Source organism: Tauraco erythrolophus, chromosome 4, assembly GCF_009769465.1.
Source record: "Tauraco erythrolophus isolate bTauEry1 chromosome 4, bTauEry1.pri, whole genome shotgun sequence".
Taxonomy (NCBI): domain Eukaryota; kingdom Metazoa; phylum Chordata; class Aves; order Musophagiformes; family Musophagidae; genus Tauraco; species Tauraco erythrolophus.
This window is the reverse complement of record NC_141468.1, coordinates 67,234,910-67,356,805: the sequence shown is the minus strand read 5'-3', so window position 1 is coordinate 67,356,805 and position 121,896 is coordinate 67,234,910. Positions and strand designations below refer to the sequence as shown.

The window sequence follows — 121,896 nt, the reverse complement described above, 5'->3', positions numbered from 1 at the left end:
GACAGCGACTGATCTTTGCTTGAATTCCACAAGGGTAGAAGCAGTAGGGAAGCCTACCGGGACTGCTTTCAACCCAGAGAAAAACCCACCCCACTAAATTATAAAGAGGCTGGAGGGGAGAAGAGGAAGAGCTAGGGGAGGACAATTTAGCAGCATCATTGCCCACCTCTCTCCTGTCTGTGCTGTTAATTCAGCAGTATCAGGGCCCTTTCTTGCCTCTCCAGAAGCAGGCTACACACATGCTTCCCAATCCCCCCAAAAGGCTCAAGTGCTAGAGACCAGTAGACACAGAGCTGTGGCTAGATTCTGAGCAGCATCATGCTGTATCTCCTCTTTTCCCCAACTACCTTCTCCCAAGAAACCTATGATCCACAAGCTCCCATCGGTTTTGCATATTTCACTCTTCTACAGAATGTCTTTGTGCTCAGATTAGGATGTGTGCCTGCACGCACACACACCCCCACCAGTCACCGGCACACTGCTGGCATCATCTGTCATCATAATTCAATCCTGCCCTTGCAGTATTAGACAGGAAAGGAATAAAAGCAAAGACAGGGACTGTGTGTGAAGTGAGGAAGGGAGTTACAAAGACAAGAGATCCCATCTGCAGTCACAGCCTCACCAGTCAATGCAGAAGTTGAACTCCCTCTCTTTTGTGCTTTGGTTCACTGAGGATGACAAGTCAGGGGGACTTTGGTTGGAAATATGTGGGAAAGAGAGAAGTCGAAGAAAAAAGGCCTTTTTATTTTTAAGAGGTGGCATTGACTCTTCTATCTATTTCAATTATCTTCAGTGTTTCATTTCCTTCTAGTTCGGAGTTGACTCTGTAGGGCACAAAAAAAAACAAAACAACAAAGGTTAAGGCTGATAGCTAGTCATTTTTAAAAGCACGTATCCTGCTTGAATTGGCTAATGCTAAAAAGGCACTCAGTATTTACCAGCTACTTGTCAGCTGAGTATGGCAACGCACTGAATTAGTCATCTCTTTGGCTTTAGGTATAACTTTGACACAAGTGCTCAGAAGGCATGCTTGGCGTGATGTGGCTCATCCTAGCCCTCAGAATAGCATGCTTCCAAACCAAATCTCTCTCTCCGCTATTTGGTGTGCTTGCCACTGCTTGTTAGCAGAGACCAAGGCCTGGGCCAACAGGACAGTGGCAGGACAAGAAAAGGTAGAGTGGAAAGAAAACTGCACACACATATATAAACCAGTGAATCTCTCTCTTTGCAGAGGCCCCAAAAACTTACATTTATGCTAAAAAAGGATTTAAAAATTATGAAGGAGCTCTGTGTTAAGTAGTTCAGATAAATTTACAAGTCTGTCTCTTCAGATTGACTCCCACAAACTTTTCACAGTAATGCTTTAGTAAGATCACTGCTGCGAGAAGCTCCAGCTCTTCACACCCTAACCTCATAGAAAGCCCAGTGAGTTACAGCCTCACATTTCCACCCAACTGGCAAAAGCTTATTCCTTTAGGAGACACAGAAGTAAGTGCTTAAGGAAGTGGGTAGGCACAACTTACAGGGGTTAGGTTTCTGGCAGAAGCACTGAGTTCAGTAGCTGCTTTACTACAATACTGTTGCAACCACTTCTCCAGAGTTATCAATAGCTTTGCCCATAAGCTCTCTAGGTAGAGACCCAACTCTTACTTCATGTTTCACAGTGGCCAGCATAGCTGAGCCCCTAGTCTTACTTCTGGCCTCCAGGCACAAATGACAGTAAGACTGAACACCCGTATGACAAGCAGCCCACCCTGCACTCACCGGTGCTGCTGCAGGCCCAGCAGCACTGATTTCTCTAGCCTCGTCTCGTTGGCTATTGTGAACTGCATGATATCATCCTGCTGCGTCCCCGGCACAGCTTCCAGGGACAGCGCTGCATACTTGGAGGTGTCTGCTTGCCTGTCATTGCGATCTGCAAAGGAGATCGGGCTTGACGACTCCTCCAGTTGGTGAGGCTCTTCATAAATTAGCAGACTCCTTGACCTCACTGCATACAAAGACAGAAGGCAAAAAGAGATGAGAAACAGGCAGCGCTGGTTATTTCAGGAAATGGAAACCATCAGAGCAGAACTAAAGTTGCAAAAGTCTTCTATTTTCATAGTGATTAACTGGTAATTGGATAGCTCAGGAAAGATACCACAGCAATGGTCCAGGTAGGGATCAAAAAGATCTGAATTAGTCACAAAACCAGAACAAAATTAAACAATCAGTTTGATAATATATGTTGAAAGCAACTAGTTCATTACAAGTAAGTAATCGTAACAGTTTCCCACTCAGTCCTTGGACTCTTTGTTGACACTGGTAAAGGAAACACCAGCTGATATCAGTTGCGCATTTTAACAGTATGAACATCTGCTACGGAGCAGAAATCCTGCTACCTTTTACAGACCACTAGCTTTAGTTCCACAACCAGAAACAAAACTGCTTTAAACAGAAGTACCAAGCCAGCTAGTGGGGAAAAGGCTTTGCCCGTGTTTATGAAATCTGCTGCCATCAGCCTAACTTGCCAAACTATCCTTCTTTGAAAAACACAGGTATATCAAGGAATGGCCAGGTAAGGAGCAGAAAAGCAAGAGGTGCTTGAGGAGGGGGTTAAGGATGGGGGTGGAAAACAAGCACCAAAGCACAACCAAGCAAAGAGCAAGACTGAGACAGTTGTTTCTTACCAATAGAGTCTGTGTAGGACTCTGGTGAGGAATGCTGCCTGGGCAAAACCATCTTTGTAGCAGAAGGATATGGCCCATAGCTCTGAGAGAAGCTGCCAAAAACTACTGCAAAGCACAGCACCACCATCTGTCAAAGGAAAGATGTAGAAGAGGTAAGTGTACTAGCTCTTGGCCCATATGTGCATCTCAAAACTAAGAATCAACACAAAGAAGATATGATACTTTTCAAAACAAATCATTTGAGGCTATTTTCATCACCACATACAGTGTCTCTCAGCAAAGGCACATATACAGTAACAATTCAATGTTTTAAAGGGCAGATTTCAATGCTGGAGTCTGTTTTCAATGTCTGCCACCATTCTGGCCTGTCGCTTTATTTACTCCCAAAGTTGAAAAGCAGACACAGCCACCATGTGTGTTTTACAGATACTGTCAGGAATTTCCAAGGTTACTTCTTGCTTTGAAGTGACAGAGAGGCTAGCAGACTAGGAGAACTGCTTAGGTCTTGAAAATAATTCCTATCAATTTATAGCACTAGTATAAAGAGAGCTTGCTGGCTGAGTGTGAGGAGGGAAAAGGGAAAAGTTTCATTCTAATCCTTTTCTTATCCTGACTACTATTATTGAAATAGGGCAGAGGTAGACTTAAAGCCTTAGTCATATTGTTATTTGGATGAGCAAGTTTAATTTTACTGGTATCAAAAGAACTGAGCATCAAAGGTCACATTTGTTTTCATTTTACAACTCTAGACACCATTTCTCACATATGATATTGTAGGAAATAATAAAATAGGTCACTCAGGAGCAGTGCTCCTTCTTTCATCACTGCAGCACCCTATCAAAATCACAGGCCCAGTCTCCTCCAGAATTTAATGACTTCTCACAACCATTAATCTTCATCAGCCAGGAGTCTCATCTACCTCAATATTAATTATGAAATTTTGAAAAGAACTCTCCCAAGCAGAGAATTTGCAAGTGAGAGGCTTTGCAGAACAAGAGATGTGCCTTTGAACACTGGAAAGAGATTCTCATTCCCTTACAACTCCCAGCTTTAGAGACACTCACCATGAGACAGGTCCCTGTCTGTGTGCTAGCTGCCTTACATGAACGGGACACTTTCCCAGCAACTACAGCTTGAAGTCTCTGCAACTGCTGCAGAAGTGTTCTGGAAAGCAAAGACAACAGACAAGCATCAAATGCACTGATCTCCTTGCTGGTTAAACACCTTTTTGCTTCAAATTCCACACCTGGGAATAATACAGCATTTATGACAAGATACATGCCATTTAAGTCCTCCCCTTGAAGTTAGTAGCAAGGAGTGTTTTCAGTTTTACAAGATTTTTACATGTATGAGCACTTTTCAAAAAGATATTTTGCCTTTCTCTCAACTGATGTCTCTGAACAATTACTTCTTCAACACTTTCAGAAGGCTCTTATAAATAAAAACTGTATTTTTGGTGTTTCTACACTAATGAATCTGGTAAGCATACGAACAACTGAAATGGCTCTATATGCAAGTGACTAGATGCATATACAACCTGGTTCTATATAATGAATTCAGCAGAAGTTTCACCAATACTTGAAAAGGTGCAGTAGCAAATTTATAATTGCGCTAAGTGGTGACAGAGGTATATGGCTACCTCCTTTTTCTGAAAACCTGTTGTACAGTAGTTTGGACCACATGCTGGGCCACTTTCAAAGAGAAGGTCTTAAAGCCAGACATAGGCACGGTCTCCACTTCTCAATTTCATTTATTAAGCAAAGCACTTTACTGCTATTTGCTAAATCCTCCAGGAGCTGACAAAAATCACAGATGCTTGAAGTGGCTGCTCTGACTGCGTTTTTTCAGACATCCCAAGCACAATGGCAGTTCTTTTGTGGTTGGCTGAAGTCAACAGTCAGGATTCTTCTGTCTTTATGGCTGTTTTTCTTCTGCTGTATCATCATCAGTTACTACAGCCAGGATACTAGTCATTTAAAAGGGAAATTATCTCAAAGAATGATTAATATAGGGCTTTCACAGCAGTTTTCATTTTGTTTTCATTAAAGCTTCTGACAGACAAGGAGTAACCCAAATGCTTGTCCTCGACACAGTCAAATATAGTGCAATTTTGCATCAAGACGTTAACTTTGCTGTTTGTTTCCAATTTTACTTTTTACTTTTACTGTAAGTCTCGCAACCTATTGCAGAGGGTAACCCTCACAAACTCCAGGCAACAGCTTTGGAAGCTGTGACGTCAAATGGTAAAGCAAGAGGCAAGGTCAGGATGTCAGAGAAAATAGAAGGATTATTTTAAGATCAAACTGGCTAAAAGCTAATTGCAGGACAGACCCAGAGGTGCCTTCACAGCTCAAGATACACTTGTCTGCCTATTATTATAGATTTTTTTAATCATCAATGCTCATTGCTAATTAGGGTTTAATGAATTCAAGGACTTAGAAATGCATTCTGAAATGAGCACAAGGCGTGCTCACAGCACAGATTTATCTGGGCCAGCAGATCCTTCTCAACTTATTAAGGAAGGATGTCTTGCATGCTCTTGAGAGGATGGTTGATTCTGCAATTCAATATTTTAAAAAAGAAAGTGATTTGTCTAATTCAGTCCTTTATTCACTATTAGAGAGACCACAGTCAAATTAAGAGATGAAAACACTGTCCATCACATAAATAAGACTATCCTAATTCCCTGCTCCCTTCTGTATCTTTCCTCAATTTCCAACCACTACATGGCATAGGGTTTACTTAGACCTGTATACACAGTATATATCATTTTCCAGCACAGAATGCGCTGCATACAGTATTCCCACCATACATCACCAGCTATGCTAGACAGCAATGTCTTTTTAACCCTTCAATCTCTGGGCTCTTACAGAAGAGTAAATCTTTCCCCCATTTCAGGCCTGAGTCACTGGGCTTGACTTAGAACAGCTCTGTGGAGCGAGGAGGAAGGAGCCCTCCTCCCCCCAGCTCGGGGGCTGGCAGCGGCAGCAGCCTTGAAACACTGATCATTCTTGCCACTTTTTGTGGAGGCGTCAGTGAGAAAACAGCTAATGGCTGGTGAGGAAAGCAACAGAGAAGAGGCAGTTCTCCTCACTTTGCTCATCTTTTCCTTTTTGTGTCTGATTTAAAAAACCTGCTGGGCAGAGTGGGCCCAGACAGCTGATTCCAAAATGCTCTCTTTTTTTGGAAAGTGTAATTAGGCAGGTATTCTGAGGTCTCCTATACACAGTGGAAGATTCATCATTCACCTTATTTACCAGCTACCTTCATATAAAATGTCTTTCTCCTCCAAGTCATTTACCTGTTTGAGCAGAGCTACTGTCTTCTCCTCAGCAGACAAGGACTCAGTGTTGGGAGCTGACAGGCTACAGGTGCATTTTCAAACTAAGATCAGGAGCCAAGGCAAGACCAAGAAACAAGTTTGTTCAGAGATGATACCAGTCTATCCTGCCAATGCCAAAATGAGGCACTCCTTGGTGCTTTTATTCTCTATTTGAATCTGGAATGGTGGAAGACTGGATTCCAAGGTCAAAAGATCTCCTTCCTCATACAAAAGTTGCCTTCATTGTTACTGGACAGTTGAAGGGATCATCCAGACTAAGAGAGGGAAAAGGAGCAGCTCTCTGCTCTGCAGGACAGGGAATTACATTGAACTGAGATGCTCCCTCTAAATAGCAGCAGGAAGGCCACAAACACTTTTAGTGAAACACTGCCTATGGCTAAGTCCTTACAGGAGAAAATGCAATCCCAAGGCAGTGTGCATAAGGGGGTTTGCACCCACAGGGATTATTTTCACTGTGTCTCTCACATTTTCCAAAGATATTCAATTAGAGGGTCACCTCTGTAGGAGGTGTGAACGTGCTTTCACGCTTTTCCCTGCCAATGGAAGCACCTCATAGGAAAGCTGTAAAGTGACTGAAGACTCCTGCTCTCTCTTCTGCACACTGCCAGCAAATTCACTGTGCCTATGATGTCTTGTTTTCTGGTGCACATTCACGTATTCATCTTCAGAAGAGCCCCTTTCACTACCAAAGTAAGGAACAAGTCAAGACTTCTCCTCTGCTTCCAGTGAAACTTTGATTAAGGAGAGAAAATTTGTCACTCCAGGACCTACCCACCTGGGATGCTTCCTCAATTCAGTGTTTATGTTTAAAATCTAACATCGATTTAAACAACAAAAAAAAAAAAAGACAGCTTCTAGGGGACATCAAACACTGTTTATTTGGATCAAGATTTTTCAGATAATTTATATACTTTGTAAGGAACAAAACCTGCTTTTGATAAGGAGAGAGAAAAATTATTCTGTCTTCCAAGTCTACAAACAGATTCCTTCTCTGCCTGTCCTATTTGTAAGAAAAAGAGAAAATCCCAAAGTAAGGTTTTCACCTCAAAGCAGAAAAAAATCCACAATTTTTCCTCATTTGAATTACAAAGAAAAAAATCCAGCAATTTTTCATCAAAGATGTTTCAGCATAAAAAACCTGTCCTGCTGCTTTGAAAACAAGTTGTTGCTCCAGGGCTGCCACGCTTTGTCAACTGTTCTAAGGGTGGTCTGAAAGAGAGGCCAACATATCTCATTGCAACTTAAATCCAGATCCATCACTCCTTGAAAACGACTTTATCAGCCTCTAATAAAGGAACAGCCAAGAAGCAAATCAGTGAAGTCTGGCAGCTTTGGTGCTAATAAACCCTTAGTGGGTCAGACTGATAATGCAACTTGATCTTTAGATGATTAGGAGTTGTACCAATAGCTCAAGCAGAGGCATGAGAAATGGAAGAACATCCCAATTGTATTTATAAAGCCATTGCCTTTAGGGTGCCTCTCTGTCATGTTCAGCCCAGTCAGGCAGCCAAGTTACCATGAAGCCACTCACTCACTCCTCCCTCCACCGGCTGTAGAGGAGAAAAACGTAAGAAAAGGCCTGAAGGTTGAGATAAGAACAGGGAGGGATCACCCACCAACCACGGTCCACAAATCAGACTTGGCTTGGGGACAAATCAATTTAATTCATTAACAGTTACTTCAGAGAGCAGAATGAGAAACAAAGATCTTAAAAACACCTTCCCTCCACCCCTCCCTTCTTCCTCGCTCTACCTCCTCCCGCAGTGGCGCTGGGGAACAGAGAATGGGGGTTGCAGGTCAGTTCGTCACATGCTGTTTCTGCCACTCCTTCCTTGAGGGGGAGGACTCCTCACACTCTTTCCCTGCTCCAATGTGGGGCCTCTTCTCACAGAAGACAGTCCTCCAGGAACTTCTCCAACATGAGTCCTTCCCCATCAGACTGCTCCCAGTGTGGGTTTTCCCCATGGAGTCACAGCTTCTTAGGGGGCAGCCACCCACTTCAGCGTAGAGTCCCTTCCCACAGACTGCAGATGCATCTCTGCTTCACTGTCAATTTCCAGCAGTGTGGGGTCCCTTCCCACGGGAGTCAGTCCTCTACAAACTCCTTCGGGTGCAGGCCTCTCTGCTCCAGTGTGGGGTTCTCCACAGGCTGCAGGTGGATCTTTGCTCCACCATTTCTCTCATGGGCAGCAGCAGGGCTGCTGCTCTCTCACCACGGGCTGCAGGAGAATCTCAGCTCCAGCACACCTCCTCTCACCCCACTGTCACTGACCTTGGTGTCTGTGTAGCTGTTTCTCTCAGATCTCAGTCCTCTCCCTGCTGCAGCCACACCAGGCCCGATGAACCTCAGCAGTCCTGGCAGGACAAGCTCTGCTCAGTGGATGCCCCGGGAGTGGGGAGCTTCGGAGCACTCAAAGCCGGAGTGCCGTCGCAGCCATCTCCAGTAGAGTGGTGGCAGTGCAGTGCAGGCAGCCATCTGAACAGGAGGTCAAAGGGTGGTGGTGGAGGCCTGGGGGGTCCAGCCCCTCACTTCCCCCTCTCTTCACTGCAGGTCTTGCCTGTCTCAGGTTCCTTTGTCCCCTTCTTAAATACGGCATTCGCAGAGGTGATGGTCAGCTCAGGCCTGGCCAGAAACCAGTCTGACCAGTTTTGGAGCCGGCGAAGCTTCTTGTATTTCCTTACAGGGGCTATCTCTGCAGCCCCTCCCCTTCTACCAAACCCCCACCACACTGCCAGAGTAGACATCTACACAACTTGCTAGTCATTACACTATCCGAGCAGCTCTAGCAGCTACTTGCATGCATTGTCTGTGTGACACACTCAACCATATGCTAATTGAATCCTATGTCTATCATTTTTCCAGGAAAAGTGATCACCTATTTATAAATACAGACTCAACAGAACTGAAAAACAAAACTACTTCTCTTATATCATACACAGTACCAGATGTTTCAAAAGTGCCTTTAAGCCCAAATACCCATGGCTCCCAGCAAGACAACACTGGCGTCAGAGACCATATTCAACCCCCTAGATCACTGGAAGCTTCTGCCTTTGGTCCCAGTGCCAAAATGTGAGCGGATCAAACCTTCTTGGTGACTGGGACACGTTAGTTCAACTCTTGGTGCCAACATGTTCTCACACCCTTTGCTTTCTAAGACAACAGTACCCTACAGGTTCAGACGCTCCTCAAACCAACAACAGCCTGGCTCACTTGCGGCTACAAGACAGAACAGATACGCATGCAATAATGTGCTTCCTTGCTTTTGAGATAACTGCCTAGAAAGGAACTTGGATGGGTTTCTTTTAAGGGACTGAGTCACATAAATTAGGAGAGGAAACATATGCTAGTGTTCTAATACTAAAGATGTCAAAAATGCTGCAGACACCCACTCAGAGTAACGAGAATTAAAAACTCCCCTGCGTCTTGATCCCCAGCCTCCCGCCTTGCCTTTTAAGATGCATGAATGTCAAGGGAGATGCTTCTGGATGCAAAGTTTTTGACCACACTTGCACCTTTTACATTACATCTTTCCAGATCCAGAATTTCTGGCTTAGGCAGGCTCTCGGGGAAGATTCTTCTAAGTTTTTTCATGTTACTGAGAATAATATAGGAACATTTTTACCAGAAGAAATTTTAGTGTTTCCATGATTTGGTGCCAGATTTGGAAATGCCAGCAGGGTTTCCCTGAAGTCTTAGGTATGTATCTGTGCAAATTTGTTCTATATATAGAATAACACGCTCTAAAAAACTGATTGCACATACTGAAAGGAAACTCTACTGTTCAATAGTTATATGTTTTGGAAATTGCTCTTCAGTTCCTCTCAACTCCAGCCAGACTATAAAAACATGATACTGACTGACAGAACATACATGTGTGTGAACTTTTAGGTAAGCAGTTATAGCCCAATTTTCCAACAAGATAAAAAAACAACTTTGTCTTCAGCTACACTTGAATGCATGAACATTTTTACATGTTATCACAGCTCTTATTTTCCTGTTATCTTTCCTCTACTCTTACAATTTTTCAGAAAAAAAAAAAAAATCGACAGTTCTAACGTTTGTAGATCTACTTTTAGATAATACCTTCGACAACGTCTTACTTTTTACTGCATTTAACACTCAAAATTGCAGTTAAAGTCAACTGGGGCTCTGCTTTGGGCATATTAAGATATGTGTGTGTATGACTGTGTGCTAGGTACTCTGAGACAAAGTCCTAAACATATAAATTTGGTCACTAAGAAATGAACTGACATTGCACAATTTTGACCATCACTGCTTTGAACTTTGATTCCTGACTGTACATAGGAGATGGAAGTACCAGCTATAGGATGCTGTGAAGACAAGTTCTGAAACATTTGAACAGTTCCTGGATGCCACATCAAGGCTCTATGCAAATACCAACGAGGAAACCAGACATTTAGAATTCACCATAGGAAGTGGATAATGCACATTAAACAAGGACCTGGAATCATTCTCCGAATGAGATACTTGCCCAATTTTACACTATATAAGGCAAGTGACTCTTTAAGGTGAAAAAACCCATAATGTGGTATGTTACATAATTAGGCTTGATGAAAGCAGGTGTCATGGTTTAGCCCAGCTGGCAGCTAAGCTACCATGCAGCCACTTGCTCCTGCCTCTCTTCCCCCTTTACCCCCTTCCTCCCTGGGGAGGAGAGGAGAAAAATGTAACAAAAGGCCTGAGGGTCCAGATAAGAACAGGGAACACCTACCAAACATGGCCTTGAGCAAAATAGACTGCACGTGGGGACAAATCAATTTAATTCTTTAACAGTTACTTCAGAAAGGATAAAAAGAAATAAAGCCAGATCTTAAAAACGCCTTCCCCCCACCCCTCCCTTCTTCCCTGGCTCTACCAACTCTCCACAGCAGCGCAGGGGGATGGGGAATGGGAGTTGTAGGTCAGTTCATCACACACTGTTTTCTGTTGCTTCTTTCTCCTCAGGGGGAGGACTTCTCACACTCTTTCCCTGCTCCAATGTGGGGCCTCTCCTCATGGAAAACAGTCCTCCAGGAACTTCTCCAAGTTCCTCCTGCAGGATGCAATCTTTATTCGTCAGATTGCTCCAGCGCGGGTTTTCCCCATGGAGTCACAGCTTCTTAGGGTGCAGCCACCCGCTCCAGCGTGGAGTCCCTTCCCATGGACTGCAGATGCATCTCTGCTCCACTGTCAGTCTCCAGCAGCATGGGAGTCCTTCCCATGGAGACAGTCCACTACGAACTCCTTCGGGCACAGGCATCTCTGCTCTAGCATGGGGTCCCCCAGAGAACCCCACATTCTCTGGGACTGCAGGTGGGTCTCTGCTCCACTGTGTTTCTCATGGGCAGCAGGGGGGCCACCTGCCATCTCACCACTGGCTGCAGGGAACCTCAGCTCCAGCACATCTTCTCCTGTTCCATCATCACTGACTTTGGTGTCTGCGTAGCCACTTCTCTCAGATCTCAGTCCTCTCTCTGCTGCAGCCACACCAGGCCCGATCGGCCCGATGAACTTGCCAATGTCCCGGCAGGAATGAACTCCGAGTGGGTGCCCCAGGAGCGGGGCACTCTGGAGCTCTCCAAGCTGAGCTGCCGCAGCTATCTCCAGTTGAGTAATGGTGGCCCAGTACAGGCAGCTGCCTGTCTCAGAGGGCCAGCCTCTCATCTCTCCACTCCCTTGGTCCTGCTTGGGTCAGGTTCCTTTGTCCCCTTCTTAAATATGGCATTCGTGGAGGTGCTGATTGGCTGAGCCCTGGCCAGAGACTGGTCTGACCAGTTTTGGAGCCAGGGAAGCTTTTTGCAGCTCCTTACAGGGACCATTGCTGCAGCCCCTTCCCTGCTACCAAAACCCCACCACATAACCCCAGCACAGCAGGCACTTTTGAAAATTTCTCAGTACTTCAATTTAAGCTTTAACAGATTTTAGATACAGTTTGTATCTAAACAGCCAAAACAGCATCGCCACGAATTACAAGAATTTCTGTGCGGAGGGTCAGGAACATCTGCTTCTCTGCAGGAGATTACAAATCAATATCAATGCTATTGCAGAGGGAAGAAAACAATGCAACTCATCCCACATGCTCAAAACATGAAGGATTTGGAGATAATATCATTTAGCCAAATATTTTTAGAAAATTTACCATGAGAGAATTAAGATGATCAAATAATAGAGAAGATGCTAAAGGTCCTGTCTAAATGGATGGACAATACCAACAAAGCTGTTTGCACAACCGCATCCACAACAACTCAGAGATGAAAACAGCTGGTCAAATTTAGCTGAACTGGGGAGAACAACTCTAGGCTTGACAACATGTTGTCACTGAGTGGTTCATCAACACCTGCATCTTTCCTTAGAGCAGCTGGCTTCAGCACCTCCTGGGACAGATCTTGGGAGAGAACACCCTACTCCACACCTACAGAGCAATTCCTGGTTCTTTTATGTAAAACCTTGGAGGAAGATACAAGAGGCACAGAAATGGCTTGGCTCTCTTTAAACAAGCAGCAGATGTCTTTATGCATGAGCAATGTGTGGGAGACACTCTTCAGCAAATTACAGTGCTACAGGGTCTGGCTCCATGAAATTAGAGATTGGATCCGGAGATTAGAAACAACACATGCCACTCAATTAGCAATACACTGGCTGCCAGACAAGCTCTAGGGCCATCTTCCATGATCGTGGGTCTTATCTTCAAAATCCAGCCTCCTCCCACACTTCAGTGCTACTATCATGTTCAGTGGTAATATTCAACCATCCCTACAAATGCCTCTAACTAGAAAGTGTTAACAGTGGGCTTATCTAGTATCTAGAATTTGCCATCATTAGAGAACACATCGAGCATAAGCCATGACTGACACTCCACTCTCAGCTAACATCCAACTAAAAGTTCAGCTATCCAACATTTTCTGCCATGTGTCCTTTGAGAAAGCCACTGAATCATCCGTTTCTTCAGAAATGAAGAAACAAAAAGCTGATTTTCCACTTCCAAATGAAGGGAATTCTGGGGTGTGAGATGGTTAGAAAGATGCATAATAATAGCAATGACATCTAGTAGTTCAGAAGAAACTAATAATGACTCTTGAGCTTCAGCATTGTAATTTCTGGAAGTGTCATGTTCCAGGTCAAGGTCTCCTGCCAAAACAGTCTTTCACTAAATGAAGACAATTTGGAGAGTTGGGCTGTAGCTTTTTGTTTGTTGTGTATCACTAATTATGTTTCCTTGGGCAGTGGAAGAGCTCAAAGAGTAGTGCTAAAGGTTTCTCAAGCACACCACAGGCTAGGAAGACAGACCTGACATCAAAGCCTCCATGCTTTGTATCACATTGCAGTCACAATAATTGGCCTTCCTCATCTTTCTCTCACATTAACCACATCAGATACAGCTATTGTTCACATTTCAATTGATCTCTTAACTTCTAGATTTTCACTTTTGACTATTATATCGCACTACAGTTTTGTTTTATTTCCTTCATACATTACCTGTTAGTATTCTCCAGGACTTCAACCTTCTTACGCAGCTCACTATTTTCATTTGAACAGGTCTCAACTCTGAAGACAGTACAAGGAAAGAAAGAGGAATTTAAAAAATCATTAATTTATTAAAAATATGGTAAAACAAACCAAACTTGCTTTCACAAAGAGCTCTATGATCTTGCCTACATTTAATGAAAAGTTACACCAACAAACTTTAGTCGTAATCTTTAATCATACTTCATAGTGTAAAAGACATTGCAAAAGATACTACTAGCTGTGGAGCACCTGCTTACAGGGCTCAACTACATACCACTAGGTGCAGCTTACTCAGGATGGGCTGCAACTACTTTTTGCTCCTTGAAACAGCAATAGCAAAGACCCTGCTCAGATTGTCTCTGTGAATCGAGCCATGGGACAGATACAGCATATTCTGTGACTTTTAAAGTATTTATGTTGTTAGCAAGTATTTTGTGCAAAGGTGTTCCTTTGCACTTCATTGCTAGGATAAGGCACCAAGCAATTTGGCAAATCCCATGCTCCTGAAATCAGATCCTTGAATTTCAAGTTTACGGAGGCTAATAAGCCAGGAGATGAATACCCAAGAGAGTGTTCATTTCCACACTGCCCCTGGAAACCCCCTAAACTAAAGGATATTACTATGTAACACGGCACATAAGAGGTCCAAGTAAAAATATGGGACTCCTAAAAAGACAAACATGATTATCTGGAATATCTTCAAGAAGGAAAAAGGTAACGGGAAATAGCTTTGATATCTGCATAGAGTAGAATTTCACAAGAGTAACTCTGAGAAAGCAAGACTTGGCTATAAAGAGATAAGAAGTTAAAAAAAAGAAATTACATGAAGGCTATCACCAAATATGGTACAAGGGGTTTAACAGACCCATCTGGTGAAGCACTTTACAGAAACACTAGAATACTTGTCTCTTGGAAGAAAGATTAATTTGGGATATAAATCACTAAACTGGGGGTTTGGCTCCTTCTCGCTAAGGGAAGTTGATGGGTCACATGCTGTTTTCCTGAGTCCTGCTTATTTTCCCAGGCAATCCTGACTCACCCACTTCCTATTTCTGTCTCCACCTGCACTAGAAGACAGAACATATTTACTCTGAATCCACCTTTCCCTGGACACTGCCTTCCCACTAGGTCAACAGCTGCTCGAGGAAGAGACCAATAGTAGAAGGGTCTTGCCTTATTTAAGGTTTAAATTTTTTGTTGGCATGTTAGCAACGTGTTGCAGGTAGACACAGTTATGAATGCAGCACCTCAGCACACGTACAAGCAGAAGCCAGAAGAAGGGCCTTTTCTCAGTCATAACCACGAGATGGCAGCTGGCACTCTGTGCACAAAACAGTCCCAGCATCAACAGCTGGATCCCTTCCCAGCCCAGCAACTAGTGCAATTGGCCTGCTTGAAACAGTAGAGGCTGGCTTACTTTTTTTCCAGACTGTCCATGTATTCTTTCTTTTTTCTTCTACTTTCCTGGGCAGAGATCTAAGGGAAAAGGAAGAAAAACACCAAATATTTGCACAGAAAAAAAAAGTATCAGAGAAGAACTAATAAACTGGCAAAAACGCCTGACGTTATTAGATTCAAGCCTCCATGCTGTTCTCGTTTCTATTCCTGGCAAGCAAAGCACTGATTTGGTCCGTTTCCACATCCTGAAGCAAGACTGCTCCTCTCAGTAGTAGGAAAAAATCATTCCTTGCTCTTACAGAACTAACCTTAAAAAGCAAATCAGATTCACCTGGAGAGCTTATCCTAGGACAAATACTAAAAGATGATCCCAGGACAATGCCCTGCATCTGGGAGAGGAAAAGCCCATGCATGAATTAGAAAGCAGTTTTGTAGAAAAAGACTTGGGGGTCCTGATGAACAAGTCAAACATAAGTTAGGAATGCGCCCCTGTAGCAAAGGTGGCCAACCAGATCCGGGTCTACATTAACAAGATGGTAACTAGCAGGTCGAGAGAAGAGTTCTTCCCCTCTATTCAGTGCCTGCAAGACCACAGTTAAGTATAGTGTACAGTTTGTGGCTCTGAAATAAATAATTTGGATGTACGGAAGCGAGTCCAGAGGAGGGCCACTGCTATAATAAGAGTGCTGGAGCACATGACATATCTGGAAAGACAGAGAAAGCTTGGTTTGTTCAGATTTAAGAAGAGAACACTAACAAGGGAATCTTATTGCTGCCTTCAGCTATCTTGCGTAGTGAAACGATGTTTGAGTCTTCTCAGAGGGGTACAGCAAAATGGCAAGAGGCATCAAATACAAGTTGCAACAAGGGAAATTCCAATCAGATGTTAAGAATGTCATTTATTTATTTTTACCACAAGAGCGACCTAATATGGGAACAGGTTGCCCAGAAATGCTGGGGACTCTTCACCCTTTGAGACAGTAAAACATGACTGGACAAGTCCCTGAGCAACTTGATCTAAGATGACTCTGCTATCAAAGCAAGGAGTTGGATCAAAGGACCTCCGGAGATCCCTTCCAATATAAATGACTGATTACATGAAAGTGGTACATAAAATGCACAGTTCACTTCCAAACATTTTGAAAAAATATATTACAAGACCAAATTCCAATTCAGTGTAGGCAAATTTACACCTCTATCTGCAAAAACAGTAAAAGAATGCATTAACTTTGAAAGATGTGCTAATATCCTCTAGAACACGTGAGCTGGACAAGTACGAAAAAAAAGCTTTCCTCCCTATCACTAGTTCTTCCCTATGTTGGAAGAAAGAAAAGACTTGTAGGGCATTTCACAGCCTTGGTATCAACCATTCATTTAAAGGTCATGGAATTCAGTGATCAAAAGACTAGGGCACTGAAACACAGTCAGATTTTAAAACGTGAAACAGTGGAAAAGAACACCTTCATCACCACGGAAAGAACACAGAGGTCTTTGCCTACCATAAGGGTAGGATTGTACCGTTTTTAAAACGGAGCCAAGCAACAGCAACTTAATACCCTGCTTACTAAATACTCTATTGTTCTTGTGTTCAGGTAAATACCTAGGCAGAGGCACGCTGTCACAGCGACAGACAATTTGATGGATGTGTTTAGGAACAAAGAAAAAGACTTTATTAAAAGACATCTTCCAGCATTCAACAGTCCCACAGATCATTACTGCAGAATTGCTGCAGCATCTTTTTAAATGAAGGATGAGTAGGAACTACCCAGCAAAGCTGAAGGAAGTGTAGGAACTACCCAGCAAAGCTAACTAACATTTACCTTGTTCTTTATTTTCCTGCGGATTTTCTTCAGCACCTTCTCCTCTGCTTTCGTCAGGGGCAGTTTCGTAGGGATCGGGTACCCCTCTGCTATCAGCGTCCTCTTCTCCTCCTCTGTCAGGATGAGTGGGCCAGTCCCCTGTAATTTCTGCAAGTGTCATAGAAGCAAAATAATATGACAGTAAGTGCACACAGCCCTAGAGAAAAGGGTGTTAGGGAAGAGAGGCAGCAGACCTCCCACTTCAGAGAGGACTCTGCCTACTAACACAGCAACATCTTGCAACTGGGAATGCGTGGAACAGAAAGACCTTTTAGATAGCTTCCATTCAGAGATCAAACCTTTGGGACAGCATTCCCTCTAAACAGTTGTTCTCAGCCCAGCTCTGTACACACTGAGGCCAACAGTAAAACTTCTCTTGGCTTAAACACAGAGACAAGTGAGAAGCACTATTGAAAATCCCTCCCTAAAGATCACTTCCAGCTTTCGACAAGACAAGAGGACAGATGCAGATCTACCAGGGACAGGTTAACCCAGCAGGGTTAGGCCCTAATGCAAAACACAAACCATGGTTTTGTTTTGAGAGAGAAACCTAGTAACACTGTTGAACCCTGTCTCAGCTTAGAGGAGAGGCACACACTGTTCTCTGTGGGAACAGAACAGACCAGTGAGCAAGAATTACTGGATCTGCAGTTTTGACCGGAGATGGGTTCATCAAAAGAACAAGAGAAAGTTAGCAAATCCATGGCAAAACCAGTAATTTAAAAAAAAAAAAAGAGACAGACAGACAGATGCTGGAGGCAACCCAACTTACATGTGGTGCAGTCAGGAGAGGGGAATTAGAGAGCGCTGAAGCTGTGCGCGACGTCACTTTAGCCGTGGCTTGTAATTGGATTGGGCTGGAAGGAGGGAGCGATCTAGCTGGGCTCTGCCCTCCTTCAGAGTCACTGCCATGGCTGCTGGGAGGGGTTGGAGGCAAATGCAGGGGATCCACTGCTAAATGGCAAGAGTGACATATAACACAAGGTTGTGAAGTGCTAATTTAAATTTCCACTAAAGTCCCCACCACCACCCAGTTTCCACAACTAGGACTCTACTAAAAAATGGATCCAGTAAAAGCAGCAACTTGAAGATTTTCAGGGCATGCAGGTCTCCAAAGGAAGAATGAAATGTAGCAGCTATCTTTAGTTTCAATAGACAAAACAGGGCTCTGCGCATATGCTCCAGTCGTTTCTACCTACACTTCAGCTTCTTCTCCAAATGCTTTGAGGTTTAGGTATAGCCCTCCAGTACAAGTCCCCTGTCCCTGGGAAACCACAATAATAGAGGGCTCTGAGCCAGTATGCTTTCTCTCCAAAAGCCAATATCCTAACTTTGCTGTGGATTAAAAAAATATCACCAGTATTTTCCAAGAGAAGGTCTCATGTCCAAGGTGTTATATGAACAGGGAGGAGAGAGATAATCTGCCTCCTAAGGACCTGGTTTGGCACAACTGTGACAACCTAGTGACAGCGAAGGCTTTAATGTACTCATGGAGCATGGGCAGCATAGGCAACCACTCCAGGAACCTCTCTCACACTGTGCTATCCAGGGCCATACGCTAACTTCCACTGCACTTGTAGCCAAAAGAACTTGTGCTAGAATTGGCAAACAAAGTGCTGTTTATGACCAAATGGGTCTGGATCAAGAGAAACAGGACAATGTCTCACCTACTCATATTACATGGACAATTAGCAGATATCCAAACCAGCCATAATTGTCATTTTTTCTCTGAGATAAATTTACAGCAATGAAAATTGGGAGTAGGAAGATACAGGGTTGAATTTGCCACCTTCCACTTCTGTTATACTTTGCAAATTTGAGTTGAAAAGATCAAATGGACAGTGAGCGAGGAAGGAAGAAAATAGTAACAAAAAAAAAGCTAATATATATGAGCTCTTTTTGTCTAGCATCTTAACTCTAGTAGCTGCCAGGAGAAGATACACACTTGAAAGACTGCAAGGTCCTTAATCCTACAAATTGAGCAATCAAATCTACGCCATGGGTTGAGATATAGCTTCCCTTTTTCCACCTGCTCCATCACTTGCTTCTCTCCCTAGAGCAGTTCTACTTACCTACACAAACGAATTCACTAACAGAGTATCAAGTGTTCCTAACTGAGATGCAGTTATCTGCTCATATTCAGCCCAAATATTTGGCTCCTTCAAACTTTCCTTGGGTTGACAGATTATGTGCCACAAAACCATGTTCAGCTTTCAGAGCAGGGATCATTGCTCCTCCTTCCTCTTTTATAGATTAGTGCAAAGGGATCCTGGTGGTTCTTAAAAACTCTGCTAAATCTAATGCTACAAACAGATGCAACTAAATTTTAACTTCATATAAACTCACATCCTTGCTTTTGCATCAGAGGTTAAAACAGTAAAGTTTCTACTTATGCTCTTCATGTTTTATATGCCTTAGTGAAGTCCCCTCAAATTGATTTCTTTTCTACCCTAAATAATCCTGTACTTTAAGGATTCAAGCTCCCTCAAGCAACTGTACAATTGTTAATACATTACAGACAAAAAAGGGATCATTTTCTTTGTGATGAGCAAGGAGAAAAAAAGGAAAAACACATAAATGGGTCAGGGAGAGCCTGGCTCTTCAACAGCCTGAGCTGAATCCCTAGAAGGCAACAGCTTCAGCCTGAAGATTAACATGGCAAACGAGGAAGTCAAATATTTAATCAGGGTAAAGTACATTCATTGTGCATTCTGGTCATCTACCCCTGCATTTTGGGTTGGTAATTAACAGACCTTCCTTAGAAGAGAGGTTCAGGAACTGATCCACTTCATGGGGCTCCAATTTAATCTCTGGAAGAACTTTCTGGCTCAGTGGTTTCATCTAGAAAAGAGAAATTAACAGCATGAAAATCCAAAGCACACATCTTAAAAATCTTAATAGAAGAATACAAGGATGACTTCTCCATAAATGGAGAGGTTTCCCTCTCCTCCTGCTCTGCTACAGGCAAAGCTTTAACTGCTTCACAAAGTTTGCTAAACCAGGCTACAGAGAACACTGCCCTGACTACTCCCACTGTGGCTTTTCTTACTACTATATTTAGCCAAATAAAAGATTACGCCTCAGAGATGACATTTCAGACTGAAAGCTAGCATGCAACCCACTCAAATTACTTCTCTTAGCAACAGAGCTGCTGCTAGGATTTGCTGGACTGCACAGTCTGTTTGAGCAGAGACAGAAACACTCCTGGCAGTGGAGGAGAGCCTGTTCAAGACCGCTGTCATCTAAGAGAAAAAGCAAGGTTCCTGTCAGTGTACACCTGATTATCAGACCCAAGTCCATTTTATGGCGTGGAGGAGCAGGAAAAGAGACAGTTACAGCTGACCAAAGTTTGAAAGACATCTGGCTTGCCCTCTTGACAGGGCTGGGGCATCAGGCTGCCAAACTGTTGCCCAGAGTCTGCCTGAATGCCACATTCCCAGGCTTGAGGAAGTCAGCCTGGCACATCAGCATGCTCATCGCGGCCAAAATCACTCTCAATAACCTGTGTAACTAATCTATGCAACAGTAACGAGGCACCAGCTAGTCCCAATACACTCTTTGCAAATCATGGCATCTCAAGCTGCAGCAGGGATGTGTATGTGTCTAGGGACAGCATGTACTAGGGACAGCACATTCAGACTAGAAGAGGATTATGGGAAACTTGTGTTTAATTTTTTTCAGTTTCTCATAAAATAATTTCTGTTGCACATATTTCTGATCCACATCCAAGTGGAAACATTTATTTTCAGCGTATACTAACTCCACCCGGCCTGGACTGACATCGCACCCTGGGGACTGAGAACAGTCATGCTTCTTCCTTCATGGACAGAGGACTCTGGTGAGCCATCAGCTGCTGCAGTTCATTCTCCTTAACTCAACCACAGCTAAACTAAGCCCTTGAGAATGCCCACTGGCTGCTCCAGCCGTGGTAAGAAAGGCATCATAAATGCTCCTTATGAGGCAGGCTGGTGCAGAAGCAGCAGCTCAAAATGTCAGAACTTCATAGATCTAGCAAAAGTGATTTAGTTTCAAACAAGAAGTCTTGTTCTGATTAGAGGATGGCACAGCAGCACTAAAGCAAGTTATTACGGAAGACACTTAGCTTGACCCAGGCTCAATAACGCAAATAGGTTAGTCAGTTCAGGTGGCACTGGTTCATTAGAAACTCTTTAAATATTTTCAACAACACTGAGCCCCGGGCTTTGGGGCTAGCATAGAGATAAAGCTGTATATTCCACCACTGAGACCTGAGGATGTAGATAAGTGTTTTGAAACACAAGCTCTTACAGCAGCAGTGGGACACCAGCAAACATTTAAAAATACTAAAGCAGGCTGCAGTGTGCACCCTGAATTGACAACCTTTGGCACCAAGGAGGCTACACTGGTATGCAGAGTCTTAGGAGAATCTGTAGCTAATTGTGCAGACAGGAGAACAGAAAGCCTGCAAGTACCAAGGTGTCCGTCTGTAGCTCAGGTTCCTCCTCCAGCGACGTGGCCGTGACAGTGAGACTGACTGAGGGAGCAAGGCCTGACGTCTCACACAACGCTGGCTCAGTCTTTATGGCTGCTGGAGTCAGCTCTGTAGCCAGACACCATTCCTCATTTTCCAGGTCACCTGCCAGGGAAGGAAATTGGACACCACATGTTTAGGTCAGAGACAGAAAGACTACAAATGAAAATAATGTCATCCCCCCTCCAGAGAAGGGAAACAAACACAGAAGGCATTTCAGTCTATCAACAAAACTCTGCCCTTACTATTCAGCTCTCAGTCGATACAGACAACCCTGCCATTTCAGGGCTGTAACCCAATCCTAGCCCCAGGATACAGAGAGGAGCAGCGAGGAAAGACACAGAGCACTAATCGCTGTACATTGCCGAAAGCTGCTAACACACAGCAGAACAAGAATAAACAAGCCATCGGGTAAAGCAGCCAGGGAGCCATGTCCTACACACGCTAACGCCTGCTCACTCTGTTTTATTCCTCCGTGTAGAGATAGCGTTTTGCCAGGCTTCGGCTCCTTCTACTGCTTGCAATCATCAAATAGCCAGGGTGGTGACATTATACTTTTAAGAAGAAAGGATTTTTCACACTCTCAACTTCAAAATTTTTCCCCCGAGGATTCATTTAGTAAGTATAAAAGAGGATAAAGGCTTTGATGATTTCACAGGAGCACCAGTGCCACGGTGATCATGCTAATTTCCTCCCCAGAGCCTCTGGAAGTCACAGCATAGCAGGCATATTTTGAGTGGCAGCAATGAAATGTGCATCATGTGTTGGCAGAATTGTCCTCTAGCCCCACTTACTGCAAGCCCACCCATCAGGAGAAAGCCATGCAACTTCTCACTGGACAAAGCTGAAAGGTTTGCCTTGCATTGTCAAGAACTAGAAGAAGGCTGACATGGTAAGTTGGTAGCTCCTCATTTCCATCCATGAAGCAGCCACTGTTTGGCTTGCTGAGATGGGACTTACACTTCCAAGTCTAAGGTACGACAGAGGATCAATAACTTGGAAGGACTCAATCTTTAAAATAATTCCACAAGGCTATAAACAACTCCACTTAAAAACCAAAAATAAATCAAATGCATTTTTGGCAGTTGCACTTCTGCCTTACAAAAATTTCCACCCCTACTACTAGACTTCAGTCATGTAAGTTCTCTTGCAGAAGAGTAGCCTACACCAGCTGTACTGCATCCCAACAGCATACAGCACACTCCTATGCCGCATCTCGTCAGTAGTTGTGAGAAGCACGTCCATTAAACCCACCAACTGGAATCTGAGGCCAAACATACATAAAAGAGTGTTGATCTTTCTTTCAAAGCTTTCTCCTGCCTTCACACAATTTACTGCATATATGGAATTAAAGCAGAGAGCAAGCACGTACACCATACGGCTAGTAAACAGCAACAGAGCTTCGAATTAACTGCATGCTGCATCAGCACCGTGGGAGGCAGCCGCGGTGCCGCGGCTGTGCCACCAGCCGTCTGCAAGGCTGACATGAGACCCTTCCGCATCTGAAGGTACCAAGCTGGTGAGATGCCAGCTGCAAACAGGTAACGAAAATAAGAGAGGGCTTACAGCCTCTGTGCTGCTGTCTGCCCTCGCTAGGAAGACCACAGGCGCACACGGCACACAGGCGCTGCGCAGGAGCTGCGTGGCTGGAAGAATGGAGAAGCATGTACATCTCCAGTGCTAGTAATTACTTTGTGGTGGGGCCTAACCTCCACTGCTGGCAAGGAAGGAGGTAATTTGAGTAAAGACACATCAAGGAATTAAAAATGAAAAATACACATCCCGTAATGAGAAGCTCAAGAACAGTGAGCCCAGCTCTGCCAAGAGAAGCAACTGTACAGCAAGGGCTCAATAGTGAATTCAAGTTTCTGGAGAGCTTACTCGCAAAGCTTTCTGGGAAATGCAGAAATATAAAAATAGAAGTGTTTACGAAAAAGAGAGGTAGCACTGTTTAAATATTAACTCAGGAGGGAGGACATTGCTCTCACTCAACCCTCCCTGCACCTCTCTAGCCACAAACACGAGAGCGTGGCTCCCTCCCTGCTGACTGCAATGAAACATTCAGGGGATCCATGGACTCCCTCTAGCTTGCTGTGTGTGGATCGTTCAGATATAAGCTTTAAAGTGCTATCTTTGCCTGGAAATCCAGAATCCTTTAGTAAATACAACTTTCAAATGCTTGTTTGGGTAACTTCTGCCAACACCTCTCCCACAGCGTGTTGTACAGAGCCTCCACTTGCTGCCTCTCGCTCCTCTGGGTCCAGCTCCGTGGTGGCAGCGCTATCATCTGTAATCTGCTTTAGACTTCTTTTAGGAGGAAAGGCTACATACAAACGAGAGCTATCAGTGAACCAAGTAATTCGCCCTGAACTTGTGGAGATTTGTATCATCATGTCCTCTATGGCTTCACTTTGTGATGTTTATCACCTCTAATCCCTGGACTCATCACGAGGACTCAGCTTCTGTAAGACAGCAAGATACTGCTGGCCTTCAGCCGGTCATTTTACTTCTCTGGAACCTGACTTTGCTGATCAACCTGACGTCCCTGCCATCACCACTTAGATCTGCACAAACTGCTCGGAGTTATTCTAGGCTTCGAAGCCAGTCTAACCGGTTTGTAGAGTTACGGATGGTTTTCAGCAACAGCAACACGCTGCGCTTAACAGAGCTAACTTTGAAGAACTGCATCTAAGACTTTTTTGACATTGCCTCTTATGATGCATGGTGACAGCTGTCATTCCAGATGAACAAGGCTGTGAAAGGAAGGGACAGAGCAATACACTGGTCGAATTCCACCTTGATACTCTCCTCTCCCCACTTTTTCCAAGCCCCTGTTACACATTCACTACCACGATCAGTGTTGTGCAATGAGTTACTCTCTTTTGACACATTCCAGCTTCTGAAGTCACCAACGATCTCTCCTCTGCTCCAAAAGAGCTGCAAGAAAATTTCCTACTCTCCTTGCTCCTCTTCCTGAGCACAGTGGGTTGACATTATCTGAAAATAACTCTTGGTTTATTCTTATATTAGCCCCTAAGCACCTCAGTCTACTCTGCCAAGCACTGTACTAGCCAGACAAAGTGGCAGCCCTTGCCACAGTGAGAATGTTGCACAAACCCAGATAAATTTAGGCAACAGGGGGAAAACCGAGCAGGCTACAGAAATATTGGTCATACTGAAAGGCACAGCACACCCTCCAAGACAATGGTATTTCTTATGGAGAGCTATGAAGAACCATGAAAGGTCTTACGGAATAATGAGAAAAAGCAAGAAGGTGCACATGAAATATCAAAATGAAAGGGCAATGGAGGCTGGCTCAAGGGACCCACTGGAGCAGGAGGGAGGTGTCTTCTTCAAGCCATGCAAGACACGTTGTGGAAAGAGTAGATGACTGGTGTCAAGAAACTGAAGGTGAACATTTGCATTTATATTTGTATTTGACATGATCTAGGAGGTACACATGAACTATTGAGACAGAGTTCAAAACAGAAGACTGAGAAAATGATCTTGGTGACGACAGTCTAGATGGGTATGAACAGAGCAACACTGCGTTGCCAAGGTGAGACAAAATACACTGCAAACCATTCAGATACAAAGAGAAGAAAGCCTGAACAAGAGATTTTGCTATTCAAATGGCTAGGAAAATCCATATCCTAAAAAGGGTCACTTTGGCTGTTAGAAATCTCTTCTCAGGCTTCAAAATCCTGACTGTTGAACTAATGATACCAGCTGCTTTACCCCCACTGAAACTTCCTGTGAACTTCAGAGCTCCATTGCGCAATGTCTACATGAGAATCACTCCCTTTCGCCTACCCTTTTGTAAGTCCATGAATGCTTGGCACATGAAATATGTCATTTAAGGAGTCTACACAGCACTTGGCAAAATCCCAGTTAATGCTTTTAACGTGCGACACACTAGCTCTGTCGAATTCCAAATACAGACTACGTTAACGGAACATTAATGCCACAAAGCACCTGGGTATTAAGCAATACCTATGAAGGTTTAATTCAATGTACTTTTGCATGTTGTATACACCTAAAAATAGGAATGTTTTAATAACGTGATCAAACAATTTCTCTGCAGAACCTGTGCCTCAAAGGACGCATTGTGCTCCCCAAACTGAGGAGTTATACCATGTTTTGTTATTCTCATTGTCTCATGCACAGCCTCATCTCTCCTTCACCAAATCAATTCAAATTCTGTTCCCACAGAGCTGTTTAATTCCCTCCTAGGGCACAATCCAAACGCTTCACCAACCTGAATTAATTTCCACAGTTGTCCTGAAAATTCAAGTGAGCCATGGAGAGATTAAGGCCAAAAAATATCTAGTAAATTAGAATGGCCAACTAGAGACAACTGGAATTGGATTTTTCGGATGATTTAGCACTGTTATTATACTTATCAAAACATAGTATGCATTGAGTTTTCAGATATGGTTGCTTCTGCAAGTTTCAAATCAAGCATCGAAAAAACCCATTCATCACAGTAACCCAGGGTTTGTGACACATGCATCTAAGATCTTCTGTTCTGTGTCCAAGATTAAAATTATATTTCTTCAGAAAGTTTTTGTGTGCTGCTTTTGTCATTAAGCTTGTCTTACTTTTCCTGCAAACTCTTGTTTAGCATACATCTTTCACCTTCTTTAAAAACAAACAAACAAAAAGGCAGGAGCCTTACAAAGCACGAAAGTAAGTTAAATCAGCGTACTGAGCAAAGTTCTCACCGATAGGAAAAACTCTAAACACGTCCTCTTCTTTCCCAGCTGCACTCATCGTGAGTACAGCTTGGTCCCAGATACAATATGTGATGTGTTGTAAGATGCTGTGTACATAATAACGCAGGAGAGGAAGCTCAAAGTGGGACCTAATTCCCTCAGTACTGTTAAGTGTAAGCGTTGCACATCATGCCTATCTACAGCAAGGTGTCCAAGTAGCAGACAAACTCTTTCTGTCCTCTGTCTTTATTTCAGAGGCCCTGATCCTGCCACAGGTTCCATCATCTGCAGTTAAAGTGGACAACGCTAGCAGGATCTACCCAACATACCACAAGCAGACTTTCCCTTTTCCCTCTCCTTTCTCCAGATCACTACACCCAAAAGGGAAAAGGCTATGCAATGTTTTGCACAATGAAAGCTGAAAGATACTGAAGTCCATTATGAAGACTGTTATGCACAAGTGGTTTGCTTCAAGTGCACAACACATTCAAGCCAACTTCTCTCTATGCTGCACACCACACACATTACGATGATAGCTTTCAACAGAAATGGATTTCGGTGCTCCTCTAAGCATCACAGCTGTAGCAACAATCAGTATGTGTGATTTAGGTATACATGAAAAACACACAACCAAGAAGGGCTGTGTTTGTTCAAGGCACAATTAATATATACTACATCTGCGTTTGTTAAAAAAAACTTTTTAATATCTCTATATTTATAGAGAGATACAAAAAATTTAAACACAGTCTCTTAACAACCCCATGTTCAGCTTTCTAGGATACTCAGATTTCTCTGAAGAACTGCAAGATTTTGCTTCTTTCCTTGTTCCATATAATATTATGAGAAGGCAGGGTAGGAAAAGTGGAAAGTAAGGTTAAAATGCTTACTTCAACTGTACAGTTTTATTAATACCAGAGGTCCCAGAGAGTTTTGCTTTCCTTTTTTTAATTATTTCTATCTAACGTTATTCTATCCAACTAATTTTTCAATCTTGTCCAATATACCACCTCCTTTCCTGAAAAAAAAGCAAATCTCCTCCAATATTGACTAAATTTCACCCTCTGTGATAGATGTACAAAGAAATAGAGCTTACAAAGTAACTAAAAAGATCTCTCCTGTGCCACACATTCATTTCAGCACTATTGGTTACAGAGTTTAACAGAGACACTTTTTTGCATGGATAACCAAGTTGCATCAGTGAGTTGCTGTGTAGTTTTAAATAAATGAAATTAGAGATGCACTCTGAATCTCTCTCTCATCCCTCCTCCCAAGTAGAAAGAACGCAAGTACTCAGAGAAACAACATGATTTTCACCTTTTTTCCCCTGTAGTAAAAAGGAAGATAGCACCATTAAACAAACCCACGAGAGGTGTACCACTGAACCTAATCTTAAAGGGGAAAAAACCCAAACTCATACCACCATTACCACCACAACAGGTCGCAATCACACAGAAAACAGATGCATGCACTGCATGTCATTTGAAAGGAGCTTGGAAATAAGACCTGTAGGAGCATCAGGGGATACCCTTATATGTATAAGCAGAACGACGAGGCAGCCCTCACCTCCTCAAAGTTCACTGTCCAAGCAACAGATAAAACAGCGAGGGAAAGACAAACCCAGAAACTTAAGGAGACCACAACAGACTACTGAAGTGCTTTGCATTGGTACCAGAAGAGATACTTCTGGACAGGGTAGTGCTAGAAGATCCCCAATGAGTCAAACTGTTCTCCAGCCAAGCTTATTTAAATAATACCCTTCTTCAGCTGTGTCATGGATTTCAGCAAAAGGGCTTCAACTAATACCTTTTGGTTTATGACAGACCTTGTACTGTTACCATGAACCACAAGGCTTGGATGCCCAGCCCATGTGGCTTCTGTACAGCTGTGCCATCTACAACAGTATGTTGGCTCAGACCCTGCACCAAGGGTCCACATTTGCAAAGCTGTACTCTGGCCAAGTGTCTGGCTGGATTCTACCTCTGAGGTCACCGCCCCTATACAGCGAGCAGCAGGATCCACCGTAGAAATACAGCTGCAAACTGGGAGCCAGCTAAAGCAAGAGAAAAACATCTCCTGGAAGAGGCTCACAACTTGTTTGTGGGGGGAACGGCCACTCGTTCTCTGTCGGTAGAAACACCCCACCATGAACCCAAAAGGGCCTCTCTGCTGATGCACAGATTCTGAGTGTGCTGCTGGACGTGCCGCTCGCAGGGAAATTCAGCGTCTCCAGCTCTGCAGTTTGAGCCCTATTCACCTTCCCAAAGGCAAGCTGGACCCTCCTGGAGAAATAATTGCTTCCTTGTCTTCCCCCTTGGCTCACACCGCCCCCGGTGCCCAGCTCTGGGCTCACGTAACACCCCCTGGCAGACACAAGCCTCATTTATCATGCCTGAAATGTTGAACTCCAACGTCGCTGCCATTACAGCCCCCCCAGCTCCGTGAGGTGAGAGCCCACATTCATCGACAAACAGTTTCTCTTGCAGATTTTCCAGATGGCATTTCCCCCTCCCAGCATGCACACACACTCCCACCACAAATAATGAAACCGAAGCCCTTGAAACAGCCTTAACAAAGGGGATACTGTTTGACGACCAAACATTGGGGTCCTTTTTAAAGTGCTAGGATGGGAAAATTAAATAAATAGGCAAAGATGAGCATCAGTGATACACAGTCACCGAAACACATGGCAGAAGTAGCTTTTCTTCTAACAAACGATCACCAGTCGTACCTGCACCCCCTCTTTGTGCGGCACACAGCCCATCTAAACCCTGCAGATTATTTGTATCACTGTCAAAGTTATTAAGATAGAAACAAGAATATATTGTTCCTCCCATATCTAAACAAACCACGGTCAATACTCTCTTTGCTTGGAATTTGACAGTTTTCAATTAGAATCATCTTGTCATGTAAAAACAGCCAGGAGATGTCTTGCAGTTACAGGTTCTGCTTTAACCTCTCTTCTGTCTAAGACTTTACACAGGCATAGCTGTCAGCTGGGCTACAGTACTTGATGTTTTTAATTATTTTGCTTAGGGGAAGAAAAATGTTCTTTTTATATGTATATGGGAGTGAGGCACAGACTGAGGTGGTGGCTTGGATTTACAGCCTTAATGCTCGATACTATTAAATGTCCTATAAAAGATTATGATGTGTTGTTTGTTTGTTTTTCAATGTGAACATTATCCACAGAAGCACTGTGTTCACATAAAGCAGTTCTCTCTCACCCTTCTGAGTTTTTCTGCCCACACCCCATACAGATGTTGTAAGGCATATCTGCATTATGGCAGCAATCAGGCTTTGACGCACATTAAGAGGACTTGATGCTCACAGCATATAACTACGTGAGCATGAACTCCCAGTGCCACACCACAGCTAAAAGAGAATGAGACCAGTGGTTTCAGAAACAGCAGGACTGGAAGTGGGAGGAGTATTCCCCTAATATTCATCATTAGGGAAACTATTCCTGGGAAATGAGCTCCTGCGGTCACTTTACACAGTTTTGAAAAGGAACCGCAAACGTCCCTTTGTTTAGCAAGGAACTGCAAGAATAGCTCAATGTCCAGAAGATACCCCATACAAAGAAACACCAAAGAAAAGCAGTTCATTTAAACTGTATCCAAGCAGAAATCAAGAGAGAACTTAATCACAACCTACAAACACCTGGGGAAAGAGGTTTCCGAAAGCAGATGGTTCTTTACTCCAGCAGGGAAAAAGGCCTGCTGTAAAGAGACCTCATGTGTGGAACTGGAAGCCAAAGGAGGTCTGACTGCAAATAAGGCTGTCAGTTATTAACAGTAAGCGTAAGTAATCACCAAAATGCCCACCTCTAAATCAAAAATGACATTTTTCAGATGCTGCTGCCCAAGTAGAAGTTACAGGCTGGATTTGGAGTGCCCTACTGACATTTTGGACCTTGGGCATATAAAAACTCAAAAGTCTTCTCATCCTTTAAAACTGCAGATGCTGACGAAGACTGACTGCTATCCTTCCACACAAAAATTACCCAAATACATGCTATCATCACCAAATGGCTTCCTTCCCATTCTTAAATAAACACACAAAAATAAAACACACCCACACAGGAAAAAAGTTGCATTGGAATGTGCTCACAAAAATTATGAGTATGGCTTTGACAGTATCTTTTCAACATTGAAGTGAATTTCTTTGTACAGTTCCTTTTTTTTTTTTAAAGTTAAGGCAGAGGAGGTTTCATTTTCATTGTTCACGTTTCATTGATTCAGTAACTAGAAAAAAATAGAAGCAGGACCATGAATACATATATAGCCTATACATAGAAATAAGATACAGAAATAAGATACATAACAAGCTATTTACATATAATAAAGATAGAATCCATATGGTTTATAGATACTCCTGCTCCGGCAGGGGGATTGGACTAGATGATCCTTTGAGGTCCCTTCCAATCCCTGACATTCTGTGATACACTATATATACATATGTAACATATGCATATACAGATCTAGATATACAATGCATGAAGATCACTCAATCTCAAGCCCACAGGTTCCTCTACACAAAGAGACAGCACATGACACTGATTACTACTTGCAGACTCCATACACAAACATTTCCCTGTACAAAGTGCCGCCTGCAATGAAGGCTGGATTTATTGTTGAAGGGCTATTTGCACTGGAGAAGTGGAAGCCATATACAATGATTTTGGCAGGGTTGTTTGTTTGGTTTGGGTTTCTTATTTGTTTGTTTTTTTCTTCTTCAAACCCTGTCGGGAGATTGAGTTGAAGCTTAAAAAGAAAATATAAGTTTTAAAAGCACGTTTCAGGAAAATATACCCTCAACAGTAAAAAAGTCAATAACAATACAGGTTATATTCTGGGGCCAGCCTCAGTTTTGGCACGGCTAAGCGTAAAATAGAAACATACCATTTCTGCAATCACTCTGTCAAACCTTTAGCCAAGGCAAGGTGCTTCAAATCCAAGAGTAACTTCAAAGCATTCCTGAGGACGAAAGCAGAAATAGGAGGGGCAGGTGGGGACCAAGACTAGTTTAAAAAGCAGAGCCCTCAGGGGACAGGGAAAGGAACAAACCGAGCCACCTGGCCACAATTTGAGGAGAGAAACTATACAAATGACTAGTCAGCTGTCCACTGTTTCTGCCCTGCCAGGCTCACAAAGTAAAGAACACACACAAAAACCAAACACACACCCACCACGAGCCACCCCCATCACTTGCGTTGATCTCAGACGAGGAGCCTCACGCAAATGCTGCAGCCTCTGCCTCTGCGCTCCTGCTGCACACCAGCCCCTCAGTACTACTTGTACTCAGTTCTCACCTACAGATCTCACGTATCCAGAACACAGGGCAGCCACTGTCCTAAAGAGAGTTTGTGCCGACGGCTGACAAGACGGAGCACAGGAGGGCAGGGAAGGACCCTACACTCCCTTCTCAAGCCACGCAGGAGGCTAACCATAGTCCCTGCTGAAACTCGGGTCTTGCCTCACTCCTGGCTGTCTGAGCCACAGCCCTCCCTTTCCAAAAGGCTGCAGAGACTGGAAAACTAAAGACAGACATGCACCAACCGTAACAGAAAAGAAAGCTTTGTTCCCTAACTGTTTACAACTGCCCGGGGTGAACCTGTGCCCCAAAGGCCCCGATGTGCAGCAAGAGGTCTCCCTTACCCATCAGCCCTATTCTCAGCCTCGCCTCCCAGCTTCTTCGCTTCCTTCCAAGAAGGATTTTCCACTTCACAGCTCCCCACTGTGCTGCTCCACAGCTACTCTGTGGTTGTCTCAAACACCCCAGGGCTCGCTACTCGAAAGCGGAAACCTGCTGCGAGAGAGGCGGCAGCGCAACCAGCACGGCTCATCGGTACCTGGGGTGCTGCCTCCTTTTTCATGGAGCCCTCAACAGGCCAGATGCCTTATTCACCAGTCCAAAAGCGAACAAAAGCTCATCGTCAGCCAGCTGCAAGCAAGCAGGTCAGGCCTATAAATCTCTCTCCCAAGTATCTTTAAAGTTATTGCAAATTGAACATAAGAATAGATTCTCAGGGGAAAAAAAAAACCAAACAACTAAATGCCAGAAGACTTGCACATATCTGCTTTAAAATAGTTACTTTTGCCAATTATTTCATAGGCTGGAGATTTAGGGACTGATGCCTTCAGAGACCTCACATTGCAACAGTCTGGGAGTATTCAGAAGAGTTCTTCTGCACAAAGCTGGGAAAATACCCTCAATACTGTGACGTCAGAAAAATGAGTAAGTGGGAAAACTCAGTGCTGGGAACTTGATGCTTAAACTTGTCCTCACTTTACGGTCAACAGGACTCCTTGAAAGAGTTCACCTCAGGCTTATGAGTTCGCCAGCCTTTTCCTTCTAGAGCTTTTTAAAAAATTTTATGTAAGATTGACAATTACACGAATAAGTCAATTTAGTGGTTGTAGAAATCACAGTAACGGTCAGGTAGTGGCCAATGAGAACGGCCCACGGCAGAAGTTAACTGTTCCCTACCACAGTGGGTAAGAAGGTGCATACAGAGCCAGAGGGATCATTCAATTCATCCTAACGTTCCAAAGGAAACATTAAATAACATTTTCAGTAAGGTTGTTGGAGACCTGGCTGGAGGGAATAAAAAAGGCAGAAATAGACACAGAGTGACTTAAATTTGTTTTGAAGATCTTTCACCAAACAAGATGTACATTTTTCTCAGCCTCCCTGTACCCTGGGGCTCTGGGACCCCAGCCCTGTCATTAGCAGCTGGGAATACGTAGAGAAAAACCACTGCCGGGTGCCACTGAACCAGACAGATGTGCTCCCAAAATCCAATTCCCTCCTCTAACAGGCAAACATGGACTGAAGGAGGAGGGCAGAAGGGCAGGTAGCAGAGCAACATGGCACAGGGCTGGCCTCATGGCAGCACAGCAGCCCCAGAGCCATGGGGCTGGGGCCACTCCATTCCCGTACAGCTGGTGGAACCCCAGCCCAGGACCAGCCACGCATCCTGAAGTGTTGCTGGTGCAGGCAGCAACTCTCCAGCAGGTCAGGTTGGTGCAGGGCTCCGTGGCCACCTGCTCGCTCCTGGCACAGAGACAGCCTGCTGCTGAATGCCGGCATGTGGCTCCATTCCACATGTGTCCATAGCATGTGTGCACGCATACATTCAAGTGTCATACACGATCCTCCTCACTAGACTGGTTTCTACTCCCAGGTCTGCAAGATCATGAAACCCTGTCACGGAAAAACCATGAGAACAGGACAGCTGAAAGAGCTCACCATTCTGCCCAGCGGGGTGGTTACCTGGAGAACGTAAATTTTTTGCACATCCTTTATAGAAGCCCCTCAGTTAACCTTGTTTCTCAACCTCTGCCACTCAACAAATCCAATCCTGGTTAACCAGCAGTGGGAGACCATGCTGGAGCATATGGACCTCCCCCCTCTGCACCCTGTACCTCCTGCTCCCAACAGCTGTCCCCTTGCTCCACCAAGGGGACTGGCATTCACCAGAGCTGTCGGAAGCACCGCGTACCTCCACCACCCAGCAACAGAGGTGCTTTCAGTCTTCAGTGCCAGATCCTGCAGTACTGCCACCCACAAAATTTCCCCTCTCCCTCTCACAGACTCAAGGACTGAAAAATCATCAGGGTGATGCCTTTGGATAGCTATCAGACAGCCACATTAATGGTAATTCTGCAATTTCCTCAAGTATTTCTCTGAGCTTCACTGTTTTGAAGTCGATAGGTATTGAAAGGTTGTGAGCGTGGTTCCAGGGTTAAGATTAAATAAAATCCCCAACACCAAGAACAACTCCTTCTCCTCCTCCTCCTCTCTTATGAAACACCCTACAGAGTGAACAGAAGATGAAACGCTTTTTTGTTCTATTTTTAAACCCACTTGTTAATGTTTCTTGGCTTTTTGAAACATAATTTGACTAGAACTCCATTAATTACCCAGTGGTCTCAGCAGCATGAATTTTTTCAGGATTCTTCCCCAAAGGAAACTCCCCTCACTTTTAGCCTAGTTTGAAGCTTCTGTCTATTAACTGCCAGAGAAGCTTGCTTTCTGAAGTTTCTTGTGTTTGTTTCTCCTGTCACAACAAAAGATTTTCTCTCCTGTATGTATTAATATAAAGATATTCACATAAACCAGTTAGGAAATAAAAAACGGGAAGGCTTTTTGTAGATGATGTTTCCAGATCATCTCCAAAATGCTGTCTCACCTTGAAAAGCCTTCTCATAGGTTTTATTAGTTGTCTTCTTGTGAAATCTCTAAGAGATTCCACCTTGTTTTAAGAAAGCGCTTTGGACTACAAAACAGGCAGCCTTTGAAAACTCCTGTCCTGGTCGGTCTTCATAAACAGCTTAGTTTGTTAATGCTTAGACATAAATACTCATCTCTCTCTCTCCCTTTTATTGTGATACAGCTTAGTACTCTACTGCTTTTCACTGAAAAGCTAATGTTGAAGACATAAAACAATTATTAGGAGTGAAAGTCTGCCATGGTGATTATTCCTAAGTTACTAGATATTCACAGCCTTGCTCCTTCACCAGCCACTAGCTTTTACCTTGAATTCCTCTGCCTACCAGCAGGCACCTTCACACCAGAACAAGCAGGTTGTGCTCTCTTCCTCCCACCATTCCTTCATTTCCCTTTTTTCCCCTCCAGATGTTTATAATTGCTGAATTAAAGACAATTGCTAAAAAACGCTGTTGGTTTCATCATTTTCTATGGATCACCTTTTCCCACAACCACAGAATCTATAAAATTGCAGTTATGTCTTTACAAGATCACTAGTGACTTCTTGATGCGCATTATTTTTTTCTTTGCCTTTTTTTTTATTTTCTGAAAAGGAAAAAAAAAAACTAGGACTTCAGCAAGAAAGGATTTAAGACTGGGGCAGCATCTGAAGTTACATTCCTACACATATATTTAGAAACATAAATAAGATGATCTGATTTTCATTTTGGGATACCAAAAAGCTCCAGGTACTCACTTCTGAAAAATAAGTGTGTTTTAAAAGGTTGGTTTGTTTTTAATAACCTGAAAATTTCAGGTTTTTAATAAACCTGAAAATTCAGGTTTTTAATAAACCTGAAATCACGTAGCTTTGAAGGGACGTCTGGAGACCATCTTGCCCAGCTCCTCATTCAGAGTATGGCCAATTTGGAGCAGGTTGCTCAGGGCCTTGCCTAGCTCAGCTTTGAATATCTCCACAGATAAAGACTTCACATCCTCTCTGGACACCTGCTCAAATGTCTGACTCACTCTCATGGTGAAAATTATTCTCCTAACACCCAACTGGAATTTCCTTATTTGCAATCATTACCTCTTTGCTATTACTGTGTATCTCAGAGGAGTCCAGCTCTGTCTACTCTGCACCCTTTCATCAGATAGACACAGACAGCAATAAGATCTCCCCTTTGTCTTTTCTCCAGAAGACCAAACAAAACCCACCTCACCCTTTCCTTACATGTCATGTTCTACAGTACCCAGTCTACATGGTGGTCCTCATTTGACTCATTTGGTTTATCAGTCTCCATTTATCTTCAACAACCACAGATTCAGATACATAGAAACAAGTGTATTTCTGGCACTTCTCCCATTTCTTTTTGATGGGCTCTTTACTTCTAATTCAGAATGTTTACAGTGAGAAGTTTGTAAATTCTGCTGAGCACCATTTCCCTGTCTATGGACGAGTTTCTTCATTCACAACACCTACAGACTTAAAACAAACAAATCCCTTCTGAGATTTCATTGTAGGTATTCAATTAGCACAGAGCATTCACATACACCCTTAGTGCATCATCACCCCATCAGGAACATTTAATTACTGCATCATCACAAAACAAAAAAGGGCTCAGTGCATCAACATCAGTAGGTTTCACACCCCTCAGTACTACCTTCATTGAAGTTGTCATCGGTCGAGATGTGGGTCAAGGGAGACTGGGGTCGAGAGTCCCCACAAAGGGAGTAGCTGTGTTCTGCCTGGATGAGGGGCGCTGGGGATGCCGGAGACAGTTCCACTTCCATTATTTCATTCTTTTCAGACAAGAAGGGATCATTCAAGAGCTGGCCTAGGACATCTGGTGAAAACTCATCCAGGAACTCTGTGAAGTGCTGTAGAGATAAAAAGGGGGGGAAAAGTTTATCTCCTTGCCTGTCTGTCATGCCAACAACAGGAGAGCATTGATCAGAACAATTCCAGTATCTGCACTGGGCAGCCGTGCCAGTCAGCAGCAGGATCTACCAGCCCTGCCTAAGGACCTCCTCTTCCAATCACTACTTCAAGCTGAAGAGCTACAGCTAGAACAAAAGTCCTCTTAGACACATACATTATAACAGAAGAGCCTGTGATTAACTTGCAATGAAAGCAGAAAATAGAAGCATGGCAGTCATGTTCTGAAGCAGCCTCCTTCCTCCCGTCCTCCCCCTAAAAGGTACTCATTACAGCATGCCACCAAAAACAGGAAAGCACATTTCACCCAGACAGCGTGAAAGATCCTGCAGGACTTATCACCAGAACACTTCGTGTGTGGAATAGAATATATTGGGTTAACGTTCACTGAAGCAGAGAAGAAAAAGGAAGCACAGTCAGGCACAGACCCTGTCACCACGTATGACTGCTTCAGCTGTGCAGAACATACAGTGCGCTCTAGGAAAGCGGGTCCACACACGTCCTCAGCCAAGCAAGTAATGTATTTGCTATAAAACAAGTTTTCTGGCTGATTTATGTATCCATTTTAGAAGCTGCATTCCACCTAGGACCAGAGCCCATACCCAGCTTCCAGGCCCCACAGCTAGAGCTTCTGACAGACAGTACTAATTACAACTTTATTGATTACACTGAATTCATTACACTGACAGCACATGTTATGGCTGTATGTAGTAGGATAAATTTGTGTTTGTTTCTTATTCAAAATGAGCACAAACCAATTCTCCCAATCTACTTCCTAGAGATTCCAATGCAGTTCCCATCAACAGCCAAAAACTCTGCAGTGTTTCTTGGGTTTGTTTCCAATGTCAGAAGACTACATCTTTGACAGACCAAGAAACTGCCCTGCAAGAAACCATTCCTGCTCATCTCGTTCACACAAAGAATTCTATTTTTGCACAAAAATATTTGCACAATGAATTCTAATGAGCTTTTCCAAACAATCAGGCATTATCTACTATCTTATGTAGGAGTCTTTGTCGATTGGGGCATGATCCTACAAAAGCCTAAGTCTGTTTGATTTGCTCTGTTTTTGCAAGGAGTATTGATCTTGGCTCTTCGTCTTGCTCTCTCCTGCAGAAACAAACACTGAAATTCAAGATTCGGCTTCCTGTAGGCTAAATTGAGAATTAAACAAGTCAATATTGTACAAAGCCATGAGGGAAGCGGTGTATTCACACCTCCACACATGCACATTTCACAGCTCCGGCAGCACCTGTGGCCTTGAAGCCTGATGCTGGAAAACACTGAGCACAGTCGGCTCTCACGGACTGGAAGTTAGAGCGCCTCTTCGAAGATGCTCACAAATGCTAACTATGCCTTCTTTCAAAATTAATGAGGCTTCAATCAATTCTGACTGACACCGAGGGAAAGAAAATATTTACTAAATATAAGGCAATAAACAGAGGACCACAGCTACTATACTAGAACAGCAAGCTAGCTAAAAGTAAAGCCTTTACAAACGGCAAAACGGATCTGTAGCCTCATGTTTACTCACCATAAATGATAACACAACTAAACAAGCTCTCAGATGATTCAGCAAGAGGGTCATGACCACCTTAGAAAGTCTTGTTTATTTTAATTTTGATACCTGAGGACTCACTAGCACTTCACATCCACAGCTGCCTCCCAAAAGCTGCAAGAATAAAAATATAAGCTACAATTCCCCACTATACAAAGAAGAAAGAAAAAGGATGCTCAAGACTAGTTGAACATCCCAGTGTGTCAATATAGACACTGAGTAAAACAGGACAGGCAGCCATTAAAGTGTAAACAAGGGACAGAAATGCTTCCCAACCACAACAGAAGTCAAGGATGAACCTATAAAAAAGCAGTGTCTTTTTAAGGGACAGTTTTTTCCCCACAGTCTACACACTTTTTTTCCATTCGGGTGAATTGAAAGAGTCAATTATATTTGTTTGCATATTTTCCTAATGCTGGCTAGGACATTTCCCTCTTTTTATTTCTTGCATGCGTTATTCTAACTGATGACTAGCAGATATTGAAATAAGGCTGCTACAATATTTGTACCCTGGTTTCTACACACAGATACTTTATCATCAGTGTCATCCAATCTGAGGATGTCATCCTTGAAGATATCACACCTAAGTGTTGACTTAGTCTGACACTACTTAGATGTTCTAATCTGTCACTCAACTGAAAGACAAAATGATCACAGGCTACTTGGCTATTTTTGGTAAATTCACAAGTAAAGATTTCCATTAGCCTTCTCTGTGCTACTGGCTTGATATGGAAGAAATTCATAGCAAATATTTTTTTACTTCTTCCATTTGATTAAAGTTAGGTACATTAGATTTTTTTATTTATTTGTTTTTCCTTTCTGAATGGGGAATTTTCCTAAGACCGCTTCAGGAAAAGCAAAGAAGAAAACAAATATTCAACTTCCCAAAACCAGAGAGAAAGAGGACCTTGAGGTGGGGAAGGATGTTCAACATGTTCATCAACATTTGTGCGTTCTCCTTTTCCTGTGCAGCTGCAAAGCAGCCAGCTGTGAGGAAGAAAATAATTTGCATGGTAGCAAATAAATGGTCAATCAGGTTTTTAAATGATTCTCTAGTTTCATTATAATTTTAAATCTTGTTTTTAATGGTCTGTGATATAACTTTGATTATCGGTCAATAGAGAAGCCTCAAACAATTGCCAGAGGCCAGACTGCACTCAGGGAACAGGCCAGACTGAACTCAGGGAACTGACAATTTTAGGTATCTTGACTTCTCCTCACTCAGCAAACACAAAAACCACCACCACTTGATTTACAGGAATCTTTCATATGTTATATACATCTCTACTACAGTGAATGCTTAAAGCTAGCTCAATTTGATTTTGTCTCCCCCCATCCTGCGCCCTTAAGAAAACAATTGTAAGCGACTCCATTTGCCTAGAGAATTTAAAAAAAAACCAAACCACAACACAACAAAAAAAGGCATCTGAGCAGCAGCTACAGCAGAAACCATGCAGGAGCAGTTAGCTCTCCAACTCCTCAAAACTTCCACCTACACCTAAACGGCTCCCCTCTGTCTTTTCAAAGTACCACCTCTCCCCTCCAACTCTCCTCCTCCTCTTCTTCATGCTCCCTTCTCTGCTTCCACATACACCTTAGCAGTCATCAGCCTCTTCCAGAGCTGGAAAGCCACAGAATAACCCTCAATTCTGATACAGCAGCAACCGCCCTTGCACTCAGGAACAGGAAAAGGCAATTTAGGGAGGAAACTGAGAATTTTATACCTACAGTCTGAATATGTAATTTGCTTAGAAAAGAAAGAAATTCTTTGTCTGGGGCTTTCAGCTTGGTGTCTTTCACCCAGATTAACCAAAAAAAAAAAAAAAAGAGAGAGAAAAAAGAGTACTTGCATTGAAAATGTGCCTTTTCTTCTTCTTTTCTGTTTTTGTTTTTAATACCTCTGTAGACAGCTCCGTTGCCAGCTTCCTGCTACCCTCACATCCCACTGGCAGCCACAGCACTAATTGCAGACATGTGTTGGTACAAGGAGTCTGCTCGAATTATTAAACTATTCTCTCTGCATAAGGGAAAGATGTGTTCAGCTGGGATTCTAACCTCTGTAAAAAGTCATGGCTTTGGGACACATGTAACCTTATCTTCCGCTTCCCCTTCCCCCAGAACACTGAAAAGCCAAACAAAACAGCAGCGCTCTAGTTTACAGAGAGAAAAGTAAGTTGCAGCCCCACAGAATTTCACCATCCATCTGGCTGGACGTTTGCTCCTGCCTATAACCCGGGTGCTTTTGAGGAACACAAAACACCTACAGACATCACCCCATGGTAAGCAAACAGAGGAGAGCTCTCGTATCCGGGCGCACGGCACATTTTGGATAGCTCTTTGAAAGCAGTATCTGGCCGCAGACCTGCCGGGGCTGCAGCTCTCCACAGCATCTGCCTGTTCCTGCCTGACAAAGGCCCTTTTCTCCAGCTCTGCCTAAAGGATGAGTTTTTCTTCTTTCTTGTCTGATGAAATGAACAGCTCTGAAGTAAAACAGAGACTGCAGGTTTGCTAGGTGCATGGCAGTGCTGGCTGCTCCACCAGATGACCTGAAGCCAGCACTAGCACCAGCTGTCCAGAGATGCCACATTACCATGACTTAAAAAATGGAATAGTCGTGTTCAGAAAATTGCCTAAGTCACTAAAAAAGGAATGATGAGAAGTCAAGAGCCCCAAACGATATTTTATAACTATATTTAAATTACTAAACAAGTGACAGGCTTTGCTGAGCCTGCAAAACGCACTGCGTCAGCTGCAAGTCCCGCGCGCCGACTGCGGCAGCGCAATCCACCCTTCCCAGCAGAGCCGTCCCGGAGGGGAGCTGAGCGGCAGCACCCCGGCTCGCTGCAGAGCAAGCCCTGCTCTCCAAGCAGCCCAGGGCAACGTATCAGGGTGAGAACCAGCCGCAAATTCACGACATTCCCCTTCTGGGAGTTAATGGTTCCCTCCTGGCTCGCTCTGAGGTCTCCCCATCTTGATCTTGTGGAGGATCAATCTCTCCTCCACAAAAGGAACTGCCCATGTGGGAGCATCCCAGCTATCCAAGCAGGCACTCATGGGATAAAAATGAAGCCCACCAACTGTAGGTACAAAACTACCTGACATTTATCTCTTGTAAGGCTTGAGTGGCAATAATAGGAGATGGAGAGCAAGGATCGCACCCTTACTTCTGTATCAAAGGAATCAGAGTGGATGTAATGTACAAGGCAGTGCTCCTGGAGAAGATGAGGGAAAAGGGGGAGAAAGGGGAGACCACAAACAGCCCCCATCCGTGGAGAAGTAAACATGCACCACAGGCATGAATTTGCCCTCTCCTTCCCCATGCAATTTCCTCTCATATTAACATAACAGGGAGAAAAAAAGAATAATTTCTTTAGCAGGTCTTTTGTGGTTTGCATAAACAAAGTTGTGTAGGAGATAAAATATCACAAAAGATAGCAGCATTTCTAGTTAATAGCATCAAACAGATCAAGAAGTGCGGCTACATGGAGATATCATCTCCTCTCCAAGGAACCAAGCACACGTTTCGGACATGTGGCAGTTGCTTACATGGTAGCTGAGGAGCTATGAGTAGGAGTCATAGCTGCAAACAAAAGGCTTCAAGCTCTGGGGCACCCAGGCAAGACACCAGTTGTTAAAGATGGCACATACATGCTGGTCAGCCTTCCTGGATTCAGGTCTAGACTTGACTGCATGACAAGAGCTGTAAAAGGCATCATGCACCTCACCATCATCTCTGCCTGGGTTTGCAAGAGCAGCATCTACCCATAGGGTTTGGAGCAGAGATCTGCCCTTTTCAGCTAACAAAGAACTGTGCCTGGAGAAGCTGTGCATAGAGGACTGCACACACAAGCCTACCAGTGATGACAACACAGCAGAGAAGTCTGTGACTTTCTGCATGCCCAACTCCAAAGGCACAGGTTAAAAATCTTCCTCAACACAGGTGGTTTATTCCCATAGATGTTGACTTTCTGTTGCAAGTTCATTGGCAATGGACTGGAGGTGTCAGTGTGCACCAGCTTTTGACAACCAAGACAACTACTCTCAGTGCTCACTGGAACTCGGGCATCAGTGAATTTTCAGAGAGATTTAAACACAAATTCTGCAGATTTTTAAGCACATCATTTCTCTCAACTTCGTCCCTTTCTAGAAAACCTTTATGTTTGCAGCAGGGAAGCTGGCCACCGCTCACTCTTCTCCAAACTCAGCCACGGCTTGTATCATGCTGTACTCATCCTTGCTAGTTTTGAAAAGAGCTACCAATGGAGCCCCTGTAGCCTCACCTCCACGATTCACACACACGTGCTCTGCAGGGAACAGAAGGGCTTCCTTTACTGGCATAGGATGCATTGATACATCACTGTTATGAGGCACAGATCCAAGCTCCTGCTGCATTGCTCTTACAAGGATGAAAAATGAAGGCCAGCCTGGCAGCAATACAGTATTTTTCCATAAGATTGATTCCAAAGATGGGGGCTGAAAGAGAGACAAAACCACCCCCATAGCATCATTCTCCAACATCTCCACAAGGAGAAAGAGTGGAAAAGCAGAAGGCTGCACCCTATACAGTTTGCTACAGCAGGGTGCTCACTGGTGGTATGCATTAATTTGGGGAGAGAGAACCAATTATATCTGGCAGCGAATATTTGAAAAAACTAATGCAATCGCACCTGAAAGAGCAGATATCTGCTTTGCCAAGAGACCCCTTGGACAGACCACAGTATTGAGCGTGCAACTGCAGGCACATCTAACTGTTCACTCTTAAACAGAACACAGAGATTCTCCCTCTCAGCCTGATGAAGGACCAAAATAGCTAGAAGAGCTTTCTGATGGCAGGAAAAAAAGTCTTAGATGCAGCCATAGCAGAGAACAGAGAGACTGAGAACTGTAAACAGTCCCTCAAGTCACACCTAAAACATGCCGATAACACAGCAGAGAGATTTATACTACCCTGGCTGATGTACTTGCCAAGGGCAAACAGAGGGAACCTCAGATTTCCAGGTGTTTATCTTCTACAGTGTAAAAGTCAAAATTGAAATGCAGAGAAACAGTTGCTCAGTTACTTTACTGTAAAATTCTTTACTGTCTAGCCATTAACTACATAGAAACTACCTCTTTTGTGGGAGGATATGAAGAGTAACATGAAATTGGTATTTGAAAACAGCAAAGAGATGGACCGTAGCAGTAGCTATGATCATTTGGAGTCTCACACCAGCAATCACTCGTTTTAAGCATTAAAAAAAAAAAATTGGATGGATTAAAAAAAAATCCACTAAGTGAATAACATTCAGGTTGTGTCATCAGCAAAACAAATGCCAGGAAATTCAGAGCTAATAGATTTACACGGTAATTAAATCTGTACATCTTCCCAACTTTCTCAGGTTACACGGTTGGAAATGCTGAAGTTCATGCTGAGCAAATCCTATAATCCACCCCATTATGCACACATGCATGCACACACTGCCATTGCAAACACTCAAATATTTCCAACCCGCAACCAGCAAAGAAGAGACGTATTTATTTTTAACTAACTGGGGGGGGGGTGTGGGGTGTGCGTTTCAAGAACCACGTTTACTTCTTTGCCTTTCCTTGTTCCAAAATATTATTTCACTTTCCTTAACATCCTCTCCCCTAAAAAAAAGTAGTATTTTAGATTTAAAAAGATAATTAAAAACAAAATTAAACTCTGTCATAACTAGGACTAAATATGGGTTGAAAGAAAAAAAAAATAAAAAAAAAGCTGCCCTTAGGCAGTTAAGGCAAGGGTGAGAAACAACCCTGAAGATCAGTGACTTTTAAGCTTGCTGTCCACAAGCAGAGAAAAGGATGCTATTGCTCATTCCTCGCCGAAGCCTCTTGGGAGTCATATAAAATAGGAAAATCCTTCTCACGTTCCCCTGTCCTTTCCCCAGTGCAGAGTTCTTGGATCTAGTCTAACTTTTGAATAGGCTAGGCACATGTTTTGCTATTTCCCACCCTCTCCCCAGAAGAGCCGAAGTCAGAGAGGAGTGAGTCACAGGGGCCAGAGCACCAGAGCGGTGAGTCAGCGAGCTGGAAGCCCTTCAACAAGGCTCCCCCCATCTGGGTCCCTGGCTGAGACCTCAAAATACATTATTAATTCTGTGTTGCAAGCAAGCGTCTGGATTATGCTTTCTGGTGAGATGCATTCATTCTTTTGTCTCGGCTACTTTTTTTATTCACCTTATTTTATTTTTTTTTTTGCTTCTTACCCCAGGCTCACTGGTATGCACTTCATTTGTCTCGTAAGTCAGCTCTTGGGTTGCCAGCTTGAGCAGCAGAACCACAGAAAACTGAAACTCTCCGTCACTTCTCCCCATGCCCTTCTCCACCTGGTGAGCAGCAAGATCACAACTCTTTACCACCAGTGATTGCAGAGGCTGCAAGACAAGCCTGACTGACAGGTCTGCCTTTCATAAGCCTCCAAACCACCAAGAGTAGAGGCATGCCTCCCCTGCCACCTCCAGCCAGCGTGACTCACCCTAGACAGAGAAGGTAGCTGCTTCCAAAACTTAGTCATTGGTGTCTCTGATGATTTTTGGCACCCAGGCAAGATACTTAGGGACCTGTTATGTTTTTTTAAAACCATTTAGCGAACAAAGGAACAGATGCATTTGTTCAGGGGTTTTTGCCCCAGCTATGCTCCATGCATGCGATGCCAGTCACAGATATTTGTTGTGAGATAACACTAATTTGCTGGGTTACGCCCCAGGTACACCTGCAGGCTCTTTGGAAGGAACCTGCATTTACCGCAAGTTTTTCATCTAACCAGTGTCTTGTAAGTAACTACCCAGTGTTTAACCAAACATAAGCTGTGAAAGAAATTTTTCAGACAAGTCGTTGAAACCTTTGTGTACAAAGTTTACAACTCACCGGTGGGCATTTATGGTCGTGTTTGCTGCCCAAGAGCTCGGCAGCAGGGATAACACATTTTGTTGTTGCACCGCTGGTTTAACTCATTGCCACTTTTGAAATGAAACAGTTACTCCAGCTTCTTCTTGAATGCATGCTGATAGATCTTAAAATTATAGTAGTGTTTCCCAACATTTGGGTGTCCTGCACTTAGTGTCATTTATCAGCTTCCTTCACAATGGAAATGGGGGGGGAGGAAAGCAAACAAAATTCATCTCAGTCCTCACATAACAGCATCCCTTGTCAAAGGGCACAGATAAGCCCTTTATAAAGGGCACTGCCAGCACGATTCCTGTATTTTAAATGGAATCTGCTAGCCTTGCACCCATTTTAGAGATCATAGAATATCTCGAGTTGGAAGGGACCCATAAGGATCATCAAGTCCAACTCCCAGATGACTTTACAGATATAAGAGGAAGGAAGAAACGGTAACCAGGGAGAGAAGTGAGAAGTCACAGAGATTGTCCAGCTGGCCTACATGGAAACAAAACTCTCTCCTCAAGGATGATCAGCACCATGCAATTCAGGGACGGTTACTTAAAACAGAGATGCTGTAACCTGCCCTGCAGGCCAGCGGCCGCTCACTCATCTGCTCACCCTGCAAGGTCTCATCACAATTCCCACATGTTAAGCAACACATGAAGCTGCCAGCCTCTGCCCACGGGCACAACCTCCCAGAAATATAACCATCCCAGTGGGCACATTGTACCGGGATGCCGTTAGGAAGAGTCCAGCAAAATCATAATTTTTTGTCTAGGTTCCCCTTAGTGCAGGGGGCCTCCTGCAGAACGCAGATGCTCTCCAGCTCAGCTGTTTCATGTTTAAGTGTTCATAACAGCCTCCTCCTTGAGGACAAAACCAGTATCTTTCAAAGGAGGATCTTAAATTAGTTTGAGCAGTGTAGGTAGGAAGCAACTTCTGCTCCATCAGCAGCACTCGCTGCACGCTCTGGCTTGTCACTCCTGACTGACAGGACACTTGACATTTAAAATAAAAATCTCTATTTTCTTCTTCAACAATGTTACTTCTTTAATGGGTGCAAAGTTTAAATGGCAGAGTTCCAGCTTGCAGGAGCGATCTTTCCTTCTTTTTCCTAATGCTGGCTGCAAACCTACACTTCAGCCGCCAAAACTCAGCTCTTTAATTAAAGCTGTCTAGTTATGATAAAATAAGACTTTACTATCAGTATTGTCAGCTTGAGGAGAGATTGGGCATTTTATCTCACAAAGAGTTAGTAGGTTTTGTTTTACAGATTTATTTTAAGTACCTGGGGTTTCTGTTGGGGTTTTTTTGTTTGTTTGTTTGTTTTTAAAAGTAGAAGCATGAGGCTTGAAAAGAAAGGACCCAAAATTAAGCTCCTAAATGTTTATTTAAGCGCTCTTAAGTTTTGAAGAGTCAGACTGTCTCTTCAAATGCCTAAAGGCAGACTCCCTGAGTTGATTATAGAAAATATGAATTAGCTTTTATAAATGCTGCCTAATATTCTTCGACACAATGGTTAAAATTGCAGATGTGTGTAACGTTTGAAAAAGAAGAAACACACCACGCACGTATAACCCTTTCTTGAACTCAAGAGGCAGGTGCTTGAGCACAAGGGAGGGAGGAAAAAAAATAAGAGTGGCTTTACAAAACAAATGTGAAGAAATCCACAGGTCATATCATCTCACCCAGGAGATGAATTCCCCTGCCTGATTCAGAGCTCAAGGATCAGCAGCCTTTGGCTTAGCAATGACCTTAGCTGCCACGGGTTTTAGACCCTGCCCGGCAGAAACTGCTGCCCCCTCTATCATACAGATATCTACTATCAGGGCAGAAAGAGAAACAACACTGACAGGACTTTGTGTTCAGTGCTGCTGTTGCTGAGCGTTACACATTAAGTACCATGCACTAAAAAAAAGTCAGTTTGATGTCAAATCCTGTTCCAGCATGTGATCTCGTCAGATAGTGGAACAAACGACTACATTAAAGAACTCTTTTCCAGTAAATAAGTCCCACACTTTGCTTTCAGTAGAAACATGCTAGGTTTTGATCTGACATCTCTCTCATCACTGAGCCCAAACACTGTGGATGCATACAGAGCTGATACTTTGCCAACAGCAGGTATAATCAAAGCCTTCCCATCCCAAACTGTCAAAACGTTTCCAGCTTGCAACTTTGCAGCATGCTTCATGTCAAACCAGCTACTGCCCCAGAAAGCTAAGGAAGAGTGGAGCAATAGTACCTGTTGATGACAACACCAAGGAAGAACATCCCTACCTTGTACCTGAAGCCGTGACACTAGAGCTGTTTTGGATCAGCCAGCCCTGCCTAAACCCACCTCACCACAAAAACCCTTGCATTCTGAAGCCGCCTCCAGTGGTCCTCCACACCATGAGACAGATACTTCAAGACGCCCACATTGCACTCGTACAGCCTTAACTCTGCAGAAATTCACACAGGAACCCACAGAAATCGTTTTGGCACCCCGTTTTGTACAGGCGAGTACCTTCATCAACACTGGTACTTTGGCACCCTCCCTCTGAGGAAACATGCATTTCAATGCACGTCACCACAAGGGTGGTGGGGTTCACCTGGTTTTCACTGGTGTCTAAGGCAGTTTGTTTTGAAGCTCTACTGAAAGCTGTAGAGAGAAAGGAAACAAGGGGACAGGATGTGAACAAGATCAAATAAATATATACTCAAAAGTATGCATAGCATTCATCTAGACAAATTATTTTAAGGCACCCCATACTTGAGAGCTGGTATTCCAATTTCCTACGACAAGTCTTTTGTCACAGTGCCAGAAAACATTACTTCAGTCAACTTTATTAAAAAAAATAAAAAATAGGAGTGGTACTGGATTAAGGTTCAGGACTCAAAATAGTAGTAGATGGAAACATCTGTATCCTAAGACAAGGTCTTAAACAAAAAACCAAAGCTGTGCATTTAGTTCTCCTCTGTGTTTCTTTCCAGAGATGCAGCAACTAGTGGAACAGCTTATTTAGTAACGTGTGCTGGCCCTCTCTCATCTTGAGTCCTTGTAATACAGGGCAACCTGTGCTGCCTTCATTTGGCTGTGAACAGGCATTTCAGCTTCTTTGGCTAGCCCTCCTCCATTCAGAGCATTCCCCTGCTTCATCTGTACCTCCCTCTGTATCTTTCATTTCCAGACTTTTGCTCCAAGAAAGTGAGCTACTCGTCACCTTCCAGAGCATAAAGATCAGGAGAATAGGGAAGGAAGTTGCAAGCTGCAGGTGAAGACCCTGGAGAAGCAGAGGCAGAAGAGTAAGCCACAACAGATAAGCAGCTTATTAAGGTTCTGTAAGAATTTCCTCCTTTCTCAGTTGTGTGGTTTTGTCAAGTGTCACTGACTTTTGTGCCTTGCCATTTAAAACTGCCCATTCTAAAGTGGTCATTCTTGTGACAGAGGGATCTGGACAGGCTGGATCAGTGGGCTGAGGCCAATCATGTGAGATTCAACAAGGCCAAGTTCCAGGTCCTGCACTTGGGTCACAACTCCATGCAATGCTACAGGCTGGGGGAACAGTGGCTGGAAAGCTGCTGGCAGAAAAGGACCTGGGGGTGTTGGTCAGCAGTCGGCTGAATATGAGGCAGAAACGTGCCCAGGTGGCCAAGAAGGCCAATAGCACCCTGGATTGTATCAGAAATAGTGTGGCCAGCAGGACTAGGGAAGTGATTGTTCCCCTGTACTCAGCACTGGTGAGGCTGCACCTCAAACACTGTGTCCAGTTTTGGGCCCCTCGTTACAAGATATCGAGGTGCTGGAGTGTGTCCAAAGAAGGGCAACGAAGCTGGTGAAGGGTCTAGAGCACAAGTCTTATGAGGAGCGGCTGAGGGAACTGGGGTTGTTTAGTCTGGAGAAAAGGAGGCTGAGGGGAGACCTTCTCACTCTCTACAACCACCTGAAAGGAGGTTGTGGTGAAGTGGGTGACAGTCTCTTCTAAGTAACAAGTGAAAGGACAAGAGGAAACAGTCTCAAGTTGTGCTAGGGGAGGTTCAGACTGGATGCTGGAAAAATTTCTTCACTGAAAGGGCTGTCAAGCACTGGAACAGGCTGCCCAAGGAAGTCCTTGAGTCACCATCCCTGGTGGTATTTAAAAGATGTAGAGCTTAGGGATACGGTTTAGTGATGGACTTGGCAGTGCTAGGTTAACAGTTGGACTTGATCTGAAAGGTTTTCTCCAACCTAAATAATTCTGTGATTCCATGACTGTTGTGGACTTAACCTCATTTATTCTTCCTGACCCAAAAGGCAAGTTCAAGAAGGAAAGAAGACTCAGCAGGGGCTGACACTAGATTCCTGTGTCCCCAAATTGGCGAGACAGAGGCAAACTGCTGTCGGAGCAGTGCCAGCACTCCACAAGGCAGTGCAGCCTACCCTTCTGCAACAAACATTTCCTCCAGCCCATGCTCTGCAGACCCAAAGAGATGGTCAAGCTCTTCAAGCTGGCCCCATAAACCACAAGAGAACCTGAGAGAAGGTCTTTAAAGAAGAAGGCATCAATGTTGATTGTGTATCATTTATGAACACTTCAGCACATGCCTAAAAACCAAAAAACAAACCCCTGCCATCTCACCAGAGCAGGTGAAGAGAAGGCCACACTGGGCAAACACCTTGCTTACCATGGAAACTATGAAACTGTTACACATTAGAGCTACTGGAAGAAGGGAAAAATGAATGAGAATTAACATAAATCAGAACCTCGAAAACAAGAAAGAGTTAATAGAAAATACAATTCAGAGGGGGAAAAAAAGATCATTTCTGAGCTTGTCAGGACCCAAAAAACGTTAATTATAGATCAAGCCATCACTTGTCTGCAGTTATTGTGGGGGGGAGGGAGGAAGATCAAAATGTTTAATTGAATATTCCTAGGAGGGGGTGGTTCTGAATTATTGCTCTTTATATAAGAACAGATGATACAGCCATCCCACAGGATGGTAATGAAATTATTTTAATTCCAACAATAATGTAAGAGAATATAAAAACAACAGCTACTCAAAGCTGACCATTTTAATTAGCAGACCTAGAAAACCACCACCCGAAATATCTAAACAGTTTCTAAGGAGCTCTTGAAACGATTTTCAGTGTAAGACAATACTGATGGACTGGAAAAAACAATATGAAGTCAACAGGCCATTCAGTGGGATAAAGAAATGAGAAATCTCCAGATGTGAAACACAAATCGGCAGATTGCATCACATGTTTTCAGGGGGTTCCCACAGGCATTAGTTCTTGGCCCCATACTCTAATATTTTATCAATGACCTGAGAGGAAAAGTCACCACCACTGAAGTTTGCACATAACACAGCATCGGCAGGGAGTAATAAAAAGGTCCGATCACAAAACCAAAACACAGAGTACTTGGTAAGCAGCCATAGACAAGCCAAATGTTTTAAATAAAGCTGGAGGTAAGACAAACAAACAAACAAAAATAATCTTACTGCTGCAAACAAAAGACCCCAAAGTCACGTGTGGGTGACTGACAATCAGAAGCAGAGTTCTAAAAAGGACTTGGGACCCAGGGAGAGATGTGGCTGAAGGAGCACGTGTGGGACAGGTATCGCAAGCACTGGGCACACGAAGGAGGGTCTGCGGAGGAACTACTGTGGATGTGTGCTCACGCTACGAATGCGAGAGACCCCTTGCTGCACCCCACCTTGAGCCCCTTGGCCAGAGCATGGAGGTCTCACGCAGTCCCAGGAACAGCCCAATGCTGGGGACCCTCGTGCAGCCGTCCCATGCTGCGAGGCCAGTGCCGGGCTCACACAGCCGAAGAACAGCAGGGAGGTAATGGTACTGTCGAAATCCTGCCTTTTTTATTTATTTAGGGGGTTTTTGTTTGTTTGTACTCATTTCTTAAATGAGGCTTCATATTTAAAAGAAGTTGCCCTGTAAAGCTCAACTCCCAGCTACAGTTTTGTACTACAGCCTCATGTCGATCGCACAACCCACTGCATAAGTCCGTGCTTGGGGTACAACCCACAGTAGATGGGTTTGAGGTCAGAGGACTTCAGAAGATAGAGGGGTGTGAAGCAAGAACTTATTTCCTCCATGCTCATGGCAGATGCAGCTGCTACTGGCCAAAGCCAGGCTCCTATCCTATACAACCAAATGCCAAAAAAAGGACGTTGAACAACTGGGAAAAGTTCAGAGAATCACAAGAATCACTGTGGAGCTGCAAATCCTGTCTCAAAATAAAAGCAAGCAACAAAAGAAGAAACCAATGTATTCAGCTTGTCAAAGAGGAAACGAATGCAGAACATGAACTTTCTGTAAGTACTGAAACAGGGAATAAGACTACAGTAAGAGAACAGCTCTACCAGCTTGCAGCTAAGTTTACAAGCTGAAGCCAGATCCATTCATCATGGTTATAAAGGGATACGATACTTAAAAAAAAAAAAAAAAAAGAGAACAATCAATTATGATGGAACAGCATGAATTCTTTGACCCAAGCCATTCTTAATTGAAGACTGGAGGTTCCCACACAAAGATGTGCAGGAATTCAAACAGGAAACAATCTGGGGAAGTTTTATAGCCCAGGATTTACATAAGGCTAAACTAATTAATCGTAATTGTTTCCTTTGGCCTTCTTGCAACAAAATAAGGCTGTTTGCTACAGAGTGGCAGCATGTTCTGAAGAAAACTGATACAAACTCAGAGTTGGGAAACCTGCTGATGCTGCTTTGCATTCCTATATTCCAGATAACTCGATATCCTTATCAGGAAGGCAGACGGGGAACACAGTTCAAGAACTTAGGTTTAAGACCAAAGGTTGTTCTCATTAGACACAACCCATCCGCTCACAAGCAAGCTCCAAACTCAGCCTCAATAAATTCCAAGTGGCTGGTACATCCTGCGCACTAGCCCATTCAAAGCCTTTTCCCTTCGTTTATTTTCTAGGCTGGGTTCTCAAGTCCTACTGCAAGAGTGAGTCAGCTCTCCTTCCCACACCCGAGCTGGGCTGGAGAGGGTTGCCGACACCCCAGCACCGTCTGGGAGAGGGAGCCTCTACCACTTGCCATCACCCTAAGAGCTGCACCTCAATAGAGAGCTGGGAGAAGGTCACAGAGGAAAAATTTGGCAGGCTTGCACTGGACTTCAGGGTTTCTCAGTCAAATAAACTGAAAACACAAACACGCAACAACACCTACACATGGAAACTACTCCCTATCCTTTTGATACCGACCTGTTCCTCAGAAATGGAGGGACAGCTGCAGTCACACCAAAGCACAAGCAAACGCCTGTGAAAAATGATCATTTTCAGAATCCACGTTTAATTCCCAAACAAACCACACCTGATAGATGGCTGATTTCAGTGATGATGGGAGACTCTCCATGAGCCCAGGCGAGGGGAATGCCAGGGTGCACGCAGGAATTAAAAGGGAGCTTCCACATGGAGGGATTAACTTCAAGAGAAGTCATTTAGCAGTGCCTCATTTCCAAGTCTCTTTTACAACATCTCCTAGTTAGCAAAGCTGCACGTGTCTGGGCATCTCCTCCAGGGGCCTACAGTCCTTTCCAAATGCCGAGTTTGCGGCAGCAGAACGCTGCCCATAGCAAAGATATCAGCAGCAAGTTACTTTATTTGTGCTTTAAACCTGAGAAAGAGCACAAACGCATGCAATATACAACCTCAATCAAACACATGGAGAGAACAAAGTAACTTCAGCTCTTATTTTATGCTAGAAAAAAGCTTCCTTATTTTTTTTTAGTTTGATAAAGAAAAACATTAAAAGCAAACAGCTGACAGAAAGGAAGGAGAGGGAGCATTTACAGGAAATGAGGATTTTCATCCTGTTTTAAAGATTAATTCCAAGATCAATCCCACTGGGCAACATGAGTTTCTGGCACCCCGAGCAGAAGGGCGCTCAGGCTAACATCTCCAGCCAGCACATACCCACGCACCCCTGCGCAGCATCTCCCCAGTCCACATCCCTCAGACGCTAACGCACAAACAAAGCCGCTTTCACTTGCAGCACTATGATTCAATTAATCGGATACATTGAGCGAGTGAGTTGTGCGGTGCGGAAGACGACTCTCCCAAACTGCCAAAAAAGCCTGCCAGCGTCCCAGGGATAGAGACGGGCAGGGGGAATTTCAGACATTGCATAAGCACAGGCACAAGTCATCACTCATTCGCGCTGTCCTGGCCAACACCAACTCAGAGCCCTGCGAGCCGCAGCCAAGATCTACTCGAGCTATCCAGAGGCGACTGGTGCCCGGTGAGCTGGAGGAGAAGGGATGGAGAGGCCCAGCGTGTTTGGGGGAGGACACAGCTCATGGATGTCTGTCCTAACACTGAGCTAGTGTGAGCCCCGAGTCTCCAGCAGCCACTCGGCCCCTGCTTGCTACCCCAGACCTTAAAAGAAAGAGGAAAAAAAAAAAAAAAAAGGTGTTTTGTCCAGGCTCTGTCAACATTGCTGTAAGGAAAGAAATACGGCGCTGTGGTTAGAGGGCCAGCCAGAAGCCGGACACGTTGTGTGCTGTCCCACACCCCAGGCCTCTCGTCCCCTGGTGCAAAGGTGCCCTTTGCCTCTCGATTCCATATACCTAAGGGCAATAATGAAGCGATACTCTCCTATCAGAAGGGATTTCAAGGATGACAACATGGAAGGTTACATCATACTCAATGCTGAGATTACCAGGATCATAAAATTGCTGAAAAGAGCTGGGACAGAGAGAGAGCCCCCTGTTGCAGGGCACGGTGCTGGATGCTGTGCCAAAGCCTGGAGCAAGGGAGGGACCCACGCAGCCACTTCGGGCTTTGAGGGCTATAGAGCAAGCTCAGAAAGCACAATTTGCATTCAAATTTTGGGCGTCGTGATTTCTTCCGTGCAGCCTGAAGCCATCTGTGGTGCACAGCCATGCAAAACCCTGGCTGCTGAGCACCAAGCCACCACGACCCCATGCATTACACAGCTCAAGCAGAGAGCACCTGGGGTGGGGGAAACACTTCCCCAGAGCTAAATAAGTCTGTTCTGTTCTAGGGAAACGCAGGTACGTAGCCAGAAAAATAATCAGAGGTATCTCGTACTGCTTATCAGCAATGCTTAAATCCAGAGCCAGTTAAGGCTATATATACACAAAGATATATAGGTGCGTGTGTGCGCGCGTGTGTCTATGTATTAAAAATAGCTCAGTTTTTTAATACAGTGCCGTTGGCTGTGGAACAGTTCGGATGAGCATCCGCTACAGACCATCTGGGACTGGGAGGAAGGGAGAGCAAACCATGACGGGACTCTTGAGGAATTTGAAACTTGCAGCAGATTTTACACAGAAAACTGTTGCGTAAGGTACACCGACAAATGTGTGATATCAGAAAGGTTCTTTAACTAGCAGAAGGAAAAAAAGAAAGAGAAGTGATCCTGAAACTGCTCCTTCCTGGGAGGGCTGAAGATGGCTGCAGGCAACACTTCTGACCTCATGCCACTGAAATTCAGCACCATTAAAAGAAACAAAACGAAGTTCTCAGGACATGCACCAGTATGGGAGAAGATCTAGCCTTGGACTGATGTTGCCTCAATGAACTGAAAGTGGTACCTGATATTCAGTGGGTCACTAGGGAGTATCTCAAGCTTCCATCAAAAAATAAAAGTTCATAAAAACCACAGTGAGTTTTTTATTCATTAAATTAACATACAAGAACAAATGGTTCGTGTGTAAAGTGCTCTGAAATCCTTCTGACTAAGACGGCTTCACATACATAACGTACATCCACACATGAATCATAGAATGGTTAGGGTTGGAAGGGACCTTAAAGATCATCTAGTTCCAACCCCCCCGCTATGGGCAGGGAAACCCTCCACTACACCAGGTTGCCCAAAGCCTCATCCAACATGGCCTTGAACACTTCCAGGGATGGGGCATCCAACTTCTCTCTGCAACCTGTTCCAGTGCCTCACCACCCTCAATGTAAAAACTTTCTTCCTTATATCTAATCGAAATCTGCCCTCTTTCAGTTTAAAGCCATTGCCCCTTGTCCTATCACTACACGCCCTTGTAAAAAGTTCCTCTCCAGCTTTCCTGTAGGCCCCCTTTAAGTACTGGAAAGCTGCTATAAGATCACCCCAGAGCCTTCTCTTCTCCAGGCTGAACAGCCCCAACTCTCTCAGCCTGTCTTCATAGCAGAGGTGCTCCAGCCCTCGAATCATCTTCGTGGCCCTCCTCTGGACCCGCTCCAGCAGCTCCATGTCCTTCTTGTGTTGGGGACTGCAGAGCTGAACACAGTATTCCAGGTGGGGTCTCAGGAGAGCAGAGTAGAGGGGCAGAATCACTTCCCTCAACCTGCTGGCCACACTTCTTTTGATACAGCCCAGGATACGATTTGCTTTCTGGGCTGCCAGCGCACATTGCCAGCTCATGTTGAGCTTCCATCCACCAGCACTCCCAAGTCCTTTTCCTCAGGGCTGCTCTCAATCCATTCCCCACCCAGCCTGTACTTATGCTTGGGATTGCCCCGACCCACGTGCAGGACCTTGCACTCGGCCGTGTTGAACTTCATGAGGTTCTCACAGGCCCATCTCTCCAGCCTGTCAAGGTCCCTCTGGATGGCATCCCTTCCCTCCAGCGTATCCACAATACCACACAACTTGGTGTCATCTGCAAACTTGCTGAGGGTGCACTCGATCCCACTGTCCATGTCTCCAACAAAGATGTTACATAGCACTGGTCCCAGTACTGACCCCTGAGGAACACCACTCATCACTGGCCTCTACATGGACATTGAACCATTGACCACAACTCTTTGAGTGCAACCATCCAGCCAATTCCTTATCCACCGAGTGGTCCATCCATCAAAACCACGTCTTTCCAGTTTAGAGACAAGGATGTCGTGTGGGACAGTATCAAATGCTTTGGATAAGTCCATGTAGATTATGTCAGTTGCTCTTCCCCTATCCATCAATGCTGTAACCTCATCGTAGAAGGCCACCAAATTAGTCAGGCAGGATTTGCCCTTAGTGAAGCCATGTTGGCTGTCACTAATCACCTCCTTATTTTCTATGTGCCTTAGCATAGTCACCAGGAGGATCTGCTCCATGATCTTGCCGGGCACAGAGGTGAGACTGACTGGCCTGTAGTTCCCTGGGTCTTCTTTTTTCCCCTTTTAAAAGATGGGGGCTATGTTTCCCCTTTTCCAGTCATTGGGAACTTCACCAGATTGCCACAACTTCCGAAATATGATGCATAGTGGCTTAGCAACTTCATCTGCCAGTCCCCTCAGGACCCACGGATGCACCTCATCAGGTCCCATGGACTTGTCCACCTTCAGGTTCTTTAGATGGTCTCGGAACCTGATCTTCTCCTACAGTGGGCGGTTCTTCATTCTCCCAGTCCCTGCCTTTGCCTTCTGTGGCTTGGGCTGTGCCACTGGAGCTCTTGCCAGTGAAGACTGAGGCAAAGAAGCCATTGAGAACCTCAGCCTTCTTCATATCCCAGGTAGCCAGGTCCCCCGTTTCCTTCCAGAGAGGGCCCACATCTTCCCTAGATCTCTTTTTATCACTGACATATCTATAGAAGTTTTTCTTGTTGCCCTTGATGTTCCTGGCCAGATTTAACTCTATCAGGGCTTTAGCTTTCCTAACCTGATCTCTGGTTGCTCGGACAATCGCTCTGTATTCTTCCCAGGCTACCTGTCCTTGCTTCCACCTCCTACAGGCTTTCTTTTTGTGCCCGAGTTGGTCCAGGAGCTACTTGTTCATCCATGCAGGCCTCCTGGTGTTCCTACCTGACTTTCTCTTTGTTGGGATACACCGCTCCTGAGCTTAGAGGAGGTGATCCTTGAATATTAACCAGCTTTCTTGTGCCCCTCTTCTCTCCAGGGCCTCATCCCATTGCACTCTAGCGAGGAGATCCCTGAAGAGGCCAAAGTCTGCTCTCCTGAAATCCAGGGTAGTGAGCCTGCTATGCACCCTCTTTGCTTCTCTAAGTATCTTGAATTCTACCATTTCATGATCACTACAGCCAAGGCTGTCCTTGAGAGTCACATTCCCCACCAGCCCTTCATTGTTGGTGAGAACAAGGTCCAGCAAAGTACTTCTCGTTGGTTCCTCTATGAAAATATTAAGTATTATTCTCTAAATTAAGTTCTATTAAATTAAACTCGATTATGAGTATTATTCTCTAAAGACTACAGCAGAATTCTATGAACCAGAAGACTTTACAATTCAAGGCTCACAATCATAGAATCATAGAATGGTTAGAGTTGGAAGGGACCTCAAAGATCATCTAGTTCCAACCTCCCTGCCATAAGCAGGGAAACCCTCCACTACACCAGGTTGCCCAAAGCCTCATCCAACATGGCCTTGAACACTTCCCGGGATGGGGCATCTACAACTTCTCTGGATAACCTGTTCCAGTGCCTCACCACCCTCTGAGTGAAAAATATCTTCCTTATATCCAATCTAAATCTCTCCTCTTTCAGTTTAAATCCATTGCCCCTTGTCCTATCACTACACGCCCTTGTAAAAAGTCCCTCTCCAGCTTTCCTGTAGGTCCCCTTTAAGTACTGGAAGGCTGCTATAAGATCACCCCAGAGCCAATGACCATGTCTCATGCAGAACCAATACAAAGACTCAGCCATGTCAAAACTAAAATTGTCAGTTTTTCAGAATTGCTGAGCACCCTCTTCTCTATTTTTATTTTTTTGGTTGCAAGATCTGCAAAGGGTAACGAAGGAAACTAAAGAACATAAATAAGCTCAAGTTTGCAGAGTCCGCAAACTTTCCCAGAAAACTGTTAGGTATGCAAAATCAACAAGGGACTGAAAATCACTGCTCTGATTCTACTGACAAGTTGCAGTTCCAGATGGCTTGGGAAGAGACTCTGATCTCCAGCAAGAGTCAAAATGAGCATGGTTGGTACTAATGCCAAATAGGAACTCAGTGTTTCTGGGATTTCCATAAGCTGAATTGTACCTGTCCTGTAACGGTAGCAAGATGCTAGCACACACACACTGGGAACTCAAGCATAGAACAATATGGAGAAACAACAACTCTTCTTTTGGAAAGAGCAGTCGTCCATTTTTCCCCACTACCAGTCACCTTTATTTTTCCAATATTGCAGTAAAAAATATCTAGTAACACTTCAAAAGGTCCAGTAGGGTAGCATTTTGTAAAATGAGCCCACAAGGCCATTTTACAGAAGGACCCAATAGCTCTGTTCCATGAAAGGATCCAGTTACACAAGCCTCCAGTTTGAGCTTTATGGGGACAGCCAGCCACACTCAGAAAAGCCTGCAAACAGATGGAGATAATAGAAATTTAAATGGACCATCTAGCTTTCAAGTATAACCACCGTATGTGGTATTTTATCAGTTGCCAGGCAAGTGGGGGGTGGGGAAAGAAGTAGGAGATCATCAATCTCCCCACCCTGTCTACATTGCTCCAATCTCTGGCTCATGTAGCAACAGTTAAAACTATTCCCCTTTTGACAGGATTTGTTAAGCCAGTCAGGAAAGGTCAGGACAGAACATGGAAACAGATTCAGACCACATGCCCATGCTAATAGTAATTCAAACTGCATATTCTCCACCTAAAATGAAAATATTAAATCAAAGCAGCGACAATCTGATATGCTTTTAAAGGTTTAGTGCTCTAGCCGTTTTTATTTAAGCAGATGATTTCCCAGATCCTGATGAAAACCCATTTTCAAAAGTTCAAGGAGGGAACAGAGCTACATGTTGAGAAGCAGCCTTTTCTGACGTGTAGAAAAATATTTGTGGCTTTTTTGCTGGTAAGATAGCGGCCATACACACAGACCTGTAAGTGCCAGAATAAAAGCTTGATAGGACTTTTCATACCACATCATTGTAAACAAAGCTTCCTATTATTAGACAACGCCGCTACCATACACCTCCAAGAGGGGCAACCTGAGCAATAGTAAGCAAATCGGCTACAGACCCAGCCAAACAGTGTGAAACCTCTCATTGCTAAGGGATGCCCCCCAGGCACATCTTCAGATGCTCTCCTGGCACACTCTGAAGTTGGTGTTTTGTTTAGGGAAGAAATCAATTAAGAAAGACTGCACAGAGGCTCCCTGCCAGGACTTACAAGAACCACGGCACTGACCTGCTAAAGACTTCAGTGATGAGACAGGCAGAAAAGATGCACAAAGACACAACTGGGGAGCAGGAGAGGAATGCACACAGTTCCTCGTCTTGCTTTTCTACACTTAAAATTCCCATGGCAATGACTCTCAATTCTTATCCCAAAAACAAGAGGACGCTTGCTTAACCAGCGCAGGAACAGGCACAGGCAAGCCTCCTCTGCTGATATACCCAAGCTTCATCCTTGGCAAGATAACCTATAGCAGCAAAAAGGTCGTGCGGTCGTTCCCTTTGTTCAGCCTCTGCCAATGGTGGCACAAGAGCACGACGCCTGCGATGGGAAGAGCCCTGGGGATGTTGGGGAAAGAGCCACTCAGAGGCACCCCAGGTGCTTTTTGCATAAAAACCCCACCTAGCCCCGGGATACCCGCACCCTTCAGACATGGCCCAAAAACTCAGACAAACAAGTTCTGGAAAAAAATCAGGAGAACAGCCCTGGTTTTAGATGACATTGCTCTCTGGCTTTCTGCAGGACTATCGCCCTCCCACGATGCGAGAAGCAGCCCTCCTCACCAGCCATTTCTGTTCACAGTAGGGGACAAGGTGCTCAACTCACCTTCCTCAGCAGTGTAAGCTATAACACCAGCACGTAAGGCCTGGGGACCTCTTTCCGAAGCAGCCTCTAGCAGAGACACCAAGACAGACAACTGGAAGTGGCGACAAAGGAAATTAACGCTGTGTCACAGCTCCCCGTCACACCTGTCACTGGACACGCTTTAAAATACGTATTTTAAATTCAAAAATTCTCAATGCCCAAATGTTACAGCTGTTCATCTTTCCTCAGCCATCAGAGCAACACCAAGAGCTGTGCTGCTAAGCCACTTATTTTAACAAACTAAGTAAATACAGCTTCTCTCATACCCAATACCACCCTTGGAAGAACCTGCATTTTGGAAACCAACAAAGAAAGACCAAGTGTGTGCCCAGAGTGGCTTCTGGGCTGCTTCGGCCCAAAGCACAGACACAAGACCTGTTGTCCTCGGAAAGAGGCAAGAGCATCCCCACAATTCACCCCACCAAAGCCCCAACCCTGCCCTCGTACTTTATGTTTAAATGTCAGTAACTGACGTGTTAAATTCCCCCTGGATTTACATTATCCCTTTGGTAGAATAAAACCGTACAGCTTCAACGGGTTTTGGTTAAAAGTTCCACACGCACGCAAGGCTCAACGGTCCCAGGGTTTCAAAAGCCTGACTGTTGGCACTGACCCCCACTCCTTCCCCACCAACCCAAAACGAAACACAGGGATATTTCTTGTTAAATTCGCTCCGCCGCAGGCGCACAGAGCGGAGCCTGTGCAGGCAGGGTGGGAGGCAGAGGTGGGCTCCCCGCCGGAGGAGAGCTGCGCTCGCTTTCCCTTTCAGGCGGATTTCTGAGGCTCTTTCTTTCTTCGGCGCAGCCTGTCCAAGGCACATAAACTGAGAAAGTGAGACGTTTCTAAGCAGAGGCAGGACCTTGGAAACCCCATTTCACCGCCCTGCGGGGAAAGAGCAATAACCCCAGCCTCCCCGCCACTCGTCAGCAGCTCCCCGGCAGAGCCCCTGCCCGCCACAGGGGCTGGCGGGGGTCCAGCCCACCCGGATACCGCGCCAGGAGCCTGTAGCTGCAGGAATGTCTGGGACCGGGCGCACGCAGCTTTTTTTAATAGCACACTTCTGCTTCCACTGTCTCAGGCTGTCCTGGCTGAGTATTTTTTGGAGGTTAGTTTCTTTTTTTTCTTTTTTTTTTTTTTTTTCTTCTTTCCTGCATTCTGCTTTTAAGTGGGGAGGCAGGCTAGTGCAATGGCATGCTCCTCTGCCTATTCTTAGGCTTCAAAGGGACACCCTCTAGGCTTGATGACCACAGTCTTCTCTTACCCTCATTTTTGTCTAACAGTTGTTTTTTTTCAAACTCTGAGAAGTCGGTTTTCTCTGTTGATAGCGATGGAGAAAGTAGGGCTCTCAGATGACACAAACCCGTGCAAACAGAACTGAAGGAACACATTTCAGAAAATCTCAACACGCCTGAAAACCCAGCATGTGGGGAGGAGTGTTACAACAATATCAAGCTATGAAACATACTTTGGCAACCTGTCTTTTACAGCTCAAGAGGCTAAATGCTGCCCATATGCAAGGGATGAGAGCACATCTTGAAAACTGAGCAAGTCCTGGCAAAGTCACATGCAAACTACTCCGATACGCCAGCTCTATCATTAAAACTCAGACTGAGCACAAAGAGGCACGTTCCAACTGCAATACTGAGTTTGAAGGCATCACACCAGATTTCAAATGCAGAAGGGTTGATAAACATGCAGTCTCTTAGACCCTGACCTTACATCCTATCTGTTTCACCAAAAAGTGTGGTTCAGCTGTCTCAGGCTCTTTTCGGCATCGGTACTCCACACAAAAGGGCATCACCAAGAAAATCCCAGTGTTGCTGTGTCACTGAATTTTGCGAAAAACCTGTTTAACAGGCATAATCTGCAGAGATGTGTGCCGTTCTGCCACAAACTGTGCTGGATCATTATTCATGTTCAACAGAAGTCACCATCCTTCCCAGAGGTCACCATTCTCTCAGAGAGGACAGCTTAACTCCACATCTGCTGCTCCAACCCAGTTCCATCAAGATGGACTTGAGGTCCACTATTCAACTAACACAGTCCACCTTGGCAGAGAGGTACAAGGGATCTATTCCAGGTTCAGTTATGCTCTAGCAGATCTAAACGAGCCAGCCAGGGGTCTAGTGTTCCCCAGTAGAGCACACTTAACCAGAGCCAAAGTCACTTGTTTATTTCTTGCTTTCTCTCCCGAGGGCGATTCCTGCCTTATTTCTGACCTGCCTGGCCGATCAGGACAAACCTCATTTAAGAGGTCAACTAGATTCCACAACTTTGTAACAGCTGCTCATTAGCAGCCCAAGCATTGAACCCTGCGCAATTCAAGCTCTCCCAGGTAAGATGGGATTTCTTCTATGCACCTCTCAAAACTGCATTGATTTCAGCAGCAGCCTGCCTCACAGAGAATTTCTTCTTGGACTGTGCTGCATCCAAGGTCTGCCTTTTAGCTGTGGCACTCCCCCAAAGTTTGATCCCTCCAACAATCCTTCATTACAAAGTCATCAAATCCAGAAGACGACAAAGAAGGTGTAGACCTGCTTCATGGGAAGCGGTGCAAACACTGACAACGGGGTAAAATTTAATCAAATCCTGCATGGCTTGTTCTTCTTGAGTGCAGATGCTCAGCCACATCTACTTACACTGCTTCTGAACCAATGTTGCTACCAGGTGAGACCAGCTTCCATGCACGGGGTTGCCTCTGTCTGCTCAGGCTTTGGCTCCCACCAAGGCAAACCAATTCGTGGACTCTCTTAACAGGATGATCATTTCATCAAAAGGAGTTTTCCTCCAAGAGCAAAAGTCAAATCAGTGGAAGAGAAGATCTTCACAAGAGATGTCCTTGTAGCTGCTGTCCTCTACAAACAGAATCATAGAATGGTTTGGGTTGGAAGGGACCTCAAAGATCATCTAGTTCCAAACCCCCTGCCACGGGCAGGGAAACCCTCCACTACACCAGGTTGCCCAAAGTCTCATCCAACATGGCCTTGAACACTTCCAGGGATGGGGCATCTACAACTTCTCTGGGCAACCTGTTCCAGTGCCTCATCACCCTCAGAGTGAAAAATTTCTTCCTTACATCTAATCTGAATCTCCCCTCTTTCAGTTTAAAGCCATTGCCCGTTGACCTATCACTACATGCCCTTGTAAAAAGTCCCTCTCCAGCTTTCCTGTAGGCCCCCTTTAAGTACTGGAAGACTGCGATAAGATCATCCCGGAGCCTTCTCTTCTTCAGGCTGAACAGCCCCAACTCTCTCAGCCTGTCTCCATAGGAGAGATGCTCCAGCCCTCGGATCATCTTTGTGGCCCTCCTCTGGACTCACTCCAGCAGCTCCATGTCCTCCTTGTGTTGGGGACTCCAGAGCTGAGCTCAGTACTCCAGGTGGGGTCTCACGAGAGCAGAGTAGAGGGGCAGAATCACCTCCCTCGACCTGCTGGTCACACTTCTTCGGATGCAGCCTAGGATACATTTGGCTTTCTGGGCTGCAAGCACACATTGCCAGCTCATGTTGAGCTTCTCATCGACCAGCACTCCCAAGTCCTTTTGCTCCGTGCTGCTCTCAATCCATTCTCCACCCAGCACTACCTTGCACAGAACACTGCTCCCTTTCCAGGTATTATGAACAACATAATTTGTGACTTAATTGCAACAGTTAACCCATTCTGGCTGAGGTCAAGTCCACAGAACTTCACCAAAGTGAAAAAAGCACTGACATTAAGAAAATAAAAATAATTGCATATTCTTGCAGCAGATCTTTTTCAGTGGTATGGGCAACTCTTCATTTTCTGTCATTATTCCATAAAACGCACCACTGAGGCATGTTAATACTTATTTTCCAGACAAGACAATGCAAGAAGCGAACTCAGAGTTGAGAAGCCTTTGAGATTGGAAATGCAACAAGAACTTGAGTGTTCCTGTACTGGAATATGTAAATCTATGTATAAGAATGCTTCGTCTTCAGCCCCAGGAAGAACCAAAACTCGTATAGAGAGTAGATGTCTTTAAAGGTTCCCCACAATGAATAAACTCCTCTTAAATTCATAGGATGAGTGACTTGAGCTCTATCAAAGACTTCACAAAATTTCTTTGTGTGAAGATGCACTTTAAAGACCGATTTCACTGAATTGTCATCCCATGATCACACCAGGAAAAATAGCAGATTGACTTGGACATCTTATCCAAGTTTGCACAGAGTTATTTCTAGCATCTCCACGGTGAACTGCTCTTCCTTAGAGTAGACTATGGGGCTCCTTATCCTTATGAGCTCATAGAATAGCCTAAAAGGTCTCGGGCTACAATGCATCCTGGTCAGGACGTACTGTCTCTTACAATGTTGCAACAACAAAATGTAACTGCCTAGTAGGATTTTGCAGGCTACTTACCACAACCCTGAAATCCCTGATGAGTGGAGCAGTCAGAACTACCATAAATCAGGAGAACCAATCCTGCAGGCTGTATTCAAGACCACCACTGCGAGCCCTGGGAGGGCCCTAGCAACGCTGCTTCCTCCAAAGTGTGTGCACACGTGTGTGCTGAGGGACACACGCACACACGACTATTCAAGCCTGCCAACTGAAGGGAAGATCTTCTTCTGGCATACGATGTTCCTAACTGCCATCAAAAAAAGATTACATGAGGCAGCAAAGTACTTCACGATCATTTACGATCGCCACAGGCAGCCTCAAACTGAAATATCTACTCATCTCCAGACTATTTGCTATCCATTAGACATGAAGTACCCAACTTGTTTCTTACTACAGAAACAATCCAGACAAGCAATTGGAAAAGAAAATTCAGCTGAGGTTCTTTTGGTAAGCAGCCTGACCACTGCAGTGTTTTCTTCTGGACTTCCATATATAGCTGTGACAACTGCAGTAAAATATTCGCTCGGCCGCCCTCCCATAGCCAGCCGAGTCTGTAACCACCCACCCACACCACAGATATACTCAGAAGTTACTGATCCCTCCCTCCCTATTTACACAGCATGACAAGCTGGGACGCCACTGCTGCAGCAGCGTTAGTGCTCCAGCCCTTCCACAAGATACCAGATCCGTGTCTCCTGAGTAAGGGGGTACCTACGCAATGCCTAAGGAATAGGACGAGCCACTTGGAAGTACACTGCTGTTGAATCTCGGATGCCATCCCGCATTGTTCAAGCTCACTATAGGATCAGAGCTGGCTGAAAACCAAAAACTCGTAACAGGAAGGATTATTTTAATAAACAGTTATTAAGTCACATTTTAAGCACTGCATATACAGGGTAGATTGCAAAATATTTCACGCTTCCATATTTTCTTCTTCACATATGCTCCCATCTAGCAAAATCCACAACATTAACAAGCAAGTTCTTCACCTTCCCTTATTGCTACGCATAATCATAACTAAGCAAAAGACGCACCTTCCACTTACAGATTCCAAAATTTGTTAAAGTTATCTAAGCTACAGTATTTAAACATTATTCTGTGTAAGTCCCACATTCTGGTATATTCTGTTTTGGACTGTATACACCCACTCTTTCCCCGAATTACAGAAATTGTCTCCAAAATACCATACAACAACAAAACCAACACACCTGTGGAGAGATCAAGGTTTCTTGCCAAGGCTGAGTGCACTCCTTCCCCTGGTGAAGTGGGAATGAAACTTGGATCTTCTGAGGTTTGCATCACTTTTTGGTAAAGGCACATTTTATCTTGTTTTTTTTCTTCCTTTAATCCTCCTTACCCCTGTAAGCCCAGTCAGAATCTCAACTAAAGCAAATTGGCCGAGCCAGCTTGCAGTACACTTTGTAAGTCAGCCTTTGACCAAAGCAAGCAATGAAGACCTCCTAGAGGTGCCTCCAACCAGCAGACCCAGCTTTCCAAAGTGGCATTGATACACATAACTGCATGATGTCTGCCAGAGAAAGATAAAAGAAAGCAAAATCTGTAGATAAAGATTCTGCTACTAAGTCGCAGGTTCATCACATATATACTAGAAACATGGAATAAGAGGAATTCAGCCTCATTTACCAATAACTTCTGTTTTAAATCAGATTACAGCCAGTTTCTACTTTCTTAATCCCCTTCCTGGTCAGTCCAACTAGTCTTTATTAAAGATTTAAGCTATGAGTCTCCTTGCTATTTTTTTTCCCCCAAATTCAGCCGAACTGACGGTTGTCCAGTCTTGCCCTGTACCCTCAGTCTGAACCCCCTGAAGAGTCCTCCAAACCTTAATTCATAAAGTGAGGAGATTCTCCTATTTAAACTTACTCAGCAGCAGCTGGCAGGCCTGGGCCAGATACGTGAAGATGTAACAACATAAGCTCCACAAGACAACCAGCATCTATCAGCAAGGTAGGGAGCAGAAGTGACACCCCTCTGCGGTTCAGTATTGAGCATCTTCCTGCACTGCAAGGTTTTTAGGGCAGGAATTGGCTGAAAACAGCACACATTTCTCAGTTGCTTGTCTACTTCTCTCTGCGCTTTTCTGGACCTCCTCAACAAACCCTATGGCTAGATCCTTTCCCAATAAAATACTAGAAGCCCTTTTTACTCCTCAGAGTTGTTATGCTTGTGCCTTTTCATATGAGCCTGTTCACCAGTTTGAGAGACTCTGCACTAGACAAAAGTGGAGAAAAGACCTAAACGATGCAGAGCTGCTCCTCACATAAAATTACAGAGAATAACATTTTATAATCTTGTTTTCTCTCACTGTCAGAGAAGGATGAAAAAACTCTCTTCCTCCTTTCCCCTCACCTTTTTTTGTTTGTTTGTTTTAAATGAACACCACCAGAACAGAAAGATTATTTGCTAAAAAGAAGACTCTGAGAAGTTAACACTGATCTTCAGCGTTTAAATACACTGTCTGTCAGTACCCTGCCCATAAGGTCCTAGTATAGAGGCCCCACCGTTCACTCCCTAAGCAGGGAACATCCCTGTTTGGCTTGGCTCAGCCTCCTGAAGTGCTGTGTCATTAACTGGAAACAGGCGGGTTTGCACGGAGCTTCCAAGAAGAGGCTTGGAAGAGCGATGCAACATAGGCACCCCCCCTCAAACCTAGCCAAGGAAAAACAGAGGGAATTGGGTCTTTGCTGGGTCCCCGGCTGAACTGAGTTGCAGCATGTTCTGGGAAAAGCGATATAGTTTTGTCTATATGTTTACTGATGGCTGGGGCGTAGGTGTCCCTATGGATTGCAAATGGGACTACCGAGCGCTGCGGTTAGGAGCCTGGAAGTGCTGCTTACGTTAACTGCGCCCTTGTACTTTACAAAAATCCTTCACAATCTGTTTAGAGACAAGAAGAAAACCATGACGGCTACCTCCTCTCTGTCAATACGAGACACTGCACCAAGCTACATGTAACCTCAGGGCTATTTCTACACCAAGCTCCTCTCCCCTCCAAAGTCCCGAGGAAGAGATCAGCGCCTGTATGGGTACAACTTGTCCTGGGGAAAACCCGCTCCAGCTTGAAAGGTTTCAAATATCTCTGTTTAATGCAAGAGCTCTGAAGCAAAGCATCGCACGGACACATTTTAGATGGCCACAGCTCTACCTTAAAGCTCACCAACACTGCAGCAGCTGCTAGCGACTAAGGTTTTGAAAGGGCTGTTTCCCAGCACCAGTCCTGCACAGCCGTTTCTCTTTGGTACGAATCGCAGACCACTGAAGTCACAGTCTGGTCTGCACACAACTCGCCACACTTCCTTGTCCCATTTGCCTCCAGGTTTCTTCACGTCCCTACTCAGTCCAGATTTTCTCTGGCATCTGCTCACTCGCTTCGGATCATCTTCCTGGCTGGGCCTTTGACTTACATTCCTTCCCTGCTGCTAGACTAAACTGACAGAGCGCAGCCTGCCTGGCTCAGACACAGACCTCGTGTCGGAGATCTACGCAGAAGCGCGAATAGAGATTTTTGGGACACCTGCCTGAAAATGCTCAATTAAGAGACGACACATAATTCAAGAAAAGTCCCCTCCAAGGCATTCTAGCAGTACTCTAAAAAGTCAGGCTCTTTTAAAAATCATTCCCTGTTCTTAAGCTGGGGGAAGGCAGGGGGGAAAGAGCTTTACATCTCACTTCTGCTTTTATTTCCATATTTTCTATTGTGTGTCTTGGCCATAATTCAATTGTCCAGCTCCCCACAGGCTGCTTCAGGGGTGAGGGCAGCAGCCTGGGAACAGCAAAACTGCCCGTCCATGTGGTTTCTACATGGCACACCTGGTCCAAGCAGAGATCTGGTCCTTATCTGCGAACCACATGCTGCAGTGCCTACTGTCGTGAGAAGCTCAGCTCCACTACATATGCCAAGAAGAAATCAGATAAGGCAGCTCTGCAAAGATAAACCTGCCGTGCAACAGTCGCGGGAGCGGGATAAGCACACCTCCAGGCACCTAGAGCGGTTTAAGGTGTTTCTTCATGTCTTGCACTATTGCTCCACTGCTGCAGGTTATCTTTCCACAGCAGAACAGCAAAGGCGGTCATAGGAGTGCTCCACTGCCTCGCAAATTAAGTAGTGCTTAAGGACAAGGGTTGCTCACCTATTCTGTCCCCAGACAGGTGTGAGCGGTGACTCCCAGCAGCACACGCGGCCTCAGCCTCTCCTGCTAGACCCTGACCAGCCTGATGGGATCATCAAGCTGAGGAGCTTCTTTCCCAGCCAGACAACTTCCCTGTCTTTCTAGACCTTCCCAGTCAGTGCTTCTCCAGGAGGCACCCAGTTCTGAGCAGCATGTCAGGAAGGGGCCACTTCATGAGCGCAGCAGTCATCTCCCTACAAACATCAACACATCACACGTGTGCTGGGAGCTTTATGCCAAAAGGAGAAGCAGCACTGCTTCGGAGAAGCTAGACACTCTCGTGGGGATCACTGTGTTTCCAATACAGCTTTTGGACATTTTCAAGCCACATCTGCTGTCCGTGCTATACCTAAATATTTTTCCTGCTAGCACATTCCAAAGAAAAATCAAAACAGCACTACAACTAGAGAAGGTTTTGCCATACCACGGAAGCAGTTTAAGGCAGTGTCTTCTGTCTGCCAGCTAACATACAGAGCATGTTGAGGAAGAAAAGTTACTCACCCCTCCCAAACATCCTCTGAACTCCAGATCATTTTCCAAGCCCTGATTTCCAATGTGCATTCATCTGTCCCGTAGATATAGACATATTTTTTGTTCCTAGACACAAACCTTGCTTCTGGATCATGGATTAAAATCCTGTCTGGTACCTTTTTGCAAAGAAAAAGGAAATTTATCCTCTGACACCAATTTTCCATTAGCAACTACTTCGAGTCCACCTTTTAATTTCAGACATTCTGTATTTTTCACACAATTTTTTAATCAATTCAATGAAATAAATATCCAACTACTTGCAAAATATCTCTATTTACTCTCAACTTTTTTTCATCTCTAAGAAGGAAATCAGGTTTGTCTGACTATATCTGCTTTTCATAAAATCCTACCTACTAGAGTTAAATCATATCTGTATCCTTCCACTCTCTAACTATAGAATCCTACAAGAGCTTTTCTGTAGTTTTAAATAGGTTTGGTACCAGCATCTCCAGTGCATAGTTTTTATTTCCTCCTCTTTACTCTTACTTAATCAATTTAATGTTTTCAGACATTTCCTCATGTTATCATGACCCAACAAAAATCAGTGTCAACAAGCCAAACTTCTCCTCTGGGATCTTTCAACCTATCTGGATTTTCCGTTATCCAGGTTTGTTAGTTCCAAGAAGTGTAACCTGATTACCAACAATGGTTAATTTTCATACTACATCATAAAAAAAGTCCTCTTTCCACCCTTACGCTTGCCAACATTGTCTTTTACCCTTGGATATTCTTAGCTGGTCATCATCAGCTCCTCTCTATTTCACACTGATTCTTTTTTACTCTTCTGTAGCCTGTATTACTTGAGGCAAAAAGGGAAAAGGTATTTTCAAAGGACATTAGCAGTTTAAAAAAGAAATAGCATAATGATAGCTTAAGATTCATAATCCCCTTCACAATAATGATAATTTTATTCCAAGAACAAAGCTCTGAAGGGACCCTGCAGCGAATACAATGATATTCATTATCTGTGTGTTATGAAATCACAGCTGAAACTAAAGTTTTTGCAGACTCTCTATTCTGGTACCGATACCAAAAATTACATTATATACATCATATGAAACTGAGAAAGAAGCCTCAGTAATATTAGTGTGAGCTTAACATAAACTGTTCTGATCATATCACTTCCACATCCTCTTCCAAACACCTGTCAAAGCAATGTTTTAATGCATTTAATGTTTTAAATCTTTCCTCATAAACCAGCTACTTCAATCACTTACTTTTGAAGTTGTTCTTTGAATTCTCCCAAATCACCCTCTCTTTCAGACATCCAAGTGCCAACAATTTAAAAGCCCACAGCCAAACTGTAGCATACTGACACCTACAAGCCCCATGTTTCCATGCATCTCCCCAAATTGTACTTTTCAACACCTCAAGCACTGCTACGGCAGCGGCACGGTTAATTGGCCATCCACAGTCATAACCCTGGCTCCTCTGATATACAGACTTTACAGCTTTCTGCACCAAGTAACTGCTTCAGTTGTTTCTCCCCTTGGCCTTCAGCAATGCAAGTCTCTGCAGATTCTCGTTTCTTATCTATATTTCTAACCTCCTTTTTCCTTCAAAATACCTGCAAATTTGAAACAAAATCAAATGAGTCCAGAAGTTATTTGTAGCTCCATCCGTGCCACCATATCTCATAACGTCCCTCTTAAACACTGAAGCCACATCTTAAAACCAAGTAAGTTTTTTTATCCCCAACTAATCTTGCCAAAAAGCTGTTCCAAGCAAGGCACTGAGGAGAGGGTTGTCTGTATGCCTCTCTTCCAGATCTTTTTCATTAAAGCTAAAAAAGACGTTCTGGACATGAAACACCTTTAATTTTAATTTTTCAGAAAAGAAATCAACACGTTTTACTGCACAGTTTTCAAGCGTCACTTTTTTGTTGCTTTTGATCTTGCAGATGTGTTTATAGTTGAGAAAAAACAGCAACATAAATTAACTCCATCTTTCCCCTGTGGTTTTGCAATGTATTTCTAACAACCCAACAAACAAGCAACAGCAATAAGGAAACATTCCCAAGTCCCAGAGCAGACTCCCTGCTGTGCTTTTTCAGCAGAGAAAGATAATAGCCTATAGGAATTCAGCTGAAATTTTGCTCTCAATTAGTACAGCCAAACAACAAGCCACAAGTCACCCTGGGCAAGAACAAAAGTAAGACTTTTCTTTCTCTTTTAGTCCTTCTAAGTGGCAGCTCCTACTGAAAGCCACTAGAAGCAAACCAGCCGAATAGAAACAGAACTGCAAAAGCACCGAGGCACGAGTTGGAGACAAGTTTTGCATTCAGAAAGCTCACGCCTTAAAAATAGTGCCAAAGCTCATTTCTGCCAGGCCTCCTGCTTTAGGGAGTCACGTCTGAGCGGCACCTTCCAGCTGCCGGCAGGGCGAGCCAGTCGGGCACCCCGAGGGCAGGGCTGTGACACAGCACCCTCACACATCTGGAGCCCTCCTGCAGCCGTCAGCACCCACCCTCCCGGCTCGCTAGAGAGCTGGTGTCATCGATTTGATAACCACAGGCAGGAGCCTCCCAGGGAGTCTCTGCGTCGGCTCTTTCAGGGGTGCTGGGAGGGAAGGGGGAAGACACGCAGGCATCTGTCTGGAGAGGCGAGGAAGGAAATGGTTTTGGACAAGAGGAAGGGCAGATGGTGTGCAGCCAGCCAAAATGGACATCCCTAGCAGAGTCCTTAGCCCCCACAACACTTCACCAGGGAGTGCAGAAGGCATCAGAGGGGTATGTAGGCAGGGTCAGTTTGGTTTCTTTTCTTCAATTTGAAAAAAAAAACCTCATCTCTTGTGTCTGCTCTCTGAAGAATAGAGCTTACCAGCCTTCTACAAACACCATACCAGTCCCAGCCCTGAATTATGCACACAGCTGTGTGGGGGGGTGCAGCGGAGAGGAGGAGGGGAAGGGAGCTGCGGTGCAGGAGCTCGAGCAAGACATATCATCACTGCTGATGACTAGGCGAGTCACACCCGTGATGAGAAAGACAGATGTTCTGCAGAAAGTCAGCCGCTGCCTCATATTATTAGGTATGAAAACAGACAGTTTAGACATCATATTTTCCTCAGTCTTCATCCTTTGATAGCCAGAACAGACCCAAGAAAGACAGGTATCTGTTTGCTAGCAATAAGGACCTTCTTATCCTTGGTTCTTCCTGAAGACGTTCACCTGTCTGTACTACCACAAGGGATTCCCCAAAGGCAATAGTCACATCGCTGCTTCTGCTGTGAGGAGAGCTGGAGGAACAGATCAGCTCTTTACTACTCTTAAGCTTTGGCTCTATACATACTCATACAATCTCTTCAGAAGCGAGAATATACATTTTCAGATAACCCACACAAAATCACATCAGAGGCAAGCCGATTACCGAAGCTGACAAAAGAACCTATAGGAGAACGGGGAAAAAAGCAGTCTTGGGATAAGATCCCTTCTACATGAAATTTGCTGCCGGACTGCAGCGGTGAAGGAACAGAGACCTGCTTGGTATTCAGGGCTTGGGTTTGTTTATTTTTTTTGTTGGCTGTTTTTCAGGTTTTAGGTCTACAACAACTCCTCTGAGCTAGTCACACAAGCTACTATCCAGGGTGGTCTCTTCCCACACCTACAGTTTCAGAGTTAGCTACAAAAAGGAAATAACACAGGTAGTAGCCAATCCTTATGGATGTGAGGTTGCACAGCACAGCTCTGGCTGGAAGGGGCTCAGGTGGTCTCTAGCCCAGCGTCCTGCCTAAGCAGGGTCAGTGCTAAGCTCAGACTAGGTTACTCAGGTCTTTATCCAGTTGGGTCTTAAAAGCTTCCAAGGATGCAGACGGTGCAGCCTCTCTGGGCAGCTTGCTCCAGTGTTCAGCTATCCTCACAGCAAAGTCATTTTCCCTTACCATTCCGAACTACTCTCATTTCAGTTGATGTCCATTTTCTGTCATTCTCCTGTCATACAGTAATGCAAAGAGCCTGGCTCTTTTTTCACTCTTTGCTACAGATCTTCGCATCACAGCATCCAAACTTTGGAGAAGGAAAACTAAATGGGATGCTCCAAATCTCAGCAGTTTAAAGATGCTCTCCTTGCTTCACATGCTAAAAAGCATGTTCCCACAGCTGAAGGCCCAGCTTGCATCTAAAATCAGTGGCAGTAGTCGATAGCTTTGGTGCAGAACAAGGACATGTGACCTTTCCCTTCTCTACTCGAGATTAGCCCATCTCACATAGGAAGAACACACCTTAACCTCTGCAGCCAACCTCCACTGCAGCAAGAGCTGGGAGATGAGTGCTCCAGAATGTCACCAAACAGCCAGGGCTTGTCCTGCAGGAGAGAAGCTCACCCAGCATGTACAGCTCCAGGTAAGCCACTAAAGCGTATCAGCAATATTGCTTTTTGCCCCTACCCTACAGAAGGGAAGCCTTCACCAACACTGACTCACTTCCCTGCTCCATCTCTGCTCAGGACACATTGGACTTCACAAGAAAGGAAGGCTGAAGGTCCCATGCCATGCGTTTGCCCAAGGCTCCCTAAGAGGTTATCAGAGCAGCCTGGTCTCTATTTCTCATCCCATATGACTAACAGATTGCATGAAAGGACAAAGTCAGCCCCAGCGTGGCTGCAGGCAAATGTTTTTCCTTGGCAGAGAGGAAAGAGATGAAGTGGGTGTCACATTTTTCCATTAGATTTTTGCCTGTCACCACAGCAGAGCCGGATCACATACAGAAGATTGAAAGACGGTTAGCGGCAGATGGCAAAAAAAAAAGTAAGTAGTTTCCAAGACACAGTGAAGGAACAGAAAGGTCACTGGCACTATTAAGCTACATATTTGGATGATGGCAGCTATGGGGACAGCTCCAGTAATTCAGGTCTATCCCATTTAACCAATCTTTTCTTACTTTCTCACGTTGCCATCTCTGCTTCCCAATTTGCCCTCATCAGAGGGAGCACTCCGTATTTGACAGAGCATTTTCATCCTCCCTGCGTGCATTTAGCACTGATATAACTCAATTGAGTGACTCTCCTTTCTGCGGTCACAAGCTGCATTTGACAGCTCACAGACAGAGACAATTACAGTCCCTGTGACAAAGAGCTCAGCATCTCAGACTGGAGACAGCGAATGCAATGCCCACCTCTGCTACGCCTTATTAAACCTCACCATTTTTGACCTGTCTTCTTTATTGCCTATTACTTGCTTAAGTGAGGTGAAAGGGTAACTTATTTGCCAATAAAAATGTGGCCCTAAGCCAAGCTTATGTTTCACACACTGTTTCTGTCACTTTTATACAAGACAAACAATTGAGCATCCAAGACAGCCTCCACTTTTCACCAACACTTGGCATCACGGAGGGGTGGCAATACTATTGACTGGATCCAACATTGGTGCTTCTTTGAACCTCAAGTCTCTCCATTTCTCTGCTACATATCCACACTCTTCTCAAACAATACTTTTTCCTCCTGATCCTTGAACAACTGCCTCCTCCAGGTAATCCCCTTTCTTTCCAGTGACATCCAGTCCTGGATACAATAGTCCACTGGTATCAAATAAATACACACATGCACACATCAGGATTACATCTAAGCACAACCTATAAAGCTACACAGACTATTCCCACCACACATTACTTTAGCCCAAAACGCAGTTCCACCACTCTTCCATCAGCCAAATATTCCTACCTGCCCTCTCACGTCAGCACCGGTACCTGGGCTGCTACAGCATAAGCTGCGTCACAGAACTGATACCCCTTGAAAGCTAATTTCTTGCAAGAAAGTCATTTTACAACTGGATGAGCTCCCAGGCAGCTGCCACAACAGCCTGCAGACACATCCAGGTGCAGAACTGCACTGTCAGGTCTTGTCATCCAGAAAAAACACAGCCAAAGGGCATCCAGAAAGCGTGATTTCTCATCTCCATGATTCACAGGGAGATGAATAGGAAGCAACAGCAGAAATGAACATGCCCTCCCTGAAAAAACAGATGCAGAGCTCTATCATGAGAGGCGCCCTCGGGGAGCCACCCAGAACCCATCTCTCTCGGAAAAAGGAGAGCTGCACTAGGAGGAATTAAAGGGAGGACCTCGTAAGCTGAGGGTAGGCAGCCTATGAGCAATGCCACCAAGCTAGGTTAGTCACCCTATCTGACTGGCTGTCAGTAACTGCTGAAGTCTCACCTGCAAAACAATCCTTGTCTGAACAGAAGAGAAGCAGCCCAAGACCGAGGAAAATAGATGACGGATGTTTAAACCCAGTGTTACAAAGTGACTGGCAAACAGCTTTTGGGAATGCAGGGAGGAAGGGGCACAGACAGCACTGAAGGACAGCAGGGCCTGATAACCAGTACTGGGATACAGCACAAAAAAAGCAGCGTTTATCTGCGAGTGGAAAGCCAGCAAGATAACTTGCCCAGACAGAGACAGAAGGCTCCTTTCAAAGCACCATCTCTTCACTTTCAAAGCAACAACCAAACATCTGAGAAGTACCTCTGTAGCTGAGGCACTGAGAGAAAACGAGCCTGCAGAGACACAGACCACACTGCTCTTTGGAAGGATGAGTAGCCAGCAGGATGCAGCACCAGCTGGGAGCCTCAGTCCTTACTCAGAGTCCTGGACAAGTCTTCAGCCCCTGCACAAGCAGGGCCATGGGAGCTGTGTAGCTGACAAGGTGCTAGCTCACGAGGCAGACATCCCCCTGCTCCTGCCGAAACAAAGCTGAGCACACACACTCCAGCCTAGATAGAATCATAGAACGGTTTGGTTTGGAAGGGACCTTAAAGATCATCCAGTTCCCACTCCCCTGTCACAGGCAAGGATGCCTTCCACTACATCAGGTTGCTCAAAGCCTCATCCAAACTGGCCTTGAACATCTCCAGGGATGGGGCATCTACAACTTCTCTGGGCAACCTGTTCCAGTGCCTCACCCCCCTCATTGTAAAAAATTTCTTCCTTATATCTAATCGAAATCTAGACCTGCAAAAAGCCTGTTAAGGGAAGCTTACAAGCTCTCCAAGCCCAAGGGCACTGTCTTGTGTCACCATAGCACGGTACTACCACACACAGAGGCTCCTAAAGCGCTGAAGCAGTTTTATTCTGCAGTAGTTACTTCCCTCCCACATCCACCAGACAGCTCAGACATAAAGTGGCTTTGCCAGGTGGTGGTAGAGGTGACAGCCCCACAGCAAGAAGCAGAGACAAGCTAAGAGACAGACACAGCTGGTGGTACATTGGTCAACAGCTTCTTTGCTTTATTTTTATATTTATTTTATATTTATTTTTATTTTGTTTGGCACAGCTGGCATGAAGATGATCTGATCTCACAGCGTACAAGCGAAAGCGTGAAGGCAGACTTGCAGAGGAGGAGAAACAAAGGGCAAATGAACCGCTGCAGCTGAAATCAGTGCATCAGAGAGCAAGAGGGACAGCAAAAGATCAAATCCAACTGCACATCTCCATCTGGGATCTGCATCTAGTCAGACTGGCCCCCTCCACAGACACAGATGATCCTAAAAAGTGAGACTGCTTTAATAAAAAAACTGGTCATGCGTCCCCATCCCACTCACCCACCCCTCCTCGATAATGGAAACTTACTTAACTCCCAACTATGAAAGACTCCAAAGAAGGGGCTCTTTACAGTGTGAACAAAGACCTACAAAGAGCACAAGTTCCCCCGCCGTCCCTGTAGATAAGTTCAACAACTCCAGACACAGGAAAACCCTGTCTGGTAACGCCGTGAATGAAATTCCTTTACCCCAGCTATTGCACACGACCTGCTCCACGCTTAACGACTGGCTTCCCAAAGTAAGGAAACATTTACAGAGGACAGTGCACACCAGTCACATCCATCAGGAAAAAAAAAAAATAGTATTTTTGTACATTAAACGCTGGTTTATTCTTATCTACCATGTTTCAAAGTCAGTCCCAGGACAGACTAACACTTTTTCCAGCTCCCATCCTCGCTGTAGTTCAAGCACTTCACTATACAGTTACAGCCAGTCCAAATGAAACCAGTCAGTAACTCAATATCCTCATTTTCCTGATTTAAACTGTCAGAAAATGGGAGCATAAAGTTTCAAAGTATCCCACATGTGTTCATCTCAGCTTTTAGAAGAACTGCAGATCATTTAGACCCATTATGACTACCTGACATATCCCTTAACAAACAGAAGTTTGTTATTCTTATTTAAATTTGGGAAGAAAACAAGGGGGGAAATGGCTTTTAGTGTGAGGCACTGAATACAACTAGTTCGTTATTCAGCAGTTGTGATCCTGATTATTTTAATTTTTTTTTAATACAAAAAGTCATTCTCAAAATTTAACACTACTACTTTGTACAAAATCTGTATACAACTATTTAAAAACCTCACTTTCATATTTCCCTTGTTTACTGGAAGATTTTGGCAAAATCCTTGAAAGTACTGACTTCTACAGATATTTCACCTCAAGTTAGCTGTCTGGTTCTCTGTATGCAGGTGTATAGAGAAGAAAGAATGAGAGATTTCAGCTTTCTTGTTAATGGGCAACAGGCCAAACCCCACTTTCAAATAAATGAAGTACCTTCCTCTCCATCAAAAAAAAAAAAAAAAAAAAAATCAAACCATACAGACGCCAGACTTTACAGGGAGCTACATGCAGCCACCACAAAATAAGACACAGCCAGCTCCACATCCACACACGCTGTGGTAACCGCAACTTTTAATTAAATACACGCAGATTGTAAAAATCAAGCACTGTCATCCATTTAAATTAACCATCACCACTGCTGTACTCTGAAAACTAGAGGCAACCCCTGGCAGCTCGTTCAGAGGCAGCATTTCTGCAGAAGTCATCAGAACACGAAGTAAGAGCGACCATCGTTTTCGTGGCAGAGGAAATGAGTCATGGCAGGCTCCCGCTGAGGTTCACAGGCTTCTAATGGGCAATTTTTATCTGAGGAAAGCAGGGCGGCTCAAAGTTTCCCCAGCTCATCTTAGATGAGGATCACAACCCTGAACTCCGGCATCACTAACCTGCAAGGGTGGAGCGTTTTGGTTTTGCTCTCAAAGGGACACAGCAATTTGGTAGCTGAGGCCTGGGACGCCTCCTCTGCTCATGCCAACCTATGCTGCACCCACGTTCCAAGGCTGAGCTGCCCACAGCATCATCAGTGACATGGCAACAGGCTTGTTGAGCTCAAATACCACTCAGACAATGACATCAGCAATGTGGTATTTGAGGCACTTAAATTTTTTCATATGAGCTTCAAGTTCAATAGTCAGGCTCTTTAAAGAATACGCAATTTGGGCTACTTCGCATTTGAAGTACCTTCCAGTTAACCACTCATCAACAAGGCACTCAGGATACAACATCTGGGAATTTAGTCCTAAATATTTAAGCCAGCCACTGTCCCCCCATACCTGTAGGGCAGGTGCAGTTCTACACCTGCCACGCCAAGATCACAGTCATACCTACATTCAGCTGCATTTTGCTACCACCTGGAAGCAGCAGCCAGCAGCTAATGTGTTAAAATAATCATGAAAACGTGGCGGGGGGAAGACTGCCTCCTCAGCATTAAATAAAGAGGTTTTAAATGTCAAAGGCTCATAAGAACCATCTGCTTTTCAGCGGCCATCCAGCAATGGGACAGGTAGTTGGCATTTCACAGCATGTTTGTCAACAGACTTATCCATCTGCATCAGATCTGGCATTTGTCACTAAAAATGCTGTCCCATCTGGGCCACATACAGCCATGGATCAACTCCCAGTGGAGACCCACGACTGCAAGCGGAGCTCTCCCACTCCAAGCCTGCCTGTGTGTTACGGGAAGCAACAGCAGCAGCACGAAGGTACGGAGTTTGCAGCCTGGCCACACTTCTGCTCCCTTTGGGTAGCAGCAGGCTTTGTGCTTCCCTTCTGCTCAACTGCCAGGAAAAAGAAAAAGCATCTAATAATAATAATACCTTGCACGATGCCAGGGTACTTTACTACCAACACACAATCGGAATGAGCTACAGGGCATATGAAGATTACATATACAGACACATCACATATGCCATGAATGCACCTCTGGGAAACCATTCAACCTTTTCTTAGATGGGAAATCACTCTGGAAAAATAACTGCCATAAAGCTATCTGGCACCCAGGTGATTACTAGAAGCCATGAAGACTTTAATGAGCCACCTCAAGGCCTGCTGCTGCCTGCCAACACCAGAGCTGAGCTCCTCGAGGTCTCAGTTTCTCCCAGCACAGCCGATGACATCATCGACAGCACCGGTGGAGCGAGGGACTTACGCTGCTGCAGGCGCTGATGAAATCATCAGCTGTTAAAGGGAAACGTAAATCCCCAGGAGGCTGTATTTCAGCACTGGTAATTAAGGCAGGCTGGAGCAGTTTAAAATAGAGGTCAACTATTCGAGTGCATGCATACTTTCACACTTGTCTACTAGTTTCAAACCAACCAGACCCAGGAATAGCTTTTATGGTCGTAAAAAGGTTAAAATTTAACTTAAAATACACAAAAGGCAGCTGGCACAGAATTCTCACCCTTGCCTGCCTACGCACATGGGTCCAACTGATGAAGGACACAGATCCTTCTTCCTGCTTGTGAGCTCTCCCCTCAGTCATCATCATCTCCTTCCTCCCTGTCAGTCCAGCTCACACTCCTAGGGCTGCATGACCATCCCAGGCACCTTTCCTAAGCCCATGTAGAAGTTTTCTGGAATACAGACTTGCGCATCCAGCTACAGGACATTTCAGGAGTGTTCAAAGACTAGAAGATGCTATAGGGCACATGTTCCTCAGCTGTGAGGCTAACAGCACAGGCAGTGGGCACTCATGCAGATAAAGTGTAGGAAGGTCTCATCATCACCTTGATCTTTTCAGAAACACCCTGAAATAAGTTTACAAACACAGCAGAACCAGCTGGATCAAAACAGTCCTCCCAGATGGAAAGCATAAGCCAGGAGAAGAGGAGATGTTTCATCTAGACGGATTTTGTTTGTTTTGTTTTTTAAAACAATTCTATGAAGTTTTGACCACAGGTAAATTGAAAACTTGCGTTTCATGATATCGGGCAGAGCATTTTCCTCCACACCGCAGGATGCACTTTGAAAGAGTTCAACGGGCAGAAACATGTGCTTTACCATCCTCCCCAGAGAACGATAATTTCAGAACACTTCCCTTTTTTCCTTCCAAGATCCTAATACCCCACTACACCTACTTTACGCATAGCATTTCATTGCTTTTATTTTTAACTGATATGTTCTTTCAGAAGAATTCCAAAAACAACAAAAGAAGATAAATTGATTTCACACTTTTTATTTGAATTTAAGGTGGTCTAAAGTAGTATTAAACTTAAAATAATCTCATCCAAAGAAAAAACCACACACAAACAAACATTACTCTCAAAGGAGGGTCACAGACCAAGATTTTGCAGATCCAGCTATGTACTGCCTCTTGCATAACACACATCATTGTAGCATTCGAAGCTTCAAATTCCCAATAAAACCTGAAAACAGCAGATGGAAAAGCACCGCACTTCCGTCCACCAGACAGCAGGATGTTTTCTTTGTCAAGCTACGGTTAAAACCAAGTCCCAAGCTCCTTGAAATAGGACAGAAAATGCACATCTGTGTCACTACAGCCACAAGTTCTAGCCCAAGTGCAAGATCTCCTTCAAGGCACTGATTGAAAAAATATGAAACTATAAAATAAGAAAACAAAAGTTAAGAGTGGCAACTTGATACTTATCACAAGGATCCAAACAAAGCAGGAGGTAGTATCCCAGTACAACTGTAAAATCCAAGCAGGAGCACTCTCCAAGGGGCCTCTCGTTTCATTCACAACGTTCCTCTTAGTCTCATTAAAGAAAAAAAAAACACCAAACCACAAGAAAACAGCTGTTTGAAGGAAAAGCTTTCCATTGTTAAGTGTTCCTGCTGGCTCTTTAAAAAAAAACCCCAACCAATCCACCGTAACATATGATTGCTTTTCCCCGGGTCTACCAGAAGACACACATTGCGCAAGAAGGCCCAAGAATCTTCAAAAACAAAGAAGCCAAACAATGTTTAAAGACAGTCACGCCTGCCGCAGGCTTGCTTCCTGCTGAAACGGGGTTTAGAGCTTGTGACGGACACAATCCCGGATCAGTAAGGCCATCGTGTCCCGCATGCAACAAATTCCCTTGTTTACCTGTCAAGACTAACACCACGATCTCCAGACAGCACCAGCACGCTGCCTCCCGGCTCGTCGTGTTGCAGGAACACCGTTGCTCCCACAAGAAGAGGTCGGTCCCTCTCTGTGGGGCAACTGTATTCACACATCACTCTCTTAGGTGCAAGAAAGAAACGCAGAGCGTGCGCCAGCACCTGCCCAGCACCGTTCGTCAGGCACTCGGCCACATGCTGGTCACCACCACCATGTTACACCAGGTCTCCGTTCGAGCACGTGCTCGACAACTGCACTAAGCTTGGCTGCCCCGGGCTTTGCACAAACAGTGGACTAGAGGAGGCTCCCGTGCACGCTGTCCCGAAGTCGTCCAGCTCACTTCCACTTAGGATTTGCACCTACACAGTTTTATAAAGTTGCGTCTCTGTGCTTGAAAAAAGCCTCCAGATTAACAGATAAACAAGAAAGCAGAGATAACAAGATGCATTTCCTTGGGACTGTCCTAACTATGCATTTTGCACAAGCCAAAATATGGGGAGCCCAGTCAAAAAAAAACCCAAAATAAAATCATGAAAGCTTCATGCGCTGGCCCTCAAAGCCACTCAAGCAAGGATTTCACCAATGTCTTTCAAAGACCCCCATAGCATGCCTACGGGACAGTTAACTTTTCCAACACTCGCACGATGGCCAACAGCCAGGCTCCAAGCGCCGGGGAAGGAGAACCCCTCCGTTCACGATGTCCGTCGCTGCCTGCCAGGACAAACCGGGACCTTCTGTCACTTCCTTCCTGTGCTGGGGGAGACCGGGGAGGGGGACGGCGCCTGGAAGAGTCTCACTGTGGAGGAGGAGACGCGGCCAGCGACTCTTGATGGGACCCCCAGGAGAAGCAGGCAGCGCTCAGGGGGAAGAAGGAGTCCCGGCTGGGAGAAGGGCTGCCCGCCCTGGGGAGGCGGCGAGGCCCGGGCTTGGCTCCCGGCCTGGCAGGGGCACGGGGAGCGGCAGGCGGAGCGAGGGGCGCGGGACCCCGAGTGCCAGGAGCTGCCAACGGCTGCGCCCGGCCGCGGAGGGGAGGAAGTTATGACACTCCGGCGCCAGCGCCGGCCCGGGGGCACCCCGCTCCCCCGGGGAACCGGAGGAGCGAGAGGAACGAAGTGGGGGCGGCGGGCGAGCACCTGTTGGCCGAAGGCAAACGGACCCCCGCGCCCGCTGGGACACCCCGGTCCAAAGGGAGGCCAAGGCCGCCCGGAACGAGCCCTGCCACGGCCCCACGGAACGCGGCCGCCCACAGCGGGGCGTCTCAGCCATCCCACCCCCCGCCCTCCCGGAGGCTCCGACCGGCCAGGCGCCTCCAGGAGCCCCCCAGCAGCTGCACCCCCGCCGCTCCTCACCGTGTGGCACAGCAGGGTGTCGGGGTCGGCGGGCTCGCAGAGCTCACTCAGCTTGCGGTCCCAGTGCAGCAGCGGCGGCTGCTCCCCGCCGCTCTCGCACACCTCCATGACGGCCGAAAGCAACGGGGCACCTTCGCCGGCCGACCCGCCGCCCCCCTGCCTGCCCCCTGCCCACCCGCGGCAGCTGGCTCACGCCGCGCCGCCCACTCCCATGGGCCGCGGAGCCACTCGCCCGTCGCTCCCCACTCTGCTGCCGGGCCCAGCTCCGCGCTGAAACCGCGTCCCCGCTACCGTCGGGACTGTGCGGGAGCCGGGCCGGGCGGGTCACCCCCGCCAGCTGCGTGCCGCGCCCCCCCACCGGGCCCCGGGCCCCGCCCACGCCTGGCCACGCCCACGCCGCCGAGGCCGCCAATCGGGGGCGAGGAGCACGGCCGGCCGGGGGGCCGCGCCCCAATCGGCGCTCGGCGCTCGGCCCCCGCACGGCTCCAGCTGTGGAATGTGGGCGGGGGCTGCCCAGGTGCGTCACGGCGGGGGAGGAGACCCCTGTGCTCCGCGCGGCCAATGGAGCGCCGGGGCCGCCAGGAGCGACGTGGGCGCCAGCCAACGGGGCAGCGACAAGACTGCAGCCGCCGCGCGCCGCCCCGCCTCCGCCGCGTCGGCTGTGTGAGGGCGGAGGGCTGCGGGACGGGGCCCGCAGCCGGGGCTCGGGCGGGCGCGTCATGGTGCTTGCGGGCCCGGACAGCTGCCTGCCGCGGACCCGCCTGGCGGCAGGGCACCGCGGCGCCTCCCGGGGGCGGTGCGACCCCCGCTGGACTCTTCCCCTGTGCCCGCGGCCCCTTCTCCAGCGGTTCGGCTTGGTCCCTCAGCGTGGCCCCTGCGGTGTCCGGCCCCGCTGCCATGGTCACCGCGCCCGGCTGAGGCAGCTCAAGGGCTTCTCTGCCCGCGGGAGGGAGCGGACGCGCCGGTGGAAGGCGGGCGAGGCCGGCCTTGCTTCAGTCACTAGGGGAGCGTTCAGAGGGAACGGCCCGGGGCAGCCCGGGCAGCCCCCAGCCTGCCGCCATCCCCTCACCGCCAGCGCTGCCGTTGCCGGGTTCAAATAAAGGGGGTTTGGGTGGTTGAAGCTACCAGCCACTTGGTCTTTTGGTTTAGTTAAAAAGGAGTCATGAAAATCAGAAAATTATTTGATACAACTGAGCGCAGTTCACCTGTTTATTAGAATCATAGGATCATAGAATGGTTAGGGTTGGAAGGGACCTCAAAGATCATCTAGTTCCAACCCCCCTGCCATGGGCAGGGAAACCCTCCACTACACCAGGTTGCCCAAAGCCTCATCCAACCTGGCCTTGAACACCTCCAAGGACGGGCATCTACAACTTCTCTGGGCAACCTGTTCCAGTGCCTCACCACCCTCAGAGTGAAAAATTTCTTCCTTATATCTAATCTAAATCTCCCCTCTTTTGGTTTAAAGCCATTGCCCGTTGACCTATCACTACATGCCCTTGTAAAAAGCTCCTCTCCAGCTTTCCTGTAGGCCCCCTTTAAGTACTGGAAGGCTGCTATAAGATCACCCCGGAGCCTTCTCTTCTCCAGGCTGAACAGCCCCAACTCTCTCAGCCTGTGTTAAAGACACATCACAACACACCTTGTAAAAAACCTGAAGTTTTGCAATGAACTGCACTTCAAAACTCCATGCAGCTGTGACACGTACATCAAGTACTCTGTTGACTGACTGATAGCATTCCCAGAGTGCTAATCAATCAGCAGTCAAAATAATCCCAGTCAATGGGAAATTAAAATATTTTAAGATTTGGTTTCATGCCAAGCCAGGAAAACACTGACATTTCATCATTCTTCAAAAACGAAAGATGCCAAATCTTTACGATTCAAGAAACCGGGCATTGTTCAGTGCTTCATTTCAGCTCCTGGAACTCAATCAAAGCCTTTCGCTGTGGGTCAGTTCAGCGCTAATTGGCATTTCCATGCTGCGTTGTGCACGAATCCTAACGGGATTTCCTGATATGTTCCATCTCTTCTAGACCTCTCATTTAGACCTATCTCTTGTGGCACTCACAGAGCAAATGCTTGTGCAGCGTAAGCGATACAGTCCTTGCTAAGGAGAGCCTAGACTAGGCCTCTGAGGGAAATAAAATTATAAGGATTTCCCAGCACGTTATCAGGCACAAGAGCAACCAAAAGAGGAAAAATAACGGCGATACTGTCAGGGTTGTCCCTTTAAGATTAATTAATGCTTTTTGGTTTGATTAAAAAAAATATATATATAAACCGTAACAAAAGCTACGCTGTTTGGTGGAGAATACAAAGGGAAAATCCCTAACTGCCCCAACTAAACATTTCCTGCAAAGATGAGTTACTTTAAGTCATTGTGAAACAAGTCAGGCCAGTATATGCCCTCAGCAGCACGGAAAAAGTCTAATGCCAAATTACTAGCGCCTGAGTTGCTACCTACCACTTTGGCAAGCCCAACCGGAGGTACGAACTTCTCGTGGCCTGGCACTGTCAGGCACTGTTGTCAAAGCGATTACATCGCGCCAGTCCAGAGATGCAGATGGTGAAACTCGTAAAGGTCAGTTCCTTATCCAGAAACCTCCGTGTTTTCATTGGATGCATTCTTACTTTCAAAGCCTTTGTGGCCTTGTGATAATCCATTTAACAAAAGGCTCTCCATCGCTCTTGGCTGACATTAGATCCTTGTAAAATTACTGCTGTGACTAGAGAATTTCTTTAGGCTGGAGCACTAAATTACTGTTTTGCTCGTATGAGAAGCCTAAAGGGAGAGCCATGTTTGCCTTGTAAGCCAACAAAATAAAAGCCACCTTAAAAGAAAGAGGTGCTGTCTGGGTGACTGCAACATCATTTGCTGAACATGCTGAGGACGAGGATCTAAGGACTGGTACTTGACCAAGAGTACTAAGCTGAACTTTCTCGTCCTAACACATTCCTCAGGAAGAAATACTTATTTAGGAAACAAGTTGCACAGTGCGTACTTCTGTCGTTCCCCCTTGGGTAAAGTGCTCACAGGAAATTAGGCACCCTGGGTAAATAGCGCACTGCTTTTCCCAATGGTTTCCACTCTTCCTGCATCACGTAAAGTTATGTCCCTCTTCCCTCTGGACTTCCCCAGGGGCTCTCTTGTAACTTTGGTACTGAGGCACAGCTGCTGCTGTGGTATGCAGTGCTGCTGAGTATTCATAAGCATTTTGGTAGATTTCTTTGGCCACCGAAATATTTTGATACACAGAGACTATCCGTTTCTGGGGCTATTCACCAATATAGAACATGATATTGGTAACTTGTGACTAGACGCTGGTAACTGGGCATCCTGCCCACTTCCTGCGACACTGTTAAAATTTGTGTTCGTGGTTACATCTCATTTTTGAGCTTCAACGTTCCCAAAACAATTACCTGAGACTTTGTAAGGAAACATGACCAGTTCACCCCATATTGTGGCAACTAACAGCATACAGACCACAATGAAGTTTTTGTGCTGCAGCATCAGTTCTTCTTGGGAAAAGAAATCTGCACTAGCAAGTTTCTGTTAAAATTGGCAGCGCATACAGGGCATCGAGAAGGAAGAGACAAACGTGGAGGCAATTAATCCTTTCCAGAGAATATTAATTATTCACTGTCCTGATACAACAATGGGACAGTGGTCTAATGTGTCATGCGTTGCTGCTCACAAACTGACACGGCACCAGAAACTGGGCACTGTGGAAAGCACCACAAAACCAGCAAGAACATTATACAGACAACTGTCCTCCTAAAGTTTTCCCACATTGCTTGGAGGATTCTCAATTGTAGATGTCAATAGTTACTAGTATGCTGAAAATCAAGGCTGTTTTTCCAAGTTTCATAACTTTTCTCTTTGAGCAGCTTTAGAAGTATTTTTAAGTTCCAACTCATCTAATTCTGAGAGCATTTTGATTTCTCCTTTCGTGTAAGACTATTTCCTCACCACAGACTTCTGAACTGCGTTTGAACTCACTCTCCAGCACAGGGGGACAGTGCAAAAATTGAGCAACAATCTACAAGAAGATGAAAAGGCGGGGGTTTATAGTCTGCAGAGACAGGGCTGAGGGCAGAGGAGAGGAGAGCTCAGCTTTCTTTTACTGAGCATTCTGTCACCTGTCTGTAAGGAGCAGAAAGCCCACGCAGAAAAAACATAGAAAACCCACGCGGAAAAGCGAACTAGCTAAGAAAGAGGAGGCTGTTAAAAGCAGAGTTCCGAACAAACACCACTTACTTTAAACATCAAAGAAAAAAGCCAGCAATAATGCAAGCCTAATAAGTCACAGAAAGCCTGGCAAAGGAAAGGTGCTCTCTTTTCCTTGCAGATCCAAGTTACAGAAGCCACGACTCCTGCGACTGCATCATTACTCAGCTCTCGATCAGGTCAGTTGCACAAAGGCTCATTAAATATTTACAGGTGACATTTTTCTGACTTGTGACAACCAGGATCAAGATAACCATCCGTCTTCTACAGCCATTCTGTTCAAGTAACTTTGAAAAGTCAACCAGCAAGAAAAGAACAAATAGCAACGGAGCATACAGGATAACAATTGCTAGGTTTTTGACCAGCTACAAATGAAAAATCTTACCCCCTGAAAGCCATAGAAAAATGGCCATAATTAGAGAAGGTTTCTTCAACAAATTTAGCACCTCTTGAAGAGTACAGGGCATCACTTCAGGACTAAGAACAAAAAGAATGACCAAGTGATCAATTTCTAATCACAGTAGTTGCTGGAGATTGTTCTGAATTGGCCAAGTATGGTAATGAGCTGATTTTTTATCTGAGATGTAAAGCAACAAGCAGAAGAAAGAAATCTCACACACATTAACACACATTTCCCACAAGACGATATCTCTGTAGAAACCCCGTGAATGTTGATTTCTCTGTGTCGTGCAAACACATTACCTGCACTACCCAGTACCTAGTAATGCACTAACAGAGCAAATTTCTTCTGTAAATGAGATGTAAATCACAACGCTGTGTGGAGAAGCTCACCATCGCCAAGATAAAACAGCCACCAAGTCTTAGTTCGTACATATAGGCATGCTCAACTACTTGGCAAAAAGGTTTCCATTACAGAAATTTCAGAGTTAAAAAAAGAAGGCGTGCTTGAGAATAGTGACGTTTTCTTCCCACAATCCTGGCATTACATTCCTTTTCTGACATGAACACTTGTGAAAGAAGTGGGATCACCAGTACTGCAGACACCCTACTACTAAAACCACATAACTGGTACGCTGACAGAAACACAAGTTCCCGTTACCAGAATATTCCAACCTCTTGTACCCGGGGACTTCTCAAAGCACTAATTCAGCTTTCTTGCCTTTGCAATTCATGGCCTCTCTGCACGAGCTTTTACCGGGCTCCCACAGGCACTGCTGGTCTTCAGAGCAGAGCTGGGACAGGGCTCTAACACCTACCCCCTTCACGCAGGGCACCGTGCAGTCACCAGCATGCAAGTCTTTTGGCTAGGTTAGAACCCAAGCCAGGAATCTGCTGGTAAAAAGCTCCAGTAATTCTGTACTAGTCCCAGCCCTCAGTCATTCTTAATTCATTCCGTTACTCTGTCCACAAAAATGACGAGTCGTGAAAAAGAAGCAAGAGAAGATGCTTCAGCCAAAGAAATCAAGTCCTACTTCACTGAACAGCCCTCTTGTTACCCTCTGGGTTTTGTGGCGTTGGGGGAATTGTGTCTGTGTTCTTAAATACAGGTCACACTTCAATTAAAGTTGAAAACGTTCTTTGCTGTGTGGCACAGGCACAATGCCCATGGTGTCTTCCTCAATCCAGCGCACGGCAGCCACAGAAAGAAGCACAGGAGAAGAGGGTTTCCTACACCTTACACCAGACTGACAGAAATAACTCAGTGCCATTGAGCTGCGTTGCAGACCAGAATAGCTCTGTCTCAGGGCTGCTAAGAAATGCTCCAAATACTTGGTTAAAACACTCTGTCATTTTAAAAATAAATCATCTTTATTTTTTATCTCTTCCAATCTACCTCCATAAATACATAAAATAAATTCTTTGTTGAGATCAAACACTTCTCAGCGTCTCAGTTTATGCAAGCAGTCAGGGTTTGCCTAATTCAGTTTACACAAGAGGTTAACACGGACAAGCAAAAGCTGAATGCCATTTACCAAGGGACAGCGTGGAAAAATACTCATTGCCTAGTTACAAACAAGGTATCACTGTGTTTAACTCAGCAGATACCACTTCCATTCTTTAACATTTCCTCACAGAACAAGTACCTAGCTATAAAATCCCCAACCCAGATGCTATAGGAATGCTGATTTCACACCTGATTTTCTCACAACCAGAATTACTTACAGATTAACTTTGCCCCAAAGCGGCAAAGCAGAGGTAGGAGGTGAACACACAACATACCTTTGCCACCGGTAATTTTTGCTGTAACTGTGTCTACAGCTACTGCAGAATCATTTGTGAAAATCTACCTTAACGCGAAATTGCGACGAACGCTCGAGGTACGGCTCTGCTTTTCAAACAGCGTGTTCTCAAAGCGGGCATGTGTTGTCTTTGCAGCAGGTCAATCTCTAAAAGCATACTAGCGACTTCAAACAGAACAACCGGAAAAGCAAGAAAAGCTGACATTCCTGAGCAAATATTGTTCTTTATTGGCAACTACTCCTATACCTTGTGCTAGCTCAGCTCTGTCCCCATCCTGTGCCAGGGGCAGAGACTAGCATGAGCTATTCAGCAGTCGCTGAGAGGAGTTCTGACAGTTCTGGCCGCTCGATGTACAGCAGTGAAGGGAATCGTCGCTGCTACTTCTACTCTGAGCTTGGAGTAGAAAGCCAGTTCCCAAGCTCCAAAGCAGACAGTCATAAGCTATGTTGAGCTCCTCCGCCACAGCAGAGTGAAAAAAAGGAGGTAACCACTGAACCAACAGAGGCTTAGCACATGCACTCAAGGCCTCCTGGGTATGAAGAAAGCTTAAGACAAACCCCAGCTTTCAGCTAACAGGAAAAATTTGTGCAGACCAAGCACAAACTGTATTTGGATCGCTACTACAGAAGTGCACCATCGCAACTTCTCCCAGGCTCAGCTTGAACAAGAAGTAGTTAAGGGATTTAGAACTTCCTATTTAAAAAGACACCACAATCTCCTGTGGTAACAATCCATTTAAATAGCTAAGCATTTCCAGTACATCTAACACCTCAGTATGCCAGTGATGGGGGCTACGATACTAGCTAAAGCACTAACTTCAACCAGAAATAAGTGTTGAACTGAAAGAACTGAAGGTTTTGGTAGCACTGACAATGCTCATAGAGAAAAGCATAAATAAGATCGTTGTTGTGCAGGGTGAAGAGCTGCAAAAACTATAAATAAGCATGCTCCATACTGGGCTAGGAGAGAGATGAGATACAAGATCCCACCAGCTTTGAAGGCAGGAAATTGTCACCTCTTTCCTGGTTTTGTCTGGGACAGAGTTAGTTTTCTTTTTAGTAGCCAGAACAGCTGTGTGTTTTGGGTTCAGTATAGGATTTGTTATGAGAACATTGATAACACACTGATGTTTCCAGTTGTTGCTAAGACATCAAGGACTTTTCAGCTTCCCAAGTTTTGCCAGTGTGCAGGTATGCAACAAGCTTGGGGGGAGCACGGCCAGAGTGAAGGACCCACAACTCAGGATCTGAGTTTGGATTTAGGATTGAGGCCCATATTGGCCAATGGAATATTCCCTATCATGCAAGGTTATTTGGAGTATGAAGATGAGGGCTGGCCGGCAAGTCTCTCTTTGGGACTCTCGCTCTTCCGGGATTGCTAGCCAGGAGGGGCTGGGCATTGGTCAGTGGGTGGTAAGCAACTACACCGTGCATTACTTGTTTGTATATATTACTAATTTTATATATCATTATACATTATTTTCATCATTATTACTCTTTATTTTATTTCAGTTATTAAATTATTCTTATTTCAGCCCACGACTCTCCTTCCCTTTTCCCCTTTAATTCCCTTCCCCATGCCCCGGGGGTGAGGGAGGGTGAGCGAGCAGCTGTGTGGTGTTTAGTGGCTGGTCAGGTTAAACCACGACAACCTCTAATGCTTTTTTTTTTTCCTCTGTACACATCGCACTGTGTTACAGTGGGAATTTCACCACTTCTCCATGTAGTAGAATGAAATACCTTTTAATTGTGCAATTTTCAGTCTTTCTGACGAGAAAACAAAGTTCAAGCAAAATAAACGGCGCTCCCAGATTAACTGAGAATCCTGGACCAGGAATGTTTTTCACAGGCTGTTGCAGGCCTCTCAACAGGAACAACCAAGGCAGTTACTCCTCCAGCTCCTCCTGATGGCAAACGATAAGCATAGCACCCTAAGAAGGTACTGGGATGAGAATGTTGATGTCATCATAGAATCATCATACAATGAAGACCTACGCACATGACCAAAATACAGTTTGGTGAAAGACAACACCTGATTTGACCAAATGCTATGATCAGCAGAGGGGTGGCCTCCTCTGAGTCTGTGACAGAAAACTCGAAGCTGAGCAGCAGTTGAGGCCAATGGCTCTGCTTTAAACTGCCTAATTAGTTAAGGAAAAATGGAGAATGACACCTACGGAACAGAGGAGGGATGTTACCACTGAGAGGTGATTAGGCTGTCAGGCCTCGCAAGACAGAAGAGAGATTGTTAAGGCGGTTAAGGATATAAGGTTTGAAAATGGCTGAAGATGCAAAGGGTGACTTCCATTTATACATTCATCATCTCAAGAACTAACACAGCTGCCTGGGCTACCTTTTCTCTTAAGAAAGAACAAAAAAGAAAGCAATCCAAATGATGATGAACAGAGAGAAAGCATACAGGAAAATAAAACAAAACAAAACACACAGAGATACCCTATAGGTATCAAACATTTTATTTATTTGTTAAAGAAACTACAGCAATATACATGATTACAGAATTATGAAGCACTGTAAAACAGAAGGAATGAAATGGCCTAGGTCCAAGCACTAATGACCTCACACCTTTTCTTTCATGCCACCATCACTCAGAAAAATTACATTATCTGAAAAGAAATAAAGAAAATTTCATCTTCAGCATTGTTTTGCCCTGTTGCAAGCCTGCACACCCACAAAGACTACCTATTTGTGTTAAAATAAGCTGCAAAGATATGTATTTCAGAACACAATAATTCATAAAATAAAATGGTGTCCGATACAGGGTTCTTGCTCTATCTCCCCAGAAAGCTGACACTTCAAGGCGACCATACATACTATGACACAAGTACGCTAAACCTGATGAAAAGCTGCTGAACAGTCAAAGATACCAGACACATTTTAAAATAATGATTTAATTCTTTGCCTATGATCTCTATCCGCTACAGTTTATTTCCTTTTTATTTCGTCATTTTCAGTATGCACTACCATGTCATCAGCTTATGGGACTACAGGAAGCTCGTACTTCATCAAGCCTCAGTGATTTCTAAAGCATTTTGAGACTGAGGATATTGAACGTGAAAAAGAAACCATTAGGATAAATACTAATTAAAAAAAGATACTTACTTCTCCTCTCCAGCTATTTATAAATAGCAACCTACAGCACTGCTAGCTGAACTCTTCATGTGAAAGTCTGATAGCTATTGTTTTAAAGAGGCTGCACAGCAGAAACATCCAGAATTGTGGCTGGCTTTTTCCCTTCTCCTCTGGCCCAGTTTCTTTAGCTATACTTTGCAACAAAAATGTTTGCTCTACTACCCCATTATTTCAGCCCTCCCTCAAAAGCCACAAGACAGTGGCTCTACCCACAAAGATGCAGGATGCTCAGGCTATTTAAAGGCTCAAGGAAAAAGTTGAGTTTCCCAGTTCTCTTTTTCATTGTGTTTACCCAAGGGACAAGACTACTCCCTATCCCTTCGGTGCTCTTCTTACCATTACTGGCTACCAGACTGAGATCTTTCTAAATTCTCCATCAGGTTATCCCCGCATAAAACATCTTTCACAGAGGTCCTTAAAGTCGGTGAAGCCTCCCAGGCTTAAACAGGAAGAAAAAATTCCAGGCCAAATCGTGACAAAGCTAGTAAACAAACTCTGCTTAGAAATCTGCCTGACCTGCAGTACTGCATACCAGTGTTCTTAAAACACACAGTATCTACCTCCTGCACCAACCGGTTTGTGTGAACCAACTATGCAACAGTTTGCAACTATATGCTCTCATTTTCCGTGTCCCCACAAGCAGTGCCAGAGGACATCTAGTGGTACAGCCTATTCATTCCCTCAAAATCCCCAAGTGTGGATGCTGAGGATGAAGACAAACTAAGCTGTTTCAAAGGTCCTCCACCCCCTCTCCATTTTAAAAGGGCAAAGTAGGCCTTGGTATGTCCTTCCTTACCTGCTATAATTGTTGTGGCCTGTCGCCTCACATTGTTTTTATCTGTATATTCACCATAGTCTATCTTCCCTTCAACATAGAGTCGAGAACTGTAAAAAAAAAAACAAACACATAATCAAGAATTCGTATCTCTCTGAAGAGAACTGTGCTACTGTTTTCTTCTCTGACTCTCAATACACAGGCTTTTGTCTCACTTATTTGTAGCGGGTCTGCTAACTTATTTGATGACACTTCTACCTTAGCATAGCTCCTAGTGACCATAATTATTACAATAATCAATTATTAAGGCATTAAATCCTCAACTACATTTGTTGTTTACTTACCCTTTTTTCACATACTGATACGTGACATCCCGGAGGCCCGGTCTGAAGACAGAGATCCTGTGCCACGTCGTCTTCTGACTGATATCACCTAAGTGACATAAAAATAACAAAGTTTACTGCCAAATCCTCTTTTTGATGTAAGTCTCATAAATTAGTTTCAGTATGTTGGTGTTCCCAAATTACGAAAAGTGATTTGAAAATGAAAGTATACTAGCACTCAATCTCCCACTCTGTACTAGAACTCAATGTTTCACTCATCTGTGTCCAAATGAAAGTATCGTGCAGAAGCACGGTTCAAATCAAGAGATCAGTTTTCCTGGAAGCCAGTGCTCATACTAGATTTTTTTTTTCCCCCTCACACACTCTGCATTGAACAAAAGTTAGAGAAAAAGAGACATCTGTAGCTATAGACCGGTGGAAGAATCAAAAAGAAAACATACTTTTCATTTTCTTTTTTTCTCTTCTTGGAATACAAGTAAGAGTACAGAACCTGCTACACCTCTGGCAATCCCAACAGTGAAAAACTGCCGACTCAACGCACTTTTCTCTCCTCCAGAGGAAGGTTGATGTGCAGATCTCTATTCAGTACATGCTGCTGAGGATCAGTAAGAGACACACAAATGCACCAGCATCTCTACTGACCACAAAGGAACTTCCCTGCACCTGAGAGATTTGCATGACAGCCCGAAGACAAAGTGTGGTGCTACCGAATATGCAAACATGACGTCAGAACATGGCAGAAGCACATTGCTGATTACAGACTCACCTCCCTGGGTTACCTCACTTTCCCCTGTTCGCCACATCTCATTGGTTGCAAGAGAAAATATGGTAACAGGATTTTTTCCTTCCACTTGCCTCATGATAGGGTCTTGTCCAACCCGACCAAGTAACTGAACACGATTCATGGCTGAAACGTGAGAGTAAATACATACACAGGTGAATCACGATACTTCTAATCACAGCAAGTCAGAAGTCGGCAGTTTTTTTCAAGCCAGAACTACAACTTTCTGCACCTCTTAGTGCAGAAAGCTCTTGTGACTTTTGGCTTATTCAGGCCCTGCAGGGGGTTGACTGTGCATGTACTATCGTTATCACTGTTGAATAAGGTAATTTAGAAAGCTAAAGGTTCTTTATTCTTTCCATTCCTTCATCATCTTTTTCATAGACACATCCATATGTCACCTGAGACTATTTTGCATTTATTTATCTTGACTTTTATTTTTTTCATTATAATAAAACCATAGCGTTGCACTGTTTTGTCCTCAAAACAGTACCTTTAAAACAACAAAGTTGCATTATTACACACCATCCTCTAAATTAGAGGGTCATGAGTTTTTACACACGTATCAAAACTAGGTAGACAGAATTTATTCCTTCTCCTCGTCCAAGGACAACTGGAGGAGGTCAGAGAAGCATCACTTTTGCACAAGGAGCACGTGAACGGAATGGAAAAAGTCTGAAGCAAATCATGCTGGGTCAGTACCCCAGGCACATGGGAGTCTGGGAAACAAGCACATGAGACACCTAAAGGCAGGTATTAGAAAACGTGACAACAGCATATCTGACTCGCTCCCATTGATAATGCAGGACTACCTGCGTTTTACAGGTTGTACTGCATGTCAGGGCTTTTTTCTCTTCCCCCTTAAAGGCTGCTTGACTTGACAAAGACCAGATAGGAAGCTACTTAAGAGTCTGTTTGTTTGAAATAACACATTCTTAGCTACTGCATTCAGGAGCTACCATTCCTATCTGTTTCCCTCCTAGCATATTTCAGCCATTCTAAAACTGAGATAAAAATCACAAAGAGTAACAGCTAAGTTTCATCTTGGGAGCTACTTACATCTTTCGAGTACCAATGAGCCAACTGCATCAGACTCATGCCTTACAAACTGGCGAAGCACCTGAAAGAACAGACAGGTGTTAGTTTCCAAGACACAAAGTACGAACAGCATTCACATGGTTTTACACCTTGTTTTCTGAACACTTACAGAGGTTTTTCAAGTACGTTCTTTTCTGATGACTTATGGGGGGACTGAGGGAAGAAACCCGTTCAGCTAAATGAAGCCAACAGAATTATTCAAATAATATCTGGTTAAACTGGAGTTAAAAAACTGCCTAGGAAAAAGCATAGCCCAAAGGTACGTCTCCAGCAATTATTTTTGGCCAATTATCAAGGCCACAAAAACCTGAGTGCTGCAGCTGAACACAAGCGAGAAAAAGAAAAAAAAATTACTTGATGCCAGCAAGTATCATGTCCTAGAATAAAGGAGAAGAAAAGCAAAGCCCAGGAACACCTCTGCAAGAGGCCCATGCACAGGAACTGGAAGAAAAGCTCACCTCTTATAACAAGTGGTTGCAAAACTTAAAGGAAGGTGAGACTGACAGTCCTGTATTGAAGAGAGGAGCTAAACCACAGGAAACGCAACTTGTGGAACCAAAGTTCTTTGGTACGTGTGTACGCTTCGTTGATGCACATGCAAATCATCTAAGACTCATTCTGTGCACAAGCTGGATCTTTTAATACATCATTTTTTTTCAGTAACTGAGTAACTAAGGCCCAGAATTCATATTCTTGCAGAGTACGAGTGCAAACAGAACCTCCCTTTTTTCTTCATGGGTAGTGCCATATATTTTTCGGGAAACGACAGAAATAACACCTGTGACCTGACAGGCTCATGAGAGAATCCACGTTTTTGTGGGGTTGTGGTTTTTTGATTGTTTGTTTGTTTTTCCCCTAAGGGCGGATGCAGCGCTGCAGCAAAGGCACCAGCAGCTGCGGCTGGTCCGTGCAGGAAAAGCCCCTGGCAGGCAGCGCGGCCGAGGCCCCGCCAACGCCCGCTCCGGCAGCAGAGCTCTCCTCCGGCCCTCGCGGCGCAGGCGACTGCCTTCCCGGCCTGGGGGCACGGCTCCGGGACCCTCCGTTATTCCCGCACCTCGCGCGTGATACCGCCGCGAGCGGGGACGGGAGCGAAAGCCACCTTCCGCGACGAGAAAGTTACCACGAGCGCCGCGGCGGGCTGAGAAGGGGCTGGAGCTGCTTCTCCTCCCCACCACCCCTCCCCGGAGCGGGAGGGCTTTCGGCAGCCCATCCGCCCGCCCCAAGCGACTCCCGCCGCGCTGCGGCCGCCCCGGGGACGTAAAGCCAGGGCCGAGCTCCCGCCCCGGCCACCGCTCCCTCAGGGAGCCCTCCAACCGCGGCCCCCCGCACGGCCCTACCTGCCACGCCGGTCGCCGCAACATGCCGCCGTCGCGCCTGCGGAGGGAAAAAGCACGGCTGAAGCAGCACCGGGAGAAGCCTCGTCCCGCCGCCCGCTCCTGCCCAAACCCCCGCACCTCTCTCAGCGCGGCCCCACAGCTCCCGCAGGCGGCCGGAAACGGAAGGGAAGCGGCCGGTCCGGCGCAAAGAGGGCCCGGGCGGAAAAGCGACTCTCCCCCTCGCTGGCGGATCCGAAGGGGCCCTCGGGGAGAGGGGCCCGGGAGGGCGGAAAAGGCAGGGCACGGAGGGCGGGGCGGCTCCGCGCCGCGTGGGGAAAGGGTCGGGAGCGGCGCGGCCTTCCGCGGGGCCGCAGGGTCTTCCCGCCGCCGGCAGTGGCCGGCGCTGCCCGCCGGCGGCACACGGGGGCTGACACCCCCCGGGTGGCAGGCAGGGAGGCCCAAAGGAGAAAAGAAAAAGTCACTCTGTGGTAGGTTAAAAGGATTAAAAATCTTTATTTGCACGTTTCTCTTCGTAAAGGAGAGGCTCGAACAAGTTTAAAAGCCAGCGCTGGCCAATGTTTAAAAACGAACTTCAGTAAAACGTGAAAATAATCGAGTTACAAACATCACACTCTCCCTCGTAACAGCACACCGTCTGTGTCCAACTACCACAGCCGGCCATACAGCCGACAAGGATTCAAAATCACATTTTTGAGGGGGCGGGGGATTTTAAGAAATACTAGAGTATATACACACTTTACACGGGCAACTCCAGAACACTGACACGGCCTGAAAAGCCCTTTCTCCTTTCCCCTCACCTTTGCTGGAAGCTGCAGTTCACAGGCAGCTGCGCCACGTGCAAGATACTGGAAGGGAAACGGGAACACAGACCCTCCTTCCAGCACACCGCAGTTGTATCCCCCACTGTAAGCAAGGAGTCCTTGCCAATCCACGTAAAACAAGTCAGGCAGCAGGGACTAGTCTGCAAAAGCTTAACCAGATACAGGATTTTGTGCTTGTTGCTGAAAGTTAAGGGAGGGAAAGTTTTCCTTCAAATTCCACAAGTACAGCCCCCTTAACTCAAAGTGTTTCCTTTTACTCTTTGTCCTCTCAGTGAAATGCCACTCCAATTGCATCCCAAGTCCACCAGGACCACTGTGTAACCAGCCTGTCTCCTGGTGTGTAGTTAAAGCTATCTACCAGAGTCTCTACCTCCTCACTTCTAGGAGGACCCAGCTGTAGATGCTGCCTCCGTGTACAACCACTATCTCACCTCCAAATATACGCAGGTGGCCAGAGTGTTAAGTCCAACGTCATCAATAATAGGGCCCAACTCAATACAGAAGGACACAAGTGAGGGAATGCCATCCTTTCCCTTGTGTGGCAAAGCTATTCTTAGTCTAAAACAAGACCAGTTACACAAGAAATTAAACAGGTGAACGACTGAGGACAATAATCTTAAATCCCATGATCTGACACTTGTAAGCTAGTCATTCTTCCCTCAGCAAACACCTTGTCATAACTAATGAGGGAACCAAAAACCACGACGGGGAGAGCTAATATGGGGCATTGGTTTGTGCAGACCCTCTGCTTTCACAGCGCCATTCAGCAGCCAGAGCTTTTTGGACAACACAGGAGTTCAGTAACCCAAAGTAAAGCTAAATGAGCGACAGCTTTTCCCTCCCACCAAGCGCTTGCTGTTCTGCTTAGAAGAGGTTTCAGACTCTTGCAATTTGGCACTTCCTAAGGGCTGGTCCTTCATGAGGGTCTGGGCAAGGCGGGCTGCTTTAAGTTCCCTGCAGGGAGGAGATGGAAAGAAGAGGAGAGGAAGAAAACCACGTCATGCATGAATGCCCATCTGTTACAGAAGAAAGTTGTGAACAATCTTGCACAAGACGGTTACTGCAATACTCCAGCATTGCTGGAAAGTGGTGTCTTTTCAACCCATAGGGTGACATGAAGATTACTGTAGGTTTCTCTAGAGTTTCTACTTCAGAACAGATCAGTTTTGAAGGTTTATCAAGGAAAACTATGCTTTAGGTCAGCAACAAACACCTAGGCTGGCACCAGTATGAGGAGCCCCTAGCTCAGTTTTTCTCCCATTGTTTCAGATATTTGTGATGGTGGCACTTAGATCAGTGCCATCTCATGCAGCACAGATACCTAAAGGCACATGCTTTTCTGTTGCCTTTTTTCCTCCCGATGCTTGTCACTCTCACAGAGCACATGCTGTCCCATTTCCATGGAAAAATCTATTCCCCACCTGACTATTGGACCAGGAAAGGTGGTGGGGCAGTTCCTAGATCCTAGCACATACCCAGCACTGCCCAGCAGCAGTGAGAGGGAGCCAAGGGAAAGAGGATGTTTGCCACCACCTGATATTTCTCTTCCTTCTGTGCTAGACTACTATTCTCACTGCAGTATCAATTCCCCATCTGCCCACTGGCTGCATATTGTATCAGTATTTTCCACCACCAGTGGTTGCAGTAAGCATGCAAGTTCATTGCTCTAATTTAGCCAAATCCTCAAAGCCAGAAGTGAGCCACAGCTGCTTGGGCACTATAAGTCCCTGCCACAGCCCCATCACACTCCCAGCTCCAGGCGCAGGAGCTGAGTGGATATTTCTGCATTTTGGGTCTCCCACCACTACCACCCTACGTTCAAGCCTGGTGACTAGCACTTGTTGCACCCATGTCTTCTCCCCTTCATGCCCAAGCCAGCCCTACCTTTCCAGCATGGCAGTCTTGCATTTCTCCACATTCAGCTGCTTCTGGAGCTGCACAGCTTTTCCACGTGAAGGACAGAGAACTGGATGTTTAGTGAGAGCTGTGGCAGAAGGTCTTTCCACTGGGTCAGGATGGATCATGAGCTAGAAGACAAAGGAGTTCAGGGATTAACATTGCCTCTGTCACATGACAACTGGAAAAACCTCCATCCTGTCAAGGCTACTTCCTTACCTTGAGAAGTTCAAGAAAGTGATGAGGCAGCTTCTGGGGGATTGGTGGGATATTCCCTTTGCGGATGTGGTGCCACATGTCCCCATTGTGAGGCAGCGGTGCTGTGCCGGCTGCTAGAGCTACTGTGAGTGCCAGAGCAAAGATGTCTGCTTTTGGCAAATAGCAGTATTGCTATGGAGAGAAGATAAACAGTTATAGAAAGGGACCATCTTGCTATACTGAACAAAAGTGGGTTGGGATACCAGCTCAAAAATAAACAGCCAGACAAGTATATGTATGACACTGGCTTCACCATCTCAGTTAGCTGTTTTCTCCTCTTTAGAGTAAAAACATTGATAGCAAGTAGTATTGTTAACTAATAGGACATTAGGTGTTTCACCCATTCATGAGGAGGTTGCAGCCCACATTAGGATTAACGACAACAAATGCAGAGGATGGCCTAACAAATGTGTGCCTCCAGCCTTCACCCCAGGGCAATAAGCTAGCCATGCCCAACTCAAACTAAAGACTACATGTGATGTCTTCACCTAACGATTCCTAAATCCACTTGCAGCACAAAAAGATAGTGGCTTAAATACCTGAATTGATGAACACATCCAAGCTGGTTGGTATGTACTGATTCCCTTTTTGTTCACTGTCCAGAGTGGCAAAACTGCAGTCAGTTTAAGAGATGTGTTGTACCTCCCACCTCTCCACACTACCTGATCAGTGCTTGTTGTACAAGACACTTGTCTGGGTACATATATTCCTCAATAATCACATCCAGCAGTTTAATCTCAGCTGTGCGTGTAGATGAAGTGTCTCCACACTGATAAAGGTTTTGTCCCATTCATCCCTTGCAGGTAGAATAGTTGCAAGCATCTAATTATAAAGTTACTTACAAAGTACGTTAAGTATTTACATGACAAGACACATGCCTATATTATTCTTAATAAAGTTTTAATTTTACTGATTTCACAGCCAGACCAGACACAAGAAAGATGAGATAAGGCAAGGAATATACCAGACTAATGATTTCACTACAGTTGATCTCTTCCCTACTTGCTCACCACCCTGTTTTCCCCACCAGTAGCTGTACCTCTTGCAAAATCTCATTGGCCAAAAACCGTCTGTCTCCTTCCTCCACCTGGGGGTTTGTTATTGATGTCACATGGCCAAGGTCACCTGAGACAAAGAATGAGCAACTAATGGAGCAAACTGATGTAAATCTCCCCCATCAGTAATAGCCTGCATCTTTGTAGACACCAACAGAACTATCAGGAAATACTGATGAAGAGAGCAAGCTTGCTCCTACTCAGGAATCTGGGTTTGGAAACAAGCACATGAGTTTTCTAGGACTTGTCATCTTAGAGGAATTACTTCTGGTAAGCAGCAGAGACATTCAGAACTATGCCATCAGTTTTGTATGCAAGTCTCTTTAGCCAGCAGGACAGAGCAGTATCAAGCAGTGACGAGCAGCCCTAATCTTAAACCAGTTGTCAAGTGGGCTAAAACCTACCAATCTTATACACCACACCAGAAGAGAATTCGTCTTCACTGTCACTCTCTTCCTGCTCAGCAGGGCCTGCAACTGCCAGCTTGTGACAGATGAAGATATTACCTGCAAGACAGTGAAGTTTAGCAATAGTGTGATCAGCAGCAGCCAGACCGCGGCAGACTGACAACTTTGCAGAAATCCCCTGTCAAGCTAGCTAAGCTTTGCAGCCAGAGAAATTCCCACCCGTTACTCTGCCTTCTGCCCAGCTTACATATTCAGCAGTACAGCTGACAGGAAGACAATTGTATCTTGTGCATACAATATCCCAGTGTAATCGACTTTTCTGCCCCTCCCTCTGCTCCCCAAGCTTGAAGCACGATTTCAGCAGGAAAGAGGAGCTCCGCTATAAGGATGCAGCTATGTGACTGTGGGAGGTGAGCATTGCCCTGAGCTGCCCATCCTCAGCTACAGAGAGGAAAGCTTGTTACTGGGGGTGGTTTTTTGCAGGAACTTAATCCCTCAGGACAGGTACAATAAATATTCACTTCTCACTCCAGATCTCACATACAAAGGTCAAGACAATGGCAAATACAGAAGTCTGTGTTCATTAACAGCCCTACTTGCTCTACCAGTATGAAAGTGATTCCCATGAACCAGGACTATGAAGATCATGAGACAGAAGTAAAATACTGCCAGCTATCAGAGAAGGCTCCGATTTAGAGCAGCGTAGTAGCAAGATAAAAAAACAACAACCACAATCCTATAAGATATTCACCTTTTAGGGCAAGATCCTCTTTCCTTCGAAGGTCCAGTCAGAAGGACCTGTTACAGGTCCTACCCCTGGAGGGTCACTTGGAGGACCCACAAAGGAGAAGGAGAGCACTGTACTTACTAGGTTTGATATCCAGGTGTGCAAGGCCAGAGTTGTGAATGTATTTTAGCCCCATGGAGACTTGTAACAATATTTCTTTCAGCTCTGCTTCTGAGAAGTACTGGCCAAGCTTTGCATTTTCCAGCAGCACGTCTTGGAGACTCCCACCTAGGTGAAAACAGTCGGTCTGAGACCTGACAAACAATTTTACAGAGCAGCATGTTTGAAATAGCTTAGTAGAAACTATTGCCCAGAGCACTTGCAGGCTTGCTAGTGACAAACTCCAACCAAACCAGCTATATATGCTCTAGTGATCAAACTTGGACATCACCATTTAGCTTCAGCCTTTCCACTGCCTCAGAGCACCCTGCCTCCTGCTTGCTAAGGACTGAGCAACTGCAGTTCTACCTACAGAACCAGAAGGGCTGGTCTGGTAGTAAGGTTGCTGCAAGCGAGAAGTGGAAGAGTTAATTACTTTTGCCATGCTGACAGGCAGAAAGCAGGTATATGAATGGTGGACCAAAGAAAGTAAGCTCCCACTAGCAAGTTTTTAATTGAAGAATGTAACATTTGACACAGAAACAGAGTTCTGCGGGTCTCCATTAAGGCATTCTGGCTATTTCAGGACTAGCAAATACCATGGCCTCTCTTCCCATCAGCCTGCTTTTCACCACTTCTTTAGTGTCTGATGTTCATCCACTACAACACAAGAAATACATGAATGCTGCAGCAATAATCACCACGTTTCATGGTTGCCTCCACTAGATTTGAAGTCGTTACTCCAAACAGCTATCACCACTCATCATTGAGTTCCAAGACTGCAGGAGCAGTTGAAAGGTGAGAGCTACATATTTGCCTTCAGCTCCACTAGTAGCCAGATGCATCTTTACCAATGTCTCCCAAACAGTGGTATGGCCAAGGGCAAACCCAGGTGAGAGTGTACCCCCCTGCCTGCAGCACCCCATTTACAATGTACCTCATTATTTAGCCTGTCCCTCTGCAGCTGTTAGGCCCTTTCTTCTAGCCAAGCTGCAAGGTGCCTTCATCTCAATCAGGTAGCCACTCTTCAAATCATCATTCCTTCATTAAGAAGGGTTTATTTCCAAGATACATGGCACTTAAGTTAGCTGCTAGAGTCACTCGTATCAGGTTTTACTTGGGTAGTCCCAGACACAGCTCTAAGCATCAGCATGTGCAATACTCCTCCAGGCCAGCCAACGCAGAGGAACAGTTTTAAAATCCCACGAATTAGAGGGTATTCACTGCTCATAAGACATGGGGACCATTCAGAGCTTTGTTTAAGTATTATGAACCCTTACTGAATTCTCCATGAAACAGTAGCTCAAGTGCTGTTTGATTTGTTGTAAGCCAAAACATCCCATATTTAAGTACAAAAGATCTCTATCCGGAGATCTCAGCCTTTAACAATGTCACAGCTCTTACTTACCATTGCAGTGTTCGTTTTGGATAATCATGTGATTGTCCTCTGCCCATGCTGAGTAGTAGCGCACAACATGGGGGTGATGCCCAAGGACAGCATGAGCATAAACCTCGCGCAGTGCCAGCTGCCTAGAGAAGCACGCACAGAAAAAGCAGTGGTTACAGGGTGCCAAGGTCCTGTTTGGGACCACGAGAGGAGCCCTGGTGGTTTCTAGCCTGGCTTCAGAAAGGGGAAGCAAAGGTGTTTAGGACTTTCTCTTGGGTTTTGGCAGATAGACTGGCTCTCACAGCTGCTGAAGCAAAACCTGCCCTTGCACGAATGTGCTGAGCAGCTGTCAAAAAAAATATAAATCACTAAGTCTTGTTAAAGAGGGAAAGGCAGCTTCAAAGACTGCTTTAGTATGCAGGACAACACTAGTGGTCAACACGGATGTGAGCAGTGCTGGCCATACAGCAAGGCAGGGACATCCCACAAATGAACTATTAGCTAGTTATTATTTTAAAAATACTGGCTGCATGGACCTGAGGAGTTCAAGTAAGCTGTCATCTCACTTTGCAATGCATGTGGCTTCTTCCCTTTCTCAGACATTTATATCCAATAGTCCTGAAGTGGTAAGTTCTCCCACTCTCCCAACTGTTACTTGGGAGTGCAACAGCAGCCAGTTTTCACTCATGCCACCCCTCAGATACCTTTAGATCCACACTCCCTCCTTCCCCATCACACCTCCCAAGAACATGCCCGTCATTTCAACTGGCAGTTTCTAGGCTAGCACACTCACTCATCTGAGGATCCTGCCAGAGGCCTTTTGGAGCGTTTGATGGCATAAACACATCCATCAAGGCGTTTGATGCACTTGTAGACAGAGCCAAATTCCCCCACACCAATTTTTTCTAGTTCCAGGAACTCCTTCTTGTACCGGGAAACCATATTACTCTCTGTCAGAGGATATCTCTACAAGGTCACAAAAACAGCAAAGACAAATATGAGTTGAAAGACTTAGATAATAACACCTGTCATGGTTTTAGAGCTGTGTAGCACTTGCTCTCCCAGAGTACTCGTGTTGCTCCCTCTCCCATTCTGGATGTTCATCCAGGCTTGCATGCAGGTATGCTGCCAGTTCTTGAAATGCTACCTTCCACTTCAGCATGTTGTGGGTTTTTTTCTGACCACCTAACAGAGGCCATCTTGGCCTAGTTTGGCCAAGGCTTTTTTGTTTGTTTTTGATTTTTTTTTTTTTAACTGTGACTTGCTAGCCATAGAGGTAGAAATTGCAGCTAAGGAGAATTGTAGTCTAGTTGGCTGTATGTGCCCAAGCCTCCTTGGGTTACTATCATCACATCTCTTCTCTTGACAGCCCTACCCAGTTCCTGGACCCAAGGCTGATGGAGTCAGTCAGGGACAAACAGCAGACAACAAAATACTTGTCTTTGGCCCAACTACTGCAGACTCAAGAAGACCTGTTACCCGACTTGGTAGATGGAAGTCCAGTAGCTCTGAATTAGCCAGATTCATGTATTGAACTTGTGTTTAAAGAAAAGCTGTTACCTATTTTTGAGCTCAGGAGAGAAGCTTGATATGTTGGCATAATGTGGCCTCAGCTACATAAGCGCTGCTTTACTTTGGCAGTTAGGGTTGCCTGCAGCAAGGACATTCTGCATCAGTTCAGGCTCTTGTGTTTGAAGTACCAGCTGTTGACTAATGGAAGATTAGCAAGTCTCAGCGTATCAGTTTGTATTCCCAGTGATTTCTCACTGGGAGCCGCTTTCCCACAAAGGGCTGAAAGCCTGCAGAACAGCTGGAACATCATTATTGCTACAGTAACGGTCACTAGGGAAATAGAAGCTGCTGTTACTGCTTGTAGAGTGATGTCTACTGGCAGGGAGATAAGTAAAGAAGAGATAAGCAGTGGAGCATGAAGTGAACAACAAGGGAGTGGAATAAGTGATTTTTCTTCGTCTTCATTCTTCATGTAGGGACAGTGGCTCACGTTGCATAGTGGTTTCCACAGAAACCACGGCTGTGATTGCTATAGTATGTGGTATATGACCTTAAAGGGTGGGGGTGAAGAGTTGGCCCTCACAGTCAGTAAGGTGTAGCCCATATGAAACAGCAGCCCTTCACAACAGGTTGTATTTCAAAAGGCAGCTATAGTTTACAGTATCTTTAAAAGCTCAAGGAATAAAAATACCTCCCAGTACACAATTTTTATATCTATACTACATAATCAAATCAACACTCGAGCAGAACAAGATTTCAGTAAGTCACAAGTTATTTGAGGCTTTCTCCTACGGAAAACAATAATTATAGTAGCTCCAGATGTTAACTGATTGCAGATTTACTCTGCAGCTGTAGTTTTCCTATGGAGACCACTTTTTCTGCAATACCAGTCGTCTCAGCTAGAGGGTACCATTAGTCTTCCAGTAAGCCTAATTATTTCGCAATTACAAAGAAAGATTCTACCTACCTGCACAAGACAAAATGCTTCCTGCAAGGGGCTGCTCAGGAAAAAATGACATTTTTACCTCATCTGAACGCAGATATTTAATTCAGGCTTGCTTTCCAGCAGCCAGCTGGATGAGAAGCTTCCCCCCAGATAAAACTGGGAAGACAGCTGAAGGCTGCAGGACACAGGTTCCCACACCAGCTGCCCAGTTTTGCCAGCACAGCCTGGGGGAACAAGAGACCTCGCACCTTGCTACTTGCAGCCAGGCCAGCACATCCCACCACTGAGGTCTGCCAGACATCGGCCACATAAAGAGAACTTGGTTTTGTGTTGTAAGACAGTGTTTGCTGTCCTGTAGCTATGTAAGCTGTGGTGGGACCTTCCCTTGGACCCCAAGGCACACAGGCATCCCCCAGCTGGACATTTTCCTACTGAAGTACAGAATTTTCTGCTTTGCTTCAGATGTTCACCACTGACTATTGCAACTGAACCTCTGCCCTCAGTACTTGTCCACATCTGAACTGTTCAGCTCAGTGTTTGCAGTGCAGATCCATCTATTTTTTGCAGTACAGAAGCCATGTTCTGTTCACATCCAAAGATGTTGAGTACACTGATTCATAGGAACAGCAATACACCTGCTTTTTCAAACCACAAAGGGACAGTCACTATCTATGCTAACTCAATAATAAGAGTAATACAGCTCCTCCTGAGGAATCCGAATGACATTATATTTCCTAGAAAAACTTCCTGACCAAAATCAATGAGTTTTAAGATCACTTGTCAAAGTTTCAGATCTGCTTTAGTATGAGTTTCCTTTAGAGATAGGAATAACTTCCAAGTTTGTTGTCTCAAACAAACATTAACATAAAACGTTCAGCTTGGAATTATTCTGTTATAGGTGTTCATCCTCTATCATGATGCCATGATTTATACTCTGACAGCAAAATAAATTTCATCAAGCACCAAATCTTTACAAGCATTTTATCCTCTCTACAAGGGGGAAATACAGAGACACTCACCTTCGTAGCTAGCTCCTGTTTTATCTGGCTTCTTGGATCAGGATCCCTCCTACAACAGAAGTTTAGGAAAGTCTGGATGTATCATTTCAGTGCAGCAACCCAACTGAGATTTGAAATGAAAACATTTTTCAAGAGACTCTCCAAATCTTGCTTTATAGTTTAATTAAGGACAGATTTTGTAGAGTTTTAATACACGGGGTTTCTAGTTGAGACCTTAGAGACTGTAGTCCCAGGCCAGAAAGTCTTTGTTTCCATTTAGAAAGCCTCCACATACCAACTTCAGTACTGCCCACAGGACAGAGTAACATCATGCAGGGGCATGGTTCTCCTGGCCACCTTGTTACTGGTGAAACTACATGGGAGATGATATTGCACAACAAGCTCCTAGTGATGGAGAGAACTACGCACTGCGCTGTCAGGGGAGATACCCAGCTGAGCATCTGTTATGGTTGGGACTATTAAAGAAACTAAACGTCATTGTAGCACACAGGCATTTGACTAAGTTTGTGTCTTGGTTAACCCAGACCAGATCCGGAATTCTTGCAGCTCAGCAGTCGCCCCCACCCATCTTAAAAACTGTATTACATGCAAATATGCAGACCATTTCTTCCGGGTTGTGGCTATGGGCATAACTGAATCAAGCTCCACTCTACCCATGGTCAAGAAAGAAAGATATATAATTTTCTCCTACAGCCAGAGCATTGAGGTTAGCTGTTGATCCCCCTCTTGCATTCCTGAACAAAGGAAATGATTGATATTATTTCCATTACCTTCGTATGTCTGCTAATATTTGCTCTGTACCAATGAATACTATGGAAGTGAATGATTCACTGTTAGCAGACAAGTCCAGGTACTACATATCTCCATCATTACCTATCTCCTTCAAACAGTCTCCTTCCAGCCAGTTATTTAAGAGTAGTTTACTTACAGCTCTCCTCTGGTCTTCCGCTTGCCATTAGGAAGAAAGAGCATTTGTCGATACGACTCCGGTGTGAAGGGATTAATGTTGACAAGAGAAGCCTGGGTAGAGTCATCCGAGTCAGCACCAGGAGTAAATCTCAGATGTCGCAAGCCTTTGGGTGGGACCTTTGTCCCAGATGAAGGAAAAGCTGTCTTTGATAACAGGCTCTGTATTGAGAAGAGGGGGGAAGTGACAGGTAAGCCACCAAATGTTTTTGTTGCTGCTGTATCAGAATAATATCTTTGCTCTGCTGCAAATCAAGGAGGACTCAGCTCCCTTCCTCAGGATAGCCAAATCATTAAAACCCAGCATCCCTAATTTAGTCCTGACAGTTTTCTTCTCCTTCCACAAAGTATTACTTTTTTGCTAAGCCCTTTCAGACTCTATTCCCTATTCACTTGGGTGAGGCCCACAGAGCCATTTTGGCAAGCGCAGTCCTCAAGAGGAGCTAGCTGCTCATCTTTCCCACCTACAAAGAAACAGAAATTGCGTCATATGTTGCATTAACATGGAAGACCCAGTTCTGTCAAGCAAGGACTGTTGCATCAGTTTGGTCAGGACAGGTTTGTCAGGAGAAGAGATAAAAGTTCACCCCAGTTTCCTTTCCCAGCAACTTCCTATTCCCCAACAATAAGCAGCATTAGTATAGGGGAAGTTGGTAGAAATATTTTTATATGATTACTGGCAAAGTGACCAAAAAACAGTTCTACTCAAGAAGAAAAAACAGAGTTTCAGAAATCTAAGTTCAGAAGGAACTTCTGGATCTTCTATAGTTCAGCTTCCCACAGAAGATAGGCCATTGGGTTTGACTTACTAGTCCAAAGCCTTGGTCTGAGTAAGGCATAACTTCAGAGAAGCATCCAGTCTTGATGTGAAGACAGAAAAATCTGCTTACTTTCCCTGATTTGATCCCTTCAGTAACCGTCAACTTTTTGAGATATAAGTTTGTTTTTGACTTGTTTCAGCTTCAAGAGAGTGGTCTAAGGTCTAAACAGGTTTTTAACATATTTCTTTCTTCTGGTTAAAAACCCTTCAAGAACCCAGAACTCTGTCATGAAGATCAAGATACTTTTGTATCTTTTTGATCCAACAGTAGTCTCACTTTTGTGAGTGGAGATGTGGCTCCAGGATCATACCTAGAGTTCTTCCCTTCTCTCACTGAAAGTTTTTGAAGATAAAAAACTAGGGCTGCATGCAGTATCCTGCATCTGCCTAATCAATGTTGCACTCATGGATATAGCTACTTCTGGGACATCCTTTACTTCTATACCATACTTGCAAGTTCAGCTGTTGGTTTACTATGACCCTGAAAGTGCTTCTTGATCACTTTCTCAAGCTCTGGTCTGCTTCTCCTTGCCCTCGGATGGAAAAGTTCTGCATATGGGTGTATTAAAAGCAGTATATGTCCAAGCCCAAATTACCCAGCAGCCTAGAAGCGCTGTAGAATTGTGGCTGTGTTCTAGTCTAGCCACAGGTCAAGAAAGGTATCTAAAACACCATTGCAGCCTGCTGTTGTATGCATGCAATTCCCATCTGCTCTACTAGGGCTCTACTTCGTGGTCAAGCAGACTTGTCTCCTATAACATCATCTGAGAGTAGCTGCTGCCATACAGTGCAAGGCAGCTACCATAACTAGCTCTAGCAATCTATTCCACGATTGGGTAAGTCTACAAGATACAATCATTTGCCTCCTCTGCCACATATCCTAGCTGAGGCTCCAGTGCTTATCTGTCTACAGTTACAGGTGGCTCTGCTCTCTTACCCTTTCTTTCCCTTAACCTTCAAATGTTCCAAGATCAGTGCTCCCAGCCTCATTTATAAGCGGATTCAAGCCCTTTAGAGCCCACCTTTTGCAGCATTCTTAGAAACCAATACCTTTCTCTCAGAAGACAAAGGAAAAAAAATTGTTAATTTAGTGCAATTGCTGCTCACGGGCTACAGGGTGACAAACCACAAGCAGCATGTCTTGAAGAATCCAGCCAACATGTTATCCACACAAAAGCACAAACTGAAAGCACCCTGCGCTACCAGTAGCCCAGCTGGTCTGGAAGAGATTTTAGACCTCTCACCTATTTCCAGACAAGACTCAGGGAGATTTCTTATAAAGGGTCATTGCAGGAAATTCTTAGAGTGGTGCCATTTAGAGCCACTTTCCTCTAGAGAGTAGTAGGCCATTCCTCGGTAAATATGACCACACAGCTGGTCATATGTGGCCATAGGATCATCCTTCTCTCACCTAATCAGGTTTTTGAAGGGGGACAGAAGTCAAATTGTAGCTCAGAAGTGCTAAAAGGATTGCCAGTCTGTGTACCACTTAAGCAAAGGAGCAATCAGTCTATCAGTAGAGCAGGAATATTGACAGAAGACCAAAAGAGCTACATTCATTGCAAGTCTTGAATACTAAAAGCCAGTGCACACAACAGAAGTTATCTAGGAACAAAGAAGCTGGCACCAAGTCTCCACTTGTGCTTACAAAAGAGAAAAAGCAGTTGTATTATATCTGACACAAAAAGTTTCATAGAAAACATGGGCTGGGATCATTCTCCCAAGAAACTAGCTCAGTAGGTAAGTTACATTTTAGGACAGTGACATAGAGGAAGACAGGCTAATCTTCCTTGGCAAACACACTTTGGTTTGTTACCCCTTCCACAGGGGATTTGCTACCCTGAGAACAAACTCCTGCTTTCCCTAAATTCACTGTGCACCTCAGTTTCACACAAAAAGAGAATCAGCATCACTGGACAACAAGCTGGTTGGAGGCAACCCAGACTTGCTTAAGTGTACCCCAGCCACAATGCTATTTCCAATTTTCTCTTTCAAGAGAAAACTCACTTGGATCCATAAATGTGCTGAATAGAGCAGTCAGGGCAGCTTTCTGTCCCCTGGAACAAGCTCCTCAAAGAGATTCATTTATCCCTCTGGGAGTGCAGTGCACACTTCCTACAGAGATGCTACAAGCAAAGTGTGAGGGGCACATTGGCAGCCAAGGCACATGGTTGCTTGTTTCTTGTTCGTTTGTTTTTTTAAGCCAGACTGACCCAATACCAACTAATTGATTTTAACAACAGCCTAAAGAATCGAGACACTTGCTCCCACACACAGGTTTCTATTCTCACCCACAGAATAACCTTTCCATAGCTGAGGAGCTCATCATCCAGGTTTCCAAGGGAAGAGCAGAGACTAACAACAGTAATGTTAAAAAGAATGCTTTCCACAGGGCTAGCAACAGATGCCCTCACCACCAGCGATGCCCCAGTGACTCTGCAGACCCTGTCTGCTCTGACACAGAGCAGATGCCTGCCCTTACCTTGGGAGTGTGTGGGGTATCACACAGCTGCAGCTTCTTCCAGGTGATGTGCAGCGGTGTCTCGGCATCACCCCGGCTCTTGCTTACAGCCGGGGAAGGCTCTGGGGTGGGACTCACCCAGACTTTCGTCCTCCTCAGGAAAATCTCACTAAGCTTTCTGTGAGGGGTTACTGGCAGAGGACTGCTCTCTTGCCATTTCTGGAACTCACAGCTCCTGGGGGGGCTCGAGCTCAAGGTGTCCTCCTCGTTTATGCTTCTGTCTTCACTATCTTCACCACAACTGGAAAAATCCAGTCTCTGAATGAATTCATTGCTGTCGTCCCAGTCATCCATTTCACCATATGAAACAGAACAGGTACAGCTGATACTGGCCTGCTTTGTTAGAGGAAGATAGTGTTACTTACACAGGCAGATGGAGCACTCTCTTCCTTGCCTTATCAAAGGTTCTGCTCACCACATGCACTTTCCCTCCCTAATCCAACATACACAGAAACCTTGGTCACTTCTAGCTGTCATTGGATGGAATCAGTTAAAGAAGAGTACCAGGATCACCAGGTAAAAATCCATTCAGCTACTGCTCATGTAACAACAGATTTTGTGTTTTATCATATTGGTGCAAGTCAGATACAGCTCAGAAGTCACCACCTTTCCCAGTAAGCCTCCAAGGCAACTTCTCCACCCACCAGTACTTCATCCACTACTCTCATCACACATAGAACAGAGCTACTAAATCCTAAAGAACAACACACGGGCCCCCCCACCCCTTTCCACCTTAAATTTCTCAACCAGAAGAAAAGAACCTGTACAACATACAGCTGTAAAAGCAAAGGGCACCCCAGTTGCAAGATTCACCACAGACAACTCTTCTGCTGCCCTGGCACATTTATAACCACCCCACGCACCTGGACCATTACTAATGGGAAACATCTGGAGCTCAGCAGCACCTGTGCACAGTTGCCTGTGCCTAGGAATGTTGGTGGCTGAGGAGTTTTGTTGTGGATGGGGATTTTCTGTGCCTGCAACCAGCTCTGCAGGGAGCCAGGGCTCCCTCTGAGTCATCTCCTTGCTTCTGCACGCTCTTCCCTCCTCCGGCTTCCTGGGGCCTACAGGGAGGTGATGTCTGCTGACAGCCAGTCTGCTCGGTGTTAATCCCATCAGTGATGCAGTCTTTGTGGGCTTTGCTTGTATAAGTGATTAGTCTGGTGGTGACGGGGCCCTACGCTTTCCTCTTTTAAGTCTGAATTTCGCTTCCCGCGTTTAGATGTGTATTAGTTTGGACAAGAGTAGCAGCCTGCATGGAGAAGTTAGAAGTGTAATTTATGATGTGCTAGACTTCAGGAGAGAGTTAGGGGCCATACACGGGTCTTTGTATGGGTTCTGATCTTGAGGTGTCAAGCACGTGGTGCAGGAGAGGAGGGTGAAGCTGGCTGCATCAGCCAGGGCAGCCCTACAGGTAGGGCTGCTCTGATGCTCACCAGGAGCGGGTCAGTGTCTCTTCTCGCTGCGCCCTTCTGTAGAAAATAGGGATATTTCTGTGCCTTTGTGAACCTGCTTTTCAAAGAAGGACCAGAGTGAGCTTTAACTAACTGGAAACGAGGTTACGGCAGCTTTTTTTCTTAGCATCAAGGAGAGCTAATAGAAGGACATGCAGAAATTGGAAGTGGCCACAGCCCAGAGGAGATGGGAGCTTGCTAGAACCGACATGTGCTTTCCCATGCACATGTCATGGGGAATTTCCACCAGAAAATAAAGGGACATGTTGATCTGAGGTCACCTAGCCCTCTTAACCTGGTCTTTGAATGAAAAGTATGGCCATACGGGTCTCTGAAGTTGCCTGTGAAGACTGTGACTAGCAAGTCATCTGATACAGGCCACCAAAGCCGTTTCAGGAGGACATGCCAGGAACTCGGTATTGGTTTTACTGCTGCATCTGGCCCAAAGGTTGTAGCGTTTCTTCCAGGCACAGAACCTGTCGCTGCCCTGCAGAATCCCTTCTCCCGCAAGGCAGCTGCTGCGTCTCCCTGTGCTTTACCTTGAGCATGGTCCAAAAGCCTGGCAGTGCCAGCACTGGCTGCTTTTTGCTATGAAAAACTGTCTCTGTAGCATCTGGCCAGCTGAGATCCTATGACAGGACCACTTTACTACTGCTGTGATCTGACGGTATTAATCAGATATTCAGTACTTGGAGCCTTGGGTAGGAATATTTTATTTTAAATCTGAATAAATAATGCTTTTAGTCCCTATATCTACATTTTGATTAAGAATACAGCAATGAAACTCCTTCTGAAACTTTTTTTTTTCTTTTTTTCCCCTTCATGGTCTGTAGGCAGTACTCATTTTTCTACAGAGGAATGTGATATGTAAAGGAGAAAAGTTGGACTTGATGTGTAAATAAGGCCCAACGTATTCATCTTGTATCTTCTAACTAAAAGCCACCACATTTTCATTTCATATTTTTTGTAGAGGACTACTCAAAGATCTGACAACAATTTTCTTAGCCCTCAGCTGGAGGGAAAATGTGTTCATTTTCTTTTGAAGGAGAGCTTTTCTCCTAAAAGGGTCATATTATCTCCTGGCCTAGGTCTTTTTGATTTTGGTGAAATAATAAAGTAAAAAATGCGGCCTTTGTTTTTTGCATACATCTAACAAACAGCGTGCCCTCAGCAGGCCCAGGTTGTTAGCCAAAGCAGTTTAAATAGCTCTGGTGCCACTGGATCTCTTGTCCTACAAGGTCTCTCTGACCAAAAGCAGAGAGCCTGGGGAGCAATGGCATTTCAGATACCTCAGAGCCAGTGCTGGCAGCTTCGGCTCCCTGTAACTGGCTGCTGTCCCCGTTGCATCCCCTCCCATGTGCTGGGGTGACATGGTGCAACGGCACGACAAAGGGGACCAGGAACCGCTCTGCACCGCTGTCGTGATTCCACCAGGCCAGCGTGAAACACCATGCAGCAGCTCACTCACCCTCCTCCACCCCCGGGGGAATGGGGAAGAGAATTAGAGGGGAAAAGGGAAGGAGACTCGTGGGTTGAGATAAGAACAATTTAATAATAATAATGATATAAAACTAAAAGTAATGATGATAAAATAATAATACAAATTAACAATATATGCATATATATATGTAGTATGATAACAATATACGCAAACAAGTGATGCTCAGTGTAATTGCTCGTCACCTGTTGACCAACACCTGTCCCGTCCCAGCAAGTGACCCTGAAACAGTGAAGTCCCGACACTGCAATCCTGGACAAGCAAGAAGCCCTAAAAGACAGGAAGAGAGAGAGAGAACTCTGAAAGTCTGAAAAGAGAAGAGACTGAGACAGGCTTCAAAGAGAATTCCAAACTTCCCGGTCAAGCCTCATCCATACACTGGGCAGAATGTTGCATGATATGGAATATTCCATTGGATAATTTGGCCCTCAATCCTAAATCTAAACTCAAATCCTAAGCTAGGAGTTGTGAGCCCTTTGTCCCAGCCATGCCCCCCGCAGCCTGTTGTGCTCCTGCACACTGGCAAAACATGGGAAGCTGAAAGGTCCTTGATGTCTAAACACCAAATATAAACATCAGTGCACTATCGATATTCTTCTTATAACAAATCCTATACTAAGTCCAAAACGCAGAGCTATTCTAGCTGCACTGCTAAAAAGAAAAACTCGCTCTGTCCCAGCTGAAACCGGGACAACTGCAAATAGCCATGCGGGTAGTGGAGGAAGTTTGATTCAGGATTCATTTCCCCTGCCTAGATTGCTGGGGGACAGACTGACATCCATAGCAGCACCACTGCGGGGATGAAGGAGAGGAGTGAAACAAGTTGTCACTTCAGCATCACTGACTTGCAAAAAAATATTCATCAAAACGTAGCTTGGCACCGTCTATATGGTTAAAGTGAAGCATGTGGGAAAGTATTTGCAGAATCTGGCTTTTCTTTACACAGTAACAAAATATTGTGCAGGGTTTGTTTTTTTTTTTCTTTACCAGTCACCTTCTATAAAAAACTCCATCTGCTAAACACTACCTACTGCGGTTTATAGCTCTGCAAAGTAAACTCGTGCATGGGCTGTGCGAAACAAAATGCCCACTCGATGTTGGAGCTGTCTGAAATGAAGCTCACAGCAAATGGATGCAAACATTACCAAAAAAAGAGAAAAAACCCAAACCCCACTGTTGAAGAAACTAGATGATGAGTTTCTTAATGACATATTGAACGCTCAGAGCTCCTCAACAGGAAAAAAGTTAGACAATTAAGGCTTTTATGACTGTATCTTCTCTTTAATTGTGGCCTGCTTAATTGGGTAATCCAATTAATCAGAAATTCCTAGGGAATCCAGTTAAACCTAATGATACTTAATGACATTGGTGGTAGCGTAATGAGGATGGTAATTACACAAAAGTTGGCTGCCTGTAGACACTTGTGTCTCCATCTTTCAATCTCAAGCTGATTCTGCCTGTTCTTCTCAAAACTTTCACATTGTTCTATAGCACACACATATATATATATGTGTATATACATATACACACACGTATACATGTATATACATATACATACACACACATTCATACTGGATCAATGTCACTGTCTGGTTCAGATTTGTGGCTTGCAGCTGCCACTGCAACAATTTGGGGGTGCAGGAGATGCCTCATTCCTGGCACTGAGGCTGCTCTGCTCTGCTCCCTGGGCTCCCTCAGTAGGATGGGATGCGGTGAAGCACAAGGAAGTGAATGCCATGCCTGAGGCAGTCCCCAGCCCTCCCCTGCTCCTCCGGCAACTGGCACAGGAGAAGAGAGAAGTCGTAGAATCATAGAATCATAGAATCGCCTGGTTGGGAGAGACCTTCAAGATCATCGAGTCCAACCATTCACCCTGCACTGTCAGGGTCCCTCAACCATGTCGCTCAACACCAAATCCACACGGTTTTTAAACACCTCCAGGGGTGGGGACTCCACCACCTCCCTGGGCAGCCTGTTCCAAAGTCGGAAGCCCCCAGGCCAGGCTATCCCTCGAGCAGCTCCAGCCACTTTCCACTCCCCCGGCCCAGCGTGGCCATTGCCAGCGCCTCCTCCTCGCGCCTCGCCCCGCCCCCGGCGGCACGCCCCGCCCACAATCGGCGGCACGCCCCGCCCCTCCCAGCCCGGCCCCGCGCCCTCGCCCCCGCGGAGTCCCCGCCCCGGAGCCGCCCCCCGCCGGCGGCCGGTGCGGCGCGGCGCGGCGCGGCTCGGCGCGACTCGGCTCGGCGCGGCGCGGCTCGGATCGGCTCGGCGCGGCGGCGGGCCGTGGCCATGGTGGAGCGCGCAGACGAGGCGCCGCTGCTCTTCTGGGCCGAGGGCCCCGCCGTGTCAGCGCCGCCGCCCGCGGCCGAGGCGGGCAGCGGCGGCGGCGGGCGGCGGCTCGGCGGCGGCTGGAGCGCGGCTCCATGGGGCGGCGCGGGGCCGGTGGAGGCGGCGGAGCCGCCGCGAGCGGAGGCGGAGGAGGACCAAATCGTGGCCGTCTTCGTGGTCACCTTCGACCCCCGCACGGGTGAGGAGCGCTGGCGGCGGGCAGGAAGGGCCGCGGGGGGCCGGGACGGGGCCTGCAGTGGCCGGGCCTGGGGCTCCCGGTGCCGCTGGCGTAAGATGGATGCGGGCCGGGGCCGGACTGCGGGTCCCGCGGGGCGCCCGCCGCTTGCATCCCTCCTCCCGCGGGGACCGCTCCCCGCGCCGCGTTTGTTGGGTCGCCGGACCCCAGTGGAGAGGGGCCTGCGGGAGCCGGTCTGCCCTCTGCTCCCACGGGAGACCGCTGCTTCACGGCACGGCTGCCGGTCCCCGTGGCCCGGCCGGCCTCCCGAGGAGCGCTGTGTGCCGGCGGCAGCGGGGCTTTGCGGAAAGCGGAGTGTAAGGGGGATTGCATTTGATATCCATCCCGCCGAGAACTTCTGTCGGGGGCAGGCGCCGCTCCGGGTGCCGCTCCGAGGGGAGCCGGTGACCCAGGCAGGGACGGGCGTAGCTCTGCCCCGCAGCGGGATACAGGACAGGGATCCTGAGAACGGTGCTGGCGCACCCCCTGCACGGTGTCCATACCTCGGGTCGAACCTCTGCCCAGTGGAGGGACAACCTGTTAGCAGCATCTCGAGAGCATCCTTCTGTCTCCATGGCGTGCCGTACACCTACCTGCAGCTGTTGGTGACGGATGGCGGTTATGGCAGGCGTAAATCGGGCAGGCATGCAGGGCATGATCCGCAGCAGCAGCTCAGCTATGTATTTCTTGGTGGCCTGTATGTTTAGAGGCTGGTCTGTGGTGGAACCTCTGGGGCTCTTAGTGCTTTGAAGTGGAGTGCTGCAATCCAAGAGGGCAGAGGAGAGGGGCAAGGGAACGTATTTTCCACCTTTCACTGCCATATCCATCTCCCTCGGCACTGTCAGGCTTTGGTGTTGTATCACTTCTCTTACTGCCAGAGGTTATTCGTTTCAAGTCGGCGAATCAGCATTTCAGAAAACATCTTAAGTTTGTTTTCTTAGTCTTGCTGCACTAGCGGTATCCGTGAAACAGGATGTTGTGACGCAGTCAGAAAGTTAGCACCCGCCTCGCATCTCTTAACGCAGGTACAGTCCTTGGGGGTCTGGTGTGTCCCGAGACAGATTGTTGGGTCTTTCAGCTGCACCAGCCTGGGGTGCAAAGGCAAGAGAGGGGCATAGCTGAAAGTCTTGGTACGATCAGAGAGTTTAGGAAGTAGCTTGGGAGATGTAGGAGCCCATTTGCATCCAGATCTGGGAGCAAGCTCCTCCTACTTCCATAAACAGGGACTTCCTTAGCAAAACCATAGCAAAAGTACTAGAGACAGGGAAGAGCATGGTGGGTTTTTTTCAGTGGAAGGGAGAGCTGGGAAGGAGGATGTAACTGACATCATGCTGACAAGAGGGCCCTGAAAGTGAAGACTGAATCCTGGTCTAGAATTGAAAATCCCAAGGAAGTACTGAAGAGAACAGATCCCCAAGTCCAATGCACTGTCAGAAATGTACACAGCCGAACAGCATGGCCGCTGTGTCCTGAAACACCAATGGGCTTTCGAGAAGTCACCCGTTTCATGCTTCACCAGAGAGAGGTGTCTTCAGTCTAGAGGTCAGAGGCTCTTGATTCATCAAAATCCAAAATCAGGTTGGATGTCATCTTTCCAACAGGAGATTGAAAGGGGAGATGTTTCTCCTAAGTATCCAAAACATGGCAGAGTTCGGACGACGGCAGCAACAGCAGGTTGCCTTTCAATTTGTCTTTCAATCTGAGTGCATATGCCTTCCACGAAATGGTGAGATTTTCTTGGTTGGCAGAAAGTTGAGCTTTCTCAGGAGTTTGTCTGAACCAGCTGTTGCTTTGAATGAAGTCCAGGGAAAGTTGGGAAACAGCTCTTCTCGCATCTGATGTGCAGTTAATGCTGGGTGTCATCAGCCTTGGAGTAGTCTGTCAAGTCCAGGAAAATTCAGCCTCTCACTACTACTCAGCACTGACGCTTAATGTAAGGAACATGATAGGACTGTGAGGAACACATCAACAAATGTCAGCTTCACAGGTGGAGGGGAAAGTGCCCTATGGAGGATGCGGACTTGGAAAAAAGATATTAAAGCCACAGTGGTGTGGACTTGCTAGGGTCAGAAAGAGGACATGGGAATTCCTGGGTCAACCATATGAGATGGCATGAAGGACTTCTGTAATGTTCATGAGGGTATCTGGTCCTTGTCTGTGACTTAAAGGTCATCATCCAGTCTCTGAGCTGGAAATCTGCTTGATCCTGCCCAGGATAAGCACAGCAGACCTCCTTTGGTAGCTTGCTGAGGCAGGTGTGAAAGGCAGAACTTCTGCTGGTGGCTGGGAAGATAGTTACGCCAAGTAATGTCTACTCAAATACAGGCGAGCAGTTGGGTGAGAAATGTGTTACTGTAGAAGGATGAAATGGTTACTATGCTCATAAAGAATGTAACAGCTTTCCTCCTAAGTTTAGAAAGGCTTGAAGCAGACAAACTCTGCATTATCTAGCAGTTGCATGTGATGAGTTCACAAAGGTAGGTTATGGGGTTGCCAGGCCACTGTTATGATTCTGGTGTTCTTGGGGCTCTGTTGATGCTCATATGAATGGCCCAACATAAGCGCCAGAGGTAGCTTTTAAATCAGTGGTGCTGTTCCCACCTCCAGCACACCTTCTCCCACCTTGTGGCACTTCAGAAGGAGCTCTTTTCACCTCTATTACAAAGATAGATCTTGCACTAATGCAGAAAGTGAACTGTAAATTAAGCACAGAATGGTGGCAGCTTGGGAACCAATCATGTCATCTTCTTGTTGCTCCCTGTCCTTTGGCAGTCCCCCCCTTCAGGGAGTGACCAATTGGGAACACTGACACTTCGAAAAGCGTGAGCACCAGGTCTGCGCAAACACTGCCCCTTAAAGAGCACGGTCACGAGGAGCTTTAACAAGGCTGCTGAATTTCCTAGTGCAGGTGTTCCCTTGGGCAGGTAGTAACAGAAGACCCAAGACTATCTTGGGCAGCAATGGGGATACATCCGGTAGGTGTGACCTACTTGGCATTAGGCTCAAGCACATGTGCTTTCTGAGACTTATACTTGTCCTGAGTAAAGCAAGTGGGGAAAAAAAATAAATAGAACAATGCATTTTGCTTTGGGAGGGTGATAAAGAACGATGAAGCAAAGTCCATGGCCACATCAACTCAGTCAGATCAGAATAGTTGATAACAAGCTGAACCTTCTTAGCCCTCTTTCTTTGATGGATGTGATGATAGTCAATGTTGTGGAGGTCCCACACAGTCTTTTGGCTTAAAGGGTCATGTGAGTAATGGAGGGAGACGAAGAGGGAACAAAGGGAAGTAATCGGTTTTGCACCAGTGAACATGCAAATATTCCGTTTTTCTGTCCTGCGTTTCTTCCATGCAGGAACCGGAGCCAGTGTGACGGCTAGGTCACACTCAATGCTTCTTGTGTCCTGGTACAACATGGTAGCATTGCACGGCTGGGGACCCTAAAGATCTTTGGAAACTTCTAGTAGTGAGAAGGGCCAGGTGATGGCCAGCAAACACTAGTGCCATCATCGTTTCTGTAAGAATGTGAAAATGCAGGAAAGAGAAAATACAAGAGAAAGAGGAAGAGCATCCTTAATCTTGCATACCAGAAACTTAGAGTGCCTTTTCTGACCTGGCCTCACGCTGGGAGATAGCTCCCAAGAGATCTCCAGATCTGCAGATTTGACTCTCGGCAAAACCTCTCGTTGCCTCTCTAATGCTGGGTGACTCTCACTTCGAAAGTTTCCTGTGCACACGAGAGCTGCTTTCTGCACAGGGAAGGGCAATGCTTCCTGTTTTTCTACAACATTGCTTCCTCCTCCCTCGTCCGGTTTCTTGGACAGGCTGGCAGTCGCTATCGCGTCTGGGTGAAGTCTCTCCTTTGTTTGCTCTACTGTTTCGCCAGACCGACTTTCTTCGTTTTCTTTTTTTATCTCCACGTTTGTTCTCCGACTGCCACGTCGCCCGTGCGCTCACAGGGCAAGGTGACGCGAGGAGCTGCCAGGAACGCAGGTGTGGGTTGCTTGTGACAGATCCCAGAAAAAAAAAAATAGCTGCCTGATAGGCGAGTTGGTTTTGTGGTTACACGAAGGGTAAGGATCTGTTCCAAGGTGTCTTTTCGTTACTTACTGCTGCAGAACCGACATTGTTTAGGCTATGTCCACTTCAGCACCTCTGTAGTGGAGATTACACGTGATGTTTGTGACTAAGCTGAACAAAGTCAAACAGTTTCCTTTGCTCAACGGTGCTCTTGTGTATGGATCTGTTAATCTATAGGTAATGACCAGTAAGTGAATCTCTGCGATGCGAGACTTAAAAGCGGATCCGGCCTTAACCACAATTTTGTGGTAGAATCAACAGTCTTCATAGTTGACTTCCTCGCTCTTTCAAGGAAGGGTCTTGTGCCTTTAAAAGGAAAACCAAGTGCACACACACAAAAAATAACCCCGAACAACAAAAGCCAACATCTATATATAATATGCAAAACCTACAGGGGACCGCGCAGGCTGACATGATGTCACTGGCTTTCTCTGCCAGCCTTTCACACGCCTCAGAGGCGAAGATGCTTTACAGCAGAGCTCTGTGGTTTGGCGTGTGATTGCACAGAGCTGTGCTCGGGGTCACGAGGCTGCCGCTGCTCCCCGGCCAGCCCCGCTGTGCGGGAGAGGTCTGCTCGTGGACGAGGAGTGGTTTGCAGGAGAGGTCTGCTTGTGGACGAGGAGTGGTTAGCTGGGTGCAAAACCTTTCCTGTTGCCACACTTAATGCTGTTGGTTTTTCTGAAGTCCTTGCCAGGCAGAGCTGGGGGAGGTCTGCTGAATACGGTATCTGTGTGAGAAGAAAAATAGCCTATTTAAATGTCAGTAGCTAAGCCCAATTCCTGTGCGAGAGTGCATGCATATACTTGTGCAGTATGAGTAATGACACGACAGGCTTCCGAAATGAGGCTTCATACTTAAATATCTCTAGAAGTATCAGCTGGGAGTAAGGACCTTCCAAATGTACACTGTCCGTGCAAGCACAGCTGGGTTGCTTACCCCAAAGGGCGGTGGAAGGGCTGTACCAGCAGAAAGCATTGGCACGGGGCATCTGCCACTGCGTTATACTGAAGAGTGTTTGTTTGCTTTGTTGGTAAAATGAAGTCACATTACTTCAAATGCTGTTGCTATGGGCAGGCTGAGAGAACAGAAACTCAGCGGTTAAACCTGGAACACATCTCGGTGCAGTGGGAGTGTCCAGATGAGCAGGTTTAAGCTCTGAAGTGCTGGCATGGGAAAGCATGAGAGGTCCCCCTTTTTTGTCCGTGGTTAGCTTGCCAGCAGCAGGGCAGGACTTCATCAGCTTTAGGGACGTTTTGTGACTTCTCTGATATCATCTGTTCCAGGATCAGGCTCCTCAGGTGGCCTTTCCCACTGAACAACTGCATGCTTTCTGGCTGGGTTGGCAGGTGACAGGTGTTTGCTAATCTTGATCTAGCTTGTAATTTATGTGCTTTTTTCCTTTGGTTATTCTAGCACGACCAAACATGTTGCAGCACTTGGATCACCTCAGCCTCTGTGTAAAGCTTCAGCTAACTCCTCCTATCCTAAACTAAACATGAGAGATTCCAGGGAGAAGTAGTGATAATCAGGATGCTGGCTTAGGGGTTCTTGTTTGACCAGCCCTGCCAAGCATAGCCACAGAAGCATATTGATGATGGTATGAGCTATCACAGAAACTCATCCTAAAGAGCAGCAGTCTGTACTTTGGGTTTTTTCTATATCAGATACTCGTGTAGACGGCCTGAGTGGAGCAGCATTATACCATAGCTCATCCACCATCAGGTAAAATTGTAGCTGCTCTGTGATTAAGCTTATAAAGCATAAACCGCAAAATAGCATTAGCTTCAGAAACGGCTCCAGAAGTCCTGCAATATCTGGGTGTTGTGCTGCCACGAGTAACATTTGCAAGAGATGTGTGGAATATAGTATGTCAGCTACTGTCTGTGACAATTTCAGAGTTCAGGAGTTGCGTTAGAGCACTATTACTGGCATCTCAGTGATGTAAAAGCAGCAACTTGCTGTTGCT

General features: G+C 45.5%; 4 protein-coding genes across 7 annotated transcripts in view; 1 reads left to right on the top strand and 3 right to left on the bottom strand.

The window, feature by feature from the left end:
• Positions 1-375: 375 nt before the first annotated feature.
• CREB3L2 (cAMP responsive element binding protein 3 like 2) lies at positions 376-82,028 on the bottom strand. Its single transcript, XM_086610376.1, has 12 exons — positions 81,921-82,028; positions 35,877-36,093; positions 21,228-21,391; positions 19,530-19,617; positions 17,549-17,730; positions 16,738-16,884; positions 14,937-14,995; positions 13,490-13,558; positions 3,734-3,833; positions 2,670-2,796; positions 1,765-1,990; positions 376-824 (listed from the first exon to the last, which is right to left on the bottom strand). Exons 1-12 carry the CDS (start codon positions 82,026-82,028, stop codon positions 749-751), a joined length of 1,563 nt encoding a protein of 520 aa, XP_086466502.1. The 3' UTR covers positions 376-748.
• Positions 82,029-90,823: 8,795 nt separating this feature from the next.
• On the bottom strand, positions 90,824-95,981 carry SSBP1 (single stranded DNA binding protein 1). 4 transcript variants are annotated; one of them, XM_086610373.1, is made up of 6 exons: positions 95,838-95,918; positions 94,462-94,522; positions 93,388-93,528; positions 92,622-92,709; positions 92,299-92,387; positions 90,824-90,976 (listed from the first exon to the last, which is right to left on the bottom strand). In XM_086610373.1, the coding sequence occupies exons 1-6, from the start codon at positions 95,859-95,861 to the stop codon at positions 90,930-90,932; spliced, it is 450 nt and encodes a 149-aa protein (XP_086466499.1). In that variant the 5' UTR covers positions 95,862-95,918; the 3' UTR covers positions 90,824-90,929. The 4 variants fall into 4 exon arrangements, with proteins under 4 accessions (XP_086466499.1, XP_009978101.2, XP_086466498.1 ...); XM_086610372.1 differs by lacking the exon at positions 90,824-90,976 and adding an exon at positions 95,955-95,981 and having other exon boundaries at positions 91,004-92,387; positions 95,838-95,874; XM_009979799.2 differs by lacking the exon at positions 95,838-95,918 and having other exon boundaries at positions 94,462-94,713.
• Positions 95,982-97,455: 1,474 nt separating this feature from the next.
• Positions 97,456-110,625, bottom strand: WEE2 (WEE2 oocyte meiosis inhibiting kinase). The gene is made up of 11 exons (XM_009982919.2): positions 110,293-110,625; positions 106,953-107,152; positions 106,025-106,073; positions 103,341-103,513; positions 102,569-102,690; positions 101,143-101,289; positions 100,272-100,373; positions 99,852-99,937; positions 98,774-98,944; positions 98,543-98,685; positions 97,456-97,612 (listed from the first exon to the last, which is right to left on the bottom strand). The coding sequence occupies exons 1-11, from the start codon at positions 110,623-110,625 to the stop codon at positions 97,456-97,458; spliced, it is 1,683 nt and encodes a 560-aa protein (XP_009981221.1).
• A 4,947-nt stretch (positions 110,626-115,572) lies between these two features.
• The window catches only part of DENND11 (DENN domain containing 11), an 11,767-nt gene continuing 5,443 nt past the window's right edge, over positions 115,573-121,896 (top strand). Inside the window, exon 1 of the mRNA XM_086610527.1 lies at positions 115,573-115,810. Within this exon, the coding sequence (XP_086466653.1) occupies positions 115,573-115,810 (238 nt within the window). The remainder of the gene's footprint in view (positions 115,811-121,896) is intronic.

What these genes read in the sequence shown, in the direction of transcription:
- SSBP1 (XM_086610371.1), bottom strand. Translation starts at nt 94,573, where the DNA reads ATGCTGTTCGTACTTTGTGTCTTGGAAACTAACACCTGTCTGTTCTTT. An exon ending in CTCATTGGTACTCGAAAGAT is followed by an intron (nt 93,529 to 94,461) that starts GTAAGTAGCTCC and finishes CTCACGTTTCAG; the next exon opens with CCATGAATCGTGTTCAGTTA. An exon ending in AAGTGAGGTAACCCAGGGAG is followed by an intron (nt 92,710 to 93,387) that starts GTGAGTCTGTAA and finishes TATGTCACTTAG; the next exon opens with GTGATATCAGTCAGAAGACG.
- WEE2 (XM_009982919.2), bottom strand. Translation starts at nt 110,625, where the DNA reads ATGGATGACTGGGACGACAGCAATGAATTCATTCAGAGACTGGATTTT. An exon ending in ACTTTCTTGAACTTCTCAAG is followed by an intron (nt 98,686 to 98,773) that starts GTAAGGAAGTAG and finishes TTTGTCTTCTAG; the next exon opens with CTCATGATCCATCCTGACCC. An exon ending in AAGACTGCCATGCTGGAAAG is followed by an intron (nt 97,613 to 98,542) that starts GTAGGGCTGGCT and finishes TCCTCCCTGCAG; the next exon opens with GGAACTTAAAGCAGCCCGCC.
- CREB3L2 (XM_086610376.1), bottom strand. Translation starts at nt 82,028, where the DNA reads ATGGAGGTGTGCGAGAGCGGCGGGGAGCAGCCGCCGCTGCTGCACTGG. An exon ending in AGCTACAGACGGACACCTTG is followed by an intron (nt 19,618 to 21,227) that starts GTACTTGCAGGC and finishes TCTCTTTTCTAG; the next exon opens with ATGAAACCACTGAGCCAGAA. An exon ending in GTCCTGGAGAATACTAACAG is followed by an intron (nt 3,834 to 13,489) that starts GTAATGTATGAA and finishes TTTGCTTTCCAG; the next exon opens with AACACTTCTGCAGCAGTTGC.